General features: G+C 42.8%; 2 protein-coding genes across 2 annotated transcripts in view; both read left to right on the forward strand.

Annotated features, from left to right (window-relative positions):
- FOSL2 (FOS like 2, AP-1 transcription factor subunit) overlaps positions 1-10,796 on the forward strand; it is a gene marked incomplete at its 3' end in the record, with an annotated part of 12,845 nt that extends 2,049 nt beyond the window's left edge. Inside the window, exons 2-4 of the mRNA XM_080342937.1 lie at positions 4,866-5,120; positions 8,712-8,819; positions 10,287-10,796. Of these exons, the coding sequence (XP_080199063.1) occupies positions 4,866-5,120; positions 8,712-8,819; positions 10,287-10,796 (873 nt within the window). The remainder of the gene's footprint in view (positions 1-4,865; positions 5,121-8,711; positions 8,820-10,286) is intronic.
- Positions 10,797-15,347: 4,551 nt separating this feature from the next.
- PLB1 (phospholipase B1) lies at positions 15,348-116,795 on the forward strand (the record flags this gene model as incomplete). The annotated part of the gene is made up of 58 exons (XM_080341461.1): positions 15,348-15,363; positions 39,048-39,085; positions 40,187-40,250; positions 40,701-40,819; positions 42,203-42,243; positions 43,106-43,149; positions 44,135-44,219; positions 44,757-44,808; positions 46,010-46,096; positions 46,582-46,644; positions 47,991-48,073; positions 50,631-50,709; positions 51,340-51,444; positions 53,000-53,092; positions 59,511-59,579; positions 60,382-60,462; positions 61,259-61,325; positions 62,051-62,109; positions 63,161-63,234; positions 64,581-64,624; positions 66,128-66,236; positions 67,154-67,205; positions 69,537-69,617; positions 71,116-71,181; positions 71,870-71,970; positions 74,929-75,010; positions 75,652-75,756; positions 76,437-76,532; positions 76,992-77,063; positions 77,657-77,716; positions 78,122-78,182; positions 78,894-78,952; positions 80,719-80,786; positions 81,806-81,849; positions 82,993-83,101; positions 86,973-87,024; positions 87,169-87,249; positions 88,362-88,427; positions 88,878-88,978; positions 89,841-89,922; positions 90,341-90,445; positions 92,257-92,352; positions 93,438-93,509; positions 95,545-95,622; positions 97,601-97,661; positions 98,355-98,413; positions 100,831-100,889; positions 102,010-102,053; positions 103,279-103,378; positions 104,834-104,885; positions 106,770-106,850; positions 108,091-108,156; positions 108,710-108,804; positions 109,972-110,053; positions 111,296-111,400; positions 112,471-112,566; positions 116,037-116,111; positions 116,574-116,795. 58 exons carry the CDS (start codon positions 15,348-15,350, stop codon positions 116,793-116,795), a joined length of 4,458 nt encoding a protein of 1,485 aa, XP_080197587.1.
- Positions 116,796-144,179: the final 27,384 nt, after the last annotated feature.

Consider the following 144,179-nt stretch of genomic DNA (forward strand, 5'->3'; position numbering starts at 1 on the left):
ACACCTCTGAATGGCTTATATGCCTACATTGAATATATCCACCACTTCTGGGGAAGGCATTACACAATCGGGCCAGTTATACAAACCTGGGTTATTTCATAACTTGTTTACATCAGCTGGCCCAGCCTTACTCTTTTTTTTTTCTTATTTTGCTTTTTCAGAGTTGCTCCCCTCCTTCCCCCTTCCAATATTATTGTTTCTTGTGTGGCTTGTATGACCAAACTGGCAGCGTAAGCACATTGCTGTCTTAGCATCAAGAAGTCATAGGATCACTTAAAAAAAAAAAAAAAAAAAGGTTAAAAAAAAAGTCCAGTCTTAAACTTTGCCAACCGTACCAGCCCGTGACATTCCTCACATTAAAGAAGTTTTACCAGAAATGACTCTTTGCCGCTCCCTGCCCGTTCCAAACGCATCTCGCTGGTGCCCTCTGCGGGCTGCGGACCAGGGTTTCCAGGGATTGTATTAATAACTCGGCTCCGGTTTATTCCCTGTTTTACAGTAAACGCCAGGACAAGGTGCGGGGGGGGAGAGGCGGGAAAGGGGAGGCTGAGAAGCTGGAAACACCCAGCAAGTTGCAAATATTTCGCTCTCCTTTTCCTCCTCTGATTCAGCAGCTGTGCTGGATTCAAGCACTTGCTGCAGGAGGTCATGAAACTCTGGCAACTGCTTAACAGTTGGTCTGACCGATAACTGGGTTTTCCCCTTTTATTTTCTGGGGCTGCACATTTTCCCCGGGCAGCTGGTGTGCATGGCCTTTGATACAGAGGCCAGAGCCCAGTTTCTAGGGTTACTATCTGAAATGAGGCTTTGAGCAGGATACCGGCTTAGTGAGAACATAAATGTTTTCTTTAAGAATCCAGGAGATTTCTCAAGGCCTTGTGTGTCATCTTTCCCTTGATCCTTACAGATGTTGTAGATTAGGATCAAATGTGAGCATTGCCTTTACCCTAGCAGTTGGGCTGTCCTACTGATTTCGGTCTACAGGGATCTGCAGAGTTCTATCACTGCAGAAAATATGCATTGTAGAAATTTTTTCTTTGGTGTGTTTTTTTTTTTTTTTTTTCTTTCCCCAAAAGAAGAAAAGATGCTTCAGTCACATGTTTAAGTGGAAACTGTGTCTCTGAGCCAAAACTTCAATGCTTTTTAATTATTTTTCCCATACAACACAGCACTGGAACATTTTTCTTTTAAGTTGCTTGTCATGCTATTTTCCTAATCACTGACTTGCCATGTGGTAAACATAGACTCTAATGGGAAGAGTTTGTGTACTTTTTTAGACCAGTTGACTTTCCCCTCAGATATCCCAGCCCTGTGTCCAGTTTCCCTTTGAGGAGATGTTCAACATGGGAGAGCCATCAGGGGCCTTATATTTTTTTAATAGGATATATCCTGTACACTCTATATTGTTAAAGATCCTTTGGGTGGGTTTTAGGTGGTTTTGTTGTTGTGTTTGTTTTTTTCCATGGTTATCGTACCCTTTTCTAGAGCAGTTTCTGGTGCTGCTCGACGCTTGCAGTTACAGATGTAACTGAAGGCCCGGAGGGGAGTGGAGACACAACGGGGGTGCGGTATGGAAACTCTGTGTTAAGATGGCAAAAGGAACCATGGAGCCGCAGCCTGAAATGTTCCTGTGCTGCCTGTGCACCTAAGCTGTGACCTGATAACATAGCCTGTCCCTGCCTGTGGCAGGACTTGCTGGAGACTCCCTTGACTGTGGATCAAGGAAGGCTCCTCTCCAACCCTGTATTTTTAAGGCAGAACAGAGACTGACCTCAGTTCTTGGCACTCCTAATAACAGGACTCTGTTTGCTGTTTAGTGTTTGTTTGTTGTGTGGTGGATTTTTGTTTGTTTGTTTGTTTGTTTGTTTTTATGATACCTTCATCTGTGTGCTGCTTGGGTCAGGAGGAGAGCAGTGGCTTTGTGGTTGAGCGTGTGCTGTGTGTGTAGCCCTGCAATCTGGCTATCGCCACACCTTTTCAGCAGTGCCGTGAATTCCTTGTAGATAAGGAGAACCGAGAGCTGGCAGAGAGTTGCCTCCAGGAGCCTCTCCTGGGTCAGGAGAGGAGAGCTGTGGGTGTCTGGGGTGAGAAAGTGGCAGGAAGGGGTCTGGAAAGAGGAGAAACAGGGAGGTGGGTGAGGGCAGGTGGTGCTGCCAGGTGGATCAAAGCTCTCTGAAAGGAGAGCAGAATTGGAGCTGTAGTTTGGAGAAAGGTCTGGAGCTCCAAAGTCGGAAGGCGGGTGCCCAAAAGGACTGTGCAGGTGGGTGGCAGGGAATTTGGGGCCTGACACTGAAACCGTCAGCAGCCCAGGGGTCAGAGCTGATGGCCACTGGGCAGAGTCAGGGGGTGCAGCAGCATCTTGGCATGGCAAAGCTGATCCAGTGCAGTATTCTAGATGGACAGTGAGGTATGTGAGGAAAGCCTGGCCAGCAACAACTGTAAAACCCAGAGGTAGCCTGAGCACCCTGTACCTGAAGACTCAGCCTGTCACAGCAGCATATCCCTTAATTAGTTATCTGGGAAAAATACTGCCTGTGGAAAATACAGAATACATGTTTTGGGAATTTTTTAGTCTATTTTGAGGGATTAGAAAGGAAGCTGCTGACAGAAGTGGAGCATAGCACAGCCAGGGATTGCAGTCTGACTGGTCTCTTCCCTGAGTCTGCAAGCAAGTACTGCGGAGCTGCTGAGGGATGTGACTGAATTGAGCAGCTTCCCTTTGCTGTCCAGGAGCCCTCCACTAGTGTTAGAGAAGGGTCCAAGGCTGAATATAAGAGCGGCTGCAAGTCCAATAGTCACTTCATCAATAGCTCAGGGCCAGAGCTTTGTGTCAGACACTTGTATCTTATGTGGCTGATCTGTAGCCAGTCTTACTCTCCTGACTTCTGATGGGAATTTTTAGCAGGTCGTTGGAGGCTGCAGTAGTGGGGCACCTGAAAATGTTGTTTTCTCTGGAATGCAAATGGTGTCTTTGCATAGGAAAGCACCAAAAGATCTCAGAATGTTTTGCAGCCACAGCTTTTTAGTGCCCCTGCAAAGAAGATATGAGACTTTCTTCTCTGCTTTTGGTACAGGAAAGATGGTGGCACAGGTAGGTAAAGCTCATGGTAGAAGCCACTTGTGGAGCTGAAAGTAGAACTTGCATCCCCTGAGCATCTGTGGTTTAACTAGTTTTGACCTTCCTCCCTTCTGTGAGGTTAAGTTTCTTTGTTACAGTGTTATGGCTGGGGAGCCACAAAGGCATCCATCCTCTCCTGTGCCATGTGGCCACAGCCTGCACTGGGCAGAGCAGAGAAAGGGCTTTGCACCAGTAAATTCCTCTGTAGTGTTGACAGTTTGCAGCTCTGGTTCTCTGCAGTTAATTGGGAGACGTCACAAAGATGCCTCGCACTCTGACATGTGGGGTATGCTGAGGCTGTGTTGCGCTTGAGCTCCAGGTGAATCTCTGAGGTTCTGGCGGGGCTTTAGCCAAGGTCTTGGTGCCCGTGTCATCCTGGCTGTGTAATTTCCCCACCCACTTAACTTGATTCACTCCTTCCTTCTCTTGTCCTTTCTTGCTGTATTTTGAGCTGTCCAAAGCTGTAAGTTGGCATTTGTCAGAATTCAAACTGGATCTTCTGGTCTCCAGGAGTTGGCAACTGGACTTCTTATGGCTAATACTGGCCTGAAATGCTGTAGCTATCAGAATGTGAAATACTGTTTGCAGTAGCCCTGGTTTAACAAAGCACTTAAGGTGCTTGACTAGGCACACCCTGAAAAGGAAATCTGTGTCGAAGTGCTGTCCCTTATCTGGGACGCCTACCTGAGCTGAGGTCAGGCTAACACAAGGGCTCTCGCTTCTCTGGGAAGCTAGTTTGTTGACCCAAGAATGTGCATATTTCATGGCTTAAAAATCGATGGCTGTGATGGCTGCTGGTCCTACGAGCCCCATCCCTTGCACAGTGATTGCTGGAGCAAGGCTTGTGTGTCTGTGAAACAGAGTCTAACCACTGAAAGCCTCCTGAAGGAGCTCTGTATAGACAAAAACATTATTTTTCCCCTGCTTCCCCCTCCGGGGACAAGCGATTGTTTTCCTTCCAGTTTAGTGCCAGCATATTATCCAGATGGATTTACCTCTGTCTGAAAGAAAGTGTACATGTATTTTGGAGGAGATCATTACCTGCTGCCTTGGTTTTACTGCTGCCTTGTTTTGTCTAGACAGTGCAGAGAGCTGCAGGGAACTTGTCCGATCTGAATCCTAAGACCTATTTTATAGACTGCTATTAAAATACAAATCCTCACACGTAACCATCCCGAGGCTGGGTTGCTTGTGCTCTGTGTGTGGTGAGCACAGAACCACTGAACAAGAAGCAAGCTGCTGTTCTTGCTGTACCAAACCCTGCATGGACCAAGCCCAAATTTCAGGGGAATCCGTTGGCAGAAGGTGGCTTTGCCCTGCTTGGTAACGGCATTTCAAAACTTAAGTTTCTCTTCCTTTTCTTTGGACTGGCAGAGAAGTGTTTTTCTAGAAACTCCTTAATTCCCCTTTCGCTCCAAGCCAGAAGGAGCAGTGGGCACAGGCGGGAGGCGGCGGTGATGGGGAGGCTGGTATAGGGGTTGCTGGGGCGGTGTGGGGGGATGAGGAAGGGGACTGGGAGAGGGCAGGGCTGCTCTGCAGGGGAGGTGCCTGAGCCTGGCCCTGTGGTGGGCAGGGGCAGCTGGGGAGGCTGCAGAGGCATTGGCAATCCGTGCCTTTGCTTCAGGTGCTACTTTGATCCTTGCTGGTGCTGCTCCTGAGGGCCTCGCTGGTTTCTGAGTAACCACTTATATTCTGCTTCCATTGACGGTTTTTTCTCTCTATTTTTCTCCCTTACCTTTCCTCCTAGAAATTTCGAGTAGATATGCCAGGATCAGGCAGTGCTTTTATCCCTACGATCAACGCCATCACAACTAGCCAAGACCTGCAGTGGATGGTCCAGCCCACCGTCATCACCTCTATGTCAAGCCCCTACTCTCGCTCGCACCCCTACAGCCACCCACTGCCCCCGCTGTCTTCAGTGGCCGGACACACGGCCCTTCAGCGACCTGGTGTGATCAAAACCATCGGGACCACTGTGGGACGGAGACGAAGAGACGAGCAGGTAACCATGGTGGTGAGAGCATCTGAGGATGCCTCAAAAACAAGCATAAAGAGAACTTTTTTTCCTTCCCTCTGCCCTTTTGTGGAATCTCCCGACCCCACGGGGAGGTCCCCCGTGCTGTGCAGGTGCTGGGGTTTCTCAGGGTGATGTACAATGTAAGCCAGAAGGTGATTTTATTGCTGCTTCCTCATTGTACAGCAAGACTTACCCACTCTCCATCACACGCTTCGCACCACTGGGCCACGTTGCGGCTCGGTTTCAAAAGCAGGTGAAACTCTGAAGTTGAGCCTTGGGTTTCAGTTTGAATGTCTCTGCCCCTCCAGGCAGAAGGAAACCTCTGAGCAAACACAGGAGTCTTTACGTAGGTCCTTTACAAATCTGACACGCAAATTACCCCAGCTGGTCTTTTATATCTGCTCTGTGGCAGCAGGTGCTGCTCCAGTCTCACTTTAGGGTGATACCACCAGGAACAGCCAGCGCTGTGCTGGGAGGAACAGCTTCCCTAGAGCACTTCGTCTCTAGTAACAAGAGCCTTCTTGATGTCTGGAGTCTAAATCAACCTTCCCACTACAAACGTGATCTCTTTACAGTGGTGGGGTGGGAATCCCATAAGCAGAGATCTTTCTGCCCTCAACGCAGGGGGCATTTTCACAGCCAGAAAGGGCTGGCTTGTGCCACTGCTAGCCCATGCTCAACCTCCTGACGGGACCCTGGGTCCTGTGCTGGGGCCGGGTGGTGGACTAGATGCAGGTATCTCATCTTCTAGAAATCCTTTCATCCTTGTGGATATCTTCAAAGTGAGAAACACAGCCCTCTCGAGGGCTGTTTGCGAATAGCTAGCCACAATGCTAGGCTGGCTTGTTTTTTAAAAATATTTTAAAATCTGAATAATCTAGATCTCTCCGAATTGTTCCCAAGCAGCAGTTGTGTGGGTCGCTGCAGAGCAGTGTGAGGAGACGCGCTGCGCACCCTCAGTACACCAGCACACGCTGTTGCGTGAGATCTGTTTCTAATAAGACTCACCAGTCCTACTTTTTACTTCCACGTCATCTGTTTTGCTTCACAGCCTGGTTATTTTATGTGGAGTCGCTGTCTGGTTTAGACCTAAGAGGCAGGGAAGGGGTTAAAGTCACTTATCCAGTGTGAGCCACACTACACTTCTGTTTGGGGACCTGGTATGGGTGCACTGAGGACCCGTTTTTGGGAGGAAGGATGGGGCAGCTGTGGTGGTTCGGGTACGTGCCAGCCCTTTCCACCAGCGAGAGCTACCTCCCCGTTCCCTGCATGCAGGGCTGGTGTCCAAAGCCAGGGAAGCTCTCACGAGAAATGGAGGAATAATTAGCAACAACTAATTTGTTTGACAAATGCTGCCTCTGTGTTCACAAATTGGCCGTGAAGAGATCACCATATTCTCCGCTTTATTTGTTGTTCAGAGTTATTTGCTGAAGGATGCCTGCCAAGCAATTCCTGGCCTGTGGCTTGTTTGCAAGCCGTTCATTGTGGGTCATTCAAAGCCAAGTCCTTTTGATTAGACACGTGCTAAGGCAGTACCCAGGCGCTTTACCGTGGCTTTTTGGCTCAGGTTTCCACTGTTGGTGCTTTGAACACCGCATCAGAGTGCCTTTTTGGAAAACACTGTGTAACGCTTTATGAAAAGAGCCTGTTTTGATGAAGGTTTCTGCCAGCGAATGCACGTATTGGGCTTGGACAAGCTACAGATAACGCATACAGCAGAGGCACGAGGAGTGCCAAATCCAACCACTTTCAAACAAATCCAGCAACCGCTGACAGAATATTCCTTTTTAGACCTGGTATAACGTTAAGCACATCCAGATTAGGGGCTTCATTCACGTCTATGAGATTTTCACAGAGTACAGCCGCTGAGATAGATAATTTAAAAATGACTGAAGGCCCTGGGAGGAGAAATCTCAGTCCCAACATATTTCAATGGGGCCTGTGCTTCTGAAGCATGAAAGGGCTCTTGAAAACTACACACAGAGGCCCCAAGTCAGCACACAATTTGTGTGTGTGCTTAATGCATTGCCACACTGCGGGTACTCATGTGCAAATACATTTTTACCCGCCACATGTATGGGCTGAGAATGGAGCAAGCAGAGCTGTAGTGAGGAGAGTGGTGCCCGTGGGGGTCCCTTACTGGGAGGGAATATGCCAAATTCCCACTATCTGCTTCCCAGCAGGGAGCAGGTACCTCCCCGACCCTGAGATGGAAAAGCTGTCAGACCCAAAGCCTGTGTCCTGAAGTTCTAGAAGTGCTTATGTCTCTTGTTGTGCATTCAGGGGCTTGCCCTGCATGCGGGTGAAATCACAGGCCTGGATAGGATACCCCCAAAAAAGCAGAACTGAGGAAGGGGAATGCCCAGAGGCTGAAGTAAACTCCCCTGAAGATCAAAATTAAGGAAATAAAGCAAACCAAAACAAACCAGAATGAGGTTAGAGTAAAACTAACACTAAAAATAAAAGACTGGTGAATGTCTCATTTGTGATTTTGACAGCCCTTGAAGATATTAAAACTGAAAGCTTTTATGAAAAGGTTTTTCTTTCCATTCTCCACTGGCACTACGTGAGATCTGACATGTGCTCTGCAGGCTGCTCGTTTCGCTGTTGTTTGCGGTCACTGGGCTGAAGCCCCACAGCACACAGCAGCCTGGTGAGGCTGAAGCACACACAGGGCACGAGGTGGGTCCACGGTGGAGCAGGGTGCTTGGGCAAACACATGCTGTGCATCCCCACAGCTGGCTGTTTGCTCCAGCTCCTGCGTGCCATGTCCCAGCTGTACAGCCATGCTGTGCCGGCACCCCAGCCTCGGCAGCGCTGCGAGCCCGTCTGCTGCTGCTGGGATTTGTAAAACCTCCTCTCAAACCCCAAAAGCTAGGCCTGACTTGACCAGATCTTGTGGGCTCCTGCTCACTTCCTCTGGTTTCACAAGAGTGTTGCGGGATGGGTTTCTATGGAATTGCTGCTGATTTACATCAGTGAGGGTGTCAGCTGGCCTCAGAAAGCCCTTGATATCACTGGAGCCTTGCCTGCTGATGCAAGAAGCACAGTGTGTTATCTCGCTGAGTGCTCAAAAATCTGAGGTCAGGATTTTGGGTGGTACAAATCATTGTTGCTTCATGGACTTCATGGGAGCTCTGCTGATCTCCCTGTCTCCCCCTCCACCCCATCCCCGACCTTCAAGCTAACAACTATTTTTGTGTGGGAAGCAGCAGATATTTTCTTTCAAGAAAGAGGCACTTACAACATAGAGCTCTGGTTTTGCTTAATGTACCACCCAAGTTGTGAAACAGTCAGAGCATCTTTTATCTGTTTGGCCTTGGTGCAGATTCACTGTCCTCTTACACAATCTTCCCCCTGCTCCCTTCTCCATCTTCTCCTCACCCTTCTGCTAAGACCTGGTGCAGACAGAGATACTGTGCACTTTCATCTTCTGCTGACATCAGTGAAGAGGGGGAGTGCTCAGCATCCTGCTGGATCAGGCCTTTTTCCTTTGCATTGCGGTTGAATCCGCACAAACTTCAAGGAATGCCTTGCTCAGATCTGATTGTGGGTTTTCTTGGCTCTTGCTCACAGCTGTCGCCTGAGGAAGAAGAGAAGCGAAGGATCCGGAGAGAGAGGAACAAGCTGGCAGCTGCTAAGTGTCGTAACAGGCGTCGAGAACTAACAGAGAAGCTCCAGGCGGTATGTGCTCTGCATACTTTTCTCCTTCTTTACCGCCTGCCCTTCAGACCAGCTTGCAGGGCATTGCTCTCTCTTCACTAGTACGGTCGGAGAAGATGCTACAAAACACGTGCTCCCTTCTCCTTCCAAGGCTGCCTCGTGGTGTTGCTCCTACACCAATGGTGGTGAGGGCTCGGGCCTGGAGCTCAATTTCCCTTGCTGACCACCCAAAATGTCCTAGGAGCTCCCTCTTCTAGCCTCCGAACTAGCACCAGTCTCCCTACTGCTGGTCTTCCTCCAAGTGAAAATAAAGATGCTGTGTGCATGATCCTACCATCTTCAGTGCTTTTGGCCCTAAAAAAAAAAGCACTGAAGATGGTAGGGTCATCCAAAAGCAGTTGAAAATGAGGCAGGTGTTCTGTGTACCTATTGAAGTTACATCCTTTAGGCTAACCTTTCTTTGGTGGGTGTAACTGATTTCCCGCACAAAGCAAGCACCGCAGAGATTTGTGGTCTGGTGCTACAAGAGAAGGTAGGGATGAGTGGAAGAAGGTGGGTAAGATACTGACTGAAGAGAAGATGAGGATGAGTTGTGCTAGAAGAGGCTAGAGGAAAGGCTCCAGTGCTTCCAGCCTGGGACTGGTTGTATTCCATGATCTGATTAACAGGAGCAGCAGCAGCACTGAAAGCACACCAGTGAAACATGCTGTCACCTCAGATTCAGGAGGTATTCTCAGTCTAGGGCAGGCAGGACATCCTATAGGAAGAATTTAAGGACTGTCATGACTAAAATAATAGAATTGAAAGGGGTGCAAAGTGGGAGGTCCTATCCTGAAGGACTGAGAGCAAGTACTTCTGTGAAATGGTGAGGAAGGTACTAATTGCCCACAAATTGACTATAAGCCATCAGTGTGATATGATCACGGGAAAGGTAAATGTATTAACTCAAAGATGCATCAAGGGAATGATACAGTGGAGCTGAAAGTGTTAGTTCTTTGTGCAAGAGTCAGGAAAGTGTTAGACCTCGTTTGGAATATACACTATAGAAGGAAAATGCAAACAGTTTAGAGGTTGCTGTATGCTACCTCTGTCTACAAAGTGGAAAGAACATGACTTAAAGCGACACAAAAAGTTTTGGGAGGCGATCAGAGTCCTCTGCTAAGGTATTTGTCAGGCAGACAGCAAAGGAGAAGAATTGTTTAAATCACAGGCCTAGACAAAGTGACAGGAGCTGCCCATGGAAAAATAAAGGTGAGCTAATGAGAAGACCATTTATAACCCTTAGATTGGTGAAGTCTGGGAATAGCCTACTGGTAGACATATGACACACAAGATGCTTGGCTGGCAATGACATGGTGTCTGCTTTGTTCATGAAGAGTCTGGAGTTTATCTGTTCATGCCAGATGGGAACTGGACCTGATGGCCATGTTCCAGGTGAGGAGCAGTGCCAGAGCCTCTGATATTTACTTATTCCCCTTTTGTCTGCAGGAAACTGAAGTGCTGGAGGAAGAGAAGTCAGTGCTGCAAAAGGAGATTGCTGAGCTCCAGAAGGAGAAGGAGAAGCTGGAGTTTATGCTGGTGGCTCACAGCCCTGTGTGCAAAATCAGCCCTGAGGAACGTCGGAGCCCACCATCCAGCAGCCTCCAGAGCGTTCGGACTGGAGCGAGCGGAGCGGTGGTGGTGAAGCAGGAGCCTGTGGAGGAAGAGATTCCGTCTTCGTCTTTGGTCCTTGACAAAGGCCAAAGGTCTGTCATTAAGCCCATCAGCATTGCTGGAGGTTTTTATGGGGAAGAGGCACTCAACACTCCTATCGTGGTGACCTCAACACCAGCCATCACTCCTGGCTCTTCCAACTTGGTGTTCACCTACCCCAACGTGTTGGATCAGGAGTCTCCTCTCTCCCCATCCGAGTCCTGCTCCAAAGCTCACCGGAGGAGCAGCAGCAGTGGTGACCAGTCCTCGGATTCCTTGAACTCTCCCACCTTGCTGGCATTGTAATCCCCCTGCAGCCCCCCATTTTGCCAGTGTGTTACATCCCCCCAGCACCGTGGGGGGAGCTCCCCTCCATGGGATTAGAGACAGGCACAGGATTGTTCAAGCACAAGGGCAGCAAGAACAAGGATGGGGAAGTGCTGCAGCTCCAGGAAGGAGAGTGAGGACCAACGCCAGTTGCCTGGAGGCAGGAAATGGCAATGGTGGGACTGACGTGCCAGGACTGTTTGGAGAGGGTGATATCCCCTCTGTAGGGACAGCCTATGGCCTCTTCATGGCCATAATGGACCTGGGGAGCACTCCTGGCCAGGACTGAGGGCGAGCTGCAGACAGTTGCTAGTCATCCCTTTCCTTTGTGAATTGATCTGATCAGTTGTGCTCTGTGCTTAGATCATTCTGGTTAGTTGATCTTACAGCTTCTCTCTCTCTCTCTCTGCTTATGATTTCCAATGTTGTTGATCCCATGACATTTCATCCAGTTGCTCTGAACTCTAAAGGCTTGGTAGGATCTTTCCTCTTGTGACAGGCTGTGGGGAAACATGTGGGGGTGCCCAGGCAGGTGAGGGGTGGCTGGGACGTCTGGGGGAGGGAGAACCAAGAGGACCCCAAGGGCTCAGCAACAAGGGCAGAGCTCGTAACTCTGGCCTGGGGCACAGACACAGCAAACAGAGATGGCAGGAGGCTCACAAGGAAGCCTTTCTTTCTTAAAATGTAGATATATTTATCCCCTAGGGCTCCTCAAAAGACCAAGTTAGCATCTCGGGGCCAAAGTAGCATCAGAAAAGCTGCTGGGCTGGCACTTAGCAGTGTCTTTGGCAGGGTTTTACTCCAGTTTGGTGGATATCAAATCTGCTGCTTTTTGTTTACTCTTCCTGGGCTGCTCACCGTCTAGGGAGTATTACATCTTCCTCCCCATCAGGGCTCCTGACTCAGAGGCTGATCTCCTCCTGTTAGCAAATCTTCCCTTCGGCCATACTTGCAGAACTTGCTACCAAAAAAGAGGTGGCACCACGTGCCTATATATCTAAGATGGAAACTGGCAGTGAATAAGAGGGTGAAACTAGCTAGCTATCCCCTTACTGACTTTTTCTTTGTTGAGAAACAAAGCAGCATGCATCCACAAGTTGATGGTAGTGGGTGTTGTTTGCTCAGAGATTCTCAGTTTCCAGACTTGGAGGGAAGGCAGTGGTCCAACCTCCAGCACAGCACAGGCCACAAGGTGCTCCTGGCCAGGCAGGAATGGCATGGCTGAAGTGATGACCCGTTTGAATTTGAACAGAGCTTCTGATAACCTTTGGTTATAAATGACAAATTGGCAGTGGAGCAAAATTGATTACCATTATTTGCACCTCAGTCTTTGGCCTCTGTTTTATCTTGCATTGTAATTGATCTGGTTTTGTTGGGGTTGGTTGGTCTGAAGACAGAAGAACAAATCAGAGAGCTCTTCCCCTAGCCCTGGGTCCTTGTCTTCTCCAACCTGTGGCCTTGGTTGCTACTACTAATTGTTCACAGAGGGCATGAGCTCTCCAGCGCTGATGTTCACTACTGAAAACAGTCATGTGTGTAACCTGTTCTGTCTTGGAGCCAAGCTCAATTCCTGTTGATGTCAAGGCACTTACAAACCATGACCATGTGCACACTAGGACTGCCCAGCTAGCCAGCTGCGCCACTGAGGGCTTAGCAATTTGGTCCTGCCTGTTGAAGCTGTGGTGGCAGCTATTTATTTTGATGTGAGATTTTTCTTGTTCTTTCATGTATATATATATATATATATTTTAATCAGCTGAAACTGAGGTATTTCTTGGTCAGGCTGGACCTGGACAAATGCGATATGCAATTATAGGGCCAGTCCTGTGAAATGCTAAACTGCTGCAGTCCCCACCAACTCCCCTGGGAATTGATAGGGTTCAGCCTTGTGGAACTCAGACCATTACTCAGCAGGGCTGGCTTCCCTCAAATCCTGGTCACTGCCCATTCCTTGAATCATTTCAAAGGGACACTACTTTGGCTCTAAAGATAGGCATTGCCCTTTTTTTTTGTTATTCCTATTATTTTTCAACCTGGGTATTTACCAAACTTGCCAGAAATAGAAAGATATTAGTGGTCCTTTTGCTTCATAAAGCTGATTGTGATTCAGGCTTTTTCTTTATTGCTTAAACACTTCCATCATTATACTGGTGCTAGAGGTTTCAAATGGAGCTCACAAAATAAGCAAATTTTATAAAGGAGTTCTCTTGTCCTCACATAAAAATTAAAACTTCATTTTCAACAAAGTAGACCTTAAACTTCCCATAGTTAGTACAAAGGATCCTGTTTTCATAAGGTTTTATGCAGATGATATCACTTTAGGTGAAACTGCTGCTTCTCTACCCATCTTCATTTTGCCAGATGCTTGTTTGGGCCAGTTTGGATTGAGAGTCTAAAACTGTTCAATAAAATGACTCTGCATGTCATTTCCACTCCTTTTTGGGGAGAATGCAATGTTGGCAAGCAGTGAACCCTAAAGTGATGCAGCTACTTTGGAGGTCAGCGGAACAGGATCACTGTCTCCCAGGAGGCCAGGAGCATTCATACTAGGGATTTTGGGAAGTCAGGTGCCTCCTCCAACCCAAGTAAGCCTAAATCCCAGTGGAACAACAAAAATAACCTTTGTTTTTGCTCACTGAATCATTGCCACAAGGAGCTGCAGCTGGTAGTGGGCAACACTGCCTGCTGCCTTGTCATTGACCTTCTCAGTGACAGGACAATCTCCTTTCCTGTCCTGTGATGCTGATGGGAGCCACACGAAACTGCCTGGAAAAGAGGATTATTTCTACTATCTGGAAAAAGCCCCAAATACCTTGTGCCTGCCCATTTTGTCCCTCAAACCTCTTGGAGAATGTCTGTGTTGGGATCTCTGGTCTCCTGCCTTCCATATTTTGTGGATCAGCATTACCTTTGTTTAGTCTCTAGCAGACAGGTACAGCTTGAGCTCTGCTGCTGCTCTTCTGGTCTGGTCCTGTGTTCTCCTTTTCACGTTTACTGGTGTACTTTTTGGGAATTGACTGTCTTTCCCCACCCCCAAAACAGTATTTTCAAAGAGTATTTTCCCTGCTGATTCCTAGATGTACAGTGTCTCCATGTTCTGCATGTAATGGGGATGCGAGAGCTGTTATAACTAGTGTCTGACCAAGAGTTGTTGAAGTCAATAGAAAAAGGCCCAGGGAATTTCAGCTGGTATTGGGTCAATCCCTTAGTGACCAGCCCAATGAAGCCTCTAATAACACCTGAATTAATCAATGCCAAACTGGGAGGAGCAGTAGTAGCTGCATTGAAGGAAATATTCAGCTTCCAGGTGATGTTTGCCATTCCAGTTTTGCTCTTGTTCCTCCTTCTCAGTTGTGGCGTTGCCTTCATCCATTCCTTTCTCATAGGTGTGGAGACTGGGAAGTCTCAAACTGCTGGTGGTGTGGTGGGATTTGGGACCAACATGCTGGGGACAGTAGCTCTCTGTTGTGTTTTTATAATTATTATTTAAATGATCTATTTAGTTCATCTGAACCTTTAATTTTGCTGCTTACTGTATGTAGGATCCACCTGGCCTTCATCCTAAATGGAAAGAAAAAAACAAAATTAAAACAAACCTAAGATACCCCTCTCCTCCCCAGTATCTTATTATTTATTGGTAGGCAGCCGTCTTGTGCCTGCTCCAGCAGATCTGCCTGCCATTTATTTAACATCCTCCCAACTCACATTCCTGGTATTTGGTTGTTGCTTCTTTTTTTGTTGTTGTTGGGTTTTCTTTCTTCTCCTTCTAAAACAGACTTCTGAAATGTAAGAAACCTTATTATTATGACACGAGTTCATTTTCATTAGGAAGGCCGAGTCAAACATTTTAAGAGGTGGGGGGAACAATTTACATTTTATTTCTTATTTATTTATCATGTTTACATCTTTTTTTTTTTTTTTCCTGTTCAAGACTTGGATATAATAAAGAGAGCATTAAAAATACTCCAATTTTCTTTTTTCAGGCTTTTTTTTTTTTGATTCTTTAAATAAAAGATTCTGGGTTTTGTTGTTGTCTGTATAAAATGTAAAAAGAGACATGTTTCTGAAGATGCATTATCATTCCTCTGTGAACAGTAGGTGGAGTTGAGGACAAATCTCAGAATACAAGATAATAATAAAATCCCATCCTGTTTTACTTAATTGTTCCCCTCCTATCCTGTATAATTAAAGGGTTATTCCACTTTCTTGTTTGTGGTTACTTGATATTAAAACCATATTAAGATGTGTAGAAAATAGGTATCCAATTGTTTTTGCTCAGTGAGAGGGTAAAATGTTGTATATATCTTGATATACTGTGTAGTTCAAAGTAACATCGATAAGGGATAGTGCATCTTTATTAGAGCGATAAGTTACTAGTGTCACTGAAGTCTACTTTAAGATCCTCACATGCAGAAAGGACCTGATTCTGATTCCACTCTCCTGGGAGCAAATTGAAAGCATTAGCAGCATTTAGCTGCTGCAAAGCAGGTGTCGGAGATGGAATCAAGCCTCTGTGATTAATAGGCGACCATGAGGATTATCGAAGGTTTGGGGGCACCATTGTCTTTTTTATTTCCTCACGAGATCATGGTCTTTCTTTCTTTCTTTCTTTCTTTCTTTTTTTTTTTTTTTTTTTTTTTTTTTTTTGGTCTACAGTGAGGTAGTTTCTGCCAAGGAGGTTCTTAAAGGTGACTGCTGAATTGGGACCCTCCTTTACTTGTGATCTTGATATCGTTCTTGTGGTCCTGGAGAATCTCAGCTCTGAGGCATTCTCTGGTGTTGTCTCTCCTCTGTTCTTGTTATTTTACTGTAATACAGGCCTACAGTATTTGCACTAAAATGAAAAGCTTGTTAGAGAAAGCTTGCTGCTATGAAAGAATGAACATATTAAAATGGTTTTGCTTTTACAATTTTAACTGAGTAGCATTTTGTAGAATAAAATCAATTTAGACTGAAAAGAAAAAAAGACTTTTATTTTTTCCTCTGCACCTTTCCCCCCCCTACTCTTTTCTTTTCCTCCCGTTCCTCGGTGGTGTGATGTTTCCCCCCTTCTCCTTTGGTGCTCAGTTGTAATGATTGGCTGTATTGTTGACTATGCTGCTGAGAGTTATGACACTTGTAAATCTTGTTTTAATGACATTGTGGACACTCTTTTGTATAGCAAGAGCTAACTGGAGTTTTTCTCTCTGTTAATTGAAGTCATTAAAAAGCTCCCTTTGCCATAAACAATTAAAAGCTCACATGTTCCTTCAATATGAACAAATGGGTACAGCATTGCCAGGTGCCCAGCTGTAGCACGTTTCAGGGCTTCTTTCATTTGAGCAGCTGCAATCCAGACAGCTGTTTGCTGCAACAATGGGAACTGGGGCAGAGACTAGCAGAGCAGACCACCTGGGCTAAAAGGCAAATAATGCATTAATTCTTTCATCTTGGCTTCAAAAGGGAAGGGATAGAGCTAGAAAACACATGCTGAGGTGACTATTATTATTATTTTTTAATCCATCTTCTCACCTAGAAGGACTTCAGCTAGAAGAGCTTCTGCTCTGAAAACGTGGAGTGAGGTGGAGAGCATGGTTGCTTCACTGGCAGTAAGGAGGATGTTAAAATGGGATTCCCTTGCTCACCTGGGAAAAGCTGCAGTCTCTAGAGTGGAAGGAACCCCGATGCACCAGGTTAGGAGTGGAGAATTTCATATTTGAGTTAAAAAAAAAAAAACAACAGTGGTGGGGTTGTTAGGTGAGTCATGACTAGCCAAGCTGGCACCAGGCCGAGCTGCTCTTACTCATGGGTTCCTTAGGAGTAATGTCTGCTTTGGCTTCCTGCTGGTCCCTGTCCCTCTCTCTCTCTTTCTTTTTTCCCACCACCCCCCCTTTTTTTTTCCCACCCTCTTCCCCCCCCCCTTTTTTTTTTGGTTTTGCTTGTTTGTTTTAACCCCTGTTAAAGGAGTTGGGATATTAGAGTAAGTTATGTGGCTGGTGTATGAAAATATTTGTGAAGCCATGGGGAATGCTGAAAGTATCAGTCACCAGAATGGGGAATACGTGTACATGCCTGCGTGAAGTGAGCTCAGTGGTCAGGAATCCATATTGTAGGAAAGCTCATGTGAAGTCATCATGGGGTGGTTGGGGCTGTGGAACCGGAGCCAGCCTTAGGGTGTCCCACGGGGTCAAGGGTGGCTCAGGGAGCGAGGGAGAACCTTTGGGATGTTTTTCCTAAATGTGCTCATCCTGGTGGGGCTACAGGAAAAAGTAGTTATTCTGAGGAGCATGGCAATTATAAGTAAATATGCCAAAAGACCCAAGAGCATCATCTCCTAATACCTGTCTCCACGGGGCCTCAGGCATGTGGGAGTCCCCACTTGATCTCCTGCTGCACACCAGCTTTCTCTAAGGGGAGTGCCTCCAGGATTTCCTGCCTCGTGAAGGGCTTTCCCATTATGCTGGTGCACAGAGGCATCCAGCCTCGATTTTTGTCAAACTGGCTCCTTTGGCAGCGTATCCCCCCTCCGCCCCCTCCCAAAAAAGGGCTAGCAGGAGGATACGTTCTTGCTTGCCTCCTGCCAACCTAAAGTGCTCCCTCAACTCCTGCTTGCTGACAGAGCCCTTCGAAGGGATTTAACATTGCTTTTCTACAAGCACGGGCTTTGAGGCCAGCTCTCTCACCTGATTTCCTCCCAGCACTGGCTGGTTGCAACTGCCTTTTATCATCATTAGCTCGCAGACACTGGAATGTCCGCACCAGTTATTATAATTTGCTTTTGAAGGATGAAATTGCACAGTAGAGCAAACTGTTTTCCACCAGTCTTCTAGCTGTGGGAGGCCAAATTCTACTACATTGACATGGAAATTGTGTTTCTTCCCGACATCCTCATCTTGTTTTAGATCTCAACTTCACATAGGGAATTTCCCCTCCTCCTGAAACAGGCTCACCCGCCCTCCACCCTGTGATGCCCAGACCTTGTTGTGCAAGTGAGGGATCTGTGTGTTATCATGGGGTGCTCCTGAGTGGAGTCATGCTGGAAGAGTGGTCGTCTGTTCCTTTTGCCAAGAGATGATGTGAGCGGCATCTGCACCAACACTTCTTCCATCAGGATCAGTATACATCCCAATTATGTCTTTATTGTGTAGAGGAATTAAGAGAGCCTCCCTACTCTCTTTTGCTCGTCCCTTCCCGATGATGTGAGACTCATCTCTGAACTTCCTTCATGATCATATTTCTTAACTAAAGTACCAAGAATTGGCCCATTTTTCTAGGCAGCATGTGCAGGTAGACCGGTCCTCTTGCATATTCAGTGGAGGGGAGACCCAGCTTGGGGCAGAACTTTTATGGCAAGAAAAAGCCCAGAGGAGTGTCCTGAATATATCATGCCAGAGATGCCAAGTTGTCAAACGAAGGGTTTTGGTGTTGGTGTTTGCATGTTGTGTGGTGTGGGTTTTTTGGTGTTTTGTTGTTATTTGTTGTTATTATTGTTGTTGTTGTTGTGTGTGTGTGGGGGGGTTGTTTGTTTTTATGTTTTGTGTGTGTTTGTTTGTTTGGGGTTTTTTTGTGTTTTTTTTTAGTTTGGTCTAGAATCTGCAGTATTAGAGGAAGACTGCAGAAATTCTGCAGCCAATGGAAAGAATAAGCATGTGCTAAACTTCAAGAAAGCTTAATGGCAAGCAGAGCTGGAGTGGGAGTGTGGGGGAAAGGAGAGCATCCAGAATGCTGGTTTGAAGTGATGTTTCCACTGTCATGTGGGAAGGATGTGACAGAGGAAAACTGTGACATGGTTATTGCATCAGATACTCCAAAGTGGAACAAATGATGCATTTAAAAAACAAAACAAAACAAAACAAACACCATTACGTTATGGTCCTACTCCTACTGATGTCTATGACCTGATCTTCCTGAAGTTTCATGTCATTATAACAAGCTCTTGAATTCAGTTTCAACAGTCCAGGGTTTTCTGCTCTGTCTCACATGGCACAAGTGAGGCTCCCATTCAGCAGTGCTGGCCACTGTCAGCACAAGGAGCAATACACACTGTCATAAGGCTGAAGTTTAAAATAAGTTTTTTCATGCGTCTTCCAGTGTAGTGAGATCCAAGACACCTCAGAAAGATTTTCCTCAAGGAAGACAGGGCAAGACTGAGAGGAAAGGCTGGGAGAGCTGAGGTTGTCTGGCTTCAAGAAATGAAGGCTCAGGGAGGATCTTACCAAAATGTGTAAATATCTGATGGAGAGAGGGAGCAAAGGAGGTGAGATCAAACTCTTCCAAGTAGTACCAAGTGACAGGATGAAAGGCAGGGGTCACAATTTGCAATAGAGGACATGAAAATAACTTTTTCACTGTGAAAATAGTCAAACACGTTGCCCAGGAAGGATGTAGAGTCTCCATCCTTGGAGACATTCAAAACGTGACCGGTCATGGCTCTGAGCAGTTGACTCCAACTGTCCCTGCTTGAGCAGAAGGGTGGACTAGACAGGTGTCTATCAACCTCAGCCATTCTGCACTTCTGCTTTTGACTCCACATAGTCCAGGAGGAGTATATTGCAAGCATATTTCTTTATCCCTTGCAGTGCTATCTCATTTGAACTCCAGAATTCCTCTGTACTAAATATCAGCTTTTTTGTTGCTGGCTATGCAAGGTCAAACAGATAAGGACTAAGCTGAGAGGAGGATAGCATGGCAGACAGGAATGTAAACTGTTCAGCCTGCCGCAGAGTGAGTCTCAGATTTCCTTTTTATTTTGTATGCTCCATTCCACAGACTAGCGTGAGGGAAGAGAAGGAGACAGGCCATACATGGGTCTAATTTAGAGCCTGCATCCCACAAATGACTGTACAACTCTGCAAATTCATGTGTAGTGCCAGAAACTGCTTTGCCTACTTGCCTTTTGCAGGCTCTCCTACCATTTTTCCTCTCTCTGACAGAAGTTGTTTTTCAAGTTCCCTGGAAAGTTAAATAGGGATCTACAACCGGTGATCCCAGGCGAGATCATGGGTCAGGCACAATCCATCAACTGAGAACAGACACTGCCCTTGCATGCTCGCCCCCACCTCCTTTCCTGTAACCCTAATTGGGTTCCGAGGCTCGGGCATATTCATCAGTGGCTCCCAATGATGACACACACACACTGGTGATTACTGACGTGAGCGACCACAACAGGAGCTGATGCTGGTTTTGGGCAAAGGGAAGAAGTAGGTCAGTTCTTTTTCTTTGGGTAGCTCAAGTTGTTCAAGCACTGGATGCTCTAATTTGCCTACCTCCTGTTTCAGTTGCTTACATCGTATTACTATTCTGAAATGCACTTATCTAAGTTTTCATAGAATCAATGGATCATTTTGGTTGGAAAAGACCTTTAAGATCATTTAGTTCAACCATTACCTAACATTCCCACGTCTGCCTGTAAACCGTGTCCCTGAGAACCTTATCTATATGTCTTTTAGACACCTTCAGGGATGATGACTCAACCACTTCCCTGGGCAGCCTGTTCCAATGCCTGACAACCCTTTCTGTGAAGAAATTTTTCATAATATCCAATCTAAACCTTCCTTGACACAGCTTGAGGCTGTTTTCTCTTGTCCTATTGCTTGTTAATTGGGAGAAGAGACCAACACCCTCCACACTACAACCTCCTTTCAGGTAGTTGTAGAGAGTGATAAGGTCTCCCCTCAGCCTCCTTTTCTCCAGGCTGAACAGCCCCAGTTCCCTCAGCTGTTCCTGATAGGACTTGTTCTCTAGACTCCTCACCAGCTTTGTTGCCCTTCTCTAAACTTGCTCCAGCACCTTAACATCTTTCTTATAGTGAGGGGCCCAAAACTGGACACTGAAACTGTTTATCTCATGTTAATAAGGATAGAGCAGCAGATGCCGGCCTGTGGGGTTAAAAGAAAAGTTATACACCAGAAACCCAGGAATGTCTCCAGTAATCTAGGGGGAAAGGTGAGCTCATGATTCCTCCACATCTAAGATCACCCTGTGGTCTAGCCAGGCACAGCCCTGCTCTGACCCCTAGAAGCCAGGGCTCGGGGGAGGGTGGCAGCACCAGCAGTGAGCAGCAGCAGGAATCGTCTCTGTAGCCTTTGTTCTAGGCTGATGCTGACTTAGAGGGCTGTAACCCTCCACTCCTCCCTGGTTGCTACAGGTCACAGGGGTGATGGGAGACATTAGCCGCCTTTCGCAGCCTCCAGTTGAACATTGTTTTTATGAGCCACAAGGACTGTGATTAAATCTCTACTCTAAGCAATGTTCTGAGGCCATACTGGTATCTAATTATCTTCTCCACTTCTGTCAGCGGAGGAAATGAAGATCTACAGGTGACTCTGTCTGTGGTAAAGGGAGGGAAAAGGAAGGACACCGACACCTTCCAAATATCGTCTTCAGGTGCTTGCCTTGACCTTGTGCGTGCCTTGCTGTCGACACCCGCAGCTGGGATGAATGTTCATCCTGGAGAGATGTTCTACCTCCTTCTCTGCTCTTCTTGTCCTGGTGCAGGTGGGGGGTTTGTAGGAGCCACAGTTACACCTGGCAAGGTCTTCCACAAGGAGCCGCAAGGAGCAGGGTTGTGCTGTGGTGGCACAGAGTAGAAGGAGCTGTACAGTGAAGGTCTTGGCAACTCAAGGTCCTCCAAGATGCACCTTGACTGTAGGAGATCCCTGATTGCACGGACCTGCCTGACCTAAGGGGCTGGAGGAAGGCCCCTCCCAGGGAATTCATCTTAAGAGCATGGCTGGCTGCCTTGAACAGGTCTGTCCTCCACCCATGGTGACTGGTCCCTATTTTGTTTTACTTTTCTCACTTGTCTCCAACTCCTAATTTCCATGTGCAGCTGCCACCATTGCTCCGTTACCCAGCAGCTGCTCCACAGGCATGTTTCTGGTGGTTTCCACCACGGGGTTCTTTGAAAAGTTGAATGCTGTGACTGGGTGCCATGGGCAAGACAGCCATTGCTAATCCATGCCCCACAGCGGCTCCGCCTGCCCAGCAGGATCAATGGCGCCAACTCAGCCCCATTATGTTGACTCTGAATCAGCGAGAAATGCCAAGGGAGCTGGGAGGAGAAGGCTCCTCCCTGTGTGGGGTACTGCTACCTGCCTGGGACGCTCAGGTCCTCCTTTCCTCCCCCCTGATTTTGGAAGAGGTGGTGAAGCATTCAGTGGCCCTTATGCCCGTGGGCTAGCCAAGACCCTGGAGGAGAACACACAGAGTAGAGACCCTGCTGGGATGCATGCCAGGCTCCCCAGCTCCAGGAGCGTGGGGTGATCACAGGTGCCGTGCACCCTCCCTGCTGAGGCCAACCAGTTCTGCTGGCAGGTAGAGGCAGGGGTGGATCTTGGAGCCATTTCCAGGGAGCAGGCTGGTGCTGGGGAAAGCCAGGAAGCTGCGGCTGCCTCCTCGCCCCCATGTTTGTGCAAGGTTGGGGGTCCAGCATTCAGAAAAGGGTCTCATTGAGAGCTCGCCCATCCATCCCTGCGCTGCTCACAAAGACGAAGGGAGACGGCTTGTCAGACTATACCATTTAAGGAGTTCCTCAGCTTAGTGAACCTCAGCTGACCTCAGGGTATACTGAGTTTCCAGCATTTCAGTTGAAAGCACACCACCCGAAACTTCCCTACTTGCATCTTGGAGAAGGGGGGCAGTGGGAGGGGGGACAGCAAACAGTGACCCACAGAAGCCAAGGTGACATTGGGTTAGTGACTCTCAGTTGCAGCAAAAACCCTTCCTAGGAAGGATGTTGCAGACCAACAGGACCAGCTTGAATGCGAAGCAGCTTCAGCAGCTTTTGGCAGGCGCTGGGGTGAGGGGGATGGGAGGGCACCAGGCGCCCAGCGCTGCTGGGTGCTGCAAGTCGGGACGCAGGAGCGTCGCCCCAGCGATACAGTGTTTACAAAGGTGAAAAACATTAATAACACGCACTATGCTCCTCCTGTTGTTTCAACAAGATCAAGGTGTGTACAGGAGAGCGCGTGTGTGTATACATGTGTGCACACACGCACTCGCTACGGCTGGCATGAGATACTACTCGGCGCAGGATTTTTCCAGCCAGGCTGCAGTCAATACTGGCAAATACAGCATACGTCCCATCTTGCCCACAGCAGCGAGGCAGCTGCAGCAGGCTCGATGCTTTTCCTCCCTCTTGTGAAAGACCTGGGGGTGTTTTCAGCAGCACGGGGAGCTCAGGTCCCAGTGGTGCGTGGTCTTGCCACTGCACCAAGCGAGTTGGTGGGGTGGGGAGTGATGCCCAGCCAGGCGACTTCCTCACCCCGCCGTGAGCTGCCCGCTCGGCGCGCTGCACGAGACAGGGGTTCAGTGTAAGGGAAAAAAATATAAAAGAATAATAATAAAAAAAAAAGTATGTGAGATCATATAATTAAAGATGGTATCAGAATGTCTAATTAGGATGACTGAGAGAACTTGGCTGGGAGACGCAGCCAAGAGCTGAGTTAGTGTGTTTGCCAGTCCAAAGCTCCTTAACAGTAATTAATCCTTAAATGTCCAATTGTTCAGAGTTCAAGGAAACACCTCCTACTACTGTACTTTGTGTTCCTGTTAAGCAAGGAGACACAGCAGGGCGTGTGCCCTTATTCTGTAAGAGCGACACGCCTAGGGGTGTTGTTAGGAACTAGACCGAAGGTTGAGTATAATTATTAACTACCTAAGAGTTCCCAGCATTGCACAATTACCCAGGCTGCCTTGCAGCTGCACATTCGCCTGGTTTGATTATTTTTTTTTTTTGGAAATAGAAATGCTGAGCTTTAGTGGTACATAGGTACAAATTATATCGGAGTGTCATCTGCTCCCTTTTCAGTGTTGGTTGTGCCACTGATCTGTGATGCATTAGCAAATGTGGCTGAGAGGAGTGTATGTATGCATATACCTACTATATGACAATCTGTGCTCCTCACTGAAACTCAATAGGCTTATTTACATCAGTTGCAAATTTGACCCAGAGATTTTTCCTTTGTTTGATGACTCTTGCATTAACATAAAAGCCTTGGCTATTTACCCTTGTGGGGTTTTTCATTCTGTTTGCGTTTTTGAGGTGGGTTGTTGCGTTTTATTTTGCTTTGTTGATATTAATGCCGAAAAACCTGAAGGAAAGAAACATAGGTTTAACACGGTAGGTGAATTGAACTGCTTGTCCTGCTACAGGTATTCTGCCATCATCAGGCCCTTGTCCAGGTGGTTGTCAGGACATTGGGAAGGGATGCTCAGGCAGGTTTGCTTGGGGAGCAGAGCTGCCGTTGTTCGGTGCCTTCAGGAAAGCCCAGCTCAGTGGCAGCATCACATATCGCTCACAGACAGCGGGGAGTTATGTGTCATTTCCTCAGATGCAGCATCATCTTTTAAGTTGCGTTTCTGCGTTTTCATCCTCTCCCGTCTTTTTTTAATTGACCCTTTCTGGCGGGCGTGGTGAGGGCCCGGCTGGCAGCCGGCCGGGCAAAGTCGCTTCTGCAGGGGATCATTAACTCGGGCGTCAGCCAAGGCCGTTTAGTGTTTATAAAAACTCAGACAATTAAACACGGTCGCAGCCCTGAAATGCTATAATTGGAAAGCAGGCTCTGACGATGTCCACCAAGAGGGACCGGCTGCCCGGCACCGAGGAGGGACGGGCGGCAGGGCTGGGCGGGCAGGGCTGAGCCGTCTTGCCAGCCTGGCCGGGGCTGCACCGCACAAACGCCCAGGCGGGAGAGTCCCTGCCCTGTCGAGCCTACGGGCTGCCGACATGAAAACAAAGGCTGGGGAGGGAAATGGAGGAGAAAAGAGACTTGCCCGGTGCCACCCAGCAGCCAGGAGCTGGCTTGGGTGCGTGGGCTGAGTCCCCCAGGTGCTGGCTGTACTGGATCCCTGCGAGTCCATGGCGAGCCTCTGTGCCAGCCTGAAGCTGCCTCTGACATTGCTCCTACAGACATTTATCTGGTCATGAAGATCCTCTCCTGCCAGGCCACCATTATGGGATAGTGAAGGGGTTGTCCTGGCCGCATGGCTGCTGGCCTGAAATGGTCATTAGCCAGGCCCCGGGCCACAGACAGGCTTTGGGTTTCAGTCAGGGAGGAGTGGGGTGATTTGGACTCTTCCCAGTATATACGGTAATCCTGCAACCTGGCCTCCCTTCTTAGCCAGTTTTGGGCACCATAGTACTGAATACTGTTGATGCATGTTCCCTACCAGTGACTGAATGGCCACTGGGAGCTGTGTGTGTCAACTGTTGAACTTGCTGTCCAAGCAGAGCTATATCTTCCATAAAGTCTAGTGAGTGGGTAAGATGCTGAGTACCAGACTGGAATCGCCATAGTCCTGCTCCAAGCTCTGCAACTGACTCAGTGTTTCACCATGAGCACGTCACTTCACCTTTTTGTGACTCAGAATTTTCATCTATCAATTAGGGATTTATGAGGTTTAATTAAGGTCTGTGAAGCCCTTTGAGATCCTTGCTTGAAAGATGCTGTGCAGGCATAAAGTAGTGTATGCAATGAAGAAAACAAGAGAAATTAAATGCTCCGGACGAGAGAGAAGAGAGAGCAGGTTTCCCACTACTTGGTCTCCCAATTACATACTCTTTGTTTGGATGGCAACTTTAACCTGTGGACAAACGAACTTGTTCACCCCTTCTTGCAGCAGACAGGCGATGACGTGCAGCAGCGTCTTACTCATTAGTTAGCCTTCAGTCATCTTTCCAGAAGTATGAGCAAACGGGGAAGGGGGCAGGGAGTGAGGGCGGGTGAGGATTGCGGATTCCAGAGAAAAGGGAAGTATCAGAAAGCAAGCTAGAATGTGCAAGGGCCTTTAATCGCTGCTGCTGAGATCTAGCTCTGCACAGTAACAAACAGGAATAGATCTCATCTGTCCCTAGAGGTATGTGCCTCGGAGCAGAGGAGAGCTGATGAGTTACAGCAGGGAGGAAGCAAGAGACTTCTCTTATGCAAGGCATCTGTTTCAGTGTTGGAGAGGTGGTAGACTCGAAGGAGCCTGAGTGAAGTGGTTGAACCTAGCTAGAGTGAAAAGTTATTTTACTTACGTGTGGTTTTTAAGGTTAAGGCCTTATTTGCAGCAGTCATTCATCACACACTTTGTTTGAAGCTCATGCTTAAATTTAAGCATGTGCTTAAGGCCTCTGCTGAATGGGCATGTGCCCAGGTTTGTTTAGGTGCTTGGTGGAAACCAAGTCTAAGGGGAGTCCAACAGCAGCTGTGAAACTAGCCAGACCATGAAGGCTCCCACGAGCTGCAGAAAGCAGTAACATGTGAAAAGCCTTGCCATACCATCCATAAGATCACGTTGACCTAGGAGAGGAATAGGCAAAAAATAAGCTCCATCCCCAATCTTAATTTTCTCTTTTGCTTACTGTACAAACAACAGTGAGGAAGCTGGCTCCAGTAGGTGTGGTCTGTGTATGCGCTCCTGGGTGTGCCCCTTTGTTGTGTTAAAAGGACCATTCCTCACCTGAAAGCAAGTTTCCAGGTTGTCACTGACAGTCACATCAAAACCTGTCACTCCTCCCATCCCCCACCTGCATGCCTTCCCTCTTACATAAGTAAAATAGAGATGCCTGTTGAGATGAAACCCAAACTACCCATGGGTTTGGTGTCTGTCTTTGTTCCACGCTGATCGGGGACCCTCTGTGTGTCTACCAGGGCAAAGAGATGCACAGCAGCTGATGCTGGCTAGAACAGCCCCCTGTGTTGGGGGTGGCAGTCCTCACTCTCCTCTTTCCTCCTGGAAAAAGCTCCCCCAGTCAATCTAGCTTTCCTCGGGGTATCTTAAGCTTCCTGATGGACTGGCTGGTCTGTTCTGAACTCCACCTTTCTGAAAACGCTGAGCATCAGTGAGCACTCTTTTGGGATAAAGCAGAATAATGACCTTCTGTGACATACTTATGACAGTCCATTAACATATTCCAAAAGAAATGTTTGTTTTTGTTGCAACAGCAGCATACCGTTGACTCATTACATGATCCACTTTAATTCCTCCAGATCCTTTTGTGTAGTAGTGCTGCTTAACCAATTATTCCAAGTTGTTCATTTGCGCACTTAATTTCTCCTTCCCAATCATAGTGCTTTGCTATGTTTTTATTGAATTTTATCCAGTTGATTCTGAGCAGCTTTTGCAATTTATTGAGATCACTTGAAATAATAACCTGCAGATTAATTGTTCAGAAAATCCCATGCACAGGCCCATGCCTGCACCCATAGCTGGTTCCAGAGCCCAGCCTTTCCATCTTAAAAGAAAAGGTCTCTAGCACTTGATGGCATTCTTGCAATATTCAGCAGAAATGTCAGGATGGAGCTTGGCAAAGCGATGAATTTTGGACGCTCTTTCAAGGGAAATATAGAATAAGAGCATCTGTTCTGCTGGCAGTGGCTTTTGGTCTCTGATCATTCGGTGTTGGTTTGAATCACTGATATTTCCTGTATTATCAGTGGTCTTCAAAGCCTGCAGTCGCTGAAAATATGCAAGCTTGAAACTGGCTTCTGACTGTACGGGAGGATATGGAACTACTGCTGTGTGGTTGCATGGCCTGGGCTTCCTCTCTGAAGAACTGGCGGTACAGCTCCATTGCCATTACATTTTTTTTCCCCATTCCCAGCTGAAGGGTCCGGATACAGGGTGTGCTCATGAGTGAAAATGTAGGAATTTGGTGACCTCTTGTGGCAACTATGAGATTTACAGTTGGCAAAAGCAAGCGTGACCCTCCAAACGCGTCATTCAGGCCAACTGCGGCCGTATCTGAGCCATGTGCTCCAGCCAGAGCGGTGATATTCCTTCCCACCCTGCACTGTAAATATTTCTAGTCTAGTCTGGCTTCCACAGCTTATATATATTCACCCCTCCTATTTATTTTATGCCTGGGTGCCACTTCCCTTTCTGGAGTGCTGAGGTGTGCCTGACTTTGGGTTTGAGATAGACTTGATGGTGTTTGCTTGTGCTTCCTCTGTGATTTCTTTGCCTCACGGAAGGAAATTTAGCTTCTGGAAGCACCTCTTCACAGGTAGTGAAGGCTTTAGCTGCTTGCCTCTGCGTGATCCCTGAGTAAAGTAAGTGTGCCTGTGTCTAAAGGTCTTTTAACCCACTTTTCTAAGCACTGACTTGATTAGCCCCAGGCTTGCCTCAGTGTGGTTCCCAATCACTGAGTGAAAGAACTGGTGAGCAAGAAGACACAGAGCACCTGAATGACCAATGTTTCGCTCTTTTAGCCACAAAACAGGCGAGAGCAGCTCAGAGCATTGCAGAGGTGGTGAACACTGTGGTGGGAGGATGTGTTTGCCACAACTTGCAGTGCATAAAGTATGTAAAGGGAACATGCTGAGCCATAAGCTCGTGGCTTCAGGTGCCTCTGCTGGATATGGGTGAAAACAGCCTCAGCCTTGAGGTCCTTGAAGTTCAAAGGTCTGTAAATGTACAGCTACAGCCAGAAAGGTCAAATAGCCTCATCCTTTATGAGGAAAAGCAGCCTTACCCCCTCTCCCTATCTCATTCACTGTGCTACCACTTGGTAGTCTCCTGTTTTTTCAAGGGCAGCACAAGTATTAACAATGCAAAAGGAATATAGCACAGCTGGGTCTGGCTCATTGAGGTCAAAGGGATAGATTTTCTGACATGTAGCGTCAGGCTGAGAAAAAATCTTCAGTGGGGGAGTCAGGTAAACAGAGGGTTTTTGGGATGTGGGCAGATGGACTAGCAAGTCTGGGATACCACGGCACTGAGACAGGCTGACCCCATGGAATCTGTGCATTGTACCTTCATGTGGGGAGAGCTTTGGGGAGCACAGGAGAGTCAGGAGCTTCCCACAGGTTGCTGCATTTACAGCACTGGCTGAAAACAGAGCCCCTTCGTGGCGTGAGTACAGACAGCAAAAAGCTGGCACTGGTCTGGGAATTTCATAGCTTAATGGAAAAGAATGGGAGAAAGGGGATACTAGTGTTTCCATTTTACAGAGAACCACAGTGCTTTGAGACCTGGGCTTCAGTTCACAGAGGTATTTACTTAGATGCCTAATTTCTATGCAAGTCTTTCAGAATGAGGTACTTTGGATCCAAGTGTCAGTGAACTCACCCAGAGACTCATAGGAAGAGAGCATCCATTTTCTGGTCTCTACTCTAAATCACCATCACTGTCTACCAGGGACAGACAGACTGCTTCCCTTTGCTATATCTGCCTTCCTGCAAGGGCCGCTCTCTCAAGGCTGTGGCTGTAAACAGGGCTCTCCAGAAATGAGCATTATCTCCTGATCTGATAACTGAGAGGCCAGCTGAATATGAGGCCATGGGAAGCATCTGGTCCCCAGTTTCTTGTTGCCTACAGACTCAAACAAATCCTCACACTACAGCAAAGTCAGTAAAAAGTCTTTAACAGAGGACCTTTAAATCTTGACTTCTGCTGTTTTCTGGGTGTTCAGAGCCCTCAGGTGACTTGCAGCCATCATCAGGCTTCAGTTGGCCTACAGAAGGGCAACGACAAGCAGAAGAGATTTCAGCCTATGGTGTGATCTGCAGCTTGCCTATAGCAGAGGCCCAGAGCTGCTAGGAAAGGAAGTGAGGAGCAGCTCCAGGTTCCACTGGAAGGCTGCATGGGGTTTTTGTGACAAGTGACGGGGTGTGAGGGACCTGTGCCAGCTGTACAAGCTGCAAAGGCAGGCTGGGGTACCACCAGCCTCCCAGCAGCACTGGACACAGCCAGTAGAGATGGACTTTGTGCTTTACTTTGGTGGCAGCCTCAGTTGGTGGCTAAATGGCTTGTGCCCTTGCCAGCCAATCAGTCAATCAATCTGTGTGGGAGGTTGTGCCCTTATGCAGGCACAAAGAAGAAAAGTTGAGTTTCATTCACTTCCTAACGTTGGATCTGAGGTTTCATTTTAACATTGCTGCCTCCAGCTACTGCAGGAGGTGCTGCTTCACAGCTCATCCAAAACTTGGGTGTAACTTTAGCAGTGACCTTGCTTATTTACTTCTTTATCACCACAGCTCAGGTCTCTATAGCAGCTCTGAAAATCCCATATATCCAGGTGAAGAGTCCAGTGCTCCAGTCACATGCTGAGCTTAGAATAATTTACTTTAAAGAAGTGTATTTGAGGCTTTATGTTTGCACTTTTTTTTACAGTTTGGTTTTGGTTTTAAGTCATTTTAGAAACAATTGGGTTTCTCCTCGTGTGCAACTCCAGAAGGTTTTGTTTTGTTTTTAAATGAGGGCACCAAGCATTACAAAGCTTTTTGCCCATTTTCTGTAACCTGACCACACACAGAGCCATGCCTTCCAACTCCTGCCCGAAATGGCTAGATTAACGTTTGGTTTCTTTTCTTCTGAGTATTTGCATTCTCTCCAGCAGGTGGTAGCAGCCTCCTTTAAGCTGTGCAGCTCTCCTGCCTGCTGCTGCAGAATCGCTGCCCTGTGATTGATGTCCCTGGCTGCCCTTGGCCTTGCTTCATCTCCTCACTCTCTGCTGCAAGCCTGAAATCTCCTGCAGTGCAAGATCTGCTGTTTCGGTCCAGAGTGTGGACTAAATTTACAGCAACGTGAAGCACAGCAACAGGAGGTGATGGCACAATATCACAAGGACACATGAAATGTCTCACTCTTGTATATGATTTACTCCTAATGGTTTCACAGCATTATAATGTTCAACCCATTATGGATGGGGGTCTTGTAGATGGAACAACTCAGGGATGTACTTCTTAAATAAAAAAAAACAAGATCTAAAGCTTTGTCTAGGTAGTAGGATTAGGTGAGACACTCACAAGTCACAGACATGCTGTATCTTCATTTGGAATTACGAGTCAGTCTGGTTTGTATTTCCACAATAAGTCTTTGGCTATGCTGGTGTAATATAATAGTTATGTGGATGCAGTTATGTTATCCTCTGATATATGACCTCTCATTGTTAGCAGTTGAAGAAGCTACTTCCCTAACTTGCTCAGTAAAAGTTTGTGCTTGTGGTGACAAACATCTTGGGTTTAATTATGAATGGTTGAATGCTAGAATTTTTTGTGTCTGGTATGTGTGTGGTTTTTTTTCTTTTAATGTGCAGCCATAGATTTATTATTTTGTATTGTAAAACACGGGTCCTGTAGGTGAGGAAATCATAGAATCATAGAATGGCTTGGGTTGGAAGGGACCTTAAAGATCACCTAGTTCCAACTCCCCTGCCATGGGCAGGGACACCTTCCACTAGACCAGGTTGCTCAAAGCCCAATCCAGCCTGGCCCTGAACACTTCCAGGGATGGGCCATCCACAGCTTCTCTGGGCAGCCTGTTCCAGGGCCTCACCACCCTCATGGTGAAGAATTTCATCCTTATATCTAACCTAATTCTACCCTCTTTCAGTGTAAAGCCATTACTCCTTGTCCTATCACTACACACCCTTGTAAAAAGTCCCTCCAATTTTTTTGTAGGTCTCCTTCAGGTACTGGTAGGTTTCTGTAATGTCTCCCCAGAGCCTTCTCTTTCCCAGGCCAAACAACCCCAACTCTCTCAACCTGTCTTTGTAAGAGAGATGCTCCATCCCTCTGATCGTCTTTGTGGCCTTCCCTGGATTTGCTCCAACAGGTTGATGTCATTCTTATGCTGAAGGGCTCCAGAGCTGGATGCAGCACTCCAGGCGGAGTCTCACCTGGGAGAATCACCTCGCTTGACTTGCTGGTCATGCTTCTTTTGATGCAGCCCAGAATACAGTTGGCTTTCTGGGCTGCAAGCACACATTGCTGAGTCATGTTGAGCTTCTCATCAACCAACACCCTCAAGTCCTTCTCTTCAGGGTTCTTCTTAATCCATTCTCTGCCTAGCCTTTATTTGTGCTTGGAAATGCCCCAACCCATGTCCAAGTTGCACTTGGAATTGTTGAACTTCATTAAGTTTACATGGGATGACCTCTCACGTCTTTTGACATAAATAGGTTGTTGGAGTTTCTGGTTTTCAGTACTCTGTATAAGTAAAAGTAATGCACAGAAGAGTTCTGTTTAAGTCAATAGAGAAGGAAAAACATAAAAGACATGGTAGAAAAATCCCTTGGCTTTCCCAGCTGTAGCCCACATACTAGGTATTAGAGGTGAAGCTCTAGGTATATTATAGACCACCTAAAAACTTAGCAATGGGCCAGTAAGTTTGGCTAATATGTTTTAATGTGTATGTTTGAGCATCTGCTTGGGTGCTGCCTACTTTAAAGCTGTAACTGGGACATGACTTTCGGTTTTGTAGTGTTACACACTGTTGGGCCTAGACATGTGAAACAGGTTCTTTCTTTGAGAACATGCCAAAGCACAAAACTTCTGCTCTTCGCCATCATCTTCCATGAGAAGCTCTTCCATGCCAGTTGTGTTGTCAGCCTTCTCCATTTAGGGCAGGTGACATGAAGACTCATGCAGTTTGGGCAGGGCTAGCTACAAGGTCCATCTAGTTCCTTATCCCACTTGAGCAGCAGGTATTTTAGGGAAGGCACAAGATGTTCTGTGTTGATTATTAGATAATTAGCTACATGGCTGCAGTTCCCTCAGATATTCCTAAATACCATCAGCTGAGGGATGGCTCATGATCTGGAGTGCTCTGTACCTTCTGTGAGATGCAGCTTTGTCCTTGCAGTAATGCAGAAGCTTTACTTTGTCTCTGACACATTCTACACCTAAGAGAAAACTCTTTCCTCCCTTTTGCAAACTTCTTTGATCTTTGCTGCCACCTGCTATTCGCTATTCGATCTAGGAGCTATTTTGAGGCTTGGGTGGTGGGAAGAAGTGTTTATAGGAGATTTACAAGCCTTGCAGTTAGTGTTGTTTCCCTTCTGGAGCATATCACAGGGCCTAGAGTCTAAACTCTTACTCTTAGAGCTGTGGTTTGTGGCAAATATATGAATTAATGCTGTCTTCCTTTCCATGTTTTGCTTGTTGCACAGTGAGGAAGAGACTTTCTGGGATTTTAAAAACTTGCAGCTCATTAAGAAATCTGTTGCTCAGACTTGTTGATAATGAGAGCTTTCTGCTGAGGGGTGAAGCAGCCGCTGTCCCTTGTATGTAATGACAAAAAAACCACCGAAGGTAACTCCCATCCATGCTGAGACTGTGCAATGACACCTTGACTGACAGGTGATAATGGCCCTGACCAACCTCACCTGGAGCCTCCCTTACCCTGCCCACCTGTCTGGGAGCTCCACTTCAGCTCAGCCCAGCCAGGGGAGCTGTTGGCTGGTGTGGTGCACTGACAGCAAGCGAGCTGTGGGGTTTTCATTACTTTACTAGTCAAAGGAGCCTGGGTGTCAAACTGTGTTTCTGGACGTGAGACCCTCAAGTGGAATGAGCTCATCCTTCTCAGATTTGAACATGGTGTTGTATCTGAGGTGAGTAGCTGCTTGTGTGGGTGCGGTCTGTGGTATGTTTGTGCTGGGATGAGGTTGGAGGTTCAAGGGGTGGAGGAACATTTTACTCATCTGTGCATATTTCTCCTTTTGTGTCACTGTGATCAATAGGTGTTTGTGTTCAGAATTAACTTTCCCATTTTTTGAAAAGTGAACAAGGCATAGGATCTACCTCCAAAATGTTCCTTCAAGGAATGTCAAATTTAAGTCATGAAACAACAGAAAGCCAAGATGAAGAGACCTCTGAAGGGAGGGTTAGACTGCCTGCGAGGGGTGTGTCAGTGGCTTATTTAAGCATTTAAAGCTATTTACTTGAGCACTCTCCCACTATTCATGTTGGAGCTCTGTCTGAGTGTTAGTGAGCTCGGAGGAGACCAGAGCAGAGGGTGCTTTGTGCAAGGACAGAAGGCTGTTCTTCAGAGGTTTGGTTGTGACACTGTAATTAAGGTATAACAGAGTCTCATGGGGGAGTACAGTATCACAGCCAAACTGGCAATTCTGCAGAAATGACCAGACTACTGCCACTGCATCATAGCAAAGGTTTTGGGGACCTAGGTAGAATGAGTACAGAGTTGCCAATCCTGCTTCTCCGCCAGCGTTCTGTCTTGACAAATACCAGTAAAGTATATCCCAGTACAGGAAAATTCACCAGAAGAATTGCCCTCATCCCCTGGGCTGAAGCTGTAGAGGTGGTCTTTAATGTGCCTGCTGTCAGGACTTGTGGTACATAAAGGTTTCTGTTACTTCCCTCCATGTCTCTGATTCTTCCCTTACTATCAGGAACTTTATGAGCTAGGTGACACATCCCTTGCATCATCTCGCTTCAGGATGGGTTCTCACAGCACCAGACAGAGCTGCACTGCCCTACGCCACAGCTCTCTGACACTCTAGGTGGAGGCATGTTCTCCTTGCTTGGATCACGACTCTTCCATGCTCTTCTGTGCTGTCTCTGAGGTTCTTCGCACGCCTCTGGTAGTCAGTTAAACTTAGTTTTTTTGGAGCTTCAGTGAGTCGAATTAGCTTGGGGAAGGACCTGGTGGATCTGAAGCTAGTGGAAGGGAGAGAAGAGCATCATGAGGCTGGTTGGAAGCAAGAAAGAACAGAGGCAAGGAAGGAGATGAGGAAGAGCACAATCTTCCTTTTAGGATGGCTGTAGGCTATTACACAGGGATCTGTTTTCCTTGTTGCCTTAGGAACAGAGGCTCCTTCCATGCCTGGTAGAGACAGGCTAATGTCAAATTAATGTGTTATGTATTGCCTGGAAGAACCTTGACCCTGCTGGAAGCTGGCTCACGTGATGTAGGTTCCCATGTTTGCCAAGAATCCACCTGAAAAGTGATCAGCGGTCTCTGAACAAGTGAGATAAGCTGTGCCCCTTCTTTGCTCCTTTGACCCTTGGATGGCACAACTTATAAACCAGGGTTGCATGTGTCTTTGAAATAACATATCATTGTCACTTTGCTTTCCAAAGGTAGAGAGGCTAATAAATTTTATGGCTGCTGAGTTATCAGCTTGTTAAAATATAAAGGAGGAAAGAGAATTTCTTTCTTCACAGCCTTAATGTCTAACTGACAGCCCCCCAGGACTATCAATTTGTGGAGGCACTTATCATGAAGCTATTGTTAGGTCTGTTATTCCTGTGGTTGTGCTCCTCAAAAGGTAAGTTTTGAAAATTTGTATGCAGTCTTTAAGGAACCTATATTTTTAGTTGTTACAAGGTGGGTGTGTAGCAAGAGGCTTAGAAGCAGGATGAAGCAAATCTGTGAGTAAAACTGTGATCTTGCATGTAATTTGGGGTATGTTTGTTTCTGACTGAGAAACATGCATTGGTTTGTGCTGTTCTGGGGATGGACTGCATGTTAGGCAGGCACTGAATCTTTCTGATTGGAAAAATATCATCAGATAATTAGATAACAGTGAGATCAGTCCCCAAAGAGCACAGAAATTCAAGCAAGGTGCAGAGGTTTTCCCTAAATTTGTATCTATGGTCATCTTCTTTTCAGAGATAGAAGATTGTGTGGATGGGTTAGGCAGTGTACTGGTATGCAAGGCATTGTTGTTCAGATTCCTGCAAATTTCAGGGTAAGGGGAGGCCTTTGTTCCCTGTACTGGGTCTGTGAGGTCCAGATTTGATGTCAGATGCCAGTCTTGTAGGTGCTCTAAGACTTCAAACGCTGTATATGTTTTGGCCTTGTTGCCTCCGGACTTCACCTTTTTGCCTGTAAGAAAGTCATTATAAAGAGTAATAGTGCTTTATCTTACTAGTAGGCTGTGAGGATAAGTAACTTCAGAGGATTATAAGGTGTTCTGATAAATAACTAAATGTTAGGAGGGTTTGGTTCCTAAAATAAACAGAAGAAATGATCGCATTTGAGCTTTTTAATTTTAGGGGAAAAGACACATGGTGGCTGCAGTTTCTGTGAAATCTTGATTTAGGAAAAAACTGTTGATTCATAGAAGCCTGTAAGAATTATTAGCTGAAACAGGTTAATTATAAGAGTGAGGGAGGTGTAGAATCTTTCTCTGAAATTCTGGGAAAGTTGTCAGAAAAATACTTTTTATTTTTTCCTTGTGATGTTGCGAAAATAAAAAACAAAATAGAACTGTTAAATGATAGAGTAAAGGAGTAATTATAATATCAGGAGAAGCAGGAGTTAAAAAAATCATCCTATGGAAAGCATAAATCCAAGGGAAACTAAGAAAACTAAAGAAAATATGCTCTGGTAGGTTAAAATTTAATCAACTTAGCCAAAAATGAATCTGAGGGGAAACAAAGAATCATTGTTGAAGGAATAAAAACTAACAAATCCTTTTTCACATACATCTGAGGGAGTTGTAGGGCTGACTGGTGTGTAAAAGAAAGCTGAAGCCCAACAGAAAAACGAAATTAATTCCACTTTTTTTTGGGCGTGTCTTCTGCAAAAGAGCTTAAAAAAGGCCTTGTCTTTCAGCAGAGGGATAATTGAATCCTTTAACAAATTGATATCTAATCCTGGCAGTTCTTTTGCTATTTGTTTATATCTACCCAAGGGAGTGAGCCAAGCAGAAATATGAGCATGCCCATTGTATTGACTGTGGTGCAAGCTATTTCTTGAATCAGCATCGATGTTGGGAATGGAAGATGGCAAATGTGAAACCAGTTTTTGTAATGGGTTCAGTTTTAGGAGGATCTAGGCAAATGCATTGGTAGCTGTACGAAAGCAGTAAGCTTGTCTTCTGCATTAGGCAAATTGTTGCTAGCCATATAAAGAACAGAGTGAACGGGCTCAGGTAAGTAGGATGTAACGGAGGAGCTTCCCTATGGAATTGATGAAGAAAATCCATGTGCCCATGGATTGATTATTCAGCTGGGGTGTATTCGGATTTCCACAGATGTTTTGAGCAAGTGCTCCTAAGGAAGCTAACTGTCATGGTGTAAGGGTGAGGGCACTTTTATGGGCCCTTGAGTAAAAGCTGGAGGCTGAGGAATCAGATTGCAAACTTCCAAACTGTGAGAAGAGGGGGGAGAGAACCTGCAGAAGCTCATAGTGAGCTGTGCTGGGGTGTGTGCTCTCTGTGTATTCAGAAGTGATCTGAATAAGGGGACACACTAGCTTGCTAATGCAAAGCTATTTAGGAAGCTCAGAATAATAACTTCAAAGTAATATATATGGAGAAAACCTGCCCTAGCTATGCATATGCTATGGTGAACTCTAAATCAGATATTGCTTGGTCACGGAACATAGCTGTCTGAAAACATCAGCTCAGTGTTAGCAACAGTCAGAGAGGCAAACAATTTCAGGAGTGAGGGAGAGAAAATAATAGAAAACACATTTCTGCAGCTGTGTATAGGTCCATAGTTCACCTAGGTCTAGGCTTTTCATCTCAAAAAAGATGTGGAAAAACCTAGGAGGAGGATAAAGGGAAGAGTGCTCAGACTTATGAAACAACTTCTACATGAGATTAAATAGACTGACTCTTTAGCCTGGAAGAAAGATGGATGGGTATATGGTAAAGACACACAGACATATACAAAATAATAAATTCAGTGGCAACAAGGGAATGACTGCTCTTTACAAGAACAACAAGGAAACAGGTCAGGTTATTAACAAATGAGAAAGTACATTTTTCAACATGTAATTAAATGATGAAGCACCTTTGCCACAGTACTTGGGGGAAAGCCAAAACTGTGAAAGACTTAGTAAAAGAAATAGGCAAATTCATGCAAAAAAGGCCCCAGGGAGTTCTTCAGCATTAAGTAATTGCTTGCTCAGGGAGGCCAACAGCATGGAACATGGAAATTTACCTCTGTTTTCCTTATTCTTCTCCTAAGCATCTGCATTTAGATGTTATCAGAGGCAGAATCCCAGATTAAACAGACCTTCAATCTGACACAGAACAGTCATTCTTAAATCTTTGAAATATTGAGAGGCTGTTCCCTACTCCCTCCCACACCCCAATTCTAGAAACTGGGATTGGGCCCTCTTTCTCCCTCAATGTAGTCTGTGAACCCATTCAAAAATATAGTTGAAATTAGCATTAAAATTCTCAAAGATATCGAGTTTCTACAACAGATTTGTGTAACGCAGATGAGTCCCTCATTGTGTGTGCCTCCATTTTCTCAAACAACAAAGCTGGCATTCCGGTTATCATCCTGAGTAAAGCATCTAAAAACATGGATTGAGCAAGCTTGAGTTTTGAAGAAAATGTCATGCAACAGCCAGGCAGCAACTGTCTCAACTTTCTACTGAGTATAGTAAAAATAATGTAAATTTGCAAATGGCTCATGGCTGAAACCTAAATCGGGGGCAAAAAAAAAAGTTTCATGGAGGTTGCTGACAGTTATTGAAAATAGTCACATAGAGTGGCTCATGTGGGGCTGAGGTGGTCATGGGGAGCAGTGGTGGCATTCTGCCACCATCCTGTCCTCTGTGTGCTCTGGTACCTGTGTCCTCAGGGGCTGCCCAGAGCACCCTGCTCCTGCTGGGCACGTCACCTCCTTGCAGTGTGAGCACTGCTGGCTGTCCCACACCCAAGTGTGTCTCACCTGCTGGGCTGAGCTGGCTCTGTGTCTCCTCTGTCTTTGTCATGGAAAGAAAGATGTACAAGCAGAAGTATGCAGCAGGACTAAATGTGCCAGAAGTAGCTCCTGGATGCTAAAGGACAGTTATTCTAAGCACAGGCAGACTTGTTTCAAAACATGCTGGATGCTGATGGCTTCAGTGTAGCAAGGTGTGAGCATGCTTTGAAGTTCAGCCGAGGGTCCAGACCCAGAATTTGTGGCTACCTTTGTGGAGATTTCAGGATTAATCAAAGTCTATGCTCATAAATCCAAGTTTATACTCAAGGAAAGAGAACAATGTTTACTGAAATAGCCACAGGCATGACTTCTGGCACCACAGGCTATTTCATCAGTCAGCACTCTACTAAGAGAAGAAATTGCAGCTGTTTCTGAATCACTATGGTAAACTCACAACAGTGTGGTGTTCCTCTCTGACTGTGGAAGGTGTAAACTAATGTAAATTGCTCCTTTTTAAGGAGTTCTACCTTGCACATGTTTGCATTATATTACTCTAAATTTGGACAGAAGACTACTACAGTGAAACATTAAATGTGCTGAAGAGCAAAACCAGTAGAAAAAGCCTGTGGAGGCTGAGGTTGGTTGAGGAGATCCACAAGCAGTCTATAATCTGTGTGTATTACTTCATTGTGTTCTGCTAATTTCAACAGATGTCACCTTCTTATTTTCTTAGTTTTTGCTATACTAGAATAAGCCTTTATAATTATATGTTTGGAAATATCTTTGGAAACTATAGCACAGGAGAAAGATTGCTGTTTTCAGGATTCTGTGCTTTTAGGTATATTAAGTCTTCTGAAGTGATTTTCTAAGGTTAAAAAAAAATAGCACGATTCATTCTTTTAATGTTTTTAAGGTCATGCAGATCATCTGGAAGAACAGGGGAAGCTAAAGGTAAAGTATGAGTACAGTTTTATCTTTTTTTCCTTTTTTCACTACCTATCATCACCTGTCTGGCTGTTGTTCCCTCTGAGGCAGTCAGAAGAAGAAAAAGTAGAGCTTGGTGCTCTAAACTCTTAGATTCTGCAGAAAATAAATGCAAAGCAAACGACTCAGCAATGTGATACTGCAGCTGCAAGATTACAATACCCAATCAGGAAATAAAGGTTTCTCTGAGCAACGTTTGTTATTAGGTTGCATATCCTGTACATAGATTGACTGTGGTTAGCGCTTGTTCCTAGATGCTCGGTTGCTCTTTTAAATTAAACTCTGCCTTGCACTATAATGGTGCAAAGCGTGTGCACCATTGAAGTCCTCCACCTGGGAACTGTGGTGGCCCTTGTCACCGTGTGGATTTCACCTGTACGTAGTAGTGATGGACATCTAGCGAAACATGGCCATAGTGATGAGGGAAGCTTCCCGGGGGGGTTGTCTTTCCTCTCTCTTGAAAGTCCTGGATGTTGGACCATACCTACAGTCCGGATGTAGGAGAGCATTAAATAATGTTCCTAGTGGTACTGAGCTCTCTCTCACTCTGGGTGAAAAACATCACTTGCATCCTTGCCCCAAATGCAACTTTTTTTTTCTTCTTCCCCTCTTTAGTGGTTTCTGTGATCACACAGGAATTTTGCCAGTGGCAGAGGACCCAGAATTGGTTCATTCTGCCTTTGCTCTTGGAGATGTAGCTTTTTGTTGTGTATGTTGGGTGCCCCCTGGCATGTGAAGGTGTGTGCAGTAGCTGTCCTTATGACCTCTTCCAGATTAAGCTCTTGTTGTCAGTAACGGGTTGTGTTCAGCACATTTCCTTGTTTGCTCAGGCCCAGTTCTGTGACAATCAGTAAGAAAACTGAGCAAAAAGTAATGAGTTTTGGAAAAATCGATTTGAAGATGCAGCTGTCCAGATCTGCATTCCCATGTGTTTCTTAGAGAGGTGTAATTGTTCTTTAAAATTGTTGCTACGTGAGTAAGAGCTCCGTACTGTTTGAGACAGGACTCCCCTGCTTCCACAAATTTGTCAGATTGAAGCATTCAACCATATTTATTTGTTTATCAAAGGCCCTAAGAAGCTTCCAGTTTTCATGTGAGCAGGCGATGTTACCCAAGACACGTTCATCTTCAGGTTTGTGGTTTGATATCATCCTTGTAGAGGCTTTCCTTCCCAAAATTATTTGAGAATGGACTGGTGGAGAAATCAGTTGTTTGAGAGGATGTACAATGTGGCTAAAGTGGCAGTAGACTCAACAAACTCCTTAGTTTTATCTTCTGTTCATAATTACTGTTCTACCTTAGTTTCTCCAGCTGCCTATTGAGGATGCCACTATCCCTAAAATCGTGCACAGCAGTGTTTTGTGATTTCTTCTTGCTTGACAGCTGAGCATTTTGGTGCATCTAAGCATCCAAAGTATTTACTGGATGCCTGAGTAAAGTTTCTCATCCTCTCTGATTTAAAACTGCCAGTTGGAAAGATCAGTATAGACTTCTTATGCTTTAATAATTTTTGCTATGTTTTAGTATACTGCTGAATGTGATTTTTTTGTTCAAAGTTACTGCTCTTTTTTTTAACCTGCAGTTCACGCTCTGAGGCCAGCTGACATAAATACCGTCACGGCAATAGGAAGTTTGCAAAGAGTAAGTACAAGCGGGAAGTGTGCTGAATGTGACCCATTTCCCCCACCTTGTGATGACGAAGTGAGCTGATGATGCAGTTTGGGGTCCAGTTAAGGTGTTCAGGACTTGAATATTTCCACAAGCATCAAAGGCTTCTGGTGAAAAAGGACTGGAAATACCTGCTGTTCAGTGTCCCTAAAAATAGACAGCTGACTTTGTGCAGGAGGAAATGCGATCACAGTGCTGTTGCACAGAACCACGATGTTTCGTTAGAGTGTTTGGATTTTCCTATCAACGAGCATAACAGATCTAATAACTGGAAGAAGATGATGGGAAAACTCAAACTGGAAAAAGTACAATTTTGATGATCACCATCAGAATGAATTTTCAAGAAATGCAGTTGATTTTCTACCCTGTTAAAGTGCTTTCCATAGAGACTGCTTTCCAATCTAGAAAACAGAAGTTCTAGAATAATTACAAAGATATTCCTCTGATGTATAAATCACTGGATTATGTTCTTCTGCCTGTTCTTACAGTCAGATTTGGATGATTTTTACTTAATAGTTGGAAGTAACTACCTGAAATAGATTTAGGATCCAATTAATACCACTTAACCACAATTCTCAAGCTTTGAGGAAGTGTAGAAAAGCTCATTGGGCAAAAATTGGTAGCCATTGCTGGGGCTACAACATCAAAGAAATTGAGGAGATTCTCCCTTATCACAAAACAACTTTGAAATTTGAGGTGGTATTCAGCAAGACATAATACTTTTCCTTAGGATGAAAACTTTCCATTAGAAAATCAGCAGTCCTGGACTCCTTGTGAGTACCTACATCTTTAGAAGAAAATAATTGTTCTAAGGGAAAAGGCACTTCACCCATTTCAGATGTGTGGCCTCTTAGAGCAATTATTTTTTTCTGCTTGTGGATGGTGTCATAGAAAAACATATAAATTGTCTTCTTTTAAGGAATATCTGCTTGCTCAGAGCAAACATCTCTGTCACTATCTCTTCTACAGACTCTTTGATATCAATGAAGTTCCTCTGTTTATATCAAGGATTTTTTTAACAGACACCATACTGGCTGAGTGCCATACTTGTATATTGTCTACATGACTTCAGGTCATGTCCCTTGTTGAAAAGGCACAGATCCAGAGAAATTTGGTATAGAACAGCATCTCGTTTGACTGAATTTGAGTTCAACTAGTCAAAATTTATTTTAGACAATACGTAATAAATTCATTAATGAAAGCAGTAATTAAGAAGAGATTGTGAGACTGAAAATTTGCTGTAGTAAGGAAGCTCTGGAACATAATTTAAATCTGTGAGTAACTGCAAGACAATGGAGAACAGTATGTAGAAAATGATACTACTTGTAACAGGTGTGGAATATAGTAGGGAAACAGGGTATGTAGAACTAGTTTACCCTTTGCTTAATGCTGTACTTATTGCCTGCTTGTTAACAGGCACCGGGATCTGGCATACATCATGAGGATTCACCCCAAAGGTAACAGTTAATTGTTAGCATTGATAAGTGTCATGATACTAATTTATACACTAACACAGTGCAGGAATTAGACCCAAGCAATTATCATTGTTGTTTTCCAGAGAGGAGGAGAAAGTCTATGTGAAATATGAAGGATTTTGAGACGCTGCATCCTTCCCCATCCTTAGTTAACATAAATTCTTTCTCCTTACACAAGATATGGAAAACCTTAAGGCCGCAATAACCTTGATTAAGAATCATTGCTACATGAGGAATCCTAGGTAGTAAGTATTGTCATCCACCAGTTAGAGACCAGAAAGCAGAGATTTATCAAAGCAAAGAATGACCTGAGAAGTCCTGATATCCTTCTCTCCACTCGAATGATTCCTAGTGCTTCACAGACAAGTCTTACCCGATTTTCTTCTTTCGTGCCTCTTAACAGATCTAAATTGGCGTGTGAACATGTGGCTAAACTTTGTGGATGCAAGTCTGTGTAGCTCTTTTGAGTCATAGCATTCCAGATGAGGATTTTGCCCTGTACAGATGAACTTTAAAAGGACTAAATTTTTTAAAATGGTTGCACAAACATCTGTGTCCACTTGTATGCAGGTGCTGACAGAGAGTTCCCTGCATTACTTGTACGTATGCATAAGCACAATTACTGCAACATGCGAAGTGTACAGACTGTATTCTTACTCAGCAGTAGCTGATGACATGATGGCTTTGGGAAAAGAAAGACCCCATTCTTAATTTCAGCAGCTGCCATGAATACACACTGTGAGCTGTACTGTAGCTAATAAGGAATGGAGGCTGTGCTGTAACATAAATTTTCTTTGAGAAACGGAGTTACAGCAACTTCCTGTTTTCTCTTCCCTTTCTATAGCACAGGAAAAAGCCTCCTTGAAGTAAGCGTGGAAACGTTAGCAGGTGCGTCTCGCTGTCACACTGAAACTCATGCAAATCGATTGAATGGTGCACTGACAGGAGCTCCAATGTTCTGCTGGGCTGTAGAGCGGGTGCAGCAGAAGCACCCCACAGGGGTGTAAGGGAAGCCTGAGGGATGGTGTACGTGGGGACGTGAGTACTACCAGGCTGGGTTATCTGTGCTGGCTTTAAAGAGACTGTCCGTGTAGACAGTGTGAAGCAGCAGTACCACAGACTCCTGTAAGAGTCCTAAATGCTCACCACGGCTTTTGGGGCTGCTACTACTGCCCATGCCACAGCCCCTGCTGGTGTGTGCTTGCTGCTCATGTTAGCCCAGTGAAATTTTGTGTGGATTTGCCTGTCCAATACTCTTTCCACTGCCATGTGTTTAGGATTTACACTGGGGCTGGCATAGGTGCACCAGAGAGGTGAATTCATCACCTATTAGCTGGTTCCATCTGGGTCTCAAGGCAGCCTTGACTTACTTGAAGGGTGTTGCAAATAAAACCTTCAGGTCTACGGAAATGCTGAATGTGGTAATGGATAGCTACAGGGTCCTCCCCTCCAAATATTCTTCCTAGTGTCTTAATGTCACCTCCATTTCTCCGTGAAAGGGATTTAACACCTGGCAACCCCTCAGTGTTTCAGAAGGCTATCTCTGAGTAGGGCTTCTCAGTAGCTTCATTTCTACAGCTACCTGTATTTAAATCCACCTTACACTACTTGTGGCTGACATGTGAGACGGGAATGGAGGTTTCTGACCTGAGTCTGGAGGTGAACCCAGACATCGGACCTCCACTTCTGAAGGTGAGGAGCAAAACCAGCAAGAATATCTGCCCAGGGGCTCAGGCATACTTCATGTGCCTGCCCAGAGATCCTCAGGCTTTACATTTTTTCTGGCTGTTTTAGCTTACTTGTGTTTATAACAAAATTGCAGAGTAGCAGTCCCTTGTACACAGAAATTTCCTAACATATGTATGTCATTCAGCTCTCATTAGCAGTTTTAATCCCTCGGTCCTACACCAGTCTCCTCTGCCGGGCACAAAGGGAGCGACATCAGAGAGTCAAGCTATGTAAGTCTGGGGGCTTTTTGGCTGGGCGGTTCATTTGTACCTGGAAAGGTGGAGGGTGGAAGCCTTTGATGCTGGAGCACTTCACTGGACATAGATTATGTTCAGTACTGGCAGAGGCTGCACAGACACTCCAAGGACAAACTCTGCCACTGTGGCTCAGTTGTTCAGCTCTCAGAAGCAGGAAGACCAAAGCCCACTGTGCACTTTTGGGGGTATGAATCATCTGATTTCACACCAGGTTTCCCCTCTTTACAGCTGCAAAACAAATTTTTTGGCTCAAATAGAATGAGAGGTGTGCCTACCAACCTGTGTCTGCTGTTTTCATCAAAATGCACATGTTTGAAAGTGAGATACTTGAATATGAGCTAATCGCCCCAGGCTGTCTGTATGGCACAGAGAAGTGTCTAATCTTAGCACTATTAGGACAGAAAAGCCTAATCCCACCTGAAGTCTCAAATGTTGTTTGATTTAATGGTAAAAATCAGCCAAAGCTTTACCCTTACTGATGTCTTCATAGTTTTTCTTTCTGCTTTTCAGAGACCTCCTGAATCAAGCTGAAGAAATAGTGAAGCTCATGAAAGAGAATAAGGTTTGTTTAAAGCACAGAATGATTCAGAGAGCTTGGTGTTGAAGCAGAGAGAGAGAAATGTGATTAAATAGTTTTAAGTAGCACTCAAAAGTTTATTCGAAGTAGAAAATGCCATTTCTTGAGCTTAATGGGCTTTGGTTTTTCTGTTGTAAATAAGAACAAATTTTGTACCTTTTAAGTACAGAGTTTTGTTCTTGAAAGTATCTCTCCTGGTTTACATTCATCAGAGTGGCTGAAGAACTTGGTAGGGAAGCAAATATGCTTTGTTGTTGTTTAAGGATGTGAGACCTCTGCTAGCTACACTCTGTAACTGTGTCAGTGTTTCTGAGAAGCCAACCCCAAATAATAATTCTCAGTATTTGCCTCTTCAGTTTCCTTTTGGTCTTTTAGGGTCATATTGTCAAAAAAGGGCAATAAAGACCTAGATATGTTTTGGCTGATCTTGGTGGTTGATGCTGATAAGAGCTGAATTATCATTTATGGTTGAGTGCTTTACAAGTCCTAACCTGGAGTTTTATACGTTCCTTTTTCTTCTATTCTTAACCCCAAGGCATGTTATTTTGTAAAATGGTCTTGACATAATGGGAAAATGTAATTATCAAAATGATTCTGCTGTTGCCTCTTTGCTCTACAGGGAGCCTGTTGGACTGTTTGTAAGTGAATTTCACATTTTTGTGGAACTAAATAGTTCTGACCAGTGCTCTTCAGGGTTAGTGAGAACCACCTAGTAAACACAGCACAGCTGAGCAGGGCTCTAGCTCTTAGATTTTTGCTCCAGTCTTCTTTCCACTAGTGTGACTTGGTCTCAGCAGTTCAGGAACATTAACCCTGTCATCAAGCTGCAATAGTGAATGAAAAAAGCAACACCAAGCTCTGTGCTGAACTGTGCATGCTCATTTTCTTCAATAGACTCTCCAATGGGAGCAGCAATTTCTGGCTCTAACCTGAGCTTTTTATGGGTGTGTGTTCAACTTTAATTGCCGCATTTGCTGCCTAACCATCCATTTGCTGTCTCCTCTAGTGAAAAGCTGGGTGGCTTTTCAAATGGAAGTGATCAGGGTGGCTGGGGCTGAGCCATGGACTACTGCTTGGTCTTGCATATTTAAAGCCAGAGCAAATATTGTATGAGAAAGGAAAATAGCAAACAGGTCTCTTATCATCCTATTCCTTTCATTTTTTATTTTTTTTTTTTTCCTCCCAGATGATGGACTTCCAAAATGACTGGAAATTGATCACAGTTTTTTTTAGTGCTGAAAACCCATGTTCTTCCTGTGCCTCTACAGAAGCGGTAAGCTTTTCATGGAGTGGTCTAGCAGTCAAGGCAGGTGGTTGAGACACTTTCTCAGGCTCTGCTCTCTGCCAAAGTGAACCAAAGGAGTACTTAGCTTCCGTTTTGGAGTGACACTATCCAGTGATGTAAGATCTGGGCACGTGATGTGTTTTATGTTTATAAATACGTGCACTTAATTTGTGATCTCAAGTCTGAAATGCCTTAGTAGAACAACTCTTTTCCACCTTCAAGTCTAAAGCTACTTTTCTTCCCCATCCCTGTCTTTTTAAATTTTTTTTAATATGTTGCATAATTATAGGCAGTTTAATTACAATACTAGTCCCACATATTTTTCTTGGTGCTGTCTAAGGCTGGATCCAGAATATAGTGGTTGTTGGTAACCCTTCAGTACACAGCTCAACATATGGGGTTAGTGACTTCTGGCAATTTGATAACTTTGTTTTTTCTACTACTTTTGATGGCATTTCTCACCTCATTTACAGAAGAACTGCGTACTGGACAACCTGGAAAAACTTAAAGCTGTCTTGGATTTTTTGTATAAAATGGTAAGATTTATTCATTAACCCTGAATACCTGAACCAACCTCCCCCCCCCCCCCCCCCCCCCTTTTTTTTTTTCCTCCAGTCTCCCTGACTGAGTTAGGGCTCGTACCACTGTTCAGGTGACTTAGAACATGAATCTCATTGGTTCTAATCCACTGGCTCCATTCATTGTCACTAGTTGTTTTATTTGTGCTTTTAAAAAGTTGATGCATGCAAACAGGAAGGACAGAAAGTTAACTGCTTTGTTTCACAATACAAGCTGATGTACCACTTGGTCTTTGTTGTTTTTTTTTTTTTACAGTGATTTTTGTGAAAAATGGAGAACACTCATCTAGGTCTGAAAATCATGTTTAACAGGGCTGTTTGTGGAAAATAACTGATATCTAGTTACTGGATGTGTAGAGCTACCTAGCCGGTGTACAGGCTGCTAACTACCTGGTGATGACTTCTACAGACCAGGAAAAATGCCCATTACAAAATATGTATAAAGGCTCTCTTTATTCCTACTACATGTTCTGTTTAAGATCTCAGCGTTTCTAAAGGCTTTCTAGCTGGCTGAGCTACAAGTTATCTGCTTATCTAAGATGGTTCCTGGGAAATGCTCTGCACTGTATATTAGTCTGCTAATGAATAGTAGACTAGATGCAGATAAATCAGTACTAAAGCAGACTAATAACTGTTTATCAAAGTATATCAATAGCATCTTCCAAAAAATTTGTTTTGCTGGCTTGGGGTCCTAAAGGGTATTCTAAACCTGGTACAGTTCAAATGCATCAGGCCACAACCACTTGTTTTTTTCAGACTGACTTCAACAAATGCTGTGTATACATAAAGTTCCACCCATGCATTGTCTTCAGATTCTCCCCACTATTAGTTCTAGAATCTGTTTATGAGCACTTGTAAAAGTGAAATATTACTGTGTAAATAGGAAGCTGCTTTATGCTCAGGGGAGAGGTGAGGTGGGATGCATGAGCATTGATGCTGTTATGCAGGACATTTCATCCCCAGCTTTGCATTGATATGTTGCCACAAAAATGGTAGTTCCTAGTTCATTTGAGCTCAATTTAGTTGTCTGGTGGCCACTTCAGATAGGTAAAAGGAATTGCTTGTTCTTGGTCAAGAACAAGTCACAAGTTCTTAGTGAATTATGACCAATGTTATTCTATATGGCAGGCACAGGAGCAAGGTTCAGGATGGAATTGGCAAAGACTTAGATCATTGATTTTTAGGTAGACAGAATCTCAGATCAGAGGTAACATGTGAAGCTGTAGACATAATTTACTATTATTGCTCCTTGCTGATCTTTAATTGTGAATATATCCTGGTTCATTTTTACTTTATTACTGCAGGTTCCCAAGACCTTCATAAATCTGGTGGATGCCACTGAACTCACAACTTCCTTTCTTGCAGGCCAAGATTACAATAACAACAGGTAACAGAGGTTTCTTTATATTCTTGACACAGTCTCCTGCTAATGTTCAGACAGGTAGCTATGTATATACAGAGACTTTGTAACTGAGGTAGAGTCTTCTGAACAGTTTTTCTGTCCTTAATCCAAAAGTATGTAACAGATTTTCCGTCTCTGCTTTGTTTCTGATAAACTCTCTTTGCAAGACATATTTTTACCAGGAAGAGTAGGTGCTTTTAATCCTTTCAACTTTGATACAACAATTTTAAATATCACACACACACACAGTGGCTGTGGTGGATGGACCTTGGGCAGCAGTCACAGCCTCTTACTCACTTCCTCCTTTACCACCCTCCAGCAGGACGGGAGAGACTAGGAAGAATGAACGCAAGTAAACTCACGGGTTAAGATTAAGGCAGTTTAATAGCTGGAAAAAAGAGTGGGGGGAAAACAAGTTACACTCACCACGTGCTATGAGTGCAGCAACATCCAGGCAGTCTCCAAGTAACAGTGACCTTGGAAGCCAAAATGTCCCTCTTCTTTTTCTTCTACCTCAGTTTTTATTGCTTGGTTTGACGTTATATGGTATGGAATATCCCCTTGACCAGTTCAAGTCAGCTGTCAGAGCCATGTCGCCTCACAACCTTTTGCCTCCCCCCAGCCTAGTCACAGGGTGGGTCAGTGTGGGAAAAAGAGAAAACCTTGACATTGTACAAGCTCTGTTCAACAACATCCAAAACATTGGTGTGTTATTAACAGCACCGTATGGGCTGCTATGAGGAAAGTTAACTCCATCCCAGCCAGACCCAATACTGTGTTTATGGTCTCAAGACTGCGCCTAGCCCCAGCTCTTTAGTTACTGCTACTTCTGTCCTGAAACTCTCAAGTCAAACTCTGAAGGCTCTTTCAAAGTTCCAGTTTCTAAGTGTCAATGTTCACAAAAGGAATAACTGGTCTTAAAGCACATTGTTAGGCTATGTGAAAGCTACCACTTGGGCTTATGGTATGGCAGGGTGGAGAACATTTAACTTGTCAGTTCCTTATGGTAACTGCATGCCTTGATGCTTTCATCCATCTCCCTCTCTCAGTACTTTGTAACAAAAGTGTGAGTAGCTTGTGTCCCAATTTAGTATGGAGTAGGAGTGCATACATGAACAGTTATGATGGAGTCGTTTGCCACTGATGAGATTACACTCCACCTTACTCCACACCATTTTTTTTTCTCCTGTGCATGGCATAAGACACTCTATGTACTAATATATTTATCCCGAAGTGTTTCACAAGCTTCACATCTATACAAGCTGCAGAGACGTTATATAAGTCAAGGAAGGGGTCTGGCTGCTGCATAACCACATGCTTAACAACAAGTATGAGCAGAGGTGAAGCTTTCTTTGTCAAAAGTGACTGTGTGGAGCATTTTAGCTTATTTCTTGTGCGCAGGTACTGAGGGGAAAAATATTGAACTGTGCTTTGAAAGAAAAACATAAGCCCATACCAGATGATGAAATTTCAAGTGTCTAAGAGGAGAATAATGGCTGACGCTACTAGTCCCATGTCAGTACTTAAATTTAGACATTGAAGTTTGGGACATAATTGGGATTTAAAGCTACTTCCTTCCTTAGTTTCTTTCTTACTCTAAGTGTTATCTGGACTAAAATTGGTCTGTGAACCCCATTTTTAGGCATATAACTCTTAATGTACTGTATGAGGTTCTCAGATGTCTCTCTGCTTATCTGCTTGTTTGGCTTGGATAAGATTTTGGTCCCAAGTTCAAATTTCTTTTACTCACCAGCAGTGATAAAAGCATTTTAACATAACATATCATTTTTATAGGCTTAGCTAGAGTCCTGTGAAAAGGTGAGAGAGTCTAATCCTGAGAGATACTTATTGCTTACATCTGCACACCCCACAAACATAGTTTCTCAGGTTCCAGCCTACTCAACCATTTTCAGCTGAGTGTATCTTTCCTGGAAGCAGACTGATCTCAAATGTATCTTTTATTATTCCTGTCTACAGCCCTGGGAGAAGGGCCGAGTTTTCCATCCAGCTGCAGAAATGTGCAGTATGCCTATCTCATCTTGTAGGCCAGAAATTTGGCCGAGATTATTCAGCTGCCTGACAGTGCCTGGCCATCCTTTAGCATATATAAGCTTTCGCAGCATTGAGCTTCCATCGACATTTCTAGATGGAGGTCTTGTTGCCAAATACTAAGGCAAAAGTTCCTGTGGAAATGTTTGTGTGCAGTTTTCCTCTGTGACTATGGGGAGGAAAACAGTAGAAATCTAGTGCAACAGCTATTTTAAGCCTGAGCATGCTGCTAACTTGTGAGACCCTGTGCTAACCCAAGTCTGGCTTATTTGTCATCTGAACAGGTTTTTAAACCACAGAAGCAATCCAGAGGTCTGGATGTGGAAGTAGATATCATTCTATATTTATATCAAAAATTAGGATGTTCCATGTAGCTTTCTCAATATATGCAACAATTTGTCAGTATATGCCTGTCAGTGGCTTAAAAGAGTTTATGCTCTCTGTCTTATTAAAAGTTCACCATGTCTCTCATGCTTTTCATTCTTTTTGGCAGCAATCCAGGCAGGAATGAGTGCAATCATGTTGGTGAACACTCCACATTAGATGATAAGATACTGAGGTGGTCTTATCAGGTATGGCATCTTCTATGTTGCTTGGCTCTCACATTGCTAGACATGCGTATCAGTTTTCAAGATTGGATTGAAGTGAGAGGAGGAATAGCAGTGAGGAAGTTGAGTAACAGCCTTTTTACCACATGTCCACAGCAATTCTCGGGAACATTGGAGATAAGTTCTTTCTATACCTGAGTGATCATAGTATCACAAAGTTTCTAATGACTACATAGCTTTTGGCGACCCAGGATCTGTCATATCCCATTAGAGAAATGATCCATCTTGTCCAGTAACTTCCTACATGACTTAGAAAGGGGAAACTGTATGTTAAGACAAAGGCAGTTGTGCTGGAATCCCTTTTAAAAATTACAGGGAGGCAATAAGCATGACATCTCATCTCCTTGCTAACCTTGCTGCTCTTTCAAAGAAATCTATGATAAATCAGTGTAGTTTTCTTATAGCTACAAGGTTTCTATTATTGTGTAAGAAGATTTCATTATATTTCTGTCTTTGTTCTGGATTACATAATTTGATTATTATGGTTTATTAGGGATGGGGATGATCTTAGTTCACTTTAGGCCCTGACAAACTCCATATATATTGCACTTTCTATCTGATAGTACTCATCTGATTAAATGGTTGTCTATTCAGGATGCTTGGGAAAAACTTCTGAAATCTGAAAGGTATAATCAAAAGGATGACTTCACTGTTGTTCTTCAGCCATCTCTCCAAGAAACAAACCTGCTGCTCAGACTGGTGAGTAAACTCGATTCACTTTATTCTTTCTGCATGGCATCTGCTGAGGCTGAGTGCAATGTTCAGCTGGCTCTTTCCTGTCTAGGCGGTGTGTAATGTGAACAGACAAGGGTAGCCAAGCACATGCAGAACACACTTCAGGATCCAATGCAGATGTCCTGAGAATAGAGTTCGCTTTGAACAGTGTCAGTCAGAGATCCTGTGGGTGGTTGGTTGGTTGATTTGTTTTGAATGCTATGCTTCTGGAGAAATCAAGTCATGTCACTTCTATAGATTAGGTCATGAGTGTCTGGAAGTTGCCAGTACTGCTAATTTTTCCATATATTTGCAGTTATCAGGTCATTGATCCCTGATTATTCTCATGTGTGTTTGGAAACACAGGCAAAAAGAGGGTAGCAAGAAGTATTTAAAAATAGATATGGGGTTTTGTAAACTGTGTTGGAAAATGAGTTACTTCCTTGCAATAAGTTTAATGAAGTCTGGTAAACTGGAAATTAATTTTGTCCAGATTTTGTATCTCATATAGTTGGTGGGAATGCATATAGATAGGGTTGGCTGGGATGTCAGACATGATTTTGCCACAAGTGATCTTTAAAGGAAAGTTCAAAGGTCAAGGTTGCCTGATACCTTGAAGCAATGAAGAAGCAATATATTACTTCCTAGATAATTGTTCACTCAGAGTGAGATATCAAAATCCAACACATAGCGTTGAGTAGTTATTTGTAAAACAGGTTGATAGTGAGTAATGGTCTGGTTTCTGGGAATCATAATAGCTCCTTGAATTCGTGGAAACTCCATTGCTGCCCTCAGGAAAGTATGAGAACCAAGTGAACTGGGAGAAGAAATTTGTCTACCAGGAAGGTTGAGGTCTGCTGTATTGCAAAATCTTCCTTTACTGCTGGGTCATCTTCTGCCAGGCTTGTTTTGTTGATGCCTGGTCCATATGCAAAAGGCAGACTTTTAGCTTTTATGAAGTCACTCTTTTTCTTAGTAAATTGCTCTGTTATTACTTTAAATGTCATCTTGTGTAACAAGTGGATTTTTAATTTCCTCTGATTTGTGGTACAGCTGCAGCCCACCATGTGCAATCTTCCAAACTCTTTTAACAGTTACTTTCTTTTAAAAATAAGCATGAATCCTGAAGACAAATTCTGCATGCTTCCACTTTTTGAATGTATGTAAGCGTTAGCTAGAGAAAGTGTTGATTATTCCAAATCACTCATGTGATCACATCTCTGTCTCCCTGATCTTCTGTATGCTACTGTTGTGATCGTGCTCTGTTGTTGCTCTGGTGGTCAGGTCCTGTTGACATACAGTCTCTTCACTGCTGCCTTGCAGTGGCAGGTATAAAAATCACTTACAAGAACAGTATCTGTTCTGTCTTGATGCACCAGCAGCAACTGAGGTGAGCAACAAGTGGCTCAATGAGACTAGCAGAGATTGATATTCTTGTGGGTATGAATATTGTTTTATAGAATGAGACCTTTTGTGGCTGAATGTCTCATCTTTCCATACTCTGAGGTATTTTCTCATGCTAAAATGCTTTGTCTTTCAGGGCAGGGGTAGTTTCATTACCACATCAAAGGTGCAACCAGAAACTCTGGAAGAAGATTATACTTCAATGGCTGTGGGCCTCTGGAACAACATGGTGAGCAGTACCACAGGCGTTGTTGCTTACTGGACTTAGTACAGATGCCTGGTAGCAATTCCACGCTAGCCAGGCTTTGTCTAACACAGAAGGAGGGAAAGGAAGAATACAGGAAAGAAGCATCCCAAGACTGCTACCCACAGCCATGCACAGCTCTCAAATGATGCTAAATGCTTGACACTCCCAAGACAAATCTCTTGCTGTTCTGTGGCTGCTACTTACTACCAAGACCTTTTTAGAAAGATTTCCAAAGTAGCCATGTGGGAAGTTTTAGGGAGTAAATGAGCTGTGACAGACCATTCTTTTCCTAGTCTCCCCTCTGTGACAGTGGCATAGTGACAACTGAGGCTTGACTTAACCTGAGATTATAGTGATTATAGTCTCCTGTTCCCTCTGTCCTTTATCTGTCTCCCTCTTTACTGATATGTTTTATAAGATTGTCTCCTTAACCACCATCCTTCTGCCACCGTTACTCATAGTAAAAAGATGATAGACAGCCTTGAGGAGCTCCTATTGCTTCCTCAAGAGCTGGATGTCCTACCCAGCTGAGGAAAGCCAACACATGGTGCCTCCTAATGAGAGGGAGAGTGTGTCTGAAAGAAACATGGATTCTCTGACCCACTCAGGCTTGAACACGATGACCAGTTCGGTAAGGGGCTGTTTCCTTCTGCTGGCTTGAATTGAGGGCACACAGCATTTGTGTGTATGATTGAGTGGATGCACATGCAGCTGGAGGGGTTTGCATTTTAAAATTGATGACAGCAGCAAGTAAAGAAATGGGAGTTGTTTTTCAATATGAATGGGACAAAAAAGCAGGTGCATATTTTGGACTCACCAGGCCAAAGTAGGATGTTACTGCTGAGTGCATATTATATTTGGATATTTGGATATGCCCTGATATCCGTAGGTTTTGATAAGATGTTGATTTTAGTATTCCTCCTGACTTAGAAGCTTTCAAAACTTTCTGCCTTTTTTTTTTTTTTCCCCTAATAACCTTCTTATAACATGTATAATCATTGTTTTTTAAAAAAAATCTGCAATGGCCAATTAAGTTAGATTCGAGATAAGACCTTTTTTATTCCTTGTTTAGCGGTCCACATGTTAATAATATTTTTTATTTGAGAGCACTTACTGTTCCTGTGTCTGTTCAAATTATCCTAAGCATGAAGGGGGAAAAAAAAAGGTCTATACTGTGACCACCTTTCAGTAAACAGCATTTGAAAAAAAAAAAATCCATGCAGATTCACCACATTCTCATGTTTCTTTACACTATTCTGGCAGTAGTAATGCTGCTGTAGCCTCGACCATTTAAAGAATGAGGATTTGCAGGAAGAGGCTTTTATTCAAACAGATGATATAGCTAGAAAAATCACACAGCCAGTTTAATAAAAGATGTTATCTTTTAGCTAAAGTTAGTAGGACCTTAGTTAATTAGTAGGAACCAAAGAGTTAAAAATTGATCAGCTGTTGAAGATCTAATCTTGGAATAACATGCTATACCCAGTTATCTCCTTTGCTGTTATCTTTGACATTACTCATGAAGATGTCAAAGTTCCTACCTCAGTTATTCTGTCGTAAAGTAAATGCCATGGTAAGATTCACGTTGGTTTCTTTATCCTTCTTTTGCCTTAGTCTCACTAGGCAATTATTTTCAGTATTCAAATGAGCAAAGTAAAAACTGAAAGTCAGATTCCTGAAGTGTGAATTAAATATTCTCTCTGGTTTTGGGCAGTTCTCTGCAAAGAAACTGAGTTACTTTAACTGCCCATGTTTCGATGTCCCAATCAGTGTAGGAGATGGTAATCTAGGTAACTGTCACCTAAGCATCATCTGTAAGACACTAGAAAACAGTTGCGTATCTTCCTCAGATACAAAACATTATAAATATTGAAGCTAGTCAGGAGCAAGCCACACAAAGAATGAACATGCAGTTTCTTGTGAAAAATGGCCCTTCGCATCTGCTTAGCATGTTTTTTCCATCAGCAAATTTTTGACATGAAGTGCTGAATATGTTTTCAGCAGAAAATGAATGCTGTTGACTGGGGAGGGACCGCAGTGCCACCAGTTCTCCAGCCTATTTTGTGCTTCACCAGCAGGAATTGTTTGGGGCCAATTGAACTAAATTTGTCAGATTCTGAGATGCATCCAACTGTTGCAATAGATCAGCCTGAACCAATACATTTTCTAGGACTTAGCAGCGGGAAACTGACCTCCAGCTTTGTCCTTCTCTTCTATCAGGCTCTGCAATTAGCAGCGTTCATGTGCTTCTAATGGGCTTTGCTTTATCTTTTTTTTTTCTTCCAAGTCTACACTATAACACTTTTTCTTTTTCCTGTGGCCTCTTACTGTCTGGCTTTTTAGATTTCAACTTATGCAGAATCCAATAGTAGGCATCTTGAATATTCTTTATATCCTAAATATGAAGGAGAGCTCAAATTGTGATAGTATCATCCCCAGCCCAAAACAGGCATATTGCCTTCTCCGAATCCAGGTTCTGTAGAAGGAGAGAGTTAGGCAAGATTAGCCTTATTACTGTGTGGAAGAAACATACAAAGGAAAATTGAACTAGAATCAAGTTAGAATAATTCACACAGAGACTGGAGATGCAAAGGGTAAGGAAGACCCTCCCATTGAGTCATGAGGTTTGCAGTGGGCTCCCTTGCTTTTTAAACTCCTTACAGAGCTTAGGTGTGGCTGGATTCAACCTAGGTCTCAGACCTGGTCAACATTTTATGTCTAACAGAAGAAATACAAAGAGTAAGGAAGACCACCCTTTTGAGTGATGAAGTTCAGAGTGGATCCCCTTACTTTCTGAACTCCTCATGGAACATAGGTGCAGCAAGGTCCAGTCTTAGTCTCAGACATGGACAATGGTTTATGCCTCATGGAAACATACAATATTTATAATATTGAGTAGCCATGTAGATTACTAGTGTTTCATTAGTATAATTTCATCATGCTATCAGTCACTTACTGAGGGTCTGTCGTGAGAAAGTGATCTATCTGTATGCCTTGGGTAGGAAAGGATTTATTAGTCTCATATAAGGAATTTCAGACCCTGCCAGGTGTCTTTGCTCAAAGGGAGAGTCATCTTGCATGTAGTCCAGCTGCAATTCAGGGAGAGCTCAAATTGTGCCCAATGGTAACAATAATGGAGTGAAGTAGCTGACTGCTAGTCAATAGTATAGACAAGATAGATGTCTTGGTTTTAGCTGTGGTATCTTGTTCTGTACTTTGGTTACCTTGCATTTTTGATTGTCCAAACCACATCTTGAAATATTTTTCCAAGGCACCTTCACTTACTTGTACGTGAGCCAGGAGCTTTCCAGCTTGCAGGCTCACCGCAGGCATAGGCTTGTTGCTCCTTAGTCAGCCTGAACCCAAGTATGGCTATGGGTCAAGCGTATCTGTCACTCTGCCCTCGCAAAGTCTTACACTTAGCTTGCAACAAATTCCTTCTGTGTCTTCAGATGACATGCTTTTGTTTGCAGCTTCTACCAGCAGAAGAGCCCTCTTCTTTCCTTCTGCTTCATTTTTCTCTTCCTAACCCTTTTCTGTGCAGACTTCATTTGGCCTCCTGGTCTCTGCTCTTGGCCATCCCATTCTTTGGTGTGTTGTCTCCATAAAGGAGATAAATACCAACTTTGCTTTATTTCAGTGTTTTTCCTTAGTGTGATGTTGTTCCTCTAGAAAAGGAACAGCCTAAGTGATCTGGAGGAAGACCAAAATGTGGCAAATATACAGCTTTCTACTGTGTCAAAGGGAGACTACAGAAATGGTAGTATTCCCTTCGCAATTCCTTTTCCTGTTTTCTTGTGTCCTCTCTTATTTACTGGAATTTTCTTAGTACAGCTGCTGATCATCAGAAAGGCACCTCTCTAAGTAGTTTCCTTATCTGCCTCTAATGGTATTCTGCCATGACGTAAAAGCAGATGATATGGAAGATGCTTTCAGTGTGAGAAGCACTGGTAGGTATCCTTGCACGGTAAATGTGGCTCTAGTTCTACTGGGGAGTAGAACTGCTGACTGCTTTAAAAACAACAACAAAAAAACCAACCCACAATTTGGAACTGATAGGAACTTGGGATCATGACCTGTCAAGCGGGGAAATACAGCAGAATGAGGAGCTGCTTGAGAAGTGGATTCAGAGAGTTTCCCTCCTCCTTGGTACCAGCCACTTTCTTGGAATGATTACCTGCTTATTGGCCAAAGGGCAAAACCTTGACAATCTAGTGACAGTTGCGAGTAGCACTGAACTTCAGTCTGGCTGAGAAAAAGCTGAGCTAGCAGCTACTAAGGACTTGTCCAAGGCATGGCTGCATATTTTACCAAAATGTTCCTAGCTATCTAGGAGCAATGCAGTTCATAGGCTAGGCACATCAAAGAACAGTCAGCTAAATGATGTAGATAGCTAGGAAAAGGTGAGAGAGGTAGCTTTGATGTTTACCACAGCGAGCCTGATTGATTAATTCTGGCAACTGCCTACAATTTTACCTCTGGAAATATATCCGGGGGCAAAACTCCTTTCTTGTGTGTAAAGGACTTAGACGAGAAGTTCTTGTTCTTGTGTTTGGCATTCTTTTGTGGAACAACAACAACAACAAAAAAACTGGGAAAAAACCCAAAAACCCACAAACAAAAAACAAAGCAAACAACAACACAACACACAAAAAACCTTTTAGCCTACAAACAAGAGAGAAACTGAGACCAGGCAAGAACCCAAATGGGAGCAGCACAGCAGGAGGCTGCCTGTGCCTCTCTGCTGCATTCAGGGGTTTATACTGACTTAGTAACTGCTGCAGTACCAGGGCAGACCTGCACCCTAACCTGCCTGGTGACAGATGTGCTGGAATTCAGGGGAACTCTGACCTTCGTTGTTTTACATATTTCAGTTTATTTCTCTCTTTCAAAAAATCACGGACTGTTTCTTCAAATGCTTCTTTCAAAGAATATCTACTTCTCTAAACCTCTTCTCTATTTCTCTGAATTTTCCCTTTATTTTTATTGATGGAACAGCCAAAATAAAATATAACATTCCTGCCCAGAATGTATTGATGACATCAAGCCTGTTATTGCTGTGTTTTCCGGTCCCTTCAGTCCTGTTTCTTATGTAGTCTGCTGCTTCTGGCAGCTGGTGCAAGCTGAGCAAACATTCACTGAGGAATTTAAACCAGTGGCCAATTCCTTTGGGTGTGATTGCAATTTAATTAGCACCCAGCAAGGTATCTGAACAGGTGAAGTGATTCTCCATGGTATTTACCACTTTGTGCTGTCAGTATTGAGTCTGGAATCATTCCATAATTTTTCATTAACAACAATCCCCTCTCCTTCTTCTTAGAACAAAGCCAACAAATATAAATATTATCGAGCCTCTGTGCAGAGTTGGAGTGTGCCTTTTGATGTTGTCTAACATATATAAAAATGTATATAAGGAAGTAGTTCTGGAAGGTGGGATAAATTAGCAAGCTTTAAGTTGCATGGGCTACAGCCACCAGAGGACTGGTGTGTGACATTAATGTGGTACATGCCATGTTTCTGACTTTTTTTTGCAAAATGACTTTGCTGCAGAGGCAATACATACAGATAGTGTTCATAAAACAGAAGGGAAAAAGTTGATGCAGCATGAATGTATCAACAAATGGAAGATTTTTAGTTTTCCATTTATATTGGGGATTTTGTACTTTATGCTTCTAAGGTAAAGTGACATGGACTTACCCAAGGCTTCAGTGCATAATCTGAGTTAAAGCTTCATTTTCCAAGGAGTTTCAGTAATACTATTTTCACTTGAAAGTTTCAATCTACTCAGGGTTGCTTTTCCTCCCACACAAAAGCCTGTATGTTTCTTTATACTTTTGTATGAAAACTATGAACTGTAAACTGTATGAACTGTGGATGGGACCTGGGAGGACAGACGGATTGCTGCAAGGAGATGTTACCTGGCAGTGGAGCTATGGTGACCCACACTTTGCTTTCTCATACCCAGCTGGGAAATAATACCGGCTTGAAAATAAGGGGGGAAAACAATCATGAGGATGATTTAAGTTATGCTCTTCTAGAGTATGTCTACAGTTACTGTGGCTGAACTGATAAATAGTGAGTTGACTGCAAGTAGTTGAGTGCTGTGGTACGAGATCAGTGCCCTGTGGGAAAAAAGCTTCCAGGGCTGGCATTCCCTAGAGCAGAGTTAATGCGTGGATGATTGTTTTAACAGTGATGGGATCACAGTCTGAAAACAAGGCTCTCACATGATCAGTTCCTTGCTTTTGTAGGTATATATTTATCATAAGCAAAACAAGTTTTATATATATATATGGACCTGATGGAAACCTCCAGGCACTAGAGCGTTGGAGTTGCTGTGGCTCTCCCTTCCCTCCCACACACAGCATGTGTACAGTTCCTCTGTTCTTTCCTTTTCCAGATGGAGCCGGTTGGACAGAAACAGCCTCACAGTGACACAAAAATGCTTCAGGTCCACTGTCCATCTCAGGTAAAAGAGTTTCCTTATTACTGTGAGATTTTATTTACTCTTTGCAGAATTTCCAGGCTTTCAAATGCTGTTATCATCTTCTGAATTTCTTAGGAATGTGCACTTGCCCAAGATACTACAGTGTTTAAAAATTCAGTGTTCTTGAGGTTCATTCACACAGGCTCTTTATAAAATAATGATGAAACTCTGAAAACAAGAACTTTTGGCAAAAAGTTGAAGTATTGTATTGTGTCATATTTTTCATTCAAAGTATAAGTAGCTAATCTGAATTTATTAGTTGTGGATATCAGAGTACATTATCAGTATTAAAATCTGTATCAGCAATAAAGCTGAATCCATGTATGTTCTATAATTAAACTTTTCTGAGATTTGATTTTGTCCTCTGTCAGGTTTTAGTTGCTGGAGTTGTCAATAGCCCTGTAGCATCTTCAGGGTCTGAACATCTTGAGTTCAAAGAACAGGTTCTTTACTGATTTTGCATTTAAGCTCTGACTTCAATAATTTGATAGTGATAAAATATTACTGGCATCCAAAAGCTTTACTGAACAGCAATTAAAGCATCAAAGAAATTGAATTATGTGTTTTGTTTGATGTTAGGTTTAAGGCAAGAGATGGTGCTGTGCCTAGAGCACACCAGGGCTTAATTTTCAGGTCTAACCTGGTTTATTTCACTAGTGTGATGTTCATTCAGAAATCAATGCTGTAAAAATTTTCTTCTCTTGGAAAGTCTAACCGGAAGACTTTAACATCAGCTGACTGTATTTCCATTAGTGTTGGTAAACACACTCTCTTCACTCTGCAGGAAAATCCATATTTGTTTACATATAGAAATAGTAACTACTCATCTTCCCTGGAGACATCAAACACCAAAGAAACATCTCAGGTATAGTAGGACTATTTGCATCATTTGGACAGAGTGTATTCCAGGGAGTGGGCAGGTGTGTGAGAGTGTGTTGTAGCATAATTAAACAAGGCTACCTGGGAAAACTAAATACAAAGCTCCAGCTCTTTATTTCAATGCTTGATAAGAGTCAGATGTTAAATAGCAGATTTTCTCCTTGGTGGATTCTGTAGAGTGTAATTTAAGTTAGATGTGTTCAGTTAGTCTAAAGTAAGTCTTGCCTTCACTGTTTAGAACTTTTTTAAAACATCTGGATAACAATGTTGTTTTCCCTGGGATAAAAAGACAGTGGAAATGGGGCCATTCAGTCCTACATTGGAGAAAGCCAGATCAGATCAGAATGACACCACTGTGTGGGTCCAATTTCATCTTTTTTACACCATAGTAAAACTGCTGACAAAGGTATGGTTTTGTGTTGGGATCTTTCAGGCATGTCCAAGCAGTTTCTTGCAAAAAGATGTGAGCTCACCTACCTCGAGTACAACTGCAAAACGTTGCGTAGCTGAATGGAGCATGGCACAGAGTCTGAAATAGCTGGCCCCACTGGTAGGCAAGAGCTATGCTGCACTAACGTGGCCATGCGACTTCTGGGCAGACTGAGCTTGTGTCTGACTTCAAAGAGTCGTTGTAGGCATGGCCTGAGGACAGGGCTGAGCTGAGTGGATGCATACAAAGTATGTGGGAAACTCATTAATCTAACGCTTTGAGACAGAAGTGGTTTATCACAGCCAGAGTATAGTGAGTCAGATGTGAAATCTTGCCCGGTCTGTCTTTGCAGGAAAGGACTTACGGAGCAAATATATCCTGTTCTGACCGGCGCCCCTCTGATACAGTTCCGGTTTCAGGTACAGACCTATGCAATTTTATTGTAGAGCTACTTCATTTGATGATAGAAGGGGAACAAGAACTTGGTTTAGTTAGGAAAGGTACACTTTTCTTTGAAGCAGTGCACTCTATTGACTGTGGCTTTTATGTTGTTCCAAAAAAGGGTCTTAAGCAGTTCTATGGTGAGGTGCAAGTTCTCTCTCAAGGCTGGTGAAAGCTTGTGCAACAGCACCTTCCATTTACAAACAAAGAAGGGACAGTGGGAAAGACAGGAGGGAGTAGACTGCTCCAGTTGCAGAGGTGGTAAACTGTGCATGTATGGAACAGGGGCTCTTGTCAGTGCAATCTGGGGAGTCATGTGGAATTCTGTCCCCAGGCGGGTTTTGTGTTCCCTCAGAGGCTGCGACAGTCCCATAATTTTCACCCTGTGCTGGCACTGGAGCTGTGCCTGCTTTTCAGTAGTTTCTGCTGGTTAAAAGGAATTTGCGTAAGCAGAGATGCAAGACTGAAATCTTACTGCCTCCCTTGTTGCAGTAGCTGGTGCCCAGCCATAGTACCAAGAATAATTTCTGGTCTGATGCCTGTTGGTGTCTGTCATTCTGCGCTGATGCTGTCATAAATATTAAAATACTGTCTTTGCAATGCTTTATGCTTATTCTAAGGAAAATTGCTGATAACCATCGCAGTATGAAGTTTTCTTTCTTAACTCCCTCCCTTAAACTACCTTTATTTTTTTATTTATTAGTTCATAATTTGAAACCGGCTGATATTCGAGTGATTGGTGCCCTGGGAGATTCAATCACAGTAAGTAAAGATCACTGGATAACCATCGTTAAAGCAAGTAACGAAAAAGCATTTTTTAATTTTTAACCTGAGAGATAGAATACGTGCAGTTATGCCCTATTGAGCCAAACACATTTTTCAGATATTCTTTTCCATACTCCACTTTGACTGACTGGTAATCAGATCACAAGTCTTATCTGAGCGCACAGCTCCTATTTAAAGTCCACAGAGTGCCACAGAAGGAAGAGCTGCAAGATTAGACTGTGTAGCAGCAAAACCAGCCTGCTAGAGGGTCTTGCAACAATTGCTTTTCTTTATTGATTCCAGGCAGCTTTGAAGGTATTGGCCTCCAAAGCTATTAGTAAACAGCATGAATAGAAAGAACAAATTCTGCAGCTAATTGTGTGTATGTGTGTGTATGTGTATATATATGGTACTACAAAAGCATATAAGGCCGTATCTGTTTATACTAACTAAATATTAGGAGTAAAACTGCAACAGATATCAGATGCGTCAAATATAACTTATCTTGCGATTATTTTTTAATTCCATTCCTGGAACTATGTGAACTCGTTACCCCTAAACTGGCTGTGATTCTCCAATCAGTGATGACTGCTTCACTGCTTACAACATAATTAATGTTTCTTACATGTTCTGTGCTTATTAATGCATTAAATCCTTGTAGCCTCCTTTTTTGAGGAAACTAGGGGAGGGAAGACAGAAAATCACTGTATCACTTTCTAGTGTGAGGAACATTATAACAGATTATTTGTTCAGGACCATTGCCATCTTATTTATTTCTTATGTAAATTTAGAATTATATTAATATTTTGAAAATTCTTAACCAATTTTTCTAATCAAGAAGTTGATAGAAGAGAGTTACTCACTAGAGTAGAGTTAAAATACCCTCAGTCCTTGATCCTCTTGAGAACAAGGATCTATTACACTTTGGGAAGACGGTGTGGCTTGCTTCATTACCATCCTCTTTCATTATTTTAATTAGAATCAGTCAGAGAACAAGTTACTGTAGCAATTTTTATTTTCTAAAGGTGAACTTGTCTTCTACTTCCAGGCAGGTAACGGTGCAAAGTCCAAACGCTATGATGTTCTGGATGTCCTGACTCAATACCGAGGTGTTTCTTGGAGGTGAGTCCCAGTAATACCCCCACAATGGGAGGGGACCCATTTTCTTGGGTTTTGATACACATACTTGTTTTTTGTAACAAACAGAATGTTGTGGAGAGTGAATTTGACTTTGAGTTTTGCATGGAGGTACATGGTTGTACTTTTACTCATGATAAAGAAAATATTCAAACTAGTGTTGATCCAGAGTACAATGTAGCGTGGCTGGAACAGGCCTCAATATGTGGTTGAAATGGGGTCCTTGTTAAGACAGTCCCTTTCTCCTCTCACACTTGTAGCTATTGCAAGAGGGACTCCTAGATCCCAGTGGCATTGCACCACTTATGCATTCTGTGTTTCTGTCCCTGTTCTATTTATACTTTGTCTGTTCTTCCCCATGGTGGTCCACTTCACCTGTTTGTCTCATTTAAAATCAACCATCTATGAAAAGTCAGAATGGGATCTCTTGTGCTGCTACTGTCTCATACACAGTGCCTGTTTCCTTAACCCTTCCCAGTATTGCTTACATCATTCGGAGCAGTTTATCAGTTGAGCCAATACAGACTCTTACACATGCAGCATTTTATTAGACAGGTCTAAAAAAGCACTCTGAACACAAGCAATCATGTTTGCTTATTATTCTGCTACTATATTACTTAATACCAAACCTGTCAGGCTGATTTTCTGTTTGTCATTTATTATCCATCTGAAATACTGCAGCTCTGTAAGAGGTCTAAGTGGGTACAAGAACACTTAGAAATCCTCTGTTCCAAATTAAAGAAATATTAGGGGTGTCATAAGTGCAACTTTTTATATTTTGATCTTTAATAATGTTCTACCGACATTTGGAGGGAAAAGTGTGCTAGCATTCTCTAGAGCATGAAAGGAGGACAAAGACTACCAGTCCAGTAGTATTCTTCCAACTGAGTGAAATAGAGGAGAAAGTTATTGAGTATACTTATCACTGTGAAATATATGATTTTAGAATTTGTTGTTATGGACATGAAGGAGTTGTTAACTAAAAATGGACGTAATAAGTATTTTAAGAGGGGCAATAACAAAGATGTCAGCTTGTAAAAATTCTTGCTTATTCCAGCTAGGTTTGAACAGAAGTTAAAACACCTGAGAGAATTGAAAGGGCAGCTAGTGTACAGGGCTTTTAATATAATTATTATGATTATGACAGAGTCTCTGATTTCATTACCCCATTGGTATGCACACAAGAACTTGCTTTTACTCAGGTACAACCACCAGAAAACGTGCTGTGTACATGTGTAGAAATCCCATATGGGGGAGCTGTCTTACTTGGTCCACTGATTTACCAAGTCCATATCTTGGAACATCTTTTCTTTGTTCTTTCTTCTTAACAGTGGTGGAGGAGATGAAAACTTAAGCACAGTCACAACATTAGCAAGTAAGTGCCTTTTTCTGTAAACTTAATATCTGGTGCTGTTTATTAAAATGGCTGTCAGTACAAAAGAAGACATAAAGCTTTATGATTTGTAGCATGACAGAACAGATCCCTTTGTGTTCAATGGCCAGTGCTGAGTAAAACCTGTGTAACAACCAGGCTGTCATTTGCTGTGCTTGACTTAACTACATATCTCATAATTCCTAGGGGTTTGGTTGGTTCAGTATTTTTCTGTTAGTTTTGTCCAAAATGTGTTGGCAATAGATGAATCAAAGATATTAGGTCATAGCCTAAAGGAACTGTTTTGACTGTATGGGAAAGTTGCTTCAGGCAGGAGCAGAATCATGTTACAAGATCAGATTTTACATACTTTTTAGAGGTCAGGGTATTTTAGATCTGGGGTGTTTGTATGGCTGGCTTGTAACTAAGGTATAGAAGGGAATCCTAGATATTTGAGGTTAATACATCTGAGGAAAACAGGCTAGAGAATTTGATTCCAACCCATCTGCAGTTAGAGTATGACAGCATAAGAGTCTCCTGCCTGAACATAGGGTTGCTGAGCTTCACCAGGCAGAATTGCATTGCTAGGCAGGATATTCACATTAGGTCATGAGGTACCTGTTGAGGAAGCTTCTTTTCCCTAGGTTTCCTGATGCAGAGACTCAGGCATGGATTCCAAAAATTCTTCTTAAATAACTAACTTATTTGCCAGGTACAGCGTAGAGCAGATCAAGCTGGGCATCTCTGAAGTGGGACCCCCAGCCAAAAGAACTCCAGGCAATGACATCTCCGCAATCCAAGCCTCCCGCCCTCCTCCACGTCATTCTGGGACAATTACAAAATTAGAGTCTGTGCTCTCCCTGTTCTTCATTGGATCTCTTCATTTTTGTCAGGCGGGCTGTTTCTTATCTCTGCAGGCAGTTGTCTGTCTCTTACTGCCCAGCCTGACCATCAATCTGGGTGCTGTCCATCACTTGCTATTTTGCACCTGCAGCTGGGATGGTGGAGAGAAAGTTCTTAGCAAAAGCCAAAACATTCTTCTGTTTCTCCTCTTAGACACTGTTGTGTTCCTTTACTTATCTCCAAGGACGCAGTTCCCCTTATCTAGTAGCCTGAACCCTTCTGAGGCCTTTTTTACTTAACTAAGCAAAAAGTTCAAAAGTTCACAAGTTCACAGCTTGCAGTATAAGCAAACTTACTTATATTAAGCGAATTCTTATATAAGCAGTTTCTAAACAAGTACTATAAGATACAGTATGCGCAATAATTCCATAAGCTAAGTCAGTCTACTCCCTAACATATGTGAATTAATGAAACTCAGAAATCTTGAAGACAAGGGAGTAGTTGTATCGTGACAAATCTCCATGTTTATTATACTTAAAGATTAATTTTTCACAGGTATTTCTTAAAGGTTTTTAATGGTCTTTTACTAAGGTCTGATCGTTACAACCTCATTTTTTACTTGTTGAAGTAAGCAACATTTCAGTGTGCTCTCTTTTTCTGCAGATATTCTTCGTGAGTTCAACCCATCTCTGATAGGGTATTCCATTGGCACTGGAAGGCAGGATACAGATAATGCTTCACTCAACCAAGCTGTGGCAGGGAATCATGCAGAGTAAGAGGAAAACTCTTCTAAATTTAACAGAATGTTGATTTTTCTTGAAAACTAGTCCTAGCTAAAAAAGGCCCAAACTCTGGATTTGACAGGAGTGCAATAAGGCTGATAAACAAGCCCAAATATATTTCTTTAGCCCATCTCTAATGTGAAGGCCAAGAAATATGGCTGGGACAGTATAATGTTTCTAATTTGTCAAATGAAACAGCAGCAAAAGCAATGCTTTCTCTAACATTTTAAACCAAAAAGCATGACATATTTTACAAGCACTACTCAGAAAGCTTCACATCCTTATTGTGAGGCAGAGAAAAAATATCCCCATTTTATAGGAGGTATATTCAAACCCCCTTGTCAGTAGGACCAAGGGTTTGTGTAGATAAACTAAGAGAAAATTGTGAATTGCTTATGGTCAGTCTGTGGCAGAGCTGGGAATTACCTAGAGAACACTGTGCTCAGTCTTAGTCAAATTCAAATAATATTGTTTTCTCTTGGGAACATTTCTTATGAGTGGCTTAAGGCCATGTAATAACATCGATACGTGCACGGATGTTTCCATGGCACGTGTATCAATAGCACCTGTCTGATGTTGGGAAGGAGAAAAGTGCATTTATTTTCTGGTAGCACAGTGTATTTTCTATACAGTTTGTAAAAGTGTAACTATGCAGCATTTGCAAAGTGGTCGAGTGCCTTTTGAATGCTAGTTGTTTTCTCATTTTTTCCCATTAGTATCCCAATATATATATATAATAGCTTTTTTTCAGGTTTCATACCTCTCATTCAATGAAAAGTGGACTTTCCCAGATTTATTTAGTCATCATGTGTGGGATGTCCATTCATTGCCTTTCTCCTTTGCCTTGTTGTCTATGCAGGTTTCCTTTTTTATTTTTATTATTTTACTTTTATGGTTTTGTTTTTAGGCATGTTCCTGCACAGGTTAGAAGACTGGTGGACCGAATGAAGAATGATACTGTGAGTTTGATATATCATTAATATCTTTAGAAAGATGAAGTCATGTGGCATCATCAGTTTCTGACAGACCAACAGCAGATGCCAAACATCAAAGCTATGGGTACAGCAACATACAGTGTAATATTCCCCAGTGCGGAGTGTGAGTCAGTACAAAACAATCTATAGCATTTTCTTACATGTATTTGTAGCAGCATGTGACAGTTACTGTCAAATCCAGACAATTGTAATCTTCCCATTTTTACCAAAAGTGGCTGGTAAATTCAGTGCTGCTGCTTCCTCTCTCAACATATGTCACCCTGGAAGACAACAGAACTTTTTCTCTATGATTTTGCTATGGTACTATTAATTATCTTGTAAGCACATGGGCTTGCCAGCAGTAATGGTATATGCTAGGATGTTAAGGGGAAGATTTTCAAGTGGCAAATAATGTGGAGGGAACATGTGAACTGAGGAAAGTACTTGTTTTCTTCAAAAACAGTTTAGTCCCTTGTTTCATTTAGTTATCAGCTGATCTTTTACTTACACATTTGTTGTTAGGAATTATTTGATTAATCGTCTGTAAAACATATTAGCTTGATGATTGCTTGCATATTTTTTAACCTCAGCTACTACTTTGAATGTTTGCTATTTGTAATTTGACAAATGTCCTGTGCAATCAGTAACCTAAGTTACATGAGATTATTTTGCTTTCCAATTGTGCATTTGGAAAGGAGCCAAAAAGCCTTCAAGAAAGGCTGAGAGAGCTGGGTCTCTTTAGTTTGGAGAAGAGGAGACTGAGGGATGACCCAATTAATGCTTATAAATATGTAAAGGGTGAGTGTCAGGAGGATGGAGCCAGGCTCTTCTCGGTGACAACCAATGATAGGACAAGGGGCAATGGGTACAAACTGGAACACAGGAGGTTCCACTTAAATTTGAGGAGAAACTTTTTCTCAGTGAGGGTGACAGACACTGGAACAGGCTGCCCAGGGGGTTGTGGAGTCTCCTACCCTGGAGACATTCAAAACCTGCCTGGACACATCCCTGTGTAACCTCATCTGAGTGTTCCTGCTCCGGCAGGGGGATTGGACTGGATGATCTTCCGAGGTCCCTTCCAATCCCTGACATTCTGTGACTCTGTGCAGATAACTGTGTGTGCCTGTCTGTTGAATACATATTGGCAAAAATATTTGCAGTTCCTTCCTTTTTGGTTCACTTTCTTGTAAAAAAGATTTCACTCTGGCTGTATATGAAATGACATTAAAAGGGATAGCAGCTAATGATTAAGTGGTTGGATCATTTTCATTCAAACCATTCAAGGTTTCTAGGTACTACTACTTCATCATGTTTACCTGCTTGGAAACATCACACAACAGAAATGAATGTAAATCCTTTTATTGTAATGGATAAACTTTTTTTATTTAACTAATAAACTCCTTTCTAACTACAAAGAATATTAATATTTCATATATGTCATATATATTTGATATAAGAACTCCTTTTGTTTTCTTTTTAAAATACGTTTTTAGTGTGGGAGGAAAAATTTCCCCTCTTTTAATTTGGATAAGTATTTTTTGAGACCAAACTACTGAACAGCGTGTTTAACAGCTGGGATATGTTGCCTTCTGCCTTTGAAGACAGATGTCTTTAAACCACTTGAGGCTGATATATTATTGCTGCTTTCCTTAGTGGTGTTTTGCATGGAAATTGAAGCATTAAGATATTGAGTACAACATCAGCTACACGGTACTAAGCTATTTAAACCTTTCCTCAAAGCTAAGAAGGTGTGTGTTTACTGAAGTATAATTACCTTGCATTAACTAAGCCCTTTGCAAAATCCTTCCAGAGGAAAAAGGTGCTCTGTTTTTTTTACTAGTGTTGTTAGAGTTATTATTGCCCCTCTATTCTTTGCAGTTTGTCTCACAGCAGGACCAAAATACATTGCTCTCCAGGGTTTTCCAGCAGAATAGCTGCATTATTTATTACACAATGAAACATATACCATCATTTTTGCAATGAAGATATATTCCTAGAACTGCAGGAGGAGTCAATGTATACACAAGATATTACTAAGAAAAGCATACAGATGAATTTTGAGCAATAGTTTTCTGAAGCAAACAATTTTGTGTGTTACTACCAGTATTGTAAACTTTATTTAGATCTTAGTAGTTTCTACATCTTCAGTCATGGCTACAAATTCATTTTTGTTGTGGATGCTTAGAGAATTATAGCCAGGTACCCTGAGAAATATTAAATCTGTGTTTAGTATGTTGCCTGCCTCCCTTCCCATAACCTCCCCCCCCCTTTTTTTTTAATAATAACAACTTTCATTCCATCTCCTTTTGTGTGCAGAGAATAGATTTTCAGACCGACTGGAAACTCATAACACTTTTCATAGGAGGAAATGACCTATGCCAATTCTGCAGCGATCCAGTAAGTGCCCTGCTGCCTGCAGCATTAACAGGGCCAGCCTGGGTGCGGGGTCACTCTGAGTGGCAGAGGGTGAGAGGGCAGAACTGTGTGGGTGAGACAAAAACGAGGTAGGCCTTATTTACACAGCTCTGGAATGTAACTGTATGGAGACATTCAGGTTGTTCAACCTGATGTGATAAATGAAGTTTTATTTTTATAATACCTATTAATGACATAGTTGTGGCTACTTTATATTGCTCTTATCTAGTCGTTTTACCATAGGTAAAGGGTCAAGGTTTTTTGCTCTACTATGCTTTGTGCACAGTCACACTCCTAAGTCTTGCTCAGTGCTTTCTTACCAGGTTCAGTGCTATGCGAATGGTTCTACTCACAGCTCATGCTGGTGCAATTGTTTATAATGTAGCATATGCTGTATATGTATATAATATATACACATACTGTACATAGCCTTTGGTATGTGTGAGTAAAGAGGAGGTGAAAGGCCGTGGCTGACTCTTCATGTTGTGATGAGTCTTATGTACTTACAAGCAGCAGAGCACATACTTCTAATTCTACATAATTGATTTCAGACCAGGAAAAACAGCAAAGCGTCACAGTAAGATGGTTATAAAACAAGGAAGGAGCAAGCTGACTGTTCCTGTTTTCTGCTCCTGGCCCAGACACAAAATGGCAGTCACTCATGAGTGTGAGTGACAAGGAGATAGCGTGTCTGCATCCAAAGATCACAGTGCTGTTGCCTTTGCATTGCACAGCTACAAATAGCACCAACTACAATGCCCTTGGTGAGCTGTGATTTAGGAAACAAATAAGGGAATTGTCAAGTTTTGTAGAGTAGACCAGTATGGCTCTCAATGAACTTCTGCTTGAAATTAAATCAAAGAGAATTAAGGCTGAAAATAAGACAGACATTTCTCATAGAGAAGTTTATTTGACTGTTGACGAGTTCCACAAGTGAAGAAATAAAAATTGCATTACTTGAGAAAATTCAATTACAGTGTTTAAACCACTCAAACGGAACAGGGGAGTTTCACCACTGAGAGGCAAGTATGTAAAGTGATTTCATTCCCAGATAAATGCCAAAGCTTTGGCAGTTATTATTTGTGGCAGGTAAGGAGCACACGGGAGGCATGTTGCTAATATTCCATACAGCAGAAACAAACTTACGTTTACACAAACTGATCTCTCCCAAACACAGTCCCCGTTAATGAGGTGTTAGCCATGCTTTTAAGACTGGCCTGAGCAAGCCTGGGGATGGAGGATGTTGTGAAGTCTGATAATGCACTCTGAATTTGCTGCCTCACTGGTATCCAGTGGCCACTAGATCTTGTGAGTGATGGGAAAGAAGAAAAGCAAAGACTGGACAATTTTGCCTGAGTCTCTCTTACTCTTGACTTAAGAGTTAAAAACATGAATGCTGCTTTGAGAGACCAGCTAGCTGCTGTTGTGCCTGCCCAAGAATGCTGATTGTCAATAGAATTCAGTCCTCTTGCTTCGACAGGTACACTATTCTCCTGAAAACTACATCTATAGTATACAAACCGCGTTGGACATGCTTCACAGAGAGGTAAACCAAACTTTTTGTAGTATTTGGGAGTGGGGATTGTGTTCCATTTGTAAAGCAGTCACTGATTATTAAGAGTTCCCTGTTTTCATCTGTGGAGCACTGCTGTATGCAGAGACGCTTGCAGGAAAATCTTTGTGAGAGGCAGAGAGGGCTGGAGAGGTATTTTACTGAAGGAAGAAGGATGTGCTTGGTTCTAGCTGATGTGCTGTGGACAAATAACATAAGAAGTATTGTAATGAATTTGAACAAACTTATGGTGTTCAATGGTTAGAAAATGCCCTGCTCGTTCACTATACTGCAAATTAGTATATTTTTTGTGGTTGTTGAGAGATTCTGATATTGCAGGTGAGGGTGAGGATAACGAGAGTACTCAAAATGTTAGCAGGTGTCTGAGCCATGCTGATAATTACAACAACTTGTTTGGACTTTTTTGAAGTCATCACTTTCAAGCAACCAGCCATCAGCATTTAAAATGGAACTGTGCAGCATGGGCAGGGGATGTAATCTAGTATTGTATGTGAGGGGGATTAATTATTGAGGAACTCCTTTAAACGCAACTGTTATAAATAATACAAGCTGCCTGAATCATCGGTCTGCTACCTGAGGTCCGCTGTGACTGTGTTGTCAGCGCAAAGATGTCCCTCTGTGCTCTGGGCACTGGCTATGGGTTTGCTTATTCTCTTGGCAGGTTCCACGGGCATTTGTGAACCTGGTGACAATCCTTTCCATAGAAAGACTTCGGGAATTGAAAGCAGTAGAAAACAGTACCTGCCTAAAGTGGCTTATGAGGTTGGAAGATGATTTATGTTACAGCTCTCACTGTTGCTCAAAGAAGGCTGCAAGATCTTACTGGGAAACATTTTTCTTAAAGGGATAAGGTTCTAGTATTTCCAACACCTTCCTCTGTGCATGCACACGTACCTCCACATTGATTTCAATGCAGCATTTAGAAATACATGTCTGTCACTGTCTCTCTGTCTGAGCCCTGCTTTTACCAGTTTTTGTGGAGGTGCCATTTAATGACTCATCACTGCAATGAAGCTCAAGCCCGAGCAGAAAGAGCTCAGCTGTGCGGTCTTTGAGCAAAGGCAGAGAAGAGATTAAGACATGGGGTTTTCTTAGTTGATCACTTTAAACTAGCTTTATTTACAGATTTCTCTTTCTACAGTCTTAAAACTCTCCTTTATGCTTCTGTGGCTTCTGATCTCTGTAATCTTATTGTTGATTATTATTTTATTGTTAATTAGTCTCTCAAGTAGATGTCTGGGATGCTTAATTGTAAAGCACCTGCTGCCTTGTGGCTCAACAGTCCCCACAGGTCTGCATAAATCTGCCACTGAGGTGGCAGGTCTGCACCTCAGTGAGATTCTGGTGACTCAGGCAGGGTCCAGTGTGTCCCCCCAGACTTGCTCCTGGCAGGACTTGTTTGGCTTCAGAAAAGCAAGTCTCTGCTTGTCTAGACAGGCAGGCAGAATAACCTTGTCCAGCTGAATGTAGGCAGCTGCTGCTCCTCCTGCTGTTTGAGCTGAGGAGCTGATACTGGACACCATCAGCATGGTCTGTAAGAGTTAGCTTGCAGGCCAGAATCATGGGAGGACTACAGGGTTTCCCGTGGTCTTGCTGAAACATCTGCTTTGAATCCATCCTGTTGGATCCCTCTGTTGGTACAGATAGTGTGGACACTTGAAGGGCCCCATGAAAGAAGGTGGTTTTACAGGAGGGACATAAATGCAATCCTCTGGCTCTGATTTAAGGGCTCTTTGGTGGCTGTCAGTGGAATGTTAACTTTAAAACTCAGAGTGCTGCTGCTTCTGACAAGAAGTTGTTTTTAACGTAAGTTACAGGCTAGAGCATGCGTGTATATCAACATGCCAATCATCAGACAAGGATAATTTTTATAGCCTTTAAGATTTGATTATATCAAGGTACCTGTAACCTTTTCTCATCATTTCAGTGCCATGCTCAATTTGCCTGTCTGGCAGGAAGCCAAGTTTAGAGGGTACTTAGCAGATCCTGTGTAGAGTAATAAATGCCATGCTAGTGGTTTGAAGAAGGACGTGAAGGAGGCTTCTGACCTTGAAAGCTTGTCTCTTTTTTTCTGAGAACAGCAAACAACCCAAAAAGAGATTACGTCTCCACTAATTTTGCCTTTTTATATTGCTGAAATTCTTCTGAAAAAACAGCTTAGTTTTGTATTGCCTTTCATATAGATGCACTGCAGAAGTAAAATCTTATTTTGTTAGTTGCTCTCCCGTAAGGCAAGTTTGGAGGTAGTGGCTTGTGCATGCTTTATACGTATCAACTGCATCTCTGCAGGAGGTATTTCTTAAAGAGCTCTCTCAGGGATGCCTTACTATGACCACATGGCTGGATTTATTAAAAGGAGTCCTTTTTCTTATTTGGGTTTCTCAAGTGACAATGAGGTGTGCCCAGGAAGGGGCAGCATCAGAAGAAAAAAGTCATTTGCTAGAAGGAGCAAAATTTCAGTGAAGGATTAAAAGTTGGCCAACATGAATTCACAGAAACTTAAAATAACTCCTGTTGGAATTGCTCTCTAAGGATGGAGATTCCAGCCTCAATCTTGGCATCTGTTTTGGTGCTCTACCATCTTCCATGTGAAACATGCTGCAACTTGTGACCCTCTCAGTTGATTAGAACGAATTTGTGGAAATTCTGTTTTGAAGGATGCCTACATAGTTCCGCAAAAGCAAACCATGTTGTGTAGGTGAACTTACAAACAGGTTTTGTGGTGGATTGGCCACAACTGGCAGCCAAGCACCCACACAACTGCTCATTCACCCCATCCCAGCAGCCTGGGAGAGAAAACAAGAAGAATGTGAGCAAGAACACTTGTGGGTCAAAATAAAGACAGGGAAATCACTTACTGAGTATCGTTGCAGGCAAAACAGACTTGACTTTGAGGAATTGAACTTAACTTATTGCCCATTAGCATAAATATTTAATTACTGATTCAGGTATTGGTAAACACACACCAAAAAAGATAAACGCTTGAAGTGCCTGTCCTCCCTTGTTCCTAAGCTCAGCTTCACTTCAAGCACCATTCTCTCTGCCTTTTTACTGCCGCAGGGTACCCTCTGTCCCTTCAGTGCAGCATTGGTGGCACAGGGTGTTGGAGTTTGGACATAGCAATATGTCTTTCACTTCTTCCTTCTCGCTCTTGTCCTGTGCTCTGGCATGTGTCTGTCAGATGTACCCCTGCTCTGGTGTGTGCTCATCCACAGGCTGCAGTCCCTTCAGGGAAGGCCTGTTCTGCCATGGAGCACCTCCTCCTCATTCCCACTGTTCTCCTTTCCCTTGCTGGTGTTTTCTGCCCTTTCTTAAGCGGAGGCATCACCATTTCTGCTGAAGGTCTCAGCTGTGCCCTGTGATGGATCTGCTGGAGCTGGCTGGAACAGCAGGGTCCAGCACAGACATTCCTAGACTCTCCTCCCAGAGGTCAGTCCTGCTGCCAAAACCTTGCCATGGGCACCCATTATGGGTTTGTTTGAGTGTTTTTTTGCTTGCGTGAAGCCTTTTCCTCACTTTGTTTGTGAATTTATCCCTAATAAATGTGTTTCTGCTCAAGAATTGGGGCTGTGCAGAAACTCAGAGGTGAAAGCTAATGCTCCCATTGAGCAGCCTTTCAGAGAAATCCCCCTCGGAGAAGTTTTTAACCCCACAGCTTGTCAGCTTGATAACAGGGGAAAAAAGAGGAGCGAATCTCAGAGCCATGCTCTCATCCCACAGTATGCTGTGCCCTTGTGTTATAAACCCAGAGGACAATTCCAATGAGTTGAAGAAGTTGGTCTACTTCAACAAAATGTACCAGGTAAGGCGTGTGGCATTTATTACAGCTTTAATGTAGTCCTCTTGGTGATCAAGGGACCACAGAGGGGCTAACATTTGGAGATGGAGGACAGTTTCCACTCATTTTAATGACATATTAGTAGTTGTGATATTAAAAAAAAAAGTGAGGGGGAGATGAGAGTAGGCTCAAGATCTTTACAACTCCCATTCATCAAAACAACAAAACAGATGAGGAAAGAAATTGTTAAAGAGCCGTAGATAGTAGAGCATGTCAGAGTGTCAGCAGTTTTTTGTTAATTTATCTTGCTGGAAATCAGGTTAAGTCAAAGAAAATGATAACTCAGGAATAAACTTTGGACATGGGATGTCAGCCAAACAGAAAACACCTTGGTAGTTCTGAAGAACGTGTTTTTGACAGAAAATCTACTTACTGAGCAGGTTGCCTGCCCATGTCAGTCGGGGAGCCATCCCCAGGATGCTTCTCTGCAAAGAACCCCGGAATGCCTGTCTCAAAAAGTGGGCTTTTTGTACAAGTTAGGAACCACGGCCATGCCTGGTGTCTGCGCTGGGGAGGCGGAACCCCTGGCTGAGGTGATGGACAGAGGGACTCAATGAGCTGAACGTAAAGGAAGGATAAGTGACAACTTTTCTTTGACTCTTTAGGAGAGAACCCGTCAGTTAGTGGAGAGCGGAAGATATGACACTACGGATGATTTCACAGTGGTTTTGCAGCCATTTCTGTTGAATGTGAGCATGCCAAAAACACAGGTAAAAACAACCAAAACACCAACCTCTACATTAAATCCTAGTGCAATTCACTGACTTTTTGAAATTGTCTTGGCTGTAATGTGACCAGCAGTTTTCTGGCCTAATAACTATTATATTCTGTTGAGTGAACATCTAAAATTGCAGAAAATGCTTATGGAAGAACTTGGAGGTAATATGCAACAAGAATATAGACCTTGAAGACATGATTTTGGTCACTAAGTCTACTCCACTGCAATCAGACAGCAATGCAATAGATACTTAGTTCGAAGTCTTCACCAGGGAACACTCTGCCTATATCTCCCCATGCATCACAAAGTCCCTTCCAGTACTTTGGTAGATGACTCTTAGTACAAAAACGCATGTGCTTCAAAAGACTATAATGTGTGAATCTCAGGGGAAATAAAGAATGCAATCAATATATCTTCCCAGGTATTCTGTAACCAGAGTCATAGTGGTCTGTATTTTTTTATTACTTTTGAAAATCCTATATTAAAACACTTCAAAAGGCCTCTTGGTTCTGAGTTACTAGTGTTGTCTAGCTTGGTTTAATTTTCTTGGCTTCAGGGGTCTTTGCAGCTACTTTGAAGTCAGCTGGGATATTTCACTGGAAGAGAGGGGGTACAAAGCACAGCTTGTTGCACATGTATTGACTCTGTGACAGCACCTGTCTCGTTCTCTAGGAGGGGTTCCCAGACACTTCATACTTTGCCCCGGACTGTTTCCATTTCAGCCAGAAGTCTCATTCCTACCTCGCATCTGCTTTGTGGAACAACATGGTGAGATTTTTAAAGGTTCTATTGGTCACTCTGTGTCTGCTCCATCCTTCCCTTGGCTGAAAAAAATACCCACAGGGAACTACCACGTAGCTAGCCCTATCTCTTTTGAATGGTTAAAGGTGTTTACAAAAGAAAAGCATAACCATGTGCAGAAAGGTCACCTGAACTGTTAAACCAGTCATATCAAACCAGTAAATCTCAGTATATGTTAAGGCTTGGGGTGTTTGACTTGTCTCAGGGAGGTGATGCCTGCCTGGCATATTGGTCATCTGGCCATGTTCATGGCGTGTGGGAATTCACCTCTTCAGCATGCAAAGCAGCTATCGGCATGGGTGCAAGTGCACTGCAGTTGTCTTGCTGTGCTGCAGAGGTGGTTTCCAGTGGCTGGTAGCACAGTGTTACCTGTTGCTCTCTGGTACTGATTCACTTTTCTCCTGTGTTTCTTCCTTTTTCTTACAGCTGGAACCCTTGGGGGAGAAGACAATTTATGAGCAACTACAAGCTGCGGTTGTTATCAACTGCCCAAATGAGGTAAGTTACAAGAGTGTCTGTGTTTGTGTAAAGCTGCTAGGGGTGGCTGGGAGTCTGTGTGAGCCTGGAGTGCTGACTCTTCCCTGCATGTTTCGTGCCACTGCCACCAGTAGCAGTATGAGCTCTCCTCCATGGGAGGGAGGGCAGGCTTGTCCCAGGACTAAGCTTTCTCACAGCCATATGTTGCAGCTGGCCAAAACATGAGGATGGGTTATTTGGCCTATGTAGTCAAGACCATCAAGTATCCACACTGAATGACAGATCTTCAGTGGGGGAAACAAGAGAAATGCTGGCACCAGTCAGCACAGCTCTGCAGAGGTCACTGGGACTACCCTGCAGTGGGAACACAAGCTTCTTGTTAATCACGCACTTCAGGGTCCCAAGGGTATTCTGTGAGTTCTGATTGGGTAAAAATAGTGCCTCAGGTTTACACTGTTATTGTGTGAATATTAAAAATGCTACTTTTTTTTTTTTAGTCCCTGGGATTCATTTGCATCAAGTTGCTAATCATCTGAAAACCAAAGGCTGGGGAATGGAAATCTGTATGTATTCCTCTGATACTTCGCATTGACTCAGATTGCCTTATTTTGTAGGCTGAGCCATTCCTGAAGACATATAAGAACAGCAATTACACATACCCTAACCAAACTCCAGTAAGTGTCAACATCACCTTCCCACTGTTACTCTGCTGCGTCTGTTCCTGTATGGTAACCAGATGAGTCATGCTCTGCACCACAGGTAAAATCAGTCTTTGGCCAGATATGTTTGGGAGGCAGAGTGCATGGCAGGGAACAGGAAAGTATGCCTTGAGTTGGGCAAAATACATGCAGAAACACCTGTAAGAGCACATGCTCAGACAGCACGGTTACCAGTACAGGATCCTGCTCTAATCTGAGCAATACTGAATATGACTATTGAATTGAGTAGCCAAGACCCATCTGGTTAATTGCATGCTAAACAGGGTCTGGTTTATCTCCTTGGCCTCTACTAGGAAGATCCACATTGCTACTCACTGTATTTCCTAGCCAAATACTATTCAGCTTTCTTCTTCTCTTTAGAATTATGGAAGCCAGCTGCTATGCGAGGACAGGTCTCCATCCTCCCCTCCTCCAACTTCAGGTAGTCTTGTCTGTTTTGTGTAAGAGGCTGTATTACTTTCAACTGTCCTTCAAGATTAATTTTTATTTTTTGTTGAAATGACTGCTGAACTGTGAAATGCTGCTCAGAGAATGTCATGTTTTTCAGCAGCTGCTTAATAGATAGAATGCCATACTGTCACGCAAGGTAACATTCTGACTAAGTAGCTCCACTTAACTTGCTGCCAGTGGAGAAGTTCAAAATATCTTGTGATAAAATCTGAATTTGTGTGCTGACATAGGCTGTACGTGAGACCACCTAAATCTTGGGGAAGGAAACTGCAACTCCAGCTTCATGCATGTTAGTCTAGGACATACCAGTATTCAAACAACTTCTTATTGTCTTCTCAGTCCTTCTCTGCCTTCTTACAGCTTTAATATGCTGTTCCTGCTTTGTCTGATATTGCATTGTTTTACCTTCATCTTGGTGCTGGATATTGTTTGCAGCTTACTGTTATTTGCTCCTTGCTCTTTCTTTTTTGTAACAAAGGTAACCATTGAGATGCTGAATAATATGCATATGCTGCTTCTACAACCATCTGAGATGAGCTGGAGAGAGGTCTTGTTTTATGACCTGGATATTGCAAAAACATGTCTGAGCATCAGGATGCACAATGGCATGTTTCACAAATACAGTGGTGAAAAAGAATAGCTATGTCCTATCCAGGTTCAGCTGCATCTCTTTCCTTTGCAGTGAATTCTCTAAAACCAGCTGATGTGAAAGTTATAGCAGCCCTTGGGGATTCTTTCACGGTAAGACGATAAGTGTTTTTACTGTTCTCTGCAAACATGTGCCTGCTGTGGTGGAGGGGAAATAGCTGTTGTACCTAGAAGAAGAGATCCATGCATTCATGGATTATAATAGATCTAGACGCCAGAACAAGAAAGAAGGTGTCAGTTCTCCAGCACTGTTCCCCCCACGCACATATTCACATGCTTTTGAACTCAGGAAAATCACAAAGCAAATCCTTTAAAGGGGTACTTAAATGGTTTGCTGAGTTTGAGACAGAAGAGATCAGATGCTGTTGAAACTAATGGGACATAGCACAAGCCTTAGGTAATTGAATTTTTCAAAGGTTCCCTGAATAGAAACAGACTGTTGAACCTGTTCTTTTGCTTCAGTTCTTTCAGGAATAGAGTGTGACTAAGGGATGTTGGATAATAGCATTTTATTCATTTTAACGTTAATGAGGTAAGGATGTACAGGGGTGAGAGCCCTCTGACTTTATCCTTCAGAAGATATTCAGTCTTTCTATTGTGCCTGTGTAGCTCATAGCTAATTTCTTTATCAAGATGTAGTTCTTGCTGGGGATTATTATCTTTGGCAATCTAGAAGGAATAGGTCTCAAGATTCAGACATCTCGTATTTGAATTAGATCTTTCTGGCTAATATTTTCACACTGGTCTAAGACCAAAACTCTACAGCCAGCTCAAAGGAAACACTGGGCAGAAAGTCATACTCGGAAGGTAAGTTTATCTGAATCAGAGCCATAACAAGGACATTGTGTGTACAAACCATGAAGCCTTTACAACTATCTGGCAGGCATGTCGCTAAAACTCCTACACCCAGGAGGCTGCCGAAATAAATAGAGGCATTTGAATGTAAACCTACAAATTTGACAAATGGAAGATATTCTGTATATAACTGTGGTTGCTGTATTATAATATCCAGGACCCTGCAGCTGTTTCTGCTTCTAAGTATAGTCTGTAGGAACTGAGAATAAAATCTGCTTTCATAGAATGTGCGGTGGTGCATTGCTGTCTCAGAGCTACACTTGGCCCATGTGTAGTTATTCTGAACATCAGTTTTCCATTAATTCAATAAAGCTTATATACAGAAGAAAATGTGGTATTCTGGTAGTATCTGAGGTAGCAGCAAATAGTGTGCCTGCTCTTGTGCTATACTGAAGTACTAACCTGTACCCAAATTTAGCATGAAAATATAGTATCACAGCTAGCAGGCATTCTGCTTCTGAATTATGGTCGTGTTTTAGGAGGGATGTAGTTACTAGTTTACATCTTTCTTTAGGGTAGGTGTACATGGTGCTTTCCTCCTTGTTGTAGTACTACTATAAGTCTCTCCATTTAGCACAATGCTTTCTAAATCAGTGTAAAGGTTTAACAGTGCTTCTTTCTAAGATGTTTGCTTTCTTTGTTGAGTTCATGTAGGGTTTCTTATCGTTAGCCAAAAAGTTTTATGTGTTTTTTGAGACATTTTCAACATTCTTGAGTAATGCAACCATAATGAGTTATTCAGCTCATCTAGACCCATAAGAAGACAGCCTTTGTTCCATGGCTCCATCATATATTTTATACATCATATGCAATATGATGCTTGTAAATAATTAAAAAAAAAAAAAACCGATGCACTCTCAGGAGGAAGGTTGGGGAAAGGCCAGATGCCTTCTAAAGCTTTTGAAGAAGTACATTCAAAAGTAAATAAAATTACTGTGTCTTAATGACTATTGTATTAGTAATTGTGCTTTAATTTCATTTGGTTAATGAAAAATAATGTCCAGGCTGGCACAGGAATTGCCTCAGATAGTCTCCAGGATTTGGACACTGTATACCGTGGGCTGTCTTGGAGGTAAGTCTTCAGCCAAGGTGATGAGAAAATGTGTGTGCTCTCTTGTAAAGCATACTATTCTCTTCCACATGTTTTGGGGCTTTTGGCTATCAGAATTTTTTTTGGAGGGGGCAGTGGGAAAATATTGCTTCTTGGGCTAGCATGTCTTGTGAAGATGTATCAAGATCTAGGATTTGTTATAAGGGTAGCTTCACAGAAAATGTTTTCAGCATTGGATTTTAAGATAGCCTTTTAACTTCTGTCCTGCTTTCATTTTTGGCTGCTTGTGGCAGTTTGTATTTTGATGGCGGGATGGCAAGTTGGCAATCTACAGAACTGGAACAAAGTTTCCGGAACAAACAAGACCGAACTGGTTGCTTTTGGGATGACTTCTCAAAGTTTGCTATTTCTGAACTTTTTGTAGCATCATGGAAAAGAGTGTGTTTAACTGGAAAACTTTTACCAAATGCAGCACTCAGTTGTAAAAGACTAAATTTTTTTGATGTGGCAATCTAGCTCAGTTGACACTGACTGATGCAGTTCTGTGCCATCCTAACCCCTCTCCATAAATCAGTGTGGCCTCAGTGTGTCCCACCAGTTGAAAGCTGGAGAGAACTTACCCCACGCAGGAAGCAGAAGAGGCTGAGGAGCTGCTGCCACAGCTCTCCAGTTACCCAGGGCCTGGCTGGTTGTGCTGCCTTAGTGTGGCTTCAGGAGCCCTCTAAGTTCACCTTCTAATATGCAGTACTTCATGATTCAATCATACGAGCATGTAGCTGTCTCAGGCATTTTTCTGCTGTTTCATAATGATTGACTGTACTCCCATAAATCCTTCTGACAAGCATCTTTACAGCTGAAACCTCAGCCATTCTTCCCAATAGCACTTCCGCTTCTCTCCTCTCCATGTAATCTGATATATTGGTAGTTACCAAATTAATCACCCTTCACTTTTTCTTATGATGCGTGGTGGGTTTTCCCTTTGCTTATTGTGTGTGTTCAGATAATTGATGGGTGACTGGGATTTCTCTTTCTCATTGTAGTATTGGAGGAGATGCGTCATTAGCAAATGTGACAACTCTACCTAGTAAGTAAATGCTTTGTTACATCTAATTGGAGAAATTAAAGAGGGGGAATGGGCTGATTTCTCATACGTTTACAGAACGCTCTTAAGTATCTCAAAGCTGTTTTGAAGTAATTAACACAAAGTACCTTTCAAATAAACAGTATCCTAGGACTGAAGAATAAAAAGTCAGCTTCATCAGAAGCAGCTAGAAATTCCCTTCCTTTCTTTTCCCTCTCCCTTCTCAGCTGCTTGGTGAGTGTTATTTGAATTTCCAAATAAGTTTGCAATGTCCATGCTTGTGATGTAATTAACATTTGCTTTTAATAATTAACATTTGCTTTTAATAATTAACATTTGCTTTTAATAAATATCCCACCACAGCTTTTTCCGAAAACAGATGTTTACATAGAGTAGATGTCTTTGGTATATAAAGCTGACTACTTGTACATGTAACCTGAAGGGAATAATTTTAACTTTCTCTTCAATGAAACATGCAACTTCTTGTAGCTCAGTCTATTGTTAACAAAAAGCCACTGGAGTTTCAGTTTTGATCAGCTGTAATAATAAAATTCCATTTGAAGAGGGCCAGTGAACTGTCTGTGTGTTGCCCATTTATTGTAAGCAGAATGTAATAAGAATATAACTAGAATAAGCAATTAATTGATTCACTGGATGCTATTACATTTGACAAAGCCTTCATTAAAATGTGGTTAAATTCAGTCTTTGAGATTAAAGTAACTTTTACAGTTTACAATGTGACCATTTTCACTTTCAGCTGCCAATTACTTTGTCGACTTCCTTTTGGAAATTACTATGGAGGTAATGGAGAATGTGGTGGGATTTTGTACGAACCACACATCTGAGGCTTTCTTCTTCAGATTTGTCAGTAGTGTGAGAATTTGCACAGCCCTGAAGTAGTCCCAGATCCTGAACACAAGCTCCTGCTGGGCTGAAGCTCCCTTCAGGCTCACCTCACAAAGTTGCCATTGCATGACTGAGGATTTTATTTCAGGCTTTAACCCCTACAACCTGAGACAGAACTCCAGACAGACGTTGTCAATCCTGCTCACGTCAACCACCGACGAGGGTGCTGGTGTGTGCCAGTGCCTGCAGGCAGGGAGCAGACCTAGGTCTTTTCCCTTCATTGCCGTCTTTCTTTTTCAGACATCTTTCGAGAATTCAATGGTATGATCATGGGCTATTCGACTGGCATTGGCAGTGAGAATGATTCGAATGCATTCTTTAACCAGGCAGTTCCTGGAGCACAGGCTGAGTACGTAGTTTTGGTTTACATTTGCAGGTGACGGATGCTTCATCTAATTCTCTTTCAACTGTCTCATGTGCTGTCACAACTTGCTCTGAACAGCAAGCAAAACCAGTCTAGTTAGAGTTGAAAGTTGGCTCAAAACCTATTAAATGTGTGGGCTTATTTCATAGGTGAATTTTCAATGAAGCCAACTGTCCTGGTTATGAAATCCACAAACAAGGAACCGGCAGAAACTGTTTAGTGGTGGTGGGTTCTACTCTTCATCTTAAACATCTATTCAATTATTTAATCATCTGTCAATAAATCTCTGAGAGCACAGATATTTTCAGAAAATGAATGTGTAGTGAATTGGTAAAGAGATACTAGGAGAAAAACTAGCTGAAATCTTTCATAATTCTGTCTTCAGGCTTCTGGATAAGCAAGCAAGAGCAGTCAAGACAAGAAAAAAAACCCCAAACAAACAAAACCAAAAAACCCCAACCAACAAAAAAACTCCACCACAACAATAAAAACCAAAACCAAACCCAGAACAAACAAACAAAAACCAAAACACAAAAAACATCCACAAAACTCAAAACCAACAACCCAGACATATTCTGGAATCTGAAGAAAGGAGAATTACTGATGGTCATATATGGGTTTTGGTGCATTGCAGACCTAGCGATTGTAATGTCTTGCAGTCATCTGAATTTGGCTCTTTGCTTTTAGTCACACCTGGGAGGCTGCATGAGTTGAGCTTTGCTATACTGCTTGTGCTAAAAATCCCTGGCTTATTGAAAGAGTCAGTGCTGTTTAATTAACAAAACAGATGGCTTCTGGAATTCAGTCATGGTTTGGGCACAGGCTCTGGCAGACCATGCCTGGATTTGACATTGTTAGTTGATATTACCCAGAACTTTGTTTGTTTGTTTGAAGAAAATTTCCTCTTCCCAAAGAGGTCTTGGAAGTGAAGTTGAGAAATCAAGTGAGGTGTCTGATTTTGCTGTATCTAAGTAAAGATTATTAGTTTTTATCAGGTATTTTTATTACTCTCCTATGGACCATAAGTAACTTCTGACTCATACTAGCAATTTCAGTAAATGCTTGGGTTTCCTCACAGAAATAGTCTGCTAGGTGTCCTGAGATATCCTACAGCCCCCCCATACCTGAGAGAAGGGATTTTGTTTCCTAGTGATGATTGAATGTATCTCTGTGTGCCCGTGAAACCTGTGCAAGGAATATGGCTCTGATTCAGTCATTAATAAGAATTTAGTAACATACTTCTATGTGCAGTGTATATCCAGATCAGCTTCAGCTTTTGGTTGTTACGGGAAAGAATGAGATACATGCCTGTCTTGTATTTTGTATCAGTTTAATCCTAAACAGGTTTTTTGGAGTGGTGAGAGGACTTGAAACAGGATATACAACCTCTTAAATCACCAATAAGACTTAAAGCAGTTTATATCAGTAGCAACGGAGGCATTACTGTTAAATAGTTATTTGTTAGTTGTACGAAATGAGTTGGTAGATGTTATTCTAATGAAAACTCATCTACTTCATCTGTACCAATTAGTCTTCTATTTTCCCATGCAAGCAGCTGGACTGGATAAATATAATGAAGTGGAGCTATCTATGATCTGCAGCCATGGTTTGTAAACATTCAGCAAGGAGATGCAGACAACAATTATCCCAGACTTCTGGTCTTCTGTGGTTTCTCTGTCTCATAACTCTCTGTAGAAAGGTGTGCAAAAGTAAAGTCGTGTAAACTGCTACACTAATATCCCTGAACTCTGAGATGCTTTTTTGGGGGTTCTGTTCTGTCATATTGTGGCTCTTGATGCCTCTGAGAAGATGAATGCATTCTAGTTGGATATGAAAGGTATTGCAACAAAAGGAAATTTTTCTCCTGCTTTCAGTGTTTGACCCTGAAATGATGACGCAATCCAGCATTTTTTCTTCATCAGCCAAAAGTATCCATTTTTTTATGATTCAGGGGGTAAAAAGAGTCCACCAGCTAATGCTAGCATTTTGGAATTGTTACCTGGCCTGTCTCATTTTTGAGTGCTAATCTGGAAACTTCTTTCCAGAAGTTCTGGGACCTTTCTGAAACCAGGTAGTTCTGTGTCCTTGCCAGCTTTTGGAAACCAGATATAAGGGTTTCTTAAAATGAAATCTGTGGTTGCTTTGAAGATCTCTTTAGTGAACTTGATGGCAATGTAGCAATGCAGCTCTCATTCAGCAAAATATTGCTAACCCTACCTGCGTTCATTGCCAAAGCGCTTATGTACATGCTGGAGTTAAGGATAGATCTGAAGGATGTTGCTGAAGCAAATCCTGGCTGAGATACCTGATTTCATACGGAAAAAAAGGAGGTTAAGAATTTAAGACTGAGAGAACAGGTGTCAGAAACTGTGAATACCTGTATTTCTCGTTAGCAAACTGTTTCTGTTGATCAACATCTAAATTTGGTGGAAACTGCAGCTCAGGTTTGGGTGATTGCTGGCACTGCTTCATTCAAGATGTTGTTAGATCCCACTGACTGTGTTGGCTCAGGATGCATCAGCACTTCAATGTCTGCATGAGAAATCAAAGGTGGTGCAGACTGTCAGCTCAATATGTGGCCTTATCCTCTGGATCAATATTGAAGTCAATGCCCTAGTTTAGGGTTTTCCATGTTAAGAACAGAAGGAAATTGTGATCACTTGTGGCTTGAGATAGCTTTGGGATGTAAATAAGTAGATTATGACATTGGACAAGGGTAGCGGTGATTAGAACTATTACATGCATGCAGTGTCTGTGTCACAAGTAGATGTATGACAGGGCTCATTCCTCAGTAAATACTCCTATGTTGGTGTTGGATCAGTATCCATTTGTGGAAGGTAGTGGGAGATATGTCCTGTTCCTACAAGTAAACACAGTGTTGCTTATTAACGTCAGCTGATATGATTCCAGAGATGATAGACAGTCAGTGAAGTGTTTCTAATGAGCCTGGAGGGAGATGCAGCTCATACCATACTGAAGAGCTGCCTGGAAGGCCAAAGCTTTCCAACCACATTCTCTTTCCTATGCATATTTGAGGATCAACGTGTCAGGGCAGTCAAACAAGGCTGAAGTGTTCAGCCTAGGTAACTCAAAATTCATTGCAGTTTATATTTAGAGACATATATATATATATATATACATGTGTACGCACACACACACACACACACACATATATAGTAAATATATATGTGTATATATATAAAAAAAGAAACAGTGCTCACCTGGTTATTGGAAAACTGCAAGCTGTCATCTCAATTTATCTGAGTAATCTGGAAAGCTTCCTGGGTTTTTAATTACCATGGAAAGGTAGTATGCATAGAGTTGTTTTACATAATTGAAAATTAAGTGTTGGTTCCAAGCGCAGGCTACAGAAATGAGGGAGGTATGCACAGTGATCTCTGACACACTTCACCTTTGCAGCAGGGTGAGCTGTGCTTTGTGCACAAATGTTGCTCCAGAGGTCAATTAAATATTTGGTCTTTGGATTGCCTTGTTGTTTTAGTCCATGAGGAATAGGTTGATAGCAGCCTACTTCTAAACAGGCCATCTGCTTACAAACATGTTGGTGTGTCTGGCTCTTCAGCTGTTTTAGGTGCGAAGCCCTGTGATAGAAACCGAACTTATGGTTCCGGATTGATTACTGAACTTAAGTAAATTCAGTATTCAAGTTCAATTTGATGTTGACTTTCCACAAGGATATGAATGTGTAATTTGATCATGGCAACATGAGAACTGTACTTTCTTCTCGCTCAAACCTTCTGATATCTGACAACTTGATATAAGGTGTCTGAAGAGTGTTAATGTTGATTTCTCCATAAGGGTGTTTGTTTCACTCACTAGTCGTCCTTCTTCACAGGCACTTACCAGACCAAGCAAGAAATCTCGTGAGACTAATGAAAACTGATCCTGTAAGTTGTCTCAGACTCCTTTAATCTTATAGCATGAAAAGAAATGGGTGTTGCATCACATGATAGATCCAGCTGCAATGATACCATGTGCATGTCACAAAGTCAAAGAACTTCAGGCTTGTTATTTTCTTCTTTATTGCACAGAGAATTGACTTCAGTGCTGACTGGAAGCTCATAACGGTGCATATTGGAGGCAATGATCTGTGCAACTATTGCAAAGACCTTGTGAGTAGTAGAACTGGTTCACTGAAACTGTGGTTGGACTGCTATGTCAGTGTAGAAACACGTCAAGGAAAATCCATGGATCCTTTAGAGCCTTCACAGAGACAGTGTGAGTTACATGTGCTGCTGTATGGTTTGATGGTGGTTTCTGCTGACAGTGCCCCGATATAAAAAGTTACCAGCAACATAATAGGATGGCTGAGTTCTTTCTGGGCTTACTCCAGGGTTAGAACCGCTGTCTTTGCTACTGTATTTTGACCATGGGAGAAAAGTGGAAGGGAAGAAAAGCTTCAGTCCTCTGATGTGGTAAATGCTCTTCTGCAAGCACGGCCTCTTTAGACATCCAAGATTGAATTATACTGCTTTGAACTACCACTACTCCAATCCTACAATTGTCATCACCCCATAACTCACAGTGTAGGCAGGTGCTAGGAACAGGTGAGGTATGTATGAGGGAAGCTGCTGCAGTGCTCAGTATCATTTGAATTTTATGCTTCTCTGGATTGTGGAGAAGCCTTTAGGGCTGCCATAAGGAGATCATGGGAGTTGAGTGGGCAGGTGGCAGGGAGAGGCCACCTTTCTTTGCCAGCTCCTACTCTCTTACCTTTAATATGCTAACTTCTTGGGTGCATTTTCAATTTTCCTGCAACCCTTTGTGCTTGAGAAATGTGCTGCTTCTGCAGGAGCCTTGCTAGGCATCTTTGCTGCTGCTGCCAAGTTTTGTAGCTTTATTTATAGCTATGACCTTGACTAGCAATGATTTCACCTAATTTTACAAGAGCTTATCAGCTGGCTGTGAGCATGCCTATGGCTGCTTGGTTTATACTTTGCAGCATGCATTTATATTGGGTTCCTTCCTGCATCTTTACATGAAGGGCCCAGTGGATTTGGGTTAAATATACTACTCAACTCTAAATCCCAAATTTAACTGAGCCTTTCTAGATTTTAGATTAATTGACATACTTAAAATCCCTGGTCTCTAGAAAGAAGCAAGAACCTTCTACTGCCCACAGTGTTGTGTGGCAGAAGAGGAAGTGAATTAATGTGATTCTCCAGCCTCCCAACTAAAATGCTTTGTGTCTCCATTTAGTAGTAATCTCTTCTGTTTCTATCAGGATCACTACTCAGCTGAGAATTTCGTCAGAAGGATTCAAGAAACTCTTGATATTCTGCACAATGAGGCAAGTGCTGTGAAATTGTCCGGGCATTCTGGCTGGTACATGACTGCCTGGTGCTAGCTTTTGTGTTTATTTTGTTGGTTTTATCTTTTTTTTCCTTTCTGGTACCAAACATATTCCATTGAAATTTACAAAAGCATTCTCTTCTGTCTATTTGAGAATAGTGAGATGAGGTCTGAAATGACAGACAGTAACACTGTACCATGGTGTTGGAAGAAGAATCAAAAGCTGAGTTGAGGGAGTTTGTTGTTATTTTTTGTTTGTTTGTGGGGTTTTTGTTTGTTGTTGGGTGTGTGTTTGTTTGCTTTTGGGGCACGGGGTTGTTTTGTTTTCCTTGCAACTATGGAGAAAGGGAAGGCTTGTCTGTCAAATGGTTGGACTTTGGGGTAAAATAAATACACTGTGGGCTGCATAACCAGTTCCTTCTGAGCTAAAGTCTGACTTACCTTTCAGGTTCCAAGAGCTGTGGTGAGTTTGGTTGAAGTGTTGGACCTTGTGCCTCTGAGACAGTTGTTTGTGGATACTGAAGTTCGGTGCCCCACTTACATGGCAGAGTAAGGCTTGTTTTACTTTCTTTTGTGCCTGTCCTTACTGTCCATGGTGGTAAAGCATGTTCTTATTCCATGCTTCTCTCATAATTTGAACTAATATTCAAAGGCAGCACTACAGTCCTACATACATCCCATCCAGAGCTGACATCACCCAGCCTGATTGGCTTTGACCTAAGCGAGGTCAGAGGGTCTGTGTGTCTTGTCTATGTCTGGAACTGTAGGGTTTCTCGTGATACATAATGTCCACCTCAATGAGCTTGGGTTAAAGTCATTGATACAGGTTTCCTCAAGGTGGGGTTGAAGACTACAAGCATTTGGATTTTCAGGCCTTTTGAGGGAATGTGAAACATCTGCAGAGCAGACAGGTTTCTCCTGTTTCAGAAGCTTTATTGCAATGGGTAGTTTGAATTCTTTGCCGGCCCTCCAGACAGAAACAAGTTCTGTGTGTTGAGAATGCAAAAGGAATTGTTGATTGGAAAGATATCAGCTCAGAAGTAATGCAGCCAGTACATTTCAGAGATCTGTTTTCTAGTTCCAGATGGACTGACATATACCTTTGCTAGGCTGCAGCACCTTACGATGCCAGGGTGTAATGAATGGGACAAACTGTCATAATACCTCACTTTGATAAACTTGGGGGTGAAACCATACTGATTTAGAATAGTATTATTTACATGGGGCAGAAAATAAGACTAAGGGTTGAAATGATGAACAATGGCCAGGATGATAAGACATTTCCACGGAAATAGGAGTGTAAAGGTTTCCTTGTTCCTCCCATGTCATGAGGGCATTGGGTGGCAAAGGGAAACCTGCATTCTCAGATTTCTAACTCTATTCCTGTTTTCTCTTCTAATCTCTCCCACAGTTATCTGTGTAGTTGTGTTCTTACAGGAGAAGAAAACTCCCCAAATTTAACGATGGTGAAGGAAGCCACCAGAGCTTACCAGGTATGTTTATCAAGAGTGGTGCATTTACTTTATTTCCAGTTGAGGTGAGCTCTTGATTACCAAGCAAGATGTCATAGCAATATTTAACCCAAACGGGTCCTATGAGCTAATCAGGAGGTAATTTGGTGCTATCCAAAACACCATGTGACCCAAACCAGCAGCAAAGCTCTTCAGAAAAATTTTGTTTTCTAGTACAGATAGATAGGTGGGAATCTAGTCACCAGAATCCTGTCCCCCACAGGCAGTTGTATTGTGTTCCAGCCTCCTCAGCTACTTTGCAAGGCTCACCTTTTGCCAACATTTGTGGCTATTTCAGTTAAGAAGTAAAAGCTTCCTTCTGATTCTTGGACTATCAAAAAAGCCCCAAAATTAGTTTGAGATTTTGATGGATTATTGCTGGTCATTTTGTTTCCTTCAGCTTGGTGTTGAGAGACTAGTGAAGTCTGGCAGATATGATACTCATGAAAATTTCACAGTGATCCTCCAGCCTTTCCTCCGAAATCCCAAGATTCCTCTTGGTCAGGTATGAGAGACTTCTGCATGTGAAGTACTAAGTGTGGTTGTCTAAACATTAGGGACTATATGTAAAATAGTTTTAGCTTGTTATGTGTTTTTCATATTAGAACTTGTTGCTCTTTGCTATAGTACATCAGATTCTTCATATAGTTAGCAATTCTTCGTTTTACATATTGTGCTGTCAATAATGAGTCAAAACCTCAATTAAGATGTTTCTTTGTGTATGTTCTCAAGGGTACATAAATATTTTTATTTCCAAAAATACCGCATGATTAATAAAAGGCATAGATATTAAGTTACAGTTCCTAAAGCAGCACAGCTGCATTGCTCACTGGAGACTGCAGCATCACCTTCTCTTCGTGTTCCATAACTCATTCTTCTGTTTCTGACAGAAAGAGAAGCTTACATATGATCTGGTGGAAGTAGTAGTTTTATGAAGTGAGCCCTTTTTCGTGTTATTGGCCATTATATTTCAGTACCTTGAATAGTAAGCCTCAGTAAACTATAAATCTAGGAAATTAGTCAAACCTTCTCCGAAACTGAAACTCCATTTGCTAATTTTCATATGCATCTGCACTTCATCTCACCTGGAACTAAGAGCAGATGGGACAAAATATTGAGCATGGTTTGCTCTGGTATATTATATTATAATTGTAGCAGGGTGATCAGGAAAATGCTGGCAATAGCTAGTTATCAGTTTGGAAAGTTCAGATGCTGCTACAGATAAATTTGGAAAACTGTCTAAAAGCTTCCTAGGAAAAACGGGCTTTGATTTTTTTGTTGTTAGTTTGTTTGGATGGATGGTTGGGGTTTGTTTTGTGGGGTTTTTTTGTTTGTGAAGCTGGTTCCTGTGAAAAGTCATCGCTGGGACTTTTCAAACTGAGCTGGGGAACAGAAATAAAAACAGAAGCAGCAAAATATTTCTGAACTTTTTTTATAATTTCACAAGCATTAGTTCAGATTTTAAGAAAGCTCAGGATGCTGTTTTTATTCCTTGTCTTGCACAACATTCAGATGTTCCTGAACCGAAAACTTTGCCTCTAAACTTGGCAAAATGTCAGATATAGATGCAAATTTTGGTAATAGCCCTGTACTAAGCTAGCCCAAAGACAATGAATCAAAACCTGTTCAAGTTTTGAGGAAGGACTGCTCTGCCCAAACAAATGTCGTTTTGGTCGTCTGTGACCCAAACCCTTTCTCATCTCAATACTCACATGAAAGCCAAGATATTTAAATTTCCAAACTCCATTTCCTTCAGATGCTGCAGTAGCTGTGCTGAAGTACAGCTTTGCTCAGAAAGGAGACTGTGCTGGTATATTGGGTCAGCCTGGCTGCCTTCACTTGAACACTTCTTTGCTTCTTGCTCCTTTCAAACTGACAGAACTGACACAGCTGTGAAAAAAGCTGATGGGCTCTCTCACTTCTGGTGAAACATCTGTAACATGCGCATTACCATGTCAAGGTATTGCAGAGCATAGTGGTGCCAGTTCTGAAGATGTGCCGAGGAGAGGAATCCATCTTCATTGCAGAACCCGAAGAGAGACTAGACATGTAATTGAAAATTGCGGGTTTGGTAGTTCTGAGTGGATCTGCCCTTGTATACACATAAGTATCTGTAGTTAAGCATTTCTGGTAGCTCATGGGCCTGCTGAAGTACACTTTGTATCACCAGGTAATCATGAGACTTTTCATGTTGGAGCAGCAAGAACAAGTAGGGTGAATCTCCCATTACTGGCTCTGATTTGGCCCTCAGCAACCTTGGGTTGGAGCTGTGCGGGTTCTTCTGCACTCAGATGTCCTTTACACTTTCATTTGTAGGATGGGTATCCAGATGTCTCCTACTTTTCACCTGACTGCTTCCATCCAAGCCAGAAAGGCCATTCTCAGCTTGCCAAGGGTCTCTGGAATGCTCTGGTAAGGTGTGGTCTTTACCTAGAGGTGACTACCATTAAAATAATCTCTGTAATAAATATTGCAACGAAGGCCTGGATAACACTGGACTTTGTGTTTTGTTTCTTCTTTACGAGCCAGATACCCTCAAATTTCTGGCATTGATCTCAGCCTGGAATCTCTTGCTTTGTAAAGTGTCTGGGCAGGAGAGGGGTGCTCTAAATGCATTATCATGGTCACTTGTTACCTCAGCTGAGCAATTTCAAGCCTGCTTCACCCATTGTCATGAAAGACAGAGCAGTATTCAATAAGGATGGTGTTTCCATGAGGTCATGTGGGAAACCGCCAAATAAAGAACTGTAACTGCATATGCCAATTTAAAATGGATTACTTAGAGGTTTGTTTTCAATCCGTGTGTTGTGAATGTCTCATTAGGAATTAAAGTGGCTTTAATTCCGTTTTGGTTTACTACCTTTGGAAATGAGTAAAGCTCAATAAAAATGTGTTGTTAAAGATTGCTTAAGCAAACTCATTTACTTAGCATTGCAGTGCAGTAGAAGTACGCATGCAGTCGGAAGCGGTATCTCAGATCCTGGATGGTAACTTCTATATACTTCAGGGTAATGTCTTAACAGCTGTCATGATTGCTTGCAATCATCAAGCGGTATCTCTAATTAAGTTTGGTTTAATCTTCTATGCATAAACAGCCTTTTGTTGGAGAAGCCTTCATGCAGCTTAGCTATAAAAATTAAGGGACTCTTAGTGTCTTGTCTTTTATGCAAGAGAAGAGAGTTTATGACCTTGCCTTCTGGTGAAATCCCAAGGTACTTCTTGTGCCTGCCAAACTCCTCCAGGAGTTTAAGCGGATCCAGTGTAATTTTCCACTTACCATTTTAAGCTTCTTTCTAGAGTTACTGTTTTGTTATGCAGTTGCCATGTTTTCTGAGAACTAGATGCATTCCAGCCTTGAGTAAATCAAGGTCTGTAAATACAGGCGGCTTTATATAACTTTGAAAGGTGTATTTATATTCTTTTGGATTAGATTTGTTATACAAATGTAAGATGAGCCAATGTGGTTACAAACTAGGGGTTTTTATCTTCCTTTCTAGGTACAGCCTGTAGGCCAGAAAGCTGACTCATTTGATTTCATGGCTGACATTGTCCTCGACTGTCCAACTCAGGTAAATATACCCACATTGTGGAAGCTGGTATCAGGATGCTGTACGTGCTAGTGCTTGCTACAGAGAGCAGGGGTTCAGTGTGTCTGAAACAAGTTTATTAACAATTTTTGCTCCCTGCTTACCTCTGAGTGAGCAGGCAACCTGGTGTCCCTTGGCTTTTTACTGTGCTCTGAATACTGATTGACAACATGCTGATTTGTGTGTTTTCACTTGCATCAGAGGTTGTATTTTGTTATGTTTGTGAAGTATAGAGGCAGCTCACATAACAAACAATGGAATATTCTGCATTAACTGTTCCATTAGAATAAACGTGGTTGGGGCACCACACTGGCTCTGAAAGCCCCCTGTATTTGTTATCTCTTGAATCAGCAGCAGGTTGGGTTTCCTGCCCTGCCCCATAACGAGGATACTTCAGACTCTTTGGAAGCTGCTTCTGCAGTTATAAAACAAGCTGCTGAACTTGCAGTACAGTTGCTAGGTATCAGCACGTGGAAATGACCACTGCAGTCAGCAATAATTGATTCCCTTTCTTCAGCAGTTTCAGCAAGGAGGCCAAAAAACTGAGCAGACCAGGGAGCCAGGTTGTGCTCTCAGGTCTGGAGACAGTCATTCAAGTCATACAGGAGGATTTTGTCCATATTGTGTGTCCATCCTGCCAGAAAAGGAAGATCTGCTGAATTATTAATCAGCATGTTTCAAAAGTCCTCAGATTCACTTAAATTGCTCCTATTTCATTTTACCCAATATTCTTTCCAGGCAGTTTAAATTGACTTGGCAACTTCTTCAGTGCCAAATAATGTGGGGTTTATACTTCTTTGCCTTCATCCACTCCTATTCAAAGATGCTGCTTTTGAGAAGTAGGCATATAAAAGTTTTATATCTCTTACAAAGAATACAGGGCCATTGTTTTCAGAAATGGTAAGCCGCTGGTTTCTTTGAAAAATGAAATTATTAGAAGGGCAAGTAGCTTTCCCTGCTCAGAAAGTTCTGAGGTGAAGATAGTGCTACAAATGAATAAACAGGTTGTTTCAAAGGTATTTAACCTTTTGTGTTAATAAAGGGAGTAGTAAATTATTTCTGATTCTGACATCTACAAATTTAATTTATTTTTTCCACAGTTTCTTACTACAGTTTTAAAATTCTACTTCAGGTAGTCATGTTCATGAAAATATCAGTTATGCCAGATTTTTTACAATGAGGGTGGTGAAACACTGGCACAGGTTGCCCAGAGAGGTGGTAGATGCCCCATCCCTGGGGACATTCAAGGCCAGGCTGGACGGGGCTCTGAGCAACCTGATCTAGTTGCAGATGTCCTTGCTCATTGCAAGGGGTTGGACTAGATGACCTTTGGAGGTCTGTTCCAACCCAGACTATTCTGTGACTCTATGATTGTAAGGGCCCAACAAGCCAAGGAAAATTATTTGTATTAAGGCAACATAAAGTAGAACAAAACCCTGCATATGAAACCCAGTAGGTTTTCTAACCAATTAAATATGCCTTCTGATTTTAGTGTTTTGTCAGATCTCATTCAGATACTGGAATTGCTCTTAGTTAAGTGGGCATTCCAGTGAAATTTTTTAGGCTATACAATGTGCATATCTTCCTGAATGCATGCTGTATTAGTAGGGGACAAAAATAACCATGCAATTTATACAGCCTCTCTTGGAGGGAAGAGTGATCCTTTCAGTAATCAATCTTTCATCTCCCCTCTGCTGACGCAAGGTGATCTGCCCCTGTTTGTCTAGACTTTTTACATCAGTGTCTTTTGAAAGGACTAAATATCTAATAAAGTCTAAGTAATATGTGGAGAGTTAAGAGAGGAAAATGTTTAATTGCCATTGGGATCTGGCATATGTCGTTTTTGCTAGAAAGTGCTAAACACAAATCTTACTTTTGAAGTTTAAGGAAGGAGCATGGTTTCAAAATCTAGATCCCCATTTTGCAGCTTAGGCAATTACTTTCTTGGTGATATGATGTCTTGATATCACTTGCTGAGGTCTGTGCCATGTGTTTATTTCTATTCCTCTTTCTCCAGAACAATCCATTCCTGGGAACATACAAGAATAGCAACTATACATTTGTACCTGTGGTGCCCACTAATGAACCAACAGAGGTAATTGTTGCAACTTTTGCTGCATTTTAGGTGAACTATGCAAGGCTGTATCTGGTGACAGTTCACACATCATCCTGAATTTATAGATGAGATAAACTCTTACCAGTTTTCAGAAAGAGAAGGCTATCTCACGTTGCCTTTTCCTATGTAAACAAACATTAAACTCTTCCTAAAAGGCAAATAAAATTAATTGTATTAATTGGTGCAATTGTATCAAAACTGCTCAACAGTAAGTAACATGGGAAACATCATTGATTCAGATAGCAGGTTCCTCACAATGGGGAGAAGATCACTTGTAACTCTGAGCCCTCAAATGATGTGGGAAAGGTCTATACATTCTCTTCTTGAGCCACTGTGCTTCCGTGTACCCAAGTGAGCCTCACCTGTAGAGGGCAGTCACCTTTTCATAGTGGATATGCAGCCAGATACGAAGGAGGTGGTAGGAATCCATTTTCAAAGGGATTCACTTTCCATCACGACTGAGCAGTTTAAACAAACTGCAGAAACAAACTCTGTGTAGGACTGGAAGAAACGAGGCGGTTATTTGCTCCTGACAAATGGCTGGAGGCACGCAGACTGAGCGTGGCTGGAGATGGCAGTCAGAATGGGCTGCGCTGGTTTGGCATGCTGGGAGTCCTCGTGCCTAGCCAAATTATTAAAATCTCCATCTGCTTTGAGGGTTGCAAAGAGCAACAGCTGTTATTGTTTCAGCAAGCCAAAGCTTGCAATATTGAAATGGGATTTTTATCTGTGGAGCTAGAGTTACACTTTTAATGGGTAATTTCTCGCACTTCCGCTGAGTCTTAACAGCAATAGCTTTTGAAATTATAGAGTAAAGGAAGGAAACAGTAGAGAGAGTAAAGGACCAGTTCCCTTTCTGATCTAAAAATAAGCCCAGCTGTCCTTTCTAGCCTCTGCAACCAGCCTTTAACTAGTTGACTGATAGTAAAGCCTATTACACCATTTTTCACAAGAATGGATTAATTTTTCTTGGTGTTTTTTAACACTAACCATGCATTCTAAAGACCACTGGCCCATCTAGTTTTTCTCTGAGTGGCAGTATTGTGCAATCATAGAATAATTGGGGCTGTAAGGGACGTCAGGGCATCTCTAGTCCAACCTCTACCTCCAAGCAGGGCTGGCTCTTAGATCAGCCTAAGCAACTGTCTGCTCTTTAAGGGACTGTCCATTACAACAATTACAATTTTCCCTCACTGCCTTCTTAGCTAATATTGTTGCTCACTACCAAAAAGCATGGGCAGCACATTCATCAGCTGCTTCTGCTGGTGAACCAAAAAGGTCTGCGATGTGCAGTTGACTCAGTTTCCTCAATTGGTAGAATAAATGTAATAGCTATTATATCACCTACTACTGTATGGTAATGACCAATTTATGTGGAGCGTGATAGCTCTCCTTACTGAAATTTTGTAGCTTCAACGATTTTTAAAAATCTATAGGCAGTAAAAGCAGGCCCTTTTTGAAAGTTTCTAGGAAAAACAATAGGTTTCTAGCAAGGTAAATATGGGAAATTACATAATACATGAATATAATGCAACTTTGAAGAAGATTTTATTGTTGGTTTTTGGTTTGCTTTTTACATCTGATGTCTCTTGAAACAGAGCAGGACTTCAAACCTGGGCACCCCACCTTCTAGGTCATGGACAAAATCTCCAGGCTGCAGAAGAGAGGAAAAAAAATTATCCTTCTTATGGAACTTTGTCATAAGCAATATTTCTAGATGAAATGTTATTCCTTTGGAAAAAATGTTGTGCTTTGGCTAGAAAATTTCACCAAAAGTAATTCATGTTTGGACAGTACTCCACAAAGAAGAGGAAAAGACTGTTGAGCCATATAGGCAAAAAAACTAGGATCTATATATTAACTTGGTTTTGCCCTTCACTGTACAATTAAACCATATATGAATTCTGTATTATCTTCTAACCACAAGGTGAACCAATTTTGTAACTTGCTATTTCAGAATTGGGGCAGCAACCTGTCATGTTCTGAATGGGCTCCATCCACTCGTGTCCCAACATCAGGTGAGAAAAATCTTGTAAGCTAAAATAAAAAAGAGGAAAGAATTCATGTTTTGTCCTTAAAAATAGTAAGACCTTGAAATTGCAAATCCTAGATGGAAAGGAAACAATAAAAGCTGATATATTTAGCAGCAAAGGAACAAAGTCTGTCTTGCCATACACAGCAAGTTCTGTAACACAGGAGGTGTGCTCTCTGTGGATAAATATTATCACATTTATCATATACATATATCGTATACAGCAACACGGCAGATTAAAAGGTAGATTAGTGGCTTAGCAAGTCTGACCTACCTGGTGAGCCTACTCTGATGAGCAGCGCAGCAGGAGTGCTCTGTGTACTGGGAAGGTTTTACAGGCAGATCGCTAATGGAAAGTATTGATCTGTGATCCAGACCCAAAAACCAATTAATAGAGGTTGCATGTATGCATCCCTAAACATACCTAGTCTGTTTTCATTTTTGTCCTAGGCTGTTTTAAGGTCCATTTATTTCCTTGTTAGTTGAGTACACTGTTGTGAGCAAAGGCAAGAAGTTATGCCTTTTGCCTAGCTGACTCATAGAACTTGTGGCTCATTCTCCCCAAAAGTCTGCAAAAATACCATCAGATTGGAACCAAAGACTTGGATCTTTATGGTTTTAAATGATATTTTGTGCCAGTTAGCAATAATCTTACTTTTTTTCTCCTACTGCTTTTTAGCACATGAGCTACAACCTGCCGACATCAAAGTCATAGGAGCACTGGGAGATTCCCTAACAGTGAGTACTGCTGCATTCCCACCTCTGGAATGAGAAAAGCAATTGTTGATTTCTAGCTAGATGTGGTTGTGTCAGGCTTCATCAGATAAAACGCAAATTGCTTTGGCTTGGCAAGGCAAAACTCACCTACCTGTGTCCCTTTGCAAAGAAATAGCCTGGAGGGAGAAGGGCGACACTGGCAATTGTGTAATCCAGTAATGAATAATTCAGGCCAGAACAGAAATGGGATCACATTCTCTATTGCAAACAGTTTATTCAAGTGTTTTTGAAAAGGGAAATGTCTGCCTTATAGGAGTAGTCTTTTCTAACATAAAAACAAGAACAAGCAATTGGCATTTTTCATGCAATAAGAGATCTTAATGAAAATTTATATGGAAATAATTGATTGCAGAATGAAGTACTTCACACTTGAGATAATTCTGACACTTCTGTATTTCAGAAATTTGCTTTCAGATGTTGCTTCCTGGTTTAGGCATCTTCCATTTAAAATTCTGATGTATTTCTATTCCGTGTACCAAGAAATGCAAACCGAAACGGGGGGTGGCGGGGGGGAAAGGCAACCACCAAAAAAAGAATAACAGTGAATACTACAGATCTGCACCAAAGTTTTCTGATAAAAAGTTCTAGAATTACACAGCACTACAGAATTGTTCTGACATGACATGAAAGCAAACATTTGTGTCAACAGTTCCCATTTATTTGAACTCCTGAGATAAACCAGTGCTCGCTCTGGCAGCTTCAGCCCCCATAGAGTTCACAGGGAGCTGAAGGGACTGAAGCCCTCAGATGATCAGGCTTATCTATAGGCAGGTGAGGTCTTCACCTCCTCATTAACTCTGAAACTGATTTTGCTTGACCTGATGAAATTCTGGCTTTTCCACCAGCTGAGCTTTGAACTTTTCTTAGGTAACCTCAGTGATGACCCTGCAAGTTTCCCTCCTATCCATTGCCATGACTCTTAAAATTAACTGCTTGATTTCTTCCTCCCCATCTAGTGCTGGACATGTGCACTAACACACTTTTTTTTTTTTTTAATTTTTTAGAATTTATTTTGTTTAGAAAATGAAATGTCTCAGAGAACCCTAGTCATAAGGGCTATACTCTGATGCTTGAGGTCCCTGTCTTGAGACCTGAGTGAGGCAGTTTTTCACACTGCCGTCATTTATGCAGTTCCTATTAGTTGCTATTGCCACAGCAAGGTCTGACTGGGATTTTTATTAAGGGATTTATTGCCCAGGTGGAACAAAAAAAATGTCAGAGCATTTCCCACAGGTGTGTACACATGCAAACCCCGCAAAGCGGGGCACTGCCCGACCACCCCTGGTGCAGAGGGGCTGCCGCAGCAAAGACTTGTTTTGGTCCACTAAAGCACAGCTTTTTGAAGAATACAAAGCTGCATGAAACCACTAAGCAACTATAAAGCTACAGAATAACCTGTTTTCATGATTGCTGTCCTAAATGTGAATCGGGGTGCTGATCTTGTTAGAGGCCTGTGAGCTACTCAAAGTCCATCATAAATTTCTCTATTCTGATGGCTTTATTTATTTATTTTAGAAATATATTAAAGTTCACACTGCAGGAAGGCTGTTCTCAGTGTAGATGCAGTTGGAGACTAATGAAACATTGAGCAGTTTAGTCATGTCACTGGCTAGAATGTATGTCTGACTTCTCACCATCAGTGCATAGTGAAAGCAATAAATATGCCGATGTGCTCATCTGTATTGGCAAAAAAATCCTGCCTACACCTTATTAAGTCTGTATGTTAGACTAGTGGACCGAGTCCAGCAGAGGAAAAGTGGATTTTACACCAAAGATTGTTTTTCTTGGCAGTTTAAAAAGCAGCTCCTCTACTGATCTATCTGATCTATTTACAGCTAAAACTGGCTGTGAAGTTTTAATCTTTTTTTTTCCCTTCCCCTGGGTTATTAAGTCTCTCTCAAAATCAGCTTTCTTCAAGAAATGCCAGGACAAAGCATTTACCATCAGAAAAATCCAAGCAAGTACAAAGCTGTTGATGTTAATCTGGGTCCATTGCTCTTAATGTGTGTGCTAAAACAATATTAGAGTATTAGTTCTAAAGCCTTATGTCCTTTACCTTATATTCTGATGCTTCTGGCTGGACTCTATCTCCTCTGATGTTCCATGGCCTGCTACGCAGATGAGCTGCTTTTGTGTATGAGGAGAAGCCTGTGAATTTGAAGCATGGGAGACGCAGGGCTGCCCAGAGGCCAGTGTGTGGTGGATAAGGACACGGAACACTTATGCTAAAGCTAGGATATTGCAAAAGCTTGACTGGATACAGATAGAGTTACCAAAATGCTTCAGCACTTTCACATTACAGTGTTTTTCTTATCTAGACTTGTAGCACTTTTTTTTTTCCCTAGTGTTTTATAAATGATTCTTTCCATCCTTTCCAGGCTGCAGTAGGAGCCAAAGCAACTGACCCAACAACGGAATGGAGGGGATTTTCCTGGAGGTGAAAATGCTCAATTTTCTTTATTTTTGTTCAGTTAAAAGTGTGGGTCACCTGGTTGTGTAGTCACATACTGAAGTATGTAAATGCAGGAGTAGGACGCTGAAAGCAAGTATTGCTGGGTAAGGATTGGAGGAATCAGAACTGAAAAAGATTTTTGTCGGGTTTTTGTGTTTATGGGTGGGTTAGTTGGGTGGTTGGGTTTTTTGTTTTGTTTTTAACCAGACCTGATTGCTATAAGCATGGTCCTGTGTGTTTGACAGTACTGGATTGTTAATAGGACTAAATGCTTTCAGTCTCCTGCTAGTCTCTCTGGAGTTTATTCAAAATATTGCTGTTGCTGTGATTATCTAATGCAGCATGTAATGCTAGTGAATCTGAGTGTGCATTGGCAATGAACGTGGTGAGAGCACTGCATGCGTGTTCAGTGAAGATGTCCCAGACATCTTTGCTATTGCAAAGTGGACAAGGACAATACATGTCAGAGTGGGTGTGAATCCCAATAACCATTGTAGAGTGGACAGAAACTGCCTGCTTCATATGGGCAGAAGTGTGGTTGATAAGCATGAGTGCATTTATACATTCTTTTCTTCATCCTTTCTTCCCCCCTTGTATGTATCTGCAGGGAGATACCTTCAGAAGGGGCTGATAGTAGTGGTATAAGAATGTCGTGGCTGTGCACACAGACATGTTTTGAATGATAGAGGCAGAGACTCTTTTCATAATCAACATTGCAGAATCCCAGATAGGTGGTTAATTAGCATTTACCGCAGTTTCTCTTCTATGCATAACTGCACACAAATGTGGTTTCAGCAACTTTGGTGAGGAAATACGCTTTTCTGTGATGGGCATCACAGCATGTCTATACGAAAAATCACTTCTCCCAGTATGGTCTCTTCCCAGTCTGGAGGCACAGCTTCTATCTTAGCTGATGCTCTTCTTGATTTAATGTGAAATCTCCTTTCAGTACTTTTCCTGAATTCTTGTGGTTTCTCGCCTTAGTCCTATTTGAGGTTGTTATTTTTTTTCTTCTTCTTGGGCTGCTACAGCAACATATGGTGACAATAAGACAGATGGTTGCAGGATTAACTCTACTTGGTGGTTTTGTTCTTTCCCTTCACAGTGTTGGAGGTGATGAGACCCTGGAGATCCAGACTACTTTACCTAGTGAGTATCCTGGAAAACCAATGTGAGACTCTGAAGGCAGTCTAAGTGGGTGCTAGGAAACCTCTGGAAATGGCCATGCTTTCCTTGCAAACAGTGGGGTACACCCATCTATTGTAGGTATGAGCAGTTCATGTGAATCATGGCTGAAACCCAGACTGACCTGATGAGCTGTAAAGTTAATGCAGCCCCTCGACATCAAAGGAACTGCTTGTGATTGTATTATTCTTTTGACAGAAGTTATTAGGAGTAAATGTGCCAAAGGTGACAGAAGTTCATGGCAGACCTGCTTCTCATTTACTTCATTTTGTGCTTTCCAGTGACTAATTGCAAAGGCTGTGGGCAAATTAAGGGTTATAAAACAATTAGCAGTCCATCTAGGGAGGGTTGTTGACAAGGTTGTGGTTCCTCCTGATGATTTCAAGTTGCTACATTGCACTGGAAAAAAAAAATCTAAAAATACTATAAATTTCTTGTCCTAGTGTTCTGTGTAATCAGTCCCTGTAGTTTCCATAGAAACCAATAAGTGGTCAGTGTGACTATAAATTGGAGGGGACATGGTTCACAATGATTCATCTATTTTTGTGTGATCCACACTGTGGAGCAGCTTGACAATACCTGACATTGTTGGTAGTAAAATCTGATATGCTTTGTCTTGTACCATGCACATTAATGTGTTTCAAAGAAAAACAGAAGGTGCATTTCATTTATGCATTATAAACGAGACTCTGTAAAGAGGTTTCAGGCAGTACTACAGCACAGTAACAACAACAGTTTTTAGATATCACGCTTCCCTACTGAGGGTTTCCATGAAATCTAGAAATGTGAATACAATTCACTTCTCTGCAATATTATCTTGATGGGTACTTGAAGGAGTGGAAGGTATAGGGCCATATTTGGAGCATCTGCTCCTGGACAGAAAGGAAAATAACTATCATTACTCTGACGCTCAAATTCAAAACTGATGAGTTGCCTGGGATCTGTGAATCTCCTGGTCTGCCAGACCCTGGCTCCTCAAGGCCACAGAGAGAAATAGTTGCAGTGCTAAAGTTTGGACAGTAAATAGAATTTCCAAGGCAGGTATGTCTATAGGTTCTGTAAGGTCACAGTGAATGGAGGGGAAAACCCAGATGCATATTCTCACCACTTGATCAGCTTATGCTTCTGTGGGAGGCAATGTGGCCAGCTGTACTGTGGATGGTTAAACATTGTGTTTCCTCTTCTTAAGATATCTTGAAAAAATTCAATGCGAACCTCTTTGGCTTCTCCACTGGCAGCTCTAAGAAAACAGCTGGATTCAATGTTGCGGAGAGTGGTGCCACAGCGCGGTAAGCACAACTGCAACCGAGAAAGGGCAAAGGGCTGAGAACTGATGGACTGCATGTTAAGGTTGAGTTGATACTGATGACCTATTTGTACTGAGGATGTTTCTGTGACCTGATGTTTTTATTGTAGGTTTTTGTTTGATTTGTTTGTGGGGCTTTTTTTTGTTTGATATTGTTGGGTTTTTTTGTTGCTGTTTAGTTTTTGTTGTTGTGTATGTGTGGGGTTTCCTTTGTCGTTTAATGTAGTATTTGGGTGAATTTTTGCATCTTTTTTAAAATTAGGGACAGAGAGAAACTTTCTTTGGTCTTTTGACCTCTACCCAGAATTTCTGAGTCAATGTCTTACTTATGCTTCTAATTCTACCAGTACATTTTTCTGCCCAGCCTTCAGTATGTAGATCCCTGTTTCACTGTCAGGTTGTATCTGTAATGAGAAAAAATCATTTATTTCTTTATTTCTGGGAAACATGCCTCAAACTAACAAATAGAAGCCCACTGCCACCCTAATGTCATTAAAAGCTATCAGTGCTTGCAGTGCAAAGAAAAAGAACAGAATGAGAACTTGGGAACTAATTCCTTTATTCTGCTAAAGAAAAACTCTACTAGTCTGTTAAAAATGGAAATGTGCAGGAGTTTGTATTGCACACTCTGTGCCCGTTCTATGGATATTAATGAAATTTGCTCCCAAGACTTTCTATGACACCTTTAACAGTCATTAGATTAACTGCAAGAGAGTTTCAGGGTAACTAACAAAGCCTGTGTAGCTGCTAAATACTTCCCGAGCAAAGACTCAGGACAATTGGTGTGGTTGTGGAAGTGCAAATGATGTAATAACATTTATGCAGGTGCTGAAGAGAGGCAGAGCTTATTAGCTGAAGCACAGTCTCCTGCTAGTGTATCAGGAGCTCAAGTTTCCAGCTGATGTCTCAACATGGTTTGTGCCTTACTCTGTGGATGCTGCCTTGTTCCTGGAGCTGGACTGGGACTCTCCAGCTTGGCAGTTCCCCAGTGTTAGCAATGTCTTCCAGCCATAAGATGAGCCATAAGAATTTAAGACTAGATCAGGAAGGCTGCTTAGGTGCCCAGCTTCTGTATAAGCAACAAACTTCCCCACTACCTTTCAAAGGGAGTTACACAACGAAATGTCTCTGTGCATCTGGGCACTAGTGGTTTTCTCCAAACAAAATGCGCTTAAGCCAACTCTGAGATAGGAAGAATTTGTCCCAGTTGCCTGCCACTTGGCAGCCATCCTAGCTGAAGCCCTTTCAGATCAGGTTATTCACTTGTGCAACTGCTGCTGATCTTGGTCTTTCTATGTTTACTTGTCCTTTTGAGGCATCACTTCGCCTGTACTGATTTCTACTAATCCTAATATTCCCTAAAATGAGGAGTGGGAGATCAAGAAGATGATGTGCTTTCAGAGCATACATCTAACATGCTTCTATCTTCTCTCTACAGTAATATGTCAGCCCAAGCACGTGAATTGGTGGACCTAATGAGAAGCAGCTCGGTAAGTGGAACTTGGGTCACTCCTCAAGTGCTCCTGTGGTCTCTGGGAGATGACTTTAGTTGATGGGATGCTTGGCATATGAAGAGTGCTTTACTGCTGGGAGAAAAGTCAGTGTCCTTGTCTCTCTTGTGTTTTCCAAGATGAATGTGCCAGGGATTAGCCTTTAAGAGATGATAATTTACTTATGATAACTTACCCATGTAGGTAAGGTGCAAACACATGAGGCAAAGACTGATGTAGGTATAGTGTGGCAAGGAATTTTAAGGATGGTAGTGAGGAAGAGGAGAGATTTGAAGGCTCTGGGAAAATAACAGGACTGGTTAGTTTAACAGCAGCATTCAAAGTGGAGGTCATAAAGGTTGAGGGTAAAATCACTGAAGCAGGCACCTAGGTACCAACACAAATTGCACGATTCACTCTTGGGTCTGGAAATGGCAATACTGGGAGGGGTGGCAACTTGTCTTCCCAGTAGATTAGGCCTTCTGAAACTCTGGTTCTGAACAGGCAAGTGGTTAATCAGTGGCCAGAAACCTCAGGATTGTGTGAATCCTTGTCACACTACAAGCTTTTAGGGAATTAGCAGGGGATCTAGTGTTGTGGACCTGCCTGCTGTGCCAGCTACTCTGAGGGCTACAAAGAGTACCAAAAGAGCAAACTGCTTTTAAATCGGTGGCTGCTGCTGCAGTTTGTGTTAGGGGGAGGAGATCTGGGAGAAACTAAGGCTGCCCTGCTCCAAGTGTTGGCTGAATTGAGCGGATGGCTGTCTGGGTGTGAGCTGTTGGTTCAGGGAGAGCACCCAGTAAGGGAATGGGAGTGCCTGGTGCTCCTTGGCTCAGGCTGAATGGGAAAGGAAGGTACTGAACAAGCAGGATTTGTCAAAGCATGTGTGTCTCTGTGCCAGCTCTCTTGATGGATGCTGCATGCTAGTCCCACTGTCAGTTACTCTGCATTACAGATTACTTGGCACAGTGATGGGAGCTGGCGTGGCTCTTCCACAAAATAGTATGTGGCTCTAGACCTTTGTTTTATTCACTGCTTTTTATGCATTTTCTAAAAAGGGGGGGAGTGGGGTAGACCCTGCCACACTTCACCTCTTCATGGAAAGCTTTCCGAGCAAAATGCTGGTTAAAGAGGAGAATTCAGACCTGTGAGTGATTCCCAGGCTCTTCCTCTGTTTGTGGGATCGTTTCACAGATGTTTGTTATGTAAATACACTGCACTAAAAATAGTTGCCTTTGATTTCTTTCTTTGTACTGAACGTTACAAAATGTTTTGATGAGATCCAGCTCTCAGCAGCGCCTATTGTTAGCCCGTGGTGACGTGGACGCTACAGCTGCCCTTATATGAGCTCAGTGAAGTCACCAGCCTCCTGGACTCTTCTATTTTAATCGAGCTGTCTGTTCCCTGGGGCGCCCCTCGCTCCTCCTGGCTCTGGGGTAATAGTTGCCCAGCTGGCAGGGATCCCCATCAGCACCAGTTCCACAGCTCCATGAGTCACTCCAGGACCCACTCCCACACTGCTTCATCCCCACACTGCCCACAGTGTTCAGACACGGCTGGCAAATCTCTCCTGTCCATCCCTGTCCTGGAGCTAACATTCATTTCAGCACACTTGCCGTCACAGATGCATTTCCATGCTTGGCTATGCTGACAGATCTCGTCTGCTGAAGGGGATTCCTTTACAAAAGCCACGGTGAATTTCAGCTAGACTAGCTAACAGTTCACATTTTCCCTCTGGACAGACGCTTTTCTTCTGCCAGCTCAGCATCCTTCTTTCTCTGTTCTGCCTTGCTGTCTGTATCTTGTTTAGCCCCATCTGTTAATGTTACCCCCTGCATACCTAAGAAATAGATGCTGTAATCTGTTTCTCTTATGTGCCACTAGAAAATTAATTTCAAGGAAGACTGGAAGCTGATCACTATCCTCATTGGAAGCAATGACCTATGCCGGTACTGCTTGGACAAGGTTTGTATCTCTGAATGCTCATCCAGTCACTTGGCAAGTGACCAGCCCCATAAATTTAACCTTTCTCAGTGAGCCAAAGCTCCTCTGTTTAAAAAGCACTTGGAAATTCTTCCCCTTAAATCTGTATTGTATCAGAAGCAAGTGCACAACTCTCAATATTGGGGCATGTAGTGCTGAAGTAATGCATGATTTAAGAACCAGCAACCTGCCTCATATTGAACAAAACACCAAGGACAAGCTGAAAAGCTCTCCTAGCTTAACTGGACAAAGTGATCAAGACAGCATGGTGTCTGAGGCGTATTGTTACAGGGACACATACATGAAGTTTTATTCTGGAAAGTATCTCCACGCAATAATTACTGAGGATGCTGAATTCTTGCTTCAGAATGACACTGAAAGAAATTACATCAGTTTATAGTGAAAAAGGTGCCTTTTATTAGCTGTCAGTAGTTATCCCCTCTGAAAAGGTTCCTGCGGCACAGACTGGGGGTCTGGATCCCAGCTCGTTTAAATGACTGGGGACTATTCTCTCAGTTTGGCTTGTTTCCCTTTAGAGGCTGCTGCCTGGAGCCTTTTCACATCACAGTACACCCCTGTAACTACAGTCACAAAGTCATTTTGCCTCTTGCAGGCATGACAAACTCATTTTGACCGGAGGACACATCAGCCTCACGGTTTCCTTCAAAGGGCCAAATAAATAAATACAGTCCTAAAATTATATTTGGCCCTTTGAAGGCAACTGTGAGGCTGATGTGGCCTCTGGTGAAAATGAGTTTGATGCCCCTGGCCTATAGATTTTTTGGGGCCTGACTGCTTCCATATCAGTTTCCCCAGACTGGCAGCTCAGTTCATAAGGCAAAAGAGTCTGGTCTGGGTCCCGTAAAAGACAAAATGAAATCCAAAGATGTGATTTATGTAGTTGTTCATCAGGCAAAGATTCTGCCAAGAATTATTATTATATACCTCAGGATTTTCTGAAGAGATTAAGGGAATGTATTAGTGACATAGAAACACAAGCACTATATAACCTGTTTCCATGTGGCAATAAATCTCTCGATCTGAAAATATACCTGTCAACAAAAGCAAAAAGGAGCATTGAGTCAGTATATCTTCTCATGGACTGCCTTGCAACTACAAACTCTGTGAACTCCTTTGTTCAGGTCAAACAGTTAAAACTCCTTGGTTCCTGAAAGAAGGCTGATCCTTGTTTGTTTGTTTGTTTGTTTTTCCAATTACACAGGAAACCTATTCAGTGCAAAAGTATCTAGAACACCTTCAAAATGCTCTGGATATTTTCTATAAGGAGGTAAGTTTTTAAGATACCCTAGCAAGCTATGTTCCTGGCAAACACACTGATGTTTTTCTTGCCTCTGATAGACTGTCAGCGATTCTGTTTCACACAAGGTCATCTTCCAAATAGCTGGAGTCAGACTGCTGCTCAGCACTGCATTTCAACAGCTATGTTAGATAAGATCCTGAGAAAAACTGGGCTGCAGTTTCAGGGAAATGGTGTGTTTCACAGAGTTTTTGCTGTGGACCAAACATAGCAAAACCCTACTGCCGTTTTTTTTTTGGCTAAAGCAACTATACAAAGTTTCACTTACCCTAAAGAAAATGGAAATGCCGCAGGGAGTGAAGCAGCATTTCAGCTAGTTTGTACTAGCTGCCGGGAATGTTTTGGCTGACATCCACTGTACATCTCCCTCCCCCTGCCTTTATACATCATCCCTGCACATGCTGTTGGCTGCAGTCTGCGCAGTTTGCACTGACGCCCTGACCTACACATGGCACTTCGCTCTCACTTTGTAGTGGTATCATGTTCTGTGATTTGGTATGTCTGGTTATTATAATCCCTGCAGCTCCCGAGAGTCTTTGTCAACATGGTGGAGATACTGGAGATTTCTGGACTGCGTCAGATCGCAGCAAGCTATCCGGGGTGTGCTTTGACAACAAAGTAAGTCAGCAAAACAGGTCTTTACTTTTAAGGTGCTATATTTTTGGATCAGTCTAAATTGCTTCTACAGTAGGACACCAAGCTTTCTAAGCTTTCGTTGCAGGCTTTACTTGATGCACTAGTTCCTATCAGTTTCCTGTTACTTCTTCCAATACTTCAGCTCTAAGGCACGAGCCTGTAGATAGCAGAGTCCTGACTTTTCTTTTGAGCTCTAAGGTAGCGTGTCATAGCACAAGTCACCGTACAACTGGTGTACTACTGAACTTCAAAGCCTTTTTCACCCAGCCGTTCCCTGCTCAGCAGCACAGGCTGACACCCCTGATGCCTCTCCTCAGATTCCGTGCAGCATTACCTATGGTGCAGGCTGGGCTGCCTACAGCAGAATGCACAAGCAGTATGTGCTTTTCCACACCTAATGTGGGAGATGAAAATCCCAACTCAAAGAAGATTGAGGGACTTGTTTTAGAAAGCAGCAGTGCCTTTTACAGGAGTCAGTGTGGACATGAAAAGGCTCTTTAGGCTGGCAGAGAAAGGTGTAACAAAGACCAGTGGTTGGAAGCTGATGCCTAATGAATTCAAATGAAGTTAGACACAGATTTTTAATAATAGAAGCAATTAACTACTGGAACACACTAGAAGGGAAAATAGTGAATTGATTGTATCGCTTGGTATCTTCATATTAATTCCAGGCACATTCTTAGAGGATGCATTTCAGTGAAGCACAAGTTATTACCTCTTGATATGGGGGTAACAGAACAAAATAGAGTGGTCTGAGGAGTCAGACTACACAAACAATTTTTCTTTTCTACCTTTGAACCCCCAGATTTCTGGAACTCTGCTATAAAGCCTATATGTAGGTGTATTTTTTTTTTTATTCTGACATGGTTTCCTGGTAGTGCATGGTATATTAAATACTTCTGCGTTTGACTTAAGAGTTGTGGATCCTGCAGCTCTTACCAGCTGTGACAGGTGTTCACTTTGAAGACTACATCACCAGAGTTTTGGGGTTTTTTTAAGTATTTGTCCGGTTCTAAGCCAATGACATGGCTCTCCTGTATGTGAGCTTTGAGTACCTATCCTGAGCTTCTTTAAGCAGATACACATTTCTGAAGAATTGTGCAGGCTATTCCAGGTTGTCTTTTAATTCTAGTCTTTCTTTAATTGAAGGAATTTGTGCCCATGTTTTGTAAACCCCAATGAAGATTCTTCTGAACTACAAGAAATTAAGAGAGTTAACAGAGATTTCCAGGTAATACCTTGATTCTATAACTGGTTGTCTTCACTTGTGTCGCTTCATATTGCTTCCTGCTCTGCCCTTCCTCTCATGCATATCCTCAGCAGGACAGAGAAGGAAGACTGGGAAACAGCTTAGTGACAGTCTAACTAAAACCCTACCCAGCTAACCAGTTTGCAGCGATGAAAATCTTTCCACGCTGCCTTATGATTTGACCTTGGTTCTGAGCTGGAGGCAGATCAAGACTGATTCTGTTTGCAGTTGCTGTTTCAACAGCTGAAAAGCAGTTACTGGTGACGGCTGTTCTGATGATACGTGTTTGTCCATTATGAATAGTTCACATGAATTAACACATCACTGCAAGGGTGACAAATTACCTTGCATCAGCTGTTTTGTGGTAACTCTTAGCAGAGAAAATTAACTAAACGAACCTGATACTCCTTTCTTTTGCTGTGGGTTGAGAGTGTGCACAAAGATAGCTTACCATAGGTCAGCTTGCTATCTGAGAGTAACTTTTCATAGCCTCAGGCATAGGATTCACTCAAATTTAACAAAGGCCACAAATAGCTATTGGAGCAGAAGGTTTTTCCATCATTATTCCTATGAATACAGGCATTGCTCTATCAGGTCACATCACGTTCTCCAGTCCTCCCTTCTGGCTCTGGCAGTGGATGTTGTCCAATGAATCTGACAAATCCCAAATACTTGTATAAACCAACCCAAGGGGACATTTTCCTTAACTAACGAAGTGGAGTTAGGGATGATTTTGAGATATGGCCCAGGAGCATTAGAATTTACAAGAATGGCGGGTGATTTTTTCAACACTCGAGTTTTATTTTAATTCAGGCACGCCTTTCTGAAAAATCAAGTACACTTCAGTCTCAAGTTAGCTTTCTGAACTCATTTGTCACTTGTTTCTTTTTTTTAGTTATTTGTTTTAATTGCCTGTCTCATTGCAATTGTACAGCACTGATTTCTGTAAGTCAGGTACAAGCTATGCTTTCATTTTTAAATTAAGCAACTTTACATTTCAAACTATCCTAGCTCCTGTGCATTTTCATCATGAAAATCTCTTCGTGAATGAAATTATTTCCTTAGCTTTTTTCTGGACTGCTTTATAGTATTCAGCTGGATTTATACTAATAATTTATTGCTTCCTACATTGAAACAAGTGCAGTATGCATGTTTTTGATAGATGGCAAATGTTAGATTAACTTTGTAAGTAACTTCTTTTTCCAAACATGCAACTCCATACAGGCAGAAGCCTTACAGCTGATCAACAGCGATCGATATGAAGGGCGTGAGGACTTTGCAGTTGTCATGCAGCCGTTTTTCCGAAACACCATGTTGCCCCTGGATAGTGTGAGTCCTGTTTTTCTTTCCCATCAAGCAAAGATCAGTACCTTGATTTCTGTAAGTCAGTGAGATCCGTGCTACAAGGATGGTGTTTTCTTCCCTTTGCAGAGTCTAGCAGCACAGGGTGGAACCTGCAATAAGAATGACAGAGTAGAAGACAGAAAAGACTGTGCTGCCTATGAAAAAAAAATGGCTTTAGGAAACATTCGTAGTGTGCACACATTAAACCTAAGCACCTTCTAGCTTTCTCTAAACTGCATGTTTCTTCCCTTGTCAGAGGACTGGTTGACATTCAGTGGAATTTTCTACTGATCTAGGTTATGGATTATGTTCAGGTTTCCTTCACATGGAGACCAGCACGTGCAGGCCTGGCACATCCCGATCTGGAAACAGGGAGCAGCCTTTGAAGCCAAATACTGATTCTCCTTTTCTCCAGCCTTAGCATTATGTGTGCTGTGTAGTTAGGGATACAAACATTCAGCGTGAATCCTGGTCAAAACCACCCAGTTTTGCACAATGCTGATCCTTTTGTTATATCATTATGATTTTGTTCTGGCAGCCCTTAAGTCTGAAGAATGGTCACCATACATATACTGATTAGGCAAATTTTCCCTAAGATAGACATTTGCCACAGCTAGGTAAGCCCACAATTTTTATGTTGCCTGAAATTCAGCACAAATTTCAACATTTGAAAGGTTATAAGTCTGAGTTACGGAAGTTTAACAAGCAAGAACAAGCAGTTTTCTATCAGTTCTGTACAAGGTGGAGTGTGGGTCAATGGCAGTGCCCATGCAGGAGCTATGACTGTTGGTTTAATGATAGGTTTAGCTTTGTTATGAAAATTGCTATGTGAAGTTGAGCAGTCTGCGTTATGCAGGAGGTCCTGAGATGCAGTAATCAGCTCACAGTTAGAAGTACCTAAGTTTATTTACAGTGTCAAAATATGATCATATTGCCTTTAGGAAGACATCAAAATTTTGAAGTGGATATGCCAAATACAGTGCACTATTAGATATAATATGTCAGATCTCAAAGGTTGAAATGTGCTGAGAAATACATTTTTGCTTTTATCACAGAATGGCAAGCCAGATCTGAGGTTTTTTGCTGCAGACTGCTTTCATTTCAGTGCAAGAGGCTACGCTGAGATGGCCACGGCTCTCTGGAATAATATGGTAAGAGGTTATGACCTAGATCCCTAAGCGTTTGTGGTAGCAGTCCCAGTAAAGATCATGAGAAGGGTGTCTGAAACCAAAACAGTAAACAAGAAATAAAACTGATACCCTAACAAGAGAGGGGGGCTGCCCAACTCTGAGACCCTTCTCAGTCTTCTTTGCTGAAGGGACACAATCCAAAGCAATCACATTGCAAAACAGAGTAAGTCTTTGCCCATTTCAAATGAGAAACTCTGACAGTCTTAATGTAATTAAAATTTCCCTTCTGATTTGGTAAATCACTTGCATTAAAGCAAAAAAAAAACAGGCTAGTGAAAGATTCAGTCCTGTAGGCTTCCTGAAAATGTCTGTTGAATAAGCTTGCCCTTCTTCAGTGAATTCTGTTAGATTTATTAGAAAAACATACATGTTATTGAATTCTTGCTTCCATTAATAGTGTGGACACATTATACCACCCACTCTAGTAGCTGAGGCAATTCTAGTAGAGTTACTGAAACTAATGGAGGGCTAAAATCACACCTATGATGCCTCTGATTGCAGTCACACCCCTTCTGTCATTTTGAGGAAATGATTTTGAATAGTGCTGGAAGAGCGTGAAGCGGTGCGTGCTGGACTTGATCACTCCAAGGTCACGGTGGCTTTCAGAACCACCATGTTTCCCATGTTGGAAGGAAGACTATGGCATTTTCATGCCACAGAGACCTTTCCTCCTCTTGTCTCATAAACAGAAGTACCCAAACACCTTGTGCTAGCAGAAATCCTGTATTCTGGTTTGTACAAGAAGCAAGCATAAATGGAGGCGAATTTCTTTTCAGTTCAAACAAAATTTGAGCAAGATAAGAAATTTACAGGGTCCTTCAGCGTGAACTTGATCACAAGGACTGGGAAATGCAGGGCAGAAATCTGTGCAATTGCCAAGAATAGCATACGGGCTGTAGGTCCAGGGTTATGGAAAGCAGTAGATGTACACTGCATACACATGCTCTGAGTAATTGATTTGCACATGCACAGCAAGTCTGCATGTCTTATGTCAGGCTTCCCTGGCAGCCTGATAGGCTTCATTACGTGTTAGTTCATACAGGGCTGATGGTGGCCCAGAAACCCTAGGTAAATGTAGAAAACATTCAAACCGAGCATGGCTGCAGGTTTCAAGAAGAAAGAGACAGTACCTGGACATATGGTAGCCTTAAATTTGTTTTTTGTTGCCACGTGGTGTTCCTGTTGGCCATTACTCATCCTGAATCACCATCAGTCCTTTTTTTCTATGTCCAGACTGTCACTTATTTCCTACGCATGTAAGGATATGGACACAAAGCTTTCTACTGGGGTGGCAGCGATCAGGTTTTTACTGATGCGAAGCACAACTATTCCTTTCCATAGAGATCTGTCAGTCTACGCCAACTGAGGATTTTACTGGTTACTAATTAAATCCAGTTCTTGTACCACATCCCCGCTTTTCACCCATAGCCTGTGTCCAGCAAGGCTCTGTGAGCTGACTGCAAGGCCATATTGTTTCCCTGTTCCCTGAAAAGCTCAGCAGGCTGCAGGCTTATGGCCAAATGACATGGATTCTTGTCAGCACACGTAAAAGGCCAGACTGTGCCTGGCCACTGCGTGGGTATGCATGGATGGGGATGGCTTAAGGAGACTCTCCCTCACCATGATGTTCTTTGCCCTTTTGGCTTCACACGAAGCAAGGCAAACGCATGTTCCTGCTCTCTGAAGTCATAGGACCCTAGTCTTAAGGGGCACCCACTGCCCCCAAATCCACCCCATCATTCCCTCAGCCCGGGAGAAAAGCACATGGGCAGTATATTTAGCTTGTGTTCTGCCTCTGTGTTTGCCACGTGCTCTAGAGAAGCTGTGTGTTTCTTCCAGAAGTTGCCCTGTGCACTCGTGGATGTGGGGATGCTGTCATCTTCAAAGCTCAGAAGCTAATACTTCTGAGGAACAGATCCCATAGAAATGAAGCAAGCATGCCTGGCTACAGAATTTTGTACCTTATCATCATTTGTCCGGGCTCTGTGCCAGACTCCTTACCAAGTGCCCTGGCACGGGGTCTATTACAATTATCTACAAATAACCAGTCGTGCTGCAGACAGAATGCTGCAGGACATGAGCCACACATCTTACAAATAACTGCGTCAGAATTTGAGCTGTTCCCTTTAAGATGCAACAAAACTACCAAATTCAGTCTCCACAATGTCAGTTGGCGGGCAGGCCCAGTGATTAGGGCTCTTATGTGAGTCCAGCAGGACCCCAAAACAAACAGCCGAATTTGGTGTTCTGTTTTGCTTCTAATCTTCTCTCCACTTGTTAACTTTCTTCCCTTTCTAGTCACATTTTTGTGTGCTTCATATCTCTATTTTGCAGTCTCTCCTTCCTATTTTGTTTTTTTTTTTAACTGAACTGGATAGGGATAGTATTTCCAGTGTTTCCATGTGGGAATCTTATGGATAGAATTTGTTTTCTCTGTGTGTTGGGCTTGTTGTGATATTATTTCTCTGCAACATACAGCTGACGCATTAATTGTTTGAGGATAGTAAATGCACTTATAGAGCACAGCAGAAGCACTAGCACTCCTCTGTGCTGCATTCCTAGAAGTGCTGGGTAACAACTCTGTGGTTCTCTATGGGCCAGTCCTGAAGTCATTACTTCAGGCATGTCCATGCACAGTTGTAAACACTTAGTTAACATGCCTGAGCAAGCCTCTACTTGTTAGTTTAACTATGGTAACCAATGGTATGTGCACTCCTAGCCAAACACAAATGCTGTGCCGTTAGCTTGGACGTATTTTTAGTTTGTAATGGACTTGACGTGAGCCTGTGGTCAGCTATTGTAACTTAGCTGACAACTGGTAGTAGAAAAAACTCTATTTAACACACTTCTTGCAATCTTGTGAACTTAGCCTCAGCTAAAACTCCCAGGGAATTTCTTGTGTGAGTGCAGACTGCAGAGGTTGGCACCATCTCATCCTGTCTCCATAACTGTACATCATTTCTGAAGTCAATTCCATCCATGACACCTAAGCATCTTTCTTTCAGTACTGTGCTAAGTAACATGACTAACATCTGTCATGTGTTTGGTTTTTTCCTATGTGGTTTATACTGTCATTTGAGATGTGTACGTGGGAGAACTGGGTGTATAGTGAAACAATTTGTTTTAGCAGAATATTTAAAGTATGTGGTATTCAGAGTTATTTTCTCCTCCGCTCAGTGCAAAACGAGGAAAGGCTTCTCCTGTTTCTTGCTTCCCAAGGGAGTTTTTCTGCAGGCAATGCATCAGGTTCTCAATGTCTTCAGTTCATGAGCACTAAAATGTTTGCAAACTTTCATGTGGTGCACTTCTATCACATTTCTTCATTGCTGCAAGCACCAAAAGATTGGATAAAACGTTGTAACCACCCAAGTCATGAGAGTCTGAGGAGGAAAAAGAATCATTATTAACTTTACTATTGCTTTTCTCCTCAGCTGGAGCCAGTTGGTGAAAAGCAGACTTACATCAACTTTACCCATGACAGATCAACACTCAAGTGTCCAAACCCTGTAAGTAAAGGCCAAGATGTCCATACTCTCCATTGACTACTTTTATTTTCCCTCCTTTTCCTTACTGGTAAAATTACTTAAAATAGTATCTTTGTGAAGGCTTTAAATAGCTAAAATATACTCCTCTTTTGTTACACATAGGAAAATGTACTTAAAATTTTCCTGGCTGCAGCAGAAAGCCTCTCATTTGGGCCAGTTTTAATGAGTCTACGTATTTCCATTTGGTTGTGTTCAGGAAACAAATTTGGAAATGATGCCATCACTCTCTGAGATAGCTCCTTTTTTGTTCTACGGACGTTCAGGCAATAAGGCAGGAAAGATTTGAGCTAAAATAGGGCAGAAACAGCTGACAGTCTGTGTAAAGACTGACAGTCCCTCTCTGGGAAGGGGTGATGGCATATTGTCTGAATGCTGCCTCTCGAGGGGTTTGTGGTCAGTAAAGCCTTTGCTCTCCCTTTGTAGGAGAAACCCTTTCTTTCCACACCAAGAAATAGTGGATCCAGAAATTCAGCTCTCATCTTGGAGAAAACTGAACCTTCAGTCCCCTACTGGGCTGTCATTGTGGCTGCGATAGCTGGAGTCCTGGTGGGTTCTTTACTCATCTGGCTTGTGTTAGGAAAAAGAGCCAAGAGGCACCAACATGAGACTGACAGAGAAAAGAACGTTAAAATGACAACTCTGTAAAGTGACTGGAACAAACATCTGTCTCTGCTGAGGCTGGTCTCTGGTGTGATGCAGCAAAGTAAAAAAAAAACGTTGTGTATAAATGAAGCTCCTTGGTTAACCAAGGATTTTGGGGCCTGATAATCTTGATCATAAAGGTATTGTGGAATTAGTTTCTGCAGATAATCAAGTGGAGGATGAAGTTCAAAGTGTTAAAGCTTTTTCATTCTGGGATGCAATTCTCCATTTAATGAATATTAACCAGGATGTCAATTGCTTGTTTGTGCATCTTGGCACCTTAATTGTGTATCTGTCCTGTTTTCTTATATACCTGTATATAAGATGTTAGATACAAGTCCACCAATAGTAAGGTGAGATAAAAAAGAAAAGCTGCAATTCCACGTTAGATTCCAGCAAGACCATTGGGTTGAAGGTCATTTTACACAGGGAAGTACAAGGCCATGGAAACAACTTTAAGCCAACTTCTGAGCAGCCTGGACCATCCATGTGGCACCTCTGGTGTAGTGCAGTGAGAATAATCACAGCCTCTTCACTGCCTTGGACTCCAGGGACCAGACGTGAAGCTGGGCGACATGCATCACTTCTCCTTCAAGGCTAACTAGCCCAGGGCCATTCTGCATCCTGCTGCCCACTGCTGTTCAACAGCCGATTCAAGAATGGACTCTTCTGTGAAGAAGGAATTTCTTCATTAGCATGCAGTAGGGGGTCTAAACAAAAATGAGGTACCTGATTGGCAATCTACCCTGACCTGAACCCTTCTCATAGGACTTGTGGCATGTTCAGGTGTCCCATACTGGAATCTCCATGGATGTTCCCCAAGGAATAACTTGCAAAGTTTTTTTAAAATTCTGATCAGGACTTCAGAGGAGGCTGTTCCGGGAAACTAGACATTCCGTGTTTCATACTTGCAGGTCAGCTCTCATTGAATACATTTTGCAGGTTCCCCATGTCTTGTTTTCCAATATCTTTGTTGTTTCCTGTGTCAAATACTGCAAATTTTGATTTTACTGAAGCCAAAGGGTGGTTTGCACTTATGTGATTTTTTTCTTTCTTTTTTCTATTTTTTTTTTCAATGTGTACAACATTTGCACTCCAGAAATGCAAATGAGCATAAAAATAAAATGTTTCAGGGAAGAATGTGTTCTGGGGTTCCTAAATCTACTTATTATGCACACAAAAGGTATTTAGACTCCTTTTTACATATCACTCCTGTTATTTTCCTTGCTAAGATAAAAAAGAGGTGGATAAAATTCAGGTTTCAGGGGCTGTAGCTCCGCTCACCTCTCCTTTGATCTGTACTCAAAGGTTGTGCTATTACTAGTAGGACTTTCATTTGCCTAAATCTTATCCACAGAGCTCTACACGCAGCCCCAAGCGGGGATATATTTGGAATGCAAAACAGAAGCACCCCCATCTTGTTTCAGTGCAGCACAGGCACCTCTGCTGCTCTTCCTGTCCCTGTCTTCACTGTGGGCCATTAACTCTCTACCTGATATCCCAGCTGCTGGTGTTTATTTAGCTCAGTAAATTGAAGCAAATGCAGCCTCAAACCTGCAATGCAGGAGACAAGATTTATTGTATTCCAGTCCATTCCACAGCAACTTCCCCTCAGACACATTGCAAAACACAAGCCACACAAGTGAGGAACCTGAGCAAATATCCCAGTGGGTCATGAAGGCTGTAATCTCCTCTCATCCTTGAATGTTGTTCTTGTGAGTCCTCTTCTCTCCTGGGAGCTTGGATAGCCACTGCTCTATCGCCCTTGGCTTGGGAAGGAGTAAAAAGATAGAGCTCACTGCAGATCCTTTCATCAGTACTAGGTATTTAAAAGAAAACTTAAAACAGTACTTCAGTGTTGATTTACCTTTCTAAACTGTGTGTACATGTAGGAATTGGGGTGGGGGTCCTAGAGCATGTGTTACAGGTACAGAATACTGCAGTTTCTCACATCAGGTTTGTCTTGCTAGAGATGCGTACAAGTGCTTCCTTGAGTTTTATGCTGGTGTCCCTGCTAGAATAAATAATTAGACATCCCCTTTCCTCACTTAGCTAAATTTTGTTTGGAGATTCTGAATGCTAAAACATGAGGGATGCAGTCAGTTAGGAAATTAGAAGAAAGATGTCTCATAGCATCTCCAGCATCCTGAAGGACACTAGAGTGTAAATAATTCTTGCAGAGGAGCCAGTGTCACTCCACTTTGAACTGCAGACTCCAGTTGCCTATGGCACCCAGCTCTGTAAGGAATGATACCTTTACTGATGCTTTTGGGAACAGAGAAGCCATGGAGCTTAAATTATGTTGGCTCTGTGCTGCTTCTGCAACAGGAGACTTTTCCCCTGGTTTCTGTAGCTGTGGTGTAGCTCTACTGCACTGCTCCAGCAGGAGCACATAGGAGCTGGAGTGTGAACTTGTGGGCTTCTTGTTTTGTCTCTGGAAATATCTTCTGGCATCTTTCTTGTGGAGACTGAAGTATGTGATGAACTGCGCTGACATTTAAAAAAACCATCAAGAATCATGCAGTTTGCAGCTGCTCCACAAGGAAGATTATTTCCTTGAATATATTGCTGTTGTGCATTCCCTCTGTGCTCATTAAGTGGATGTAACATTAAGCTGAAGTGAATGATAAATTATTAGGTCTGAATCTTAGACTGCATTCAGTTTCACATTAAATCAGAGAGTAATCTGTACGTGCTGTCCATCAATTGTCCATTCCTCTGTTTTTCTTTGGTAATGTGCCCTTGGCTTCAGACGCCCTCATGGCATTTTTCCCTCACTGGACCACTGAGTAGGCCAGCTTGCCTACTGATGCACAAAAGAAGAGAGGATTAGGAGGAAATTCAAGTCTGCATGGAAAATTCCATTAAATGGACACCACGTTTGCCCAGGATTTTCTTTGGCCAACGGTGGTCTCACCCACCACTGAAAACTACCTCTTCTTGTGTAAAATGGTTTCTTAGCATCCTGAGAAAACATGTTTTGTGGATTCTTCCTTTGGGGAAGAGCCAGAGGTCAGCCTGCACCAGCAGTCACTGTCCAAAGGAGCTCTGTGGGTACTGACCTTGCTGCCCGGTTCAGGTGGTTGTGATGGGTGTTGCAGGTAGGTGTTATGCTGTTGCCTGGTCCTGAGAAGTAACCTGTTCTACAAACGGAGAAGTGATGGAACCTCGTAAGTATTGGAAAACCATTTTCCTACAGCTTAGGTAGCAGTCAAGTTTAAGTTCTGGCTTCCTTTGTCGCTGCTGATGGACCCCCCTCCCCGCCATCGTGGTACAGTGTCTGTGTTTTACTTTGTAAGATCAAACAGTACAAAAGAGTTTTATCAAGGGTCAGTTTACCCAAAGTCTGGTTTAGGTGCTCGGTGAACTTCAGAAAGAGAGCAAAAATTCAGAAAAATATCTGCAGGGAAGAATTTTGTGTGGCTTCAGAAATTGCTAAATGTTTCCTCCCACCAGGGTCTGGTTGGTGAGATAGAGATGTACTGATAACAAATCATGCCATTTTTACAGCCGGTCAGCATATTATGGATTGGGACATCTGGGCAAGGTTTTTTTTATTTTGAAGGGCATTTAGCTGAAATGTTGAAGTGAAACAACTGGCCCCAAAGAGAGGGGTACAGAAAAGCCCTGGATTTTTAGAACTGTGCATTTGCAAGTTTCATGTTCCCTCAGGTATTTAAAGAATTTGGTTTTGAAGGACCACAGGTTTGCAGTGCTTGCTCTTTTTTACCCTTTTTCACAAAGAAGGTACTTGGGATTTGCAAAAAAGCAAGATGAAAGCCTCCTCATAAAGCAGTTCACAAATTACTTAAATGAAACAAGGTTTCTGGGTATGATATAATAGATCTCTGAGCATGACAGGGAGAGGTTCTGAGTTCACAGCTGGCTCATTCAGGGTCCTGAGAAGTATTTCTAGTTACAGGAATCTGTAACCGAAAAAGGGGGTGGTGGAAGAGGGGGAAGAGGTAGGAACATTTTCACTCCTGCTGAGGATCTTCCATTGAACTTTCAGCGACTGTCCTTGTCACCACTTAGCTTTTGTGGGCACCAGATGTTACCCCATCTTTTACCTGTTTAATTTCTTTCTGGGTTCAGTAGCTTTCCCATAGGCATTTTGAAACCCAACCCTATAAGCACACACCTGACTGGGGATGGAGAGGGAAGCTTATTTAGGTGCTTTTGATGAAGCTCCTAGTGCAAAGCAAAAATTATCCTGGTTCTGATCATCAGAGACAATGGCTGCCCAAGGGAAAAGACAGAGAGCCCGTGGCTTGAGCAACTTTAGAAAACAAATCCAACGAAACACAGGAGAGCTTATTTTAAGGGGTGCCTGGAACTACTTACTGGCTAGAGACTGGAAGAATTTTTCCTTATGTCTTTCTATTTCTCTGGCCTATGTAACTGTTATTCGTAATGCAGTCATAGCTAGGTTAAGTAGAGTGGATTTTATGGAGAAAATCTACGTCACTGAACTATATGAACTGTATGGGTTCTCCCTAATCACAGGCCTTCCGCAGGATATGTAGAAGTCAGGTATGTAAATGTGCTCACGTCTTCGGTCGGATGGAGGATGGGATCCATGGATGTGTTTCAGTGATAGGGCCTTGTAGTTTCCAGGCCTCCTGCTTTTCTACAAGAAGGATTTGACAGTGCATTCAGACTAGTTTTGCTGCAGGAACAAGGTTCAGTGAGAGGCAGTTGGGATTTCTGCCGTTGATCCTTGGGCTGATCCTGGAGTGAGTTATCTCAGCTGGAGAAACCAGCTGCTTCCAAACATCTAAGAGTGCTTTTTAATTGGTGTGAAATGATTATGGCTGTGAAGAAAGAAAATGACCTGATACCCTTAAAGCGTCTGTATCATAACCATCAAGCATTTTTCAAAAATTCCTTTCAGTGTTAAAAACTAGCCATGAAGGAAAACCCATTAGCTACCATTTGTGTTGCTTAGGTGGCTGGAAGCACCACCTGAGGGCCCCAATGGGCTTAGGTTGTGACAGGAGATAATCCCCAAAGCAAAACAGAGGCCAGGGCTGCTCAGCAATGCTTCAGTTTAGCAACAGCAGGGGAGCTGGGCCTTGGGCATTTCAGAAAAATGTATGTAGAGGCTTCACAGTGGGTGGATGAGGCAGAAAGTACTTTCTGTGCTCTTGCACCAACTCAGCTGTGCAGTCAGTACCTCCTCTTAAAGTCACAGTTCAGCAGCTCTCTACCCACTGGAGATCCATCTGCACTTCCCAGGTTGCCCACAGGTGTCCTGTGAATCAGTTTTCAGATCAAAGTAAAACACAGGAGTTAGGAATAAGTGGGGAGGATGTAGCTGGGATAGACTAGACAACACAAATCAAAGATGCATTTTGGGAAAGTTTCTAAGACTTGCTCTCTCAGCAACTGTCTTGTATCGCTTCAGTTCAGCTGTTGTTTCTCTCAGAAAGCTCACCTGTCTGCAAATACAGCCTCTTGGGCTGGGAGTCCGGCAGCTCCTCAAGGTCCCACAGCAAAACTGAGTGTTTATATGAGTCATATAATATCCCTGAGTCTTCCTCCCAGAGCCTGTGGGGATCTGAAGCACTGACACACCTCAGCTCTGAATCTCAGACAGCCTCCGGTGAAGGACAGACAGTGATGTGCTCACCGTAGGAGAGAAGATAACACCGCTGGGAAGGTGCAAAAGCAGAACTTCAGCTATCTTCGTGCTTTTTAAATCCAAAAATAAGAGTTGACCATGTATTATGAAGAAATTATGTGGGACTTTGTGGACCACACTTAACAGGATTAGACACCCATATTCCACCACTGTGTCATCTATATGAGCTTTGTGCATCTGGGCTGAAAATGACACAAATGCCTCTTAGCCTTTGGCATAACATTTATCTATCACGTACTTATTTTATGGCATGAGCTGACCTTTTCCTGCTGCTGCTCCTGCTGTGCTAGTCAAACAACCTCTTCACCCTTCCCCCTACCTGAGACATCCTTTTCGTACAGCTGCCAGAAATCTCTGGTGTAAGGTAAGTAAATAAGCCAGCCCAGCAATTAGGATATTCCCCTGGCTGTTACTTATTCAACAACGAAATACTCAATGCCTTTGTGAAAGCATCGTCTAAAGCATTTTACAAATATTTATGAGAGTAATTTGTGTGTCCTAACATTCCTGTGAGATAGTCTTATTACCCCCCAACTAAAGATTATGAAATTTATGTGCAGAGAGGTGAAGTGTTGTGCTCTGGGCTACATGATGAGTCAGTGACTGAGCAGGAAATTAAACCCAGAACTCCTGGCTCCACAGACACAGCCCAGTTGTGTAACTACTACACAGCTTATCGCTCAGTTGCTAACAGAGCTAGACTGGTAGCTGTGCCAACTTTACGCCTGTTTTTCCCCTCAGCTTGAATGCAAATAGAGCAAAACGTTGACAGTCTGTGTGAGTGGGGAGCGAGCGGTGGGGCGCAGCAAGTCCTGGGGTGCGCATGTCACCCAGGATCAGGTCTGCCACGACGCTCCGTACCCACACAGGGGCACTGAGCCCTCGGCAGCGCTTTGGCAGAGGCCCAGGCTGGGATTATCGCAGGGTGGGGAATGGGGAGGAGAGACAAAATTCACTGCTTACCCATCGTGCTCCCACTTGCGTTACCCACACCCAGTAACTAGCTCACCAGGTTCCACCTCCAGCCTGCGAGACGCAAGGCGCCGGTTGCACCGTCGCCTTGCCAAGCTCTGAAGGGATCACAGAATCATGGTACTTTGCTCAGAGGAGGAAGGGTCAGGATCTTTGGGGATCTGACCTCACATCTGTCTACATGGTAAAGGTATCTCCTTTAGAACAGGAAAAAGAAATCCTATTGAGAAGAAATTATGTTGCTGAAATGGAAATAATTTTCTTCCATAGTTGGTCTGTTGTTCATTTTTTTTTATTTAGTGGAGGAGAAATTATGGAGAAAAGTGGACCTAAAGTGCAATGTTTCATTTCAGAATGTTATTTCAAAGTCTGTTTAGCCATTTAAAAGACTATTTATTTTCAGAATATTCAGAAGGGCAGGATGTCTGCCTTTTGACTTGTTTTCCAGCTGAAAGCATGCAGTTGAAAAATAATACTGATTTAGAACGTTTTAGCTTTTTTATATTGACATCCTGATTTTTGAAGTGGGAGCTAAGTCTAAACCATCAGAATGTCTGGGGCAAAAGAAAGGTTGTTTCTTCTGAATAGTTCCAGTAAATTCAAAGTTGTTCTTTCAGTGCTGGAGAGGCAGCTTCTCTGCAGAGCTGGCTCCTCCTGTATTGATAAACGTGGTCTGTTTGTACCAAGTAACCATGCCAGCTCTGAGAGTGGCCACAGATCAAAACCACTGTCATGCAGAGTCAGGATCCACGCTGCTCCACAGTACCAGTGTGTAGCTCTAAAACCAAACTATCAGTAGCCACCTTAGGTAAGAAGCCCTGCAATGTAATTATCATAGCTGTTGCAGCATGTGTGTGACCATATCGATTGGGTAAGCATTTCCCATCAACTCCAACAGCAGCCCAGAATTAAAGAAAAAAAAAAAAGGAGGGAGGGAAGTATTTTTTCCATATGAAGTTGCCTCCCAGCAGCCAGCACCTCTACCAGGATGCTCACAGCTCTCACCTTCAGCAAACTGCTTGGCTTGACCTAACCGGTGGGGTTATGGAAAGGGGGAGTGTGCGACACTCCCTGTGCTGCTCCATCCTGGGGAAGGGAGATCTGCCTCAGTCCCAACCCTGCTTTGTCCTCTAACCATGTACAATACCATGGAGCTGGGGAACTGCTCTGGGGTATGTTCCCATCAGACCGTTTTTAGCAGAAACCTGTAGCTTACTCATGCAGCTTTTTTGGGTTTTGAACCACTGTGACTTTATGTGAAAGCAGTCGTGAGCTGGAATGAATCCACTTGACGGGAAACAGGGTGACCTCTGTGAGCGATCGAATCCCAAGATGATGTTATTTACCAGTGTGCTCTCCTTTGGTCCTCCTTGGAGCTGCCTCAACTCACTGTTTGCTATGGCAATCTAATTATAACTCAGTTTGGCCACCAGCACCAGTCGCCTTCGGTTTCTTTTATCTCATTGCAAAACTTAGGTGCTTCAGAGCCTGCTCTCTGCGTGAAACCAAAGGAATACAGAAATGTATTAGAAAGGCATTAGCTTCTCTTTTTCTCTCCTTTTTTTTCTCCACTGGAGCCCATCCAGATGGAGCACAAACAAGGAGAGGATAAATGCAAAGTGCTTTGCCACCCTGAAAGCACGCGCTGACGTCAGCTTTCATGAACTGGCACTTTAATCATCGCATGGGGAATGTTTCTCTCTCTCTGCAGCCTCCTTTTGAATTTCTCAGTGCACCAACATCAGCATTTATGGCAAGGAAGATTTATTCTCTTTGCTGGTTAAAAGAGTAGTGAATTTGGAATGCTTTTAGAAGCTGCTAGGTGGAGAGCCCTGGAGATCCAAAATCCTGTAGGCTCAGACTAGGTGCTTCAAGGGTAGCAAAAGGGCAAGCTTCTTTCTGGAGGTATTTCCACTTGCATTAACAGCTAAGCTGAAAAGCAAGGGGCTAGTCCAGTCAGCACACACAGAGAAGTGATTAGCTTCTCCAAGCCAAACTGTCAAAATACCAGGGCGGGGGGAAGTAGAGGGTACCAGACACGAGGGACAAATGGATTAGAGACCTCCAAAGGTCATCCTGAGGCATGTAAGCTAAATTTTTCAGAATTAAGCACTGAAAATTAGCAGACTTATTTTTTCTTCGTGTGTTAGGCCTCAAACAAATACCCTGCTCTCTCCTTCCACCCCAGTCTTCCTGGCTGGACAACAGGTCTTCTCACAAGAGCCACAAGCGATGAATTTACTTGGTGTGTAAGTGCATTTCAAGCTCTGTGCAGAAGGGCTCTGTGTAAGTGCCTTGCATTTGTTATTAGCTAACTTTCTGCTGGGATTTAGCATAGTCTACTCCTCTGCATCTACTACTACCTAGTTGTATTTTCTGTATTTATTTCCTGTATGTCCTTCGTACATGAGGGAGCATGTGTGGAGCAGGAGTAGGATGCATCCACCCTTTTTTTGGCTGTTTGCCACAGGTGTGCCCGGGGACGAAATTCTCCCCCCTGGTATCATGGCCATAGTAATACATGAGTTCAGGCAGATCTCAGGGGAGAAATTTAACTAAGGATTTTAGTCTTTGCGGTGCAGGGAGATTTCCTCACTCTGAACATTCAGAGATGTGCTGGAGAGAAAGGGGGGAAAAAAGATGACAGGTACTAATGATGCTAGCAGGCTATTGTCAATGTAGATGCAGTACGCTGCTCCCATCAGCGGCTTTCATTAGGCTGCCTGCTTCACCATAAAGTGGTTTCCTAATTATAGCCTTGACTTCACCCTCCGTACTGTACAGTCCTGCGTCATCAGGTGCTGCTGCTGCCTTTGTGCTGGGCGGATGGAGCTGCAGTGTGGAGCTGTCTCAGCGCTAAGGCCCCGCTCGGCCGTGTAATTAAAGGAGGATTAGAGATGGATTTGTGGCAGCTACATTCGTACTTGGTAACTCTCGCATGTTGTGGCTGTTGCTTCTTACAAGGCGTTAGGTGGCTAAAGGCTTGCAGGCATTTAAAACACGCCCATATATATATATACATGCTTATATACATATATGTATATGTTTATACACATCCCGGTTAGTGATGCATTTCCCAGGTATTTGAAAACTTCTGTAGTGGTAGGTAAGAAACACAGACAAAGAGACAGGGAGCAAGTGCAAAGATTGTTATTGGAGATTTAGTTAGGATCCACTTTTTTTTCTCCTAGCTCCAGCTCTCAGACACAAAAACCCACAGGAACACTACAGCTGTTCCTTCCTACCAGTCCCACAGCCACCATGTTTTACTCACTTATCTTTTAAAAAGAGATATTCCCTCTTAGTTGCCTCTCCCTCAAGAAAACTACATTTTGCCTAGTTGAGCAGACAGCAGCTATCAGCTCGACTCAGACCACCACACATCATGAACTGTCTGCTGGAAAACCCTGAGAATTTGAGAGAGGAGGTTAATAATAAGTTTGACGTGCTTTTTTATTTACTTTTTTCATTTGGAGTGCTTGGTTAATGTTTTTTTAAACTTTCAAGGCTGGAAACATTTTTTACTTTTAAATGAGAAGAGTAATTTTCATGTAATTACAGAGTTGCAGGAGCAAGGGCTGCAGAAAACAGTACCAAATATTGTGAAATTCATGATACGATCATCACAGTGTTCTTGACGTCAGCTCGCAATTTGACTTGCTAATACTGGAACCATGGTTTTGTTTTCCTGCCCCTTGCCCAGCCATTTTAAAATACAAAGTTGGTCAAAATGACGAGTCTGCCCATAATCTGGTATTTTGCTGTGGTCCACTGCTCACTAGAAGAGCCGTGATGGTGTAACCCTTTGTGCAGTTCTTCTAGCACAGGCTTAACTGGTGCTCACCAGCCTCCTCCTGCTCTCCCATATTAGTTCCTAAGGTGAAATAAACTACATTTAGTGACCTCATTTTTTTGTCATCATAAATACATGTTTTGCTGGTATAATGACATACATTTTTAGCACACCCTTACAGGATGTTGCTGTACTGATTAGAATTGGACAGAAAAACAATAATTACAGCTTCTGCAGGTCAATAAAATTCATGTTTTGCAAATTTTGGATGGTAGTAAAGTTGTCCTGCTTTAACTTTTGGTGACTTTTTGGAATGAAACATTTCCTTTTTTCATGGAAAATATTTGTTTTCATAACAACGCAAAAACTCTGAAGGCAGATAAAGGAAAAATCCCTCATCATTTTGATCAATTCAAAACAATTATTTTTCAGAGTTTTGCAATATCCAGGTTTTATTCCAGTGCGAAATGAAGGCATATTTAAAACTCAGCATTTGCACAAGAGAAGTCTCGTCCTGTAGTCAGCCCTGTTTGTAGAAAATATTCCTGATAAGCTGGTAACACTTTGTTCAGAGCTGGTAGTAGCAGAAGCACTGGGTACAATAATACCGCTCTGATTGTGAGAAAAAACCTGACGCAGTGTTATGGTTGTCCCCCAGTATTCAAGCTGTTTAGATCAAAGGTTGCTGAAATGTGGGTTCCTGGCACCCAAAGATGCTCCTACTGCCGTGCTGAGCCCTTGCTGCTTCTGTGGGGTTTGTGGCACCCAGGCCACAGTTTCAGGAGCTCGGGTGGTTTCTTGTTCGCCTTTTCTGTGGTACTAAGTAACCTCAGAAACACTTGATGACTCCATCGCAACGAGCTGTTACTGTCTGAACAGTTATTTAAAATACTGTGTCCTGAAATACCAACCTCATGGTCTAGGGAAACAGTCATATATTATTGCTCTGTGACACCATATAATCGAGTGAACTGCCTGGCAGGTGACAACCATGATGCCTTCTGCAGTCACATGCTTCTAAATAGTCATCACTAGAAAGCAGTGGAGAAGTGACCGTCAGCATTTCTGACCCTTACTGGCTCCTGCTGGGCAGCTGGTCCTCCAGGATGATCTCATGTAATCATTGTTAAGTCTACCGTGCCCACTTTATTGGCATTTATGTGCTGGCAACTTTTATTTCCAAGAGCTATAGGAGCTATTCAGCAGGAGCTGCAGGCTAGCTGATGACTCACCCTGCTGAAGCTGGATTCAGATCTCTCCTAACCTGTTCCCAGAAATGAATGTCTGAAGCCTTTGCATCCACCCTGCTGTCTGCCTCGTTTGCGTTTTATGCCTTAGGAGAGAAATCTTTGTTCCCTTCTCCTTTCTTTGACTCTGTTTTTCAGGATGAAAGAACACCAGGAGGAGTGGGACGAAGCAAAAGTCACTCACGCTATACGTGCAGCTGTCTGCATATCCCTGCACCTGTTTGCCCTCCCTATTTTTGGCTGTACAAAGTCCTAGGAATTCTTCATTGAAGATTTTTTCACTAGCTATCTCCTGACAGCAGCCAAGATGGCCACCTGTCCATCCAGAGGATGGGCACAGTGTTTTCGTTTGGACCGGGGGCTTCTTGCTGTTCCCTGATCTGTGGCCAAAGCTCTTTTTGAAGGTGTCCCCAGTTTCTACTTTGATCTGGGCCACTGGATGCAGTTTGCTGCTCAGGTTCTGCTGTGGCTCTTTCCATATGACATAGTGACCTACATACCTGTTCTTGTCATTAATGGGCCATATCTTGGCTTATTTGGCCCTCCCTTTTCCGAGGGTTATGAGAAAGGATAGACCTTTAAGTCCCCAAGTTAAATGTGTTGCTATCCCCCATTTTTGTTCACGCGTTATTGAATAAGAACTAACCTAAAGGTTTTCCATCCAGGCATCTCTGCGGAGTCTTAATCTGTCCACAATCTTAACTAATTGGATTGGTTTGTAGAAGAAAGCTGCCCGTGGTTTGACTTTCTGCAGAACTGTTAACACACACACACACACATGCAAAATAAGGGGGCAAAAAGATAGAACCTAATTACAGTAATGAAGAAAAAGCAAACTGCATCACAGCTTACTCTGTTGCAGGATTTATAAAGACATTGCTTAAATTTGCAGTGGAGCTTTTGCATGCATAAACAAAGCAGTGGACTACATGGTGCTTAATGTTCCTCTGCCCTTGTAGGTTAGTTATGCAGGGAATAAGCAGCAGCGTTCCTCCAATGAGTCACACTAACTTATGTTTCATTTCTGCTTGTAGCACCATTGCTCTGGTAAAATTCAGAATGTAAAATGCTGCTTCTCTTGAGAATGGCTTGTAAGTACTACCTTACTTTTGCAAGCATCACTGTTGAATTGCTAAATGCAAATAAAACCCCAGACTTGAGAGGTTAGGTATAACTCATAGACTTGAGAGTCAAAATTATGATGACAATACCTATATCCACTGACTACTGAGGTGCTGTGCCCATCACACAGTTAGTATAGCAGTACTGCCTGCTGCTACCCCTGTGTCCTAGGCTGTGGGACATCTACCACAGCTGCAGACATAATGTTCAGATGACCAAAAAAGCAAGTGCCTGCCCAAGAAACTGCATCCCTGCAAACACACAAAGGCTGCCTAAAATGCCACGGCATCAGGAATGAAAAACGCCGCTTACGGCTCATTTAGCAAGGTCTATAGGTCACATGTGTTTTCTGTTTGGTGCTTCAGACTTCCCTCCGGGCTGGCGGCGAGCGGCAGGAGCCCAGCTGTGCCCAAGTATGGGCAGAGACAAGCGGAGGTCGGAGTTTAAAAGTGGTGCAAGAGGTCAGTTGTTCATTTTGGCTTGGAGATGGGGCCGCGTCTCTGTTTTGTTTTGATGTTTTATCAGTTCTGCAGGTTTGGGGGCTGATTCTAGTTTCATCTACGCTAGCTCTGTATTGATGTTGCTCCACTGAATCTTGATTTTTATGAAGGTAAGGGTACCAGAGCTCTGCTCATTGTAACACAAAAGGCCAACCTGAGCTTGCTTCCCATCACCTCTGTGATGGATACCAGGGGCTGGGGCCGAGCGTGAGCCAAGCCCTGCTGAGCTGCTGAGACCTACTGGAATTCATGAGATTTAGGTGAGGGCTATGATGATTTAAATTTTTCTGAGCTGTTTCTAGGAGTCTGGAAGAACACTGGCCTTCAGACGAATCTTGATTTAATGCACTGAGGACCTGTGTGATTGATGGTGCCTATAAATATCATTTAAGTGCACAATAGGATATTTAACATACCATTTCCAGCAGGCTTTGAGCCAGGCTCTCTGCCTCGCTCCTGCAGCAGCTTCCCCTGGCTGCAGGGGGACCCTCTCGGTGGTGTGTCCTTGGCACCAGGGACATGTGGCTGGGGGGCTCCCTTGGTACCACCACCCCAATTTTGGCAAAGCTCTTGTCTAAAGAGCGTGCTGGACAAGTGGGCAAGTGAGGGACACAGGGGCACCAGGGAGGGTATCAGGGGATTTCTGTGTTTCGGGTACAGCCTAAGGGTCCCCATCCTTGTGGGTCAGCATGGGGCAATGCATGTTTTCTCATAGGAAGAGGGAGAAATAACCCAAAGGGCAGCACAGGCAAATGGGGCAAGAGGCTCCAGGCAAATAGTTATGGGAAGCACAAAATTATGGGGGCAGAGAAGGAGGAGAGGTGAGCTCTTCCCCCCTATCCTCCAGAGATATCTGTGGTGTTATTTATAATATTCATGTGTTTCTTGGTGGGGGGAGGAAAAGCCTTTTATAGGAATCTGATTATGTGTTTCTATATTTAAGAAGGGTGGGTTTTTTGATGCTACTATAGGAAAAAAATAGTGGTTTACTGCATTAAAATTTCCAAGTACTTAGCGTAATCTAGTGATTAAGGCAGTCTTTTACTAGTACACTTGTAAATCATAAATTTCCACTGCAGAACAGCTCCTGTGGCATTTTGCCATTTAACCTTGGAGTGCTTTGATTTCGCTTTGACTCTAGGAGTTCAGGCTGCTCCCTAGCTTATTTAGTTGTTGTTGTTAACAAAATATTTGCCGTTTGAAACACACAGTGCTCAGTATACGTGCTTAAGGTCCCTGAGCACATGCAATATTGATGTCTTGTGGATCGTAGAAAATCCTTGACTCATTAGAGAAGAGAAATTAAACAAATACCTTCAAAGCAAGCAAACAAACTCGACCATTTCAAAGATGATTTTTCAGCCTGAGCTGCAGTGGCAGAGGCATAGGAATTTCACGGTTAGTAAACTGCTGAGAAGAGAGGAATCGCGTTGTGTTTGCAGGGACCCAAGCTCAGTGTCCCAGCTCTGCCCACCTTGCAGACCTGCACTGCCATCAGCAGTGGGGCTCAGCTGGAAGAGCAGGGACTCTGCCTCCTGTCCTGCTTTTCCCAGAGCTAGAAGCAGAGCTGTGGGCCAGCTGGTGAGCATGTAGCTTGCAGTGAATATTCCTGCCCTGTGTCTGGCAACCAGCAGACAGCAAGCGTAGCCTTTCTGCAAAGCACGACAGGCACGGTGGCTGCTGTGTGCATGAGTCCATCCTCGTCCCTCCTGGGTTCTCATCCAAGATCTGCCTTTGGCTTAGCCCCTTTTGTCTTCACCTTTAAGAGTATAATGTGCGGTATTTATTTTCTCTTCCCGTCCCATAGGTAGTCCTGCAGTCAAGGGCTGAAAACACTGGTTGAGATCAAAAATACTTCAAGATATAAAGCTTATCATGAGCATCAAGTATTCTGGGTATATATTTTGCAAGCCATGTGGCATTTATTATTTATAACTAATGAATACATGACAGTTGAGAAATATGAAAGAGAATTTGCTCTCTGTGTTCAAGGTCTCTCAGTTCACATAAGTCAGTCTCGGTGTCTGAAGCCTAAAAAAGGTCACTTTGCAACCTGTAAGTAGCTTTGAAGCCTTCACAGGCCTTAAAGCACCAGGCTTAGCCAGTGGAAAAATACCTCCTGGAACAAGGCAGCTCTGCCAGTAGAGAGCTGGAAGATGGAGAGAGCTGCTGAGTCTGTCATCTCCTGCTCTTGATGCAGGTAGAGGAAGAAGAGCAGAATGTTTTCTAGAGGCTGAGCATATGTCTGTTTTGTCACAGCTTCAGCCAATAATTCTCACAGTTGTCTATCCCAGGCTTGTCTCCAAATGACCAAATATAAAACTTGACATTGCCTTATGGGCACATGGAAGAGTGGAACTGGTGAGCAGTCCTACCTCCACAGAACCTGGTATTCCCTTGTATTGTCTTCTGTCTCCTGCCTCTGTCATTGCAGCCTACATGTCCCACCACTCAGCCACCAGCATCTGTAGTCTGCTGCTTCTCACTAGACATCAGTCAAAACTTGTGACAGACTAAGAATATTTCTTTAAGCTCAGGTTTTCTTTGCATCCAAACCTCCAGTACCCACCCATGAGGGAAGGTGAGAGCCTAGATGGCTCCCATTACACAGACAATGACAGAAACTCCTTGTCTCTCAACATGCAGCTGACTCCCCTCCCCTTTCCCCTACAGAAAACCCAAGTGTTGTGCTTTCATAAAGAAGGCACCTGGAAACACAGCCCCTCTCCAAGAGCAGTTGCCCTGTGAAGGACACGGACAGACACTCCTGTGTGAACAGCTGTGGCAGTGAAAATGTTACTGCTCATCTTGACCTGCTCACAGGAGCACCTCTCAACCTGCTCATGTCAGAACAAGCTGGATATATAAGGTAAGGTTCCCTTTGCTCCACTTTGGCTGAAACAGGACGTGAGTTTGTATGAGCTGCTCAGCTGGAAGATGAACCCCTGGGCTGGAATAGGGATGAACTGCAAGCCACAGGGGCAAGGCTGGAAGCACTTCAGTCTTCTTGGTTCAGCACTGCTGAATCTGGGGGTAAACAGCTGGTCCCTGCTTATTTGACATCACCACTTCTGCACATCCATCTCCTTCTAGTTAACTTTCCCTCAAGTGGAGTTTCCCTCCACGTTGCCTTGCACACCTGAGATGATCTGGGACAAAACCCCACCTTGCCACCGCCCTTCTGACTTCCTAGCCTTCCTTTAAATTCCTCACCAGGTTGTGAAGCTGGTGTCAGTTGTGAGCAATGGACTGTGACTAATGTTCATTTTCTTGCACAACAGTATGCTTGGTTTCTTATTACCTATCTTCAGCCTTTCCACCGTCGTCTTCTCTTCCTATCTGCATGTTTATTTTGTGCATCCATTGCAAGTAATTACTTCTTAGTAATAGGAATTGCAAGTCTGGTTTCCTCAGGAAATGAGGCTTAGGTGATCATGCTCTGTATGTCCTCAGATAACTGTTGAATATATTGGTTGATTTAATTTGGCTGATGGAGAGTGGGCTCCACGCTAATTGAATTCCTACAAGGTTTGTGCAAGTAGGCAGCTAAGCTGGAGCAGAGAGGAACCCTGAAACCATGTGTCAGAAAGAAAGGTAGCAGATAAATTTGTATCTTAATAGATATCAAACAATTCATAAGGGAGATAATACACTAATAAGTGTCAAAAAAGCACCTCAGTTTATACCTGAAAATGACCACAAGACATAAACCCATAAGAAACCTGGACTCTTCTAGTGTTTGTTGAATTATTTGCTTTTTTATGTTGTTTGCACTGTGATCGGAACAATAGCTTTACATCCCTGAGAGGGATTTTTAGTGTGTTAATACAGGTGGTGAAAAAATAATAATAGCAGTAAAGGCATAATGTACTAATGAATGTTTCCCATTCACAAAGCTGTTTTCAAGACAGCGCTTCTCTGTAATCCTGCAGTATTTGACACTTCTCCATAGCTTTCTCTTGCACAGCCTTGTTAAAGTCTTCTGCAGTCTTAATACACTAATTTTGCATTTGTTTAATTTCAAATGGTAGCACAATAGGGCTGGCTTAAAAGGACATTTGGGCTTTCTTAATCATTCCTGCTAGGACTAAAAGGCAACTCTGGTGCTGTATCACCACGGTCCACCAAAATGACTTAGTGCCATTGGGTTTTAGCCATCTTTTCAGGCTGCCTGCTCTCCTGGTCTGTGATCTCAGGAGACCTCATCACCAAAGGGTTCATCTGACAACTGCAGGGTACAAAAATCCTACCCCACCATTTTGTGGTTTTTGGCCAGCAGCAGATCTTCAGCCCTTGTCCACCCCACTCCCCTTCCAGCGACAACCTTAAAAGTAGCCGGGTAACTTGTAGGCATGTGTAACCCTGGAAGAAACCAACTTCACCTGCAAATGGCAGGTGATGGATCTAGACCTGGTTCAAGGTTTCCAGCTCCTGACTGCTCACACAGCAAAGGTGGTAAGTGCAGCACTAAGAATCAGTGCGAGGTTTTGCACGGTGACACATGCCTGCCCAGAAGCAGACAAAAGGGAGTATTTAACCACAGAACAATTCTATTTTTTTTCTGTAAAAAAGGCACTTTTCCACTGTAAGACCATTTCAAAAACTAAAAATGAAAACATAAAAATGCTTGTGCAGCAGTTTGGCTGCCATATTTCATGCAGTAGTGTCGTGTTACAGAGATAAACATCGGTGCTTCGCTTACAGATTGTCTCAACACCTGGAAGGCTGTTGTAGAGGCAGGCTTAATAATTAATTGCTATTTCCCTGAGACAATGCACGCTGGATCTCTTAAGGAGCATATTGCATACCAGGTAACAGGAGGAGTGGGCAAAAGAGATAAAAGCTTTAGAAAAGATAAAAAGACTGAGATCAAATAACATTATTCCTCATGTCATGTTGGAAATGGGGCTATACTCACCTGATCCTGTGAAGAGGTTGCCTGGAGATGGTTCAAAGTACTTGAGGTCAAAATACTTCTATTCCAAAGTTGCTTTTAAGTAAATGACTCTCCTATGGCTGGTGGCAGGAAAGATGGGAGCAGATCAATTCCTTGATGTCACTATGTTTGGCTTATGTCATGTTACAGTGCACAGATGGGTATATGGAGGGGTTGTTTTATAATCAGGAAACTATGGTACTTGGAAATGATGCTGAAACTTTCCTAAAGGATATGTTTCCTGTACACACTACATATTCTTGTATGTACTATATATATTCTATGTTTAGCACTACATTTTTCTATGAAACCTATCAACCTAATGAAATCAAATACTACAATGAAATGAGTAGTAAGAAAAAATATTATTATGCTGGGCTTCTTAGTGACCATGACCCCAACCACAAACGCAGCCCATATCATGGCAGCAGAGGAACACTCGCATCTGTTTCTCTCTGTGTTTTGGGTACTTGCCCACGACAGGTACTTTACCACCTCGCTGGATGCCTGTGTGTCATGACAGGGGTACGAAGGAGAAAGGTAACGTCTGTGTGCACAGGTGTATTGGGGGTGAAGGCAGAGGGCCAGGTGAAGGAGGTGGCAGCAGGAGAAGCACTCGGGGAGGGGATGCCAGGCCAGGCCTGGGACATGCAAAAACACCAGGACATTTGACAGGTAAAAGTGGACTCGTGTTGGGGTGGGAAAGTGGCATGTTTCAAGGTGCAGCGGATAAAAGCATCAGATGTGCGTGCAGGGAAGGAAAGGCCCCCAACATATCAACTGCACCTTTCTCCTACTAATGCTTATAATTTTTAAATCACTGCAAACACATAAGGGATTTCAGCCATGGGGATATTAACGATGCACAATTTTAATTCAACCTAGAGTGCAGATACAAGGTTATTTGACCAAATGTGTATGTTTACTGCGGGGGACTACAATGGGTCCGTGGATTCCCTGATGGAGGGCATGGGAACAGAGACTGGCCTTGAAGATATTAAGGTCTACCCATGAGACTGATGGGAGTAAAGGAGTATCCGAGGATGTTAAGGATGTACCCGTGAGAGAGAAGAGAGTACAAGACTAACATTGATGATAGCAAAATTGGCCAATGAGATGTTACTTCTGTGAATTGTAACCAATAGTGAAGAGACACATAAATTGGTAAAACTGTATAAAAATGTACTTGTGGCAATAAATGGCATCTACTGCTTTCATCCTGGAAGAACTTGGTCTGTGTCGTTCGTCCGTCTCAACCGTGACAGTTTACTGATGTGAATAGTCTGGTTTTAATGGAATCTGTGAAATAAGCAAAATTATGAACACATTTAAGATATCTACAAGGACAAGACTAACTGCTGGTACGTGCTGTGCTGTGAGTTTAGACTGCTGGTGATCAGTGTGTGTTTCATCATTGGGTGAAGCCCATTGACATCCTGAACAAGATGCAAAGACTATTTTTCTCATGTTTTTTATTGCTGAAGAGGATCTTGATTTCAGTGAGTCAGTATTCTTTGGTAAACATGTCAGCTCAGATGGCTTTGAAAAACGTGTTTCCTTATGAATTGTAGCTGGGTCTCCAGCTTCTTTGATAAGCACCGTGCAGAAATTGATATTGAAATGGATCTGGATAGTTAAATCACTTCTACAGATGGGTCTGATGCTATTGGGCACATTTTCTCAGTGCTGCTGTAAAAAGAAGGAGCTCCTGAGCTGGAAGAGGGCTTTAATAGAGGAAATTACTTGGGATTGTACTGGTTTCTGTAAGATAGACATTTCCTGTGGAAAAGCTCTGTTGGCAAGTTTCCTTTTAGCTTATGGCCATATTCTCAAAGTATAACTCACCCCAGGCCAACTGAAGTTACTTTCATACTACCTGAGTTTCTTACCCTGTATTTTATCACCATTCCTGGTAGCTTTAATCTGTTAATCTGCCATGGAAAACCAGCCTAGGCTGAAGCACAGAATTTATCAACCAAGTCTGTAAATCTCTCCTCCACAAGACATTTGAACTAATTCATTGTCTCTGGCACAGAGATTTTAAAATACGTAATGATACCTTGTAAGTGAAGAACCAGTAGAAGCAACAGTGAGATGTGTTTGGTGGAGATGAGGGAGTTGCTCTTTTGATTGTGAAAAGCAGCAAATAGCTTGTGTGACTCCAGAATGTCTGGATTTTGAAGCAAGTGCTGGAACATGCAATCATGATACCATAACTGGCTTGTAGAAATTGAACCCATTTCAATTTCAGTTCCTCCGATGAAACAGCTTTTTCCCATCTCCTCCTTAGCTCTAAGTGCTGGCACTCTCGCTATCCAGTGCTGGTGATAACATTCAGCACTTAGTGAGTACTTTACATACTTCCAGTGCTGGAAAAACATTAGGTCATTAAATCTTCCAGTATATCTGTAATAACAGCAATCATTAGAATTGTCTTCACTTTATGGGCAAGAATAAGAGAGAATGGAGAGTTTAAGTGACCTAACCATAGTAAATTAGTGGCAAAGTTAGGATAGTGCTGTTGATTTCTGTCTATTCTCTAAAGGCTCCTGAAAATTATATTCTCTGTTCACTCAGCTGATTAGCCTTGGGCTTTCTCTTATAGAACTGGTGTGGGCTTGGATCCAAGAAGTAATGGGATTTCAAATTTCTAGCATTGATTATTTTCTTCGAAACTCTTTGACACAGACTGTGAGGCACTTGAATATTTTAAGGCTGTTGAGTTACCATGTCTTACTTTCCTTACTCTTGAAGGAAATTGTGAAATCCATACCAGAAGGAGTTACGGGGCTTTGCACGTCCGTATTTGTAAAGTACACCATTGCCTGATGGAGTGATGGGTGAAGCTGCTCAGTGGTGCCACCAGTTCCCCATTGAGTCACGCAGTGTGGGTGACGTGCTGAGCAGCTCTGGAAGGGGAGCACAGTCCTCCTGGGCCCCAACAAACATACACCCAGCTTCACAACTTAGGACAAACGACCCTCACATTCATTCATGGCTCTGCCCATGAGCCTGAGACTCTGCACAATCTTTTGCACCTTTACAATTCTTCACAATAGCCACGGTGGTGGAGCAGTGTCCTCAGTTTGCAGAGCAATTACATGCTCTGACTTTTCGAGAGTTCTCCCCCTGTTCCATACAAGATCATGGTTTGTTATCATGCAGTTCCCCAGGAGGTAGCCTTTTAATGTGTGCCAAACTCAAAGCAAATGTTGGATTGTGTTTTCTGTCACTCATGTGACAGCAATCATTGGCACACAATGGTGCATCTCCCTTCTTTAGATCACAGCTGCCCTGGGTAGACTTCTCCTTGTATCCTGGAACAACTGCAAACTACATTAAACCAAAAAATACTTGAAAGTATGGAGGCACTTCCAAATCAATACAATCTTTTCCAACTAGCCATTTTGATGTCTTCTGTGAAAAACTAATCTTGAAAGTTCGATTGCCACTCCAAGGTCATTTGTATTTTGCATCAAGGCCTGTGCAATGATTCACTTTTTACTCCATTTGCCACTAATAAGAATGCATCATCTTTGGAATCTGATTTCCTCTGTAGAGTTTTCTAGGAGCTGGAGGTTGAGTGATTAATTTTATTTGGACAATAAGTTATAAAGGAAGGACTATGACATCCTTTCTCAACAATTCTTCTTCCCCAGATGACAGCATAATAAATTACAGGTGTAACGCAAGCTCCTAAATGCAATCAGTTGACTTGTGCCGGGTGGGTGCAATAAGAGCAGTGATTATGGGTTTGGTCACCGAAGCTTTACCAGTGGTTTAAGTCAGCACTGGGTGGTCTGCTTTTGAGAGATGGTTGAGCCTAAAGGCTCACACTGAAAAAAGTTCCTTTTGACAAGGTCACCTACTTTATGCATTGCTGACAAAGATCTCTCCTATTGTGTCATATTTTAAAAAGAAGGGTTTGCCTTGCTGGATTGAACCATTAGTCTCTTAAGATTTTCATCTGGACATCATCCAGTGATCAATGTCTGAGGCTTCAAAGAACAGAGGAAAAAAAGAATAGCCCAAGAAGTCCATCTCAAATGTCTCCTACCTCCATAATTCTTGTATAGGGATAGGAAACATCTGTTCTCACCCCCTTGATCTTCAGCTTCCATCTTGAAGATTTGCTTATCCTTCCATTCATGTCCAAAATGTAGATATTCTTGAATAATAAAGTTAGGTAGCCCCTTTTGTTGCCTTTCAGTGCCCTGTAGCCAAGCATCAATGTAACAATGGTTCATTCTACCAGGGATGCAATGCGGGCTGTAAACCACTGTGGCTTGGCAGCTGCTTCACAAAATGTTTTGAAAAGAGGGGGCTGGAGCTGGAATCAGTAATCACACAAGCATCCCTCTTCATTTATCCCTTCTCATGAGTTAATTAACGGACATTAAGTCCAGCAGGGACTGTTCTGATCATCTGCACTGAATTCCTGCTTATGTTGCATAATTTAACCCCGTAATTCCTGCATGGGATGACTGTACAAGAATGGATTTTCAGAAACACTATTAATCCTGATTTAATAATTTTATATCATGGTGAATTAAAAAAAAAAAAAAAAAAAAAAAAAAGAGCCTTGGAAGGGCATTCACCTGATTACCCTAAAGGTAACCAGGAGGTACTCAGTGTGCCCAAGGTGATGCCAGGAGTTGCTGGCTGAGGTCAGGGAACAGAACCGGCTGAGCGAGCTCTCAGCCCATGCTGTCACTATAAGAAACCCTTACACTCCAACACTCGCAGGATGCTCTCGAACAAACTGAAATACACAACTTGTCTTTCTAAAACCATCAGCTGTTAGTTTCATTAATTGCCCTTGAACATGATACCCTGCTGGGCAGTCTCTTACTGGTTTAGACTGTGATCTAAGGTGAAAAGATGCTCTTCAGAAAACCAACAGCCTGTGCAAGAATAAGGATTAGAAATGCTTAACTATATTTTCTTCTCCTCTGTAGGGCTGAAAAACTAAAAAGCCTCAGTGACAGGAGGCAGGGGGCACAGCTGCTTGATTTTAGGCATGGCCCCCTAACTTGTACTATTTATACTTTTGACAGAATTAAGCAACATAACGTGTGTCAAGTGCAGGGCAGCTACTGGTCAGAAGAACAAGAAATCTGTTGGTTCTTTTCCTGTTATTCAGGCAAATTTCCACTCATTCTTATGCAAAGGTGTCAGAATTTAGCTGATCAGCTCTGCTTTTTAAACAAACATGTAAATACGTGCACGCGCGACACTCCTCTCTGTCCTTTTAGGGACCATAATATGTTCTTAAGAATTTGGGCCACAGGTTTTGAAGAGAAAATCTGCTTAGTGCCCCAGATATTTATAAAGCTGCTAGCAAATATAAAGAGAGAGACGGCATGACAGATGTGCAGACGCAGTGAGGAGGAATTGTTAGAGGCATGAGAATAATTTGTCGCTGACATGTGTTCCCCGCTTCCTTGACCCACATGCGGGGCACCCTTTGTGGGGCACTTGATGTTGTGTGGTTTTGTTTTTCTGCTTTAATACTGTTGTCCTTGGGGAGGGAGTGAATCCTGTTCCCTTGGGGTTCATAGGGGCTGGATGCGTTTAATTCTGAAGTCCAAGGTAACAAGCTTTACAGGGTGAAGGTCTTTGATACCAAAGCCAATAAGAAAAGGAAAGGGAAGGGAAGGAAAGTAAGAATGGGTATCAAAATCCCCATATATTTACTATATTCCTAGCTTGGGAACTACTGAGCTGGAGCCTTTCCTAACCCCGGCTGATGAGGTTTCCTTGGCAGAGCTGCAGAAACAGCCAATATGTAACAGTTGTGGGTATTTAACTCTCTCTCGAATTCAGGCAATTTTGGTTTCTGAAGATGTGTACAGCATTTTAGTACTGATAGAAAAAGAAAAAATTCCAATTTAATAATTGATTAAATCTCTTCATCCAAAGCACCAGCTCAGGGATTCGTTATCCACTTCAACCTCAAATCTTTTTCAGACTCATCGGTTTGAGTCTAGACTAGCTCAACATCTTGTGTATATATGGGCAAGATTCTTTGCTGCATTTTTTTAACTTCACTGTTCACCACACCGAAATGAATACTGTTTCTTTACATTAACTTCACCTTCAGACCAATAATCCTGGTGTATTCTCTTAACAACCTTTGAGTGTTTGCTGCACATAAACTTATTCTGAGTCATTTTTGTCCTTCTTTGCTTCTTTATGGTTACTTACTAGGTTAAATCAGGAGAGAAAAGCCTTTTCCTTGCTGAAAGTTGAATGGGCTTTGATGAGTCATAAACTGAAGCTTGGCTAATGCTTTCAAAGTACTGGGGGTGAGGACTCATGTGGGCAAGGGACTGTGAGCCACAAGCTTCCTTTGCCTGGATTAATAGTCATAATAATACAGTGATTAATACTTAAAAAGTGAACATTCTTACAAGCAAGCCATCATACAGAACGCATGTATTGCTATAAAATAACACAAAGTCACATCAGGTTCTATGAAATGTTTTGGTGTTGTTTTTTGGGGGTTTTGGTTGGTTTTTTGTTTGTTTTTCAGAGGCAGCTTCCAGAGAAAGTAAAGAATTCACTGTATTTTTGTGATCACATCTAGGAGCAAGCACTTTATCGTATTGTTTATCTAGCCCCATAACAACAGTGAAAACTTGTGCTTAAGGTCACCTGGCATATTAAAGGACTAAGAAGCTGAGGTTCCATGCTAGTTCTGACCAGGGTAGGGTACGAGTCCTTCTTTGTAATTAGACCAAGCAATCAAATTTTATTGTTGTTTCATCTGAACAAACAAAATATGGCACAAAGATTGTGAAGCAAGTCTGTTTAAAAATTTAACGAACTATAAATGTATTGCAGGGTTTGATCCAAAGCCAACTGAAGTCCATGGAGAGGAATGCTTTCTCAAACAAAATGTGAATGAGAGAGAGGAAGAAGGAAAAACAGTGGAGAACTTCAAGAAAAGAGCAAAGGAAAAATCAGAATAAAGTGACAGGCTAATCAGAATTATATCACAGCTCTCTCTTCTTAACCCCCATGTATGTTCCTCACTATTGCTGTTATTTTTTCACTTATTCTTCATGGAAAAGACATGGCAAGGACACTGTTTCTGCAAGAGAAGCTCCATGCATTAGGCATTTGGCCAACTGGCTGTAAGGCTCTTCTGTTCACATCAAACCTTGAAAGATCTGTTCTTCCTCCACCTCAGACTCCTGACAGGCACCTGGAGGTGCCTCCACTTCTTCTGGGACCTGCCCCTCTCTCAGCCCCCTTGGAGAACCAGAGGCTCTTCACTCCTGTGCTGCAAAATCCCTCTTTTGTCCTCCTCATTGCAGATTCAGTCGTGGCTCAGAAACACAGACTGCCAACCAGAACAGCTTTCTCCAGGGGTTCAGAACTAATTTTAACACAATCTGTTGGCACCAAAGAAATTAGCTTATTTTGAATTGAGACTGGATTAAAAAAAATAATGTAAATGCTTATCTGATAAAGTAGCTATTCTTAGTTTATGGAATTATTCTTCAAGCCTTTGCATGTTTTTTTATTTGCCTTTCTTCCAAGCTGAAATTCAACCCAAGCAAAATTTATTTTGCCCTGCATTATGATCATCAAACTTTTACTTGAGTGGACTTCTTTCCTTGAAGCCAAAGCCAGTTTTGTATTTCAGCCAATTTTACTCGCAGCTCCAGTCAAAAGCAACAAATCATCTTCAAGTACACAAAGCATATATTTGGTCAGCTGTGAAGACAGAGTCACTAGTGAGCACAGAATTTCTCATCATCAGCATGGGTGTTTGCAAGAGAAAATGCTACTTGGAAAAGTTCCACATTTCTTGAGTAAATCCTCCATCAGGAGTCCAGGCTGCTAAGCTGCTGGAAAAGTAGAGTGGTCAGCAAGAGAGACTTTTGGGGGGTTAAGTGTGATCAGTCAGATTATTGACGCTGAAGTCAGTAGATCAATAGCTGCCTGTACCTCTCCCCCATAGAAATATTTCTCTGCTGAAAAAATACCATTTAAATGAGAAACTGCTGGCTAGGCTGACATGCATTGGGTTTTTATTTTATGTGTTTTGTGTGTCAAAGGCTCTAGGCAGGTGAAAAATTGTGGCACCACATTAATATGAAATGGCAACGGCAGTTGCAGAGATGGAAAAGGGATGCCAGATCATCTCGATTAAGGCTACCAAAAGGCATTACAGAAACTGGGGCCTGGGAAACGCAGAGTTTTATTCACATTTGGAGGACTTTGGGGTTTTTTTAATCTATTGTTCAAACTTTCAAGGAACATTCATAAAGCCTATACTCTCCAAATTATTTACTATTACTTCTAATTAATGACAGTAACTTGACTTGCGTTGTCATATGGGAAGTAAACAACTGCTTTGACTAACTAAATACTCAAATCAGGTCGAGGAAGGTTTTAATTAGTTGATTTCATTAATCACAAAGTCTGTTTGTTGCTGTTCATGTGCCATAGAGCAGTAGAAATGGCTGTTACTATGCAACAAGACTGCAACTGTGCTTCTTCCTTCAAGGCAGTTAAAAAAGGTTTTCTGCCCGTGTCTTGTAATACATAATGACAGGTGTACTTTTTCTTCGGATTTTGTCTTAGACTTTAATACAATTAATATCTCGTATATAATTTGTTCATGAAACATACCTTATGCTAGCAAGAGAACAGGTTATGTGATTTATAGAGACACGTTACAAGTTTGCAGTTAAATGGGAATTCTGTGAATACTGTGGTATGTCCTGTTTATATCTACCAAAGGTTGGGAAGGACCCGGAGGGAGAGAGAAAAGCCCCAACTTTAAAAGTACTTTTGCAGCAAAAAATGCCATAAAGCAGTGTAAAAAAACTAAACCTGTGTGTTTTGCTCCTATGCGCTGTGAAATTAATGTGTAAGTTTGAAATCAGTTATAGTAAGAGAGTGGAAAAAAATCCAATGCAATTTATTTGGGAAGCATAATTTGTTACTTTAGGAGATAGGACAATTCATCTACAGTAGCCATATTGAAAAATATGTGTAGTGCTCATAAAAATCTTCAAGCTGACATCAATCTACATAAAACCTGTTGGGCTCACTCCTCTGCAGCATAAGTGATGGTAATTGCTCTGAAATCGATGACCCAAACTCTGACAACCTGGACTGGCTGCAGGCCTGCCTATATTCATTTTTCATAGAAT

Source organism: Nesoenas mayeri (genome assembly GCF_963082525.1).
Source record: "Nesoenas mayeri genome assembly, chromosome: 3".
NCBI lineage: Eukaryota > Metazoa > Chordata > Aves > Columbiformes > Columbidae > Nesoenas > Nesoenas mayeri.